This window comes from Pseudopodoces humilis, chromosome 17 (assembly GCF_049639895.1).
Source record: "Pseudopodoces humilis isolate 2021_Gansu_Grassland_sample_001 chromosome 17, ASM4963989v1, whole genome shotgun sequence".
NCBI classification, from domain to species: domain Eukaryota; kingdom Metazoa; phylum Chordata; class Aves; order Passeriformes; family Paridae; genus Pseudopodoces; species Pseudopodoces humilis.
In genome coordinates, this window is record NC_142216.1 from 7,346,747 (window position 1) to 7,490,301 (window position 143,555).

Here is a 143,555-nt window from a genome sequence, read left to right on the forward strand (position 1 = left end):
AACTTTTTGCTACTTTAATTAAAAACAGTGAATAAACAATGCAAATCTAGATCTAATAAAGTAAGAAGTAACAAGACAATTGGACAATATTTTCCATTCGTTGATGTAGTACAATACTACTTGCCAAATAAATTACTTCTCAACTGCTGAAAAGTAGCAGGATAGAAAGCAATCTATTAAGTTGCTCAAAGATTTCATAAGAAAACAATAGCACATATGAGAAACTTTTTTTCCCTTTCTCTCTCCAAACCCTCAATTGGAAGCTCACCCCAGACCATTCTTTTGTAACCTTGTGCCTTTAACCCTGAAGCTCTTTTCCATGCAATCCAAAGTTTCACTTAAAAATGGGTTCCAATGACCTTCCCCACAAATATAAATGTTTCTTAAACTGATTGGTCAGTTTTGAATTCAAAGTTAATTAAGGATCCTCCACACCCTCTACCACTTGCACTGTGGTTTTACAATGCATGAAGGAGAACTAAGCTGGTCCTGCTGCAGTTCCTCCTCCCCAAGACCCTGTATTTCCACTTCACTCTTGCATCAGCACTGACTTTTGTCTGATAACAAAAGAGCTGGTGAAGAGAATTAAACTGTCTAAGGGCAGAAGAAGAAAAAAATACATATTTGAAATAGATTAGCTTCTTGTGTTATTATTCCTGTATAGCAGAAACGTATGTGTGGATTTGATGCTGCTGAAGTCAGGACACCATCATAATGGCACTTCTGACCACACTGGCACAAAATCTCTTCTCCCATAGCAGGAAGCAAACTCTTGTTTCCAATTACCCTCACCCAGTTAAACAGTAACACTGAACAAAGTCTGAAATCCTAACTGAAGGCAAAGTACATTGTTTTTAGATAACTTAAGGCTGCAGCAGGTCTAGCAATGTATAGGCTAATCGGATGTGTTAACCTGTATTGAAAGGGTTAATTTCTACTGTTGAACTTTATTAGGATTAACAGGAATTTCTGCTTTCAACTCCAAACAGTGACCCTCTTCAAAGGGAACAGAAGTACCTCTAAAAGAGAGCTACTACACTTCAGAAAAAAAATCTTTAAGATAATTTCATAGTGATGTATTTCAGTTTTACTATAAAACTGCAGATTTGCTCACTAGCCTTTCTTTAAAAAGTGTTTTTCCAACATGAACCAAGCTTGCTGCTTTCCCTGTCCTGTCACTAGTGGTGCTTTACCCAGTAAGTAATAAATTTCTATGGGAACTTAATTACATTTCAGCTTGAAGTACAGGCAATAAGCAACAACATTGTCCCTGGCCAGGATGACAAGGTGCAACATCGGACACCTCCTCACAGAAAAGCCACAGTGGCTTGAACAGGGTTTATGATAAAGGTCAGTCCCTGCAGAATTTACACGCTTGATGTAATGAGTTGAGTCAATGACTGAATTTATCCTCAACCCGTTCCATGCCTGGACAACAAACCTGAGAGTGATGTCAATACTGGAAACTGATGGAAAATATTCATGGGCAAGATACCAGGATGAGGAAAGTAAACAAATACCCAATGCATCCTAGCTAAACCTCAGGTGCCCTGTGAAGTACATTTAAAGTATTTCAGCTAAATTCTTATTTTAAATGATTTGGCATCACCCCACCTACCTAAGATATAAAACTAGAGACTTGAATACCTTTTCTGTATCCTGATACTGTTCCTAAAAAGCCTTCTAAATTTCATGTTATCTTATTTCTATAAATGTCTTATTCAAAACATACTAAATTGAAGCTTTTTTTTTTAAAAAAAATCTTAATATATGCCTGTAGTTTTATATTTCCCGACTACTAGCAGGTATACACCGTAATATAGAAAAATACTTGCATTCTGCTCTAAAACATGACTTCCTACATAATGTACATTTTGTTGCAATGTAGTATACAATATACATTTATGTTACACATATTTCATACAAAATATGTTTTCCTACAGTATATTGTAACATGCAACATAAGTGCAAAATATATTTTGCTACAATATACAAGCAGATAAACCAAAATTCAGGAAAGCAGATGTGAGTCATCACAAAAAAAAAAAAAAAAAAAAAAGAAATAATTAAATCTGCCTCAGAATTGAGATATCCATACTAGAGTACATTAGAACTAAAATCACAAATATTCTGAATAAGCAGAAATTTATGGGCTTGCTTATCTATTGAAATACAACCTTACATTTAACTTTGTAAGCATGAACCAGATCCCTCTATTGAAATATATACAAGAAAACACCAGTGTTGCAAGAAACCACATATTTATTTTTTCCCTACTTGAAGTATGCTACTTCAAGGCAAATATCAAGTCTGTTGTGTAAACACCTATTATTTGTAGGCTAGTACAAACACTCTTGGCATTTCATTTGAAAAAAGCCAAGTGTTTTTTTTACAGTAAGTATTTGGTACTGAAAAAATAAGGCTAGGAAAAATCCAATTGGGAAATCAGCTGAAGGCCAACACCTGAATTTTTCAGAACACAATGCTGTAAGTTCAAAATTTCCTTTTGCCTAGTGTGGGGAGGGATGCCATGTACCAGCTGTGGGCACAGGCAGAACTGCAGCAGCACAAGGACAACTCCTGAAACACACCCCACTCCCAGAAGACTCAGCTATAACATGTGGGAAAGTGTCAAGATCCCTTTAACCCAATTTATAGCTAATGTTGGAATAATCCAAATTAAAATTATAAAAAAAGCTGTTGAGTCAACAGAAAGTCAATTGATTCATTCCAAGTACTTTTTCACTTGCTAAGATCACATTTTAGTGGCTGTTAGCTTATTAAGATTTAATGGCTTCATCAGGGATGTAATACTTCTCCATCCTATTTTGAGGACTTCTAAAACTGTAATTTTACATGACTGCCAATACAAACCCACGAGTTACCCTTCCTCTTTTTCAGACTTAAGATAATGCTGTGGGATGTGAACATGCATGTGAACATGTATAATAATAAATTCAAGATACTCATTAAGTCAATATCCATTCATTCATGTAAGTGTATCTGGAATATTTCTAATCAGATGAGTTATTTGAATTTGCATATGTAAGTTCTACTAGAGAAAACTCAGAAGCTGACAAATGCTTTAATATTCTTTTAAAAATCTATAAAGCTGTTAAGGTTCAGCAAACCCCTTAATCTAGCCAAAGCTGACTAAAATGAAACATAACCCTCCAGAAACTCAAGCAAAGCATCCTGGTTCAGATAAACTAGGCCATAAATGTCAAAGGATTTACTTGCTGTCTTCAAATCAGGAAGGCTCCATTAGACTGGAGAGCACTGACTAGAACAGGCTTTAAATTTTGTTAAGTTCAAAACTCAGTAATTTCCTATTTTTAAGAAGGGCATATTAAATTTTGACCTGCAGGTACTTTAAATTTAATTAAGATTTCTTTGTCCTTCATAACTAATTGTTTACAGAAATGCAAATTGCCTGGTTCCAGCTGGCAGTGGTAGGCATAGGGAGGATGTCATTTTCCCAGCTTATACTTTTTCTTCCCAACCCCTGCCTATTACAACTTCCCCCAGATAAGCAATTTGCAGCCCTGTATTTCAATGATGTACATGTAATCCTCTAAACCTTGCATAGTGTGAAAAACTTGCTTACCATCATTTCACTAATGCAAAGAAGCAAATGCCACTTCCATGTTCAGCCGCTATCAAAACTAGTTTAGGTTCAGAAGAGAACTCTAAAATGGTCAGAGTACAAAAGGCACAATTGGGGACAGAGGTCCTTGACAGCTCCACCTTCTAGACAGACCTCCAAGACAAACCTGTTTTATCAAACTCATGATAAAAAACCCTCCCCACTCCTTACCCTGCACAACATATAATCATTACAAATACAACGTCCAAACGTTCTCAATGTTGCAAACATGGTCCAGATGATTAGAACAGTTCTTAATTATCAGAAATTGCATCTAATTATGATTATAGTAAAAGGCTGCTGTATACAAAACAAGCACTAACACAAAACCAAATTGCAAAGCAAAGACTGACCTTAACTGGTACCCTGGGAACCACATTGGCTAGTTAATGAGTACTACACAGCCTTCAGCTTTTTGCACATTCTGTTAGTGTGTTCTGAAACTCCCATATATTAAAGAGATGTCAGGTTCACTAATTACTTTAAGAATTTAAATAAACTGCATTGCATTACAGAATTGTATACTGTACAAGTCAGATGGAATCTAAAAGACCAGCTTTAGAAAGGAAGAGTTGTGTTGTAAAACATTTAGCTTCAGGTTTTATAAATGTAGGCAGAAAGACCAAGGCTTAAAAGCTTCACCTACAAATGTCTCTAGAAAGCTGAGAATTGTCTTGCACTCCAAAACATTAATATAATACAACTCCCACTCCACTGGTTGTATCAAATCATATTTGACAATTTAGTTATGATTGTTCACAATATATGGAATATTGATTCTTATTTAGGGGACCTAGTGCAAAATTTCTTATCTTGGTCTGACTCAGTAAGCTATTCTAAATACTGGCACATGCACCAACAAGTTCCTTACCACGTTTTCCTTTATGTGTCTGCAGAATGCTTACCACACTTATGTTGTTTCATGGGGGAAAACCAAAAGTCACCACACAAAACATTACTTCTTAGTCTTACAACAGAACTAAGGAGTAAGAGAGAACTCAGCTACTTTAAATGAAATTTGGACATGAGCTCATTTTCAGCATTCCTGCTAAAGAACTGAACTTGAGCTTGACAAGAGATGTCAGTATCTAAACCCAAAAATCTCTGCCTTCCTAGAACACCATTTCTAGATACATAAATGCATGTCAGTATTAAGAGCTGCTAAACTAACTGACGGTCAGGATGTTACAGAACCCATTGCACAGCTGATGCTCTACCCACCTAGCCACATCCTGACAGCAAGCAAATTATTCACGGACTGGTGTTACTTCAAATTTAACCAACAAGCCTGAAATTGTTTTTCCACAACCACGCTCCTGTGCGGCAAAGCCAACTCAGGACCTCTTTCCTGTCCCCATATTCCACTGTATCACCTCTTTCAGTTGTGTTGATGCAGCTGTTTGTGAGACAATACTGAAAACCAAAAATCAGCTAAGAAATGGGGTTTAGAGGTTGTGGGGGTTGGGAGTTTTTTTTAATAACCAAGTATCGCTGCTCAGCCATGTCACTGACTGTTTTTGAGCATTACTCTGACTACAGCTGTACTGACATGGATGATGTGGATTTAATGAGCAACCAAAGTAGCAGCTTTCCAAATTCTGCTACCAGAGAGAAATCCTGACGTACATCAGAAGAAACCAAGAGGTGATCTAGTCCACTGTTCCCTATATAGAAAGTACCTATGCCATGACTGGCCATTGCAAATCTCCAGAGGCAGATCTTTCATCATGTTCCTCATCAAAACAGGATTCCTTACTAGTTTTAATTATTCTTCACACTTATTACTTGTTCCTAAAAGCTCTCATTCCTGAAAATACTCTGCAGATGAATTGTGATTAATGCTGCACTGAAATTTCTCTTAATCCACAGGACCTTTGCTTTGTCACACAAAACTTCTCTGTTGGGTAAGCAATTGTTAAAACTTCTTTAAAACAACATTTAAAAGTATTAATGGTCAGAGTGTGGCATAAAATTTCTCAATACTTTTTATATTCAGCCATTATGATGCCATTTCCTTGCTCTGACGGGTGATACACATCAGATGGTTGACAGCCAATCCTGGTGGTGTTTTAGTTTAGTTTCAAGCCTTCCATCTTTGTACATCTTGGCTAAACGTGGCCTTTGCTGCAAAAATCACATGAAAGATCTGTCTCTGAAGCAAGTTTTTTCCTGATCCCTGACTTTGCAAACTGATCTATGCACAGAGATGCTTTTGAGGAGAAGCATTTAGGTCAGATCAATGTGCAGGATCTACATCTCACCCATCAATACACTCCAAAATAGCTCAAGCAATAAAGCTGCATATTATTTGTAACATGCAGGATATGACATTATTGTATATTCCTGATCTCCTAACCATGGCAAGATGCTGCACCCTCATGACAGTATCCATCACTCAAATTGCTTCAGCATGTTCTGGAAAATTCCAATCTTCCAACTAAAACTGCTGCCTTGCTAAGGAAAGGGGGAAGCTCACAGGATGCTTTGGAGATTATAAAATGGAACAAAAACTTTAGAAAGGTCTTCAGGTAAGGAGCCCACTTCACTTGCAGAATAAAGGCTGCATACCAACAACATGAACTAAAATGCACAAGAGAGCCATCCAAATATCCAAGCAGTGATCACAACATTGAGTTGGCAGCCTCCACATAACAACAGCATTCCAAGTCAAAAAAAAACTAAAGTCAAATCAATCTCTACCTGCAGATCTCCCTTGTAGCACAAACTGGAATCCTAACAGCAAGTATTTTAGTTCTAAAATAAACAACTGCATATATTTACTGCTCCTAGTCCCTCCTTGATTCATACACTAGAAAAAAGGCCTCCAAGGCATTAATGAAAGGATTCATGTTGCAGTCTTACAAAAGGAAAAACTGAGTTGTTGCCAATCTTTTTTTTTTAAACAAGCACCATCTTGGAAGTGCAATTAGCAGCTAAAAGTACATGTTAAGCATTTAAACAGGTTTTTCTTTGGGACCTGCCTAAGCATTTGTAAACTCTTGTTTGAGACGTCAGCTGCAGAAATTGCTCCATGTAGGAATTGTGAGTGCAGGTCCCCAAGCTTATGCCAAGACTGCCTTGTTGAGTGGACTTGTACAACCCAATTTCAATGTAAGAACATAAATTATGTCACTTAACACAATGCTAATAATCTTGCAGGGTATTGTACAATAATCACACTTCCAAATGTGAAGCACAAACACTTTAGAAGGAACAAAACAGATTAAACCCTGCAGTGACTCAGTTTGAGCAATTTATGCATAAAGCTTTCAAAAATACACCATGGAGAAGGCTAAATTTAGACTGGAATCAGTAATGTCAGTATTTTGACAAGGGAAGTAGTGTAAAACCTCAATATACAGACTGAAAACCCTAGATACTTTGTATGCAACTGGGCATGGGTCAACCTGTGCCCCATGCAACTAGGACTAATATCTGGCGGTTGGTTGGGTCTGTTGTGAATATTCTTGTGGTGTTTTAAGGTCACCAGCAGCTTTTTAAAGCCCACCATATACAACTGTAATCTTTCAATACTATATGTATTTCCTGAAAATAAAACCCCTATAGAAATAAGTGTCAATTCTTGTACATCCCTTCAGTTCTGAAGACTGAAAGGCATCCTCATTCCTAAATATTCTGTGTAGCATCTTTGCCTAATGTGGCCCCATTTGAGACTAGGATATAACAGTCAAACTGCACGTACACTAGTGTACAGCCAAAAGGACATGACAAAACCAAGTAATAATAATTTAAAACTCAACAGTCTGTTAGCAAGCAGAACCAGGGCCTCTGCAACAGGGACTGCACAAGTAGATGGACGAATTCTGGTTCACCACATGGACTCCTGGCATGGTGGTGAACCAAACAGTATGGCACAGTGCACTACAAACACTGATATTTAAGTATTTTTGGTAATAGATTAACAGAACCATTTTTGTTTATACAGCCGTGATTTCAAACATGGATTCTTTTGTTCATATTTTGGGAAAGAATTTTTAGTTTGCTCAACCTTGGAACCATTTTAAAGACAGCGGTTTCCATCACAAACATTGCACTTGGTTAAAAGGTCTTTCTAGTATCTAGTACAGCCCTATCTTGAAAAGGTACTGTGGTCATTCGGTTTGTGACCCTTCATAACATGTTCTCAAGTCTTCATGTATAAAATGTCAGATGTATTTACCTGCCCAGGCAGTATTACAGTTTCATCTATCTTTGTATTTCAGTTCTTCCTCTAAAATTCAAGCACAATAAACAGCCTGAACATGAGACTGTATTCAGAGTTCAACTTCAGAATGCAAACAGAAAGGAGATGCATGGCAGGATCCTTTTTAAACATGGGCTGATCCAAGTGATTCAGGTGAAAAGTGAACAAAGAGTTAATCCAAATGCGAAGGGCTCCATTTCAGTAATAGCATGAATAAACCCCCACAGAAGGCTCCATTGCTAGCAGCAAACTCCACGGAGTCCAGATGAACCAGCAGGAAGAACAGAGGGCGGATAATCCTGTAAAATTACCCCAGTGGAAATGTTGATAAATTCCCAATTACGAGACCTGCTCTAGAATGAAAAAAAACGCAAGATACAATACAATTACCAGTCAACACTTGCACATCTTTGTATTTAAGCCAGACAAATACCACAGGTATTTCTTAATCCCTTGGATTTTGAATTAGCTACCCACTGTGGCGAAATCTAGATTATGAAAAAAAGCCCCAGAAATCAAATGAAAAAACAGGCAATCTGCAACTCTAGTTACAAAGCAAATACCCATCCACAAAGTTCTATTTTCAGTAATACAATTTGCTATGCATTTGTGGAAATACAGATGGCTGTATTAAAAAACAAACAAACAAAAAAACAAAAAGCAAAATAAACTAAAAACCAACAAAACCTTCAGCTTACTGCATTTGTTTTGAATATACTTATACTACACAAAGCAAAGCAGCACAGAATCAGGTTGGAGAAGATCTCTAAGATCATCGAGTCCAACCTAGGACTACAACCTAGTAGGTTTCCTATGAATTTTTAATGTTCGTGGAAAAATTGCGGATAAAATATGTGTTCACCATAGATACCACGAGAGAGACAGGTGCATTAAGTATCTCCTTTTTTAAACCTTGTCTAATCCCAGGCTTATCGCTCTCCATAAAATTCTGGAGGAGGAAAGCCTGTCCTGTGAGCCCCAAGACAGAGCGGGGGGTGCGAGAGCTGCCCACCGCCCGCTCCCCCGCACGATGCGGTTCCGCAGGCAGCCCAGGCACTCATTCCCCGTGCCCCAGCCGAGGCAGCGACCCCGTTCGGACACGGAACGACGGACAGACCGCTACAATCCCGATCCCAGCCCCGGCGCCCCCCGCCCCAATTCCCTCTGTTTATCCCTGCATGCGCCTGTCCCGCGGCCTCCCGCGCCCGCCCCCCGCGCCTCCCCATTGGCCGCCGCTGCTGCCACTCACGGCCCCCGCGGCCCCGCATTGGCCGCCGCCGCTGCCACTCAGGGCCGCCGCCCGCCCCGCCGCTCCCTCCGCCGGAACGAGCGAGCGGCGCCCCGGCCCCGGCGCCAGCGCGGCCGCGGCTCCCGCTGCCGGCGGGGCGGGGAGGGACGGGAGGGCGGGCGGCTGCCGCGGCTCCTTCCGGAGCAGGCGGAGGGCGCCGCTGACAGGCAGCGCTGCCGCCCCTCGGTGCGCGCCCAGCCAGGCGGATCGGCCTCCGGGGAGGCAGCGGCGCGGGGCGCCGTGCGCGGAGGGTGGACGGGCAATTCCCCCGATTGATGTCATTTCCCTCGGCCTTTTGTTTAATTATTTTAAACTCAAATTGCACGGTGAGGAAAAAAAAAATAAAAAAAAAAAAAACAACAAAGACAACAAAACCTACCAGCACCAATAATAACAACAACAACGAAAAAAATTAAACTAACCAAAACCCAACAAAAACAACAAACCGAAAATACACAACAACTTCAGGCTTCCAGATGCCATTATACTAATTTATCTTAATTGCCTCTCCGATGCAAACAGAGCCGGGCTCCTGCGCGGCGCCGCCCGGCCCGGCTCCCTCCCAGCCTCCTTCCCTGCCTCCCGCTCGCCGGTGGGCGCTCGCGGGGCTCGGCCCGGGGGTGCGGAGCGCTCTCCCCGCCGCCCCCGCTCCGAAAGCCGCCGTTCCCCGCCGCCTCTCCGGGCGCGGAGCCTCTCCCGGCCGTCCCCGCATCAGCGGCTGCCCAGGCCCAGCACAGCCCCCCCGGAATCCCCCCGCGCCCAGAGGGGCCTCGGCCCCCCCTGACACCTCCAAACGACGCGGCGCGGGGGCTGCTCCCCGCCGAGCCCGGGGGTCCCCCCTGGCCGTGCTACCGCCGGTCCCCCCCCCCCTCTTCCTCAGCGCACTCCCCCCGCAGCGCTGCCCCCCCCGGGCAGAGCCCCCCGCTCCGGGTCGGGCGCCGGGGCCGCCCCTACCTGTGGCTGCAGCATCCCCGTCCCCCCGCCGCCCTCGCTCCGCCGCCTGCCTGGCTCTTTGTTTCCTGCCGCGGGCCGGACGGGAGAGCGGCTCCCCCCCCCCTCCTCCTCACACTCATTGAAAGCAAACAAGCATCATGGCGGCGCTGGCGGCGGCGGCGGCTGCGGGCGGGCCGGCCCCCCTCCTCCTCCTCCTCCTCCGCCTCCTTCTCCTCCTCCTCCTCCTTCCTCTCCTCCTCCTCCTCCTCCTCCTCCTGCGCTCCGCTCCGATCTCCGCCCCACCTGCCCAGGCCGCCCGCACTGCGCGCACGCTCCGCGGCCGCGGAGGGAGCCGGGGAGGGGGCGGCAGGGCCGGGGGGGCCTCGGGGGGATGCGGAGGGAGGAGTTTGGAGCGTGTTTGGGGGTACGGCCGCAGGAACGCGGCGGGGGGAAAAGTGGGGGAAAGTAACCAGTGGGCTGCGGTGTAAGGCTCGAAAGCAGTGCAAATGGTCTGTGGCAGAGAAGGGGTTCCTAGCAGGAGCCCAAGGAAGGCGAATGGGAATAGCTACTTGTTTGGAAAAGAACTTTTAAATTCGCCTGCAAGAGCCCAAGTGGGGAACTCAGCCTTGAAGCGGATGAGCTCAGATATGGTGCAGGTGATAGGCCAGACACCTTTTTGAAAACAGAACATTTCTTGTATGTCCGTGTCTTTAATGGTAAACCAGTCCCTCGGATCCTTCACTGTGACATGCTCAGGAACAATGTTTACTGTGAAATGTCCCCCAGAATCACCAGTAGCACCTTTCTGAAATTCAGCTTGCAGCTAACGTCATTTTCTTCATGAACTGATTACTGGGTGCAAACCAAGATATTTAGAAAAATTAAGTACATTCTTATTAAATGTTATTACTACTGTCGCTGTACAACAAGAGTTTATGATGAGAGATGCCAAGTGAAATGATGGTGGGGAAGTGCCATCCATGGTGTAGTATTAGCAAAGCTCCTAAATAATGACTTCCAAATTAAAGATTTTGTCCGTTTTTCAGAGAGTTGAAATGCTGAAGCATTGATGATGCTGCAGCAAATGAGCACTTGGTACGCACCTCTTCATCCAAGGGAATAGTGAAGACAAAGACACTGTCCGAGATACAGAACCCCGTTTCTGATCCAGGAAAGCTGAATAGGAATTGAGGCCTCCATTTAGGTATAACTGGATATGTATCTGGAAATAAATGGCACTTACACTGTTGTGCAGCGAGACATTCTCTTTTAACATAATGTGAAAGAGGATGGTACCAGGTCCAGCTTCTGAGGAACACCACTGCCATCCATCAAGGCCAGTACTTTGAAAAACATGACCTTGGCATGCTGCGGACCAAACCTGCTCACAGAATGTCCTCCCTAGAAAGGTTGACACTCGGTTGGAAATAATCCTCCTATACTTCAGATTTCTGTTCAGCCTTATCATATCATATATCTGAAATGCTCTTGGATGATAAACTATCTCCTCTCCACATGGTGCAGTCCTGTGCTAAGATATCCGAGCCTGCTCCATTACGGATGTGCACGGGCTGCGGCAGAATGCCGTATCTGCTTCCCCGTGTTGGCTGGCTCTGGAGAGCTGACAGTCATTCAGAACTAACTCGAGTAGCTCTACATGTCATTCTCCTGCACTGCATGTCTTTTCTTTCCGATAAGCAGCTGTCCTACACATTCTTCAGTTAATACTTTCTGGGTCAGATATGGCCTCAATAGACTATATCGTTTTGCCCAGAGCTAATTCTCCAAAAGCAGTAGGAAAGTCTTTGAATTCATTGCAGGATTTTCCAGGAATTGCTGCTCAGCAAAGAAAATTCAGTTGATCATAAGTATCTCAAAAAATTCTTGCAAGGAACCTTCATTCCTCAGGGATGGATGCTGGGGTAATATTACATTAAACATGGAAAGGTCTACTCACAAAGGCCTTCAATGCTGCAAGTGGAGAACAAATGGCAGAAAATACTGTAATTCTCAAATAACCGAGCTAAGCAAATGAGAACATTACAGAAAATAATTTAAAAGCAATTAAAAATAATTCTGCCATTTTGCTTTACCATATAGATTAACAAGAGATCGCAGCAATTTGGCAGATTTCAAGTTAGTGAGCTTTATTATGACTTTACAGTTTATTAATAAAAAACCAGCAATATTTGAAGAGCTTAAAGTTACAGCTTTTTATCTCAACAATTTTTTTTTTTAACTGTCAGCTTTTGTGGTTTGAAAGAGCAGAATGAAATAAAAACAGGTATGTGGGGTTTTTTTTTTAGAAACTGTTATGTTCCACTGGCTTTCCTGTGCAGCAGTGCTGTTGTTCATCTGTACATCTGATTAACTTTTGCTCCCTGAAAGTGTTATCAGACCTGTAACCAGGCAAACAGCAGAGCAGATGGCCAGTGCCAGTATCGGTGTTTCTGGTCTGGGTGCTTAATGAGATCTGAGAGTGTAACATGATCCTCTTTCATTTTGTCTGTCTCACATGGCAGATATACTTGGTGCAAGTGCTCTGGTTGCTCAAGGTCACAGATTCATCAATCAAAAGAGAGCCCTTTCTGTTAATCTTTTACCTGCCCATGACAGTTCCATACATCTCAGGAGCTCCCACGTCACACTGAGTGCTGTTGTCCTGAGTTTGGGACAGTAGTGCTGTGAAAGACAACCAGATTAGGCAGGAATTAGTCATTGTTTAAAACACAACATTGATGTACTGTACTCTGAGGGTAAGTTTTCATTCATTAACTCTAAACCAAAAATGCCTTTTTGTGCTATGGAATAAGCCTTCAGCTAGTCTCCCATCCCACACAATTGCATGTCCCACACTATGAGAGTGAATGTCCTACATTTCTCACCTTACACTTGGAGATAGAAGCATTTGCTGTGAGTGGTTTAAAAAATCTCAGTAGCCCTCACCATCTCCTCTCTGAATGTGCACATCTGAGGCAGGAGCTGGGGGTGTGCCTGGGAGGCCTCAGTTGGTCCATTTGACCAACACTTACAGCTGGTTCGAGGTTCTCGTGCCTCTGTGCACTGGCAGAGGGATGTGAAACTTGTGGTAGAGAGTTGTCTTTGTGGCTGAGCAATGGTACTTTTTTGCTTTATTTAAATTGCTAATTTTGGTGAAGATATACTCTTGAAATATCTAGCACAGCAGAGGCTTGTTTGACTTCTAAGTTCTTTGTAGTGAAGGATGTCCTTCATCCTGCATGGCTCGCGCACCACCCCATCCTGAGGGAGAGCAGGCACAGAGGGGTCATGGCTTGTGGGACCTCCTGTGCCTGGGGTTACAGAAGAGGTGACCAAAGAAAGGTTCAGTCCTACCCAGTCCCTCACTTTCTGTGCCCAGGAAATGTGACAAAAGTGATGTGACTGGAGGCAGGAAAGGAACTGGGGAGGAGAGCACAGTTATGGTAAAGCAGGGGAGATAACGAGGAGGAAGGAAGGAGTAACTGGGAGATGGAGAGGGATCCCAAGTAGGAGGGCAGAGCCTAATTATGGTCTGCATTTTCAGTCTGTGTGGGTATAGATACAGGGATCTGAGCTGCAGGATGGCTTCCATGGCTGTTGAGATCAGTGGGATAGCTGCTCTGAACATGGCATATGCCTAAAATGACAGGTAGTCTGAAAAATGAAGACTTGGAGCACTCATATTGTGCTTCTGAAATCATTGCATTTTTAATGATTTCAGCCTTAAGTTTTATGGCCTGTTCTCCATCTACTGAGTGAGTGTAAGAGCATCTTCTTTCACAGCTGGATAGTAAAGATAAATCTTTGATGTTTATTGAGCATTAAAACTACAGTGAATGCTCCATACAAAAAGCATTGAGGCAATTAATATTCCTGCTTTCCTCTGCATGGAATGGAGTTCAGTACTTTCCGGAAGACCTGTATGTAAAAAGGTAATTGAAATCTCCCCTATGCATATCCACAATAGAGATGAATTCAGGAATTTTAATCCTGGGATGGCACAATTTGTAGGTAAGGGCTTTGTGGCCTTAGAATTACTTTAATATGCATTGTTAGACAAAAGTGGAATAAGTACTTTGAAAGAAACTGAATATAATCAAAAGCTTTCTTACTAAAAATATCTGCATTTTAGTAGGAAGACTTCCACAGTGAGAATAGTTCCTAACTCCTTTTTGCCAGTTATGGATATTACTATATAATTCTGCCTACCACCACCTGAGGTGCTTGTGTACTATGTTTAGATGACTCTTACAATTATTTAGATATTTGATAAACTGTCAGGATTGCAGCAGTTTAAAATGTGCATTGAATCTTGCTCTCTATCTCAAGCATGCAGGTCTGTGGAGCACTGAGTCATTAATACTTCCAAGTGTGTACATTTGTACTATACTGTAGCAGTGAAGTAACAGATCTAAGAATGACATAATTCTTACTTGACCTAATCAAATATTAAAATCTGAAGGCTGTTAAGAAGCTGGATTTATGAACCATGATGTTGTTTATCTCATTGCCATTTTTCAGACACAGGCTGATTCTTACACATTTTTGTTCCTAGAATCACCTCTCCAACTCTTGGTCACCTTTCTCCAAGAAGATATCCATCTTTTCATATTAGAACTAAGTTAATAATATGAAAATGTTAATGGTATGACCTGCCTGCATTCATTACATAGGCAGAGCTCTTAGTTTTATTCAGAGCTCTGCAAAAAGAGCACAAGGCTTTGACTTTAACAGCAAAAGCTTTTATGTATGTGGCTGAATAGAGCAAATTGCTATGAAATACCTGAATGCCCAGTTATGGAGTCACAACTGAGAGGTTAAATGCCAAATAAAGGCATTGTTGGTGTTAGATGGAAGGATTCTCTCTAGTGGAAAGCCAGTGTTCAAACTACCCATCCAGATCTTTGGTGTTTTCTACCATATCCTCTTCCCTTTGTACCATTTTGGCGGCTTTTTCCCCTTCCTCTGTCAGCATCTTATTTTTCATCTTTATTCATCGTCGCTTTCTAAGCTTTTCTCTAGCAACAGAAACATATTTACTTGCAAGCTGATCCCATCTGTGCTCCCGCATTGTCAAGCTTCCCCCTGCCGTGGCACTGCATGTCTGATGGAGTTTCATGCGATGGGTGGGAAGCTCCAGCCTTCCGGAGTGCCAGGATTTCACACCGTGGATCAGGCAGGCAGGGCACTGCTGACTGGGCATTGGTTCTTATTAAAAAATAAAAAAAAGAGGGTGGGCAGTTTTTCTTGTGTAAGAAAATGCAATAATACTGTAATCATTTGTTGCCTGACCGTTCACTGAAATGGAAGAGTGTTGAACTTTTAATTTAATTGGGTCTCTCGTGCTTGCACTGCTTCCTGCTCATGAACCAGAATATATGAGGACTATAACTCAAATATACAGTAAGCTGTCCCTGCTGCAGTCTCATCCCTTGCAAATTAAGTAGGATCAGGACTCAAAAGAGATAACTAAGGAGACCTATGTCCTAGAGGAAATTACCGTGAATTACAAAATGATGGTTTCTCTCTTAATAAAAAATGAACTAATGCTCCAGTGTGACACTATGGAACTCTTCAGTTTATAAAGGTACTGTCTTTCAGGAAATATATATGTTAATCCAGCTGTCATGCATAAATTCTCATTTGGGGCCTGATCTAATTCCCATTGAAGTAAAGATGGACTCAATCTACTTAAATTTCTCCATGCAGTTTCACGGCTTTCCACTATCTTCATCTGTGTATCACATTACTGTGTGTGGGTAGAGTTGCCACATTCCACCCATGACACAACTGTTTCAGTGGCAAGTGAAGTGATACGTGCATATGGTACACACAGGCTTTACACAAACCGTATGCTTTCAGACAGCTATCTGTGTAATTGGGGGACGCTGCAGAGGCTTCCTGAAGAAAAAGCCCATTTGCTACATCATGAGAAAATGTATCAAACTTTGTTTATTATCCCCATGGCCTTATTTTTGATATTTGAGGGACAGGATGAGTGATTTATTGTTTACCTTTCATAAATTAGTAGGTCAGATTAATTACTTTGAATGACAATAAAATGGTTGCACGAGGATTTTGGAATCAATCTCTTAACATTATTACTTACTGTGTCAAATCTTAGGCCCCAAATTTTGCTTATTTAATACTGAGCAACTTCATAAGATTTCCAATTATAGTTATACATAGTCTTCTTTATGCAATGTGTTTCACATTTCCAAGAAGTTGAATGTCCTCATTGCTAAATGTTTTGTGTAGGAAATTATTATTATTTATCTGAAGAATTTTGGCTAAGAAGGCTAAAACCCGTCAGAGAATTTATAAAGTACACTTTAATCTTGAGGCTCTTACAGGCCTACTATTTTTGGTTTTTTTTTTTCATTGGTGGTTGCAAAAAAAAATTAGAAAATGACTGAAGAAATTTAGCTGGTAGTTAAGTGTGACTATTTCTATATTATCTGAATTGACAAAATACTTTCCTTAGGACACCAGGTATGCAGAGAGAAGGGAGAACATAGTGTAGGGTCAAACACCAGCACAGCCAAAATAATTAAAAATGAAAACTTTTCAGCATCTCATGGAGCTACACATTAGATTGCTCCCCACCTTTCAGGCCAGATCCATTGCTTTGGGACATGCTGGAGTAGGATCACCCAAAGTCGTGTGGGCACATCCGTGTGTGTGAGCTGCTCACCACAGGATGCCCCTGCACTCAGAGGAGGCTGCAGTACCTTGGGGCTCTAATTTCTTTTTGAAGGCTTTGAAGGCAGGCATTGGGGCTGAGGAGATGAAACTGGAAGAGTTTTGTTTCCAAGCACTGGGAGACCTCACTCAGCTGAAGGAATGCAGGGTACTCACTGCTGCAAGGGTGGGGGGTGACCCACTGTCTGCAGCCATGCCAGCTAAAAGGCTGCACCATGGAACAGCTTCTGCTCAGAAAAAGGGTGAAAATCATTGCCTTGCTTCACTGCAGGTGACAGGAAGAAAATTTGTCTAATGTTCACAACTGGTGACTGGTGTGGTGCATTAAAGGCTTTTCCACTCCTTCCATAATATTAGGCACTTTGAATTAATGTTCCTGGAAGGGACAAAATGCCAGGTTGAACAAGCCACTGATCTGACCTGCTGTTGTTTCCTCTGTGTCCAGAATTGTTGGTCTGCAAGATTAAAAAAAGGACAAAAATTTGTCAGACAGAAAAATCAAAGTGTTTGAGCCTAATTCAGCAGGCTCAGGATAAATCACGTTTCCCAAAGTGTGGCTTTCAATATCAAGCCTACTCCTGAGGAACTGGCAAATGCTCAACGAGCACAACACGGAGACAACTGGCAGCCTGAGTCATTTTCACATGTGATTGTTGAATGTGACAGATTGAGAATAGCAAGGAGTACGAGTTCATGCTATGAGAGTGAAGTAACCCAGCATCCGCTCGCTGGCTCGAGCCTACAGAGAGATGTGGAGTGCTGTGGCAGAGAAATGCCATCAAGGCTTAGGAAAAATGGGTTTAACACACATGTTGTTTTCTTCCTTTGCTCATTTTTATTTCACCATAGAACGTTTCTTTCTTGTCTTCATGGCAGATGGAAAGTAAGAGAAAAACCTTGACATGTTTGTAAAGTCTGGATTGACATAAATTTATTTGCCTTTTTGCTTTTTCTCTGATTACCTTTTGCCTTTCTGCTTTTACTGGTGCTGCATTGGCCTTTTTATTCCATTGCTCCAGCATGTTGGCTGTTCAGAAATGGTTTCAGATAAAACTGGGGTACACTGGCTTATGGAAATCATCCCTTCCAAACCAACCTGGTGGTTCTTCCTTTCAGAGCAATCTGCAACAGGCTGGGGAAGTCTGGGGGAATTACTGATGAGGTATCTGCTGCAATCCAACCTTCTGTTGCAGTTGATCAGGCTATTATATCTGAATCATTTATTAATTAAATTTAGCCACACCTAATTTTGACACACTTCCTTGGAAAAGGCAACTTCTTACCAATTCTTATTCAGGATTGTTTGAAATGTGGTCCCTGCCAGCACAGCTGAGTGCTTTGGCTGTTCAGGACATGTCTGTGATGTGTTTTGCACTGAGCTGCTGTTTGAAGTCTACTGCTCAGCTGTGTTACATTGCATGGGAGGGATTAGTTTGTTTAATCTTTGTAAAACAATGTGCTTGATTAATTAGCTGTAGAGGTGTTTCGAGGGTTTTGGATGGGTGACACCACGGAGCAGTGACATGTTGCAAAAAGACTTTGCAATAGGTTGGTGCCCAGGACCCTTGTAAAAAAAGAAGCTTCTGCACAGCTTGAGAAGGATAAAGGAAGATTTTTGATGTGACCAGAGTTTTTTTTTTCTTTTTTTTTCCCTGTAAGATCTTATGTGTAACCCTGGGTTCAGGACATATGTGGTTCTTTTTGCAACAATTTGAACCAAACCCTTTTACTCCCTTAATTCTTTCTTCATCAAGACTTTGGGAAGATGATGATTCTTGGGAGCCCTTTGGCTGCAGTGAATGGTGAGCTCCTGGACTGACTCCACTGTCTCCATTTTATTCTACAAATAATTATAGGTAATACATTAACACAGAGAGCTGCCTAATGCACCGGGCACTCTCTGTTTGCTCACCACAGCAACAGAAAAGGATTAAATGCATTCTTTGTGTTTGTGAGCTCTGGGCTGTTATTCTTGCCAGCCTGAGGTGATTTATTGCTTCAGATCTGAGTTGCCAGTCCCTGGTGGGGACGTGTGGAAGTGAAGTGACCTGTACAGAAATTGGTCTATTTAAACCCATATTTATTGGGTGAATCGTTTGCCTTAATGGCTGTTTGTGACAGCAGCTGCCTGTCAGGGATGTGCCAGTGGGTGCTGAGGGGCCCCAGGAGAGCAGCCAGGACGTGGATATCTGGAACTGTCACGCTGCTTTCTCCGTCTTGGTACCTCCATGTCTGTCCATGGATCTGACACCACTAAAAACTACACTGGCCTGAGCACTTTTCTGACATTCCCTTTGACCTCATTTTCTAATTCTCTCCTCGATGCTGCTGTTTGGTCATGAGAATTCAACAAAACGCCTTTTCTCTTGGGAGAGTGGTACCCTTGAGCTCGCCAAGACTGGACCTAATGGACTGAAGCTGCTCTCAGTGTCCTGGGGCCAGAGTGGGACTTGGGGCTGTGGAGAGACCAGGCCCTGCTGGGGACCCTGCTCTTCCAAATAATGGACAGCAGGTGGTAGCACACGTTCATTTCATCACTTTTGGGGTTTTTTTTAAGATTTAGGCTTTGCAAAACTTCATCTGATTTTCTAGAGAAAGGGTGGGAAGGCTGCTTCCGAAGAGGATGAGCACCTGGCTTGCTTCCAAGTTTTTCAGTTTTTCCACAAAAGCTCAAGCCCCTGACGTTTCAGGAGACACTTTCCTTCCATGAGCTCCTTCACCATGTTTCCAAGAGAGCTTGTCTTGGCTTGACTGCAGTCCTTGCTGAATAATTTCCCTGCGGAAGTGCACAGGTAATGCTGAGCCAGCAGAGCACCGGGCTGGGAACAGCAGCGAGCTCAGGCAGACTCTGTGCACCTGAACTAAAGCTGAATTAAACTGGTTGCATCAACTGCTGAAGGGAAAAACGCTCTTCCAGCCCAAAATCCTAGAGGTGTGTAGCCAGGGCAGCGTGTCAGACAGACAGGGCTGAGCCCACCCTCCAGCTGGCAGACAAAATACACAGATCCCTCTCCCCTGCAAGCTGAGTGGCTGTAGGAGCAATGGTGGCATTTTTAGACAAATATCCCTGCAGGGTTTGTGATAAGACAATACTTTTTGGTGGCCTGGTGAGAGCGTCTACATGGGCAAAGGCACAGATGGGGTTTTGAAATATTCAGCCCAGTTAATCCATGTGCCAATAATACATTTATCCTGAGATTTATTTAATATAGACACTTTGTTTACTGCTGGCTTTGGAAATATTTCAGCTCCAATAAAAGTGAAAATTTGCTTGTTTTTCTTTAATAACTGGACTTATGTAATTAACTGACATGTTATGCCAGTCTACTATGACCTGAAAAGCAGAGCTTCAATCATTGTCTTAAATGAAATTAAGACAATCTAACCTCAGGTTTCTTGTTTGACTGGGTTTATAATTGCTTTCAGACTGCCCTTAAAAACACCCACATGTGGACAACAACGCCTGCAGTTTGGCCACTGGGATAACCACGGAGCTGTTTCCTTGTCAGAGCTGGGCCAGAGCCCAGCTGATGAGTGCCAGGAGGCTGAACCCTCCTACGTAGCCCTTGTTTCCAGGTGTAGCTGGGTGTGTAAAAATATTATATATCCTTATATCTCTATATATCTATTTATAGCAGGGGGAGCAGAAATGCCAGCATTTTATGCTCTAGGAAATGGATACTGTCACAGGAATATGTGATTTAACTTGGCTCCACTTCTTTTGAACTGTTTAGGTTTTCTCAGGATTGAACTATAAGACTGTTGTAATTAAATTGTTTTTGAGATTTTATGTCTTGATTTTCACAAACCAGAACTTTTCTTCTGCGGCAGCAGGCTGGGATTCTGTTACCAACTTACATTTAGAAAAAGTAACAATTTTTCCAAGGAACTGGCCAGAATTTGAAATCTTCCAGAACTTCTGAGTAGTTTAAATTGGTTCTCAATACACTCTAGTCACTGTGTCATCTGTTTTTCAGTGCCAGCCTGTTTCAGTCAAGTGCTTATTACCTTATGTAGCAATATAACTTTTGTTTCATTAAACTTTTACCAGTAAAACCTCATTCATTTTCATCTGGATAATCTAGAAGATGAATTACCACTGCAGTCCTCCTGCTTTACAGAGTTGTAGTTGAGCCAAACCCCAGCTTTTCCAGAAAAGCGAATATTAATTTTGTGTCCCAGTAGCTGGTAAATCACATGGTAACTGTTAATAGCAAAAATGGCTCCTCAATGACATTGCATTTTTTGTAAAGTTTTTTTTTGTAAAGCTTGCATTTAAAAAAATACTCTCTAGTAAATAATCCTATGAAAGACACCTTTGAAGTAGAGAATAAGAAGGTTTGCTAGCAGTGACTTATTTGTCCTTAAGTGAATTTAGAAGTAGTAACTGATACGAAACTTAGCCAAATTCTGACGTGTCATTGCAACATGCTGCTTCAGAAGGGTGGTGCTTGCAGAAAATCAGAGCGTGTAAGTACAATTCCCTTCAGGATGGGATGATAGGAAAGCTCTGGGAACAAGTCCTGAAGTAGACTGGGTGTCCTGCCAGTAACCTTCACTGTGGTGACGTGGGAGGAACCACCCATTGTAGGAGTGCAGATGGCTCACGTTGTTAGAGATGTCCCCAGCAGGCTGCTCAGTTCTTTATTATTTCATTTCAGTACAGCAGGGAACAGGCTATTAACTGGGGAAGGGATGTGGCTGTGCAGGATCCTCCCCTGCTCTGGAAACAGAACCTAAAACCTCAATCTCCCATCTTCTCATACCTGGGGATGATGGTATCAGGGGCTGGACCAGGGTCCAGGACAAAGCCCTTCCTTTGTGCAGGGTCTTCTGTGCCTCCCAGCAAAATAACCCAAGTTGCGAATAAACACTAGCATGGAGGTGGAACTGGGACAATCTGGTTTTGCTTAGTGGTGTAAATGACTTTAACTTTGTTTCTCAGTCCTGGTTTTAAAAATAATAAACAGAATTTCTCAGAGACAAGTCACAGACCTTCATTCAGGAACAGAAGCACTTCAGTGTGAAAGGCCAACTGATAGAGGTTTTTCTCTGATTTGGGAAGCTCTGCCATTCGACCCTCTCGGTGGTTGTTCACATGGTGTAACACTCAAACGTGTCCCTTGACTGCCATTTGGTGCTGTTTTCTAGCCCAAGTGGCAGCATTGCAAGCCTAGAGAATAAAGTGATGCTTCACTTGATTTTGGCACAGAACAGAGTTCTTCTGTCATTACTGATGGCTGAGCAGGTTAAAGGCTGTGTCCTTTCCTAGTTTAGCAGGGCTGTACATCAGCTCTGGCTCCCTGGTGGGATGTCAGAGGTTCAGTTCTCTGGCTCCTGGCCAGGACAGACAGGAACTCCCTCAGTGTCCTGCTATTAGATATAGATGGGGCTAAGGAGAGCATTAGTAATCAGAGCAACTCCACCCTATTTGGTGGCGATACAGTGCCCCAATGAGATTCCCATGGAAAACTCTGGTAAAGCTGATAAGAATCCACAACTGACCTTTGATGTCTGCAGCTTTCAGATGCAAAATGTTTAACTTAAGGAAATGGTGAATCTGAGCTGTTCCCAAGTGGATCTGAACAAGGGCAAGCTGAAAATGTATTTAGAGCTTTTACTATAGATGTGTGAGTTTAGAGGTGTCCAGACAGAGGGGAAAAGGTTTTCCTTTCTATGAAAGGATGCTGTGGCAAATTTCCCTACACAGCCCAGATCCTGTGAGTCTTGTTTGATAGGAAAAAAGAGCCTCTCAGCTGGAGTTTTGCCTGAAGAGATTCAGAACATACCCTTGTTTTTCTCATCTGACACAGCTTTCATTTAAGTATTTGTGGTGCTTAGGTGATACTTGTGAGGTCAGGATTGTTCAGGGTGTTTTATTATGTACATTTTTCTAGTGTACATCCCTGTAGGCTTGTTCTGCTCTAAGGAACACACCGGCTCTGTCACAAACTGTCTCTCCAGCACAGAACTGAATGAAGAAAATCATAATACAGTGCAGCAGGTGAAGTAACCTTCTGGCTCATCACCGCAGGAGAGCTGGAAAAGGAAGAGCAGCCCATGCTGCAGACATCAGAGGGGAGTGGTGCTGATCAGCGTGCAGGAATGCAGAGGGGACATCTGCTCCAGACCCCAGCAGTGACAAAGCCAAGCTGCAGAAATACCCTTTGTTTCTTGGGTGGGAGAGTTCATTCTGTCAGTTATCACTGAAAAGCAGGCTTCAGCCTCAATCCTGCTCTCTCCAAGTGTGAGATGTGTAGGTTCAGATCAAAGGACCTGGTTTGTACTTGCTGTGTGTGGGCTCATCATGGCCCTACAAAGCATTTCAGTGCTTATGCAATGGATGTGGATAAATTAATGGGTCTTATTGAAACTGGTAGTGTATGTAAATACAGTGTTGGAGTGCTTAGCGTGGTTATAAAGTCTCTAGGAGAGGAAGAAAGAAAATTAATGCTTAATTCAAGCACTTCTAATAAAGAAAATTTTCCTTCATGCTGGACTGACTGAATTCAAATGAGGCTTCTCAGACCACCTCTTCAGGTCAGATAAAAAAACCAACCCAGATAATTCAGGGTGAAAAAATACTTTTAAAGAAAACTACCTCTGTTAGTATCGCTTCCAGTAACTTTGTTAGTGACACGGAGTTTCTTGGTGCGTCACAGGGTGTGTTGGGTGTATTACACTGTGTTATATGGTGTAAAATCCTTCTCATTTGGCAGGAGAACTGTTGGGAAGTATTTTGAAGGGGCTGTAGCTTGTCCATAAAAGACCTTTTGTTTTTGGATTGCTGCACTGCTATGCACAGAAAAAGTGATGTTCCATATAACTAAGTTGTAAAAAACCCCAGATATTTCTGGGTTTAGCCCTAACTGGTTACCACTGTGGGCAGATGTAAAACGCTTGCTTTTTGTTTGTTAGTTGTTTGTCATATTTTTAAATGTACTAAAAGATAAAAAATGTTGCATAAATATGTCCTAATCATCAGATTTTTGATACAAGTTCTGCCTACTCTGTAGTGTCTGATCTAAACTGCTGTTCACAGAGGTGACTGAATTGATGCAGATGTTTTCCTTCCTATATCACAAGTAACAGCTGAACACACAAATTCCAGCCTTTCTCAGTCAGAACTGATTATTGCCTCATGCATAGCTTAGTAATGTATAAAACAAAGATTTCAAAATGTTACAGGGAACTGAGCAATTGTCATTTTTGCCTGCTTTATAACCCAAGCCACAGAATTCTCAGGAGTTTTCTGTATCCACTCAGATGCTCTGGTCAATCTGACAGCTGTGAGATAAAGATATTTGAGTTTCAGTAGGTGTAACTGGCCCCAGAAAACAGGAGGAGGATTGGGACTGGCAGAGGTCTGGTTTGAAGAAAGACCAGCACTGAATGCCAGCTTGCCATCATCATTGCTCTTCCTTTTCTCTTTTAGGTCTGTTTCTTCCCTCTAATCAATCGCTGGCTTTACAGCACCTGACTGTTACAGATGATCCATGTGCACTGAATATTAGAAAGGGGGTTTTGATGTGCTGCTTCTCTTTGGTTCCCTTCCCAGAAGGAGTAATCACAACTCCAAGGAATCACTACTTGCTTCCAAGCATTTAAAAGGAGGTGTCCTGGATGCTCATCTCTGGACAACAGCAGAGAATCTGAACTGCAGAACCAGCAATTTAAAAAAAATATTTGCAATTTGCTTTCTACAAAGCAGGTTGCCTTTGCCTTGGGTGAAGTGCCCCAGGATAGTTGCCCAGTGGGGTATTTTAGCAGGGTTCTGGGAGTACTGGAGTCCAAATTCCAAAACCAACAGGAGCAAGGCTGGTGTGCCCTGTGGTTTGGCTGTGCCTGTGGAGAGGCACTGCAGAATTTCCCCACACAGGACATTACACTGCATAAAAAGTCCAGTTCAGCTGGGCCAGCCACAAAGCAGAGCTTACACAGATCACAGGATTTTCCATAATCCTTCAGTTGCTTGTAAGAAATGGGAAGGAAAATCAGCTCTGTTATTACAGCTGCCTTTGCAGGGAAAGGGATGGGTTTTATGACCCCGTTACAAGCATATTATTACTTAATAGTAATTCCTAAATTCTTAATTTGAAGGTAAGATGATCTGGGGATAAATACCTATTTTCAAAAAACAGTCTTTCCTTTGGTTTTAGTAAACCTTTAGAAGTGTTTTGATTCATGCACATGTGAACCCATCTGCACCTCCCTCTTCTGTCACCATCCCATTGTACCTGTTCCTGTCCTACACCATCCTTTTCCAAAAGTGATATGGCTCTTTCTCCTTGATGTGGAGCTCCTTCCTCTGCCTCTCCCTGGCTTTAGTATCTTGATCCCCTGCCCTACTTCACTCTGAAGACCAGGACTCCTCACCCTCAGATCTCCCTCTGATTTATATTTTTGCTGCTGTGTCACCGAACTGACTAGCTGTGGCCATCTAGCCAAAGTCAAAAGAAGGAGGATTAGTGTTAATTTGGGAAAAAAAACACTCCATGAATGTTAGATGCTTTAAAAACATTAACATGTTTTATGCTGTCCGTCCTCCTGGCTCTCATAATTTATAAATTTGCAGCTCTCCAGAAGAACACACTCCTCAGCACAGCAGGATCCTGATTTAATCCTAATTGTGGCTGCTGGGCCTGACCAGGCTGTTAGTCAGCAAACTGCCCCGTGCACACAGCAGTGCTGGGGAGCCTGAGATGTGTGAGCAGATTATGTGCCAGCTGTCCCCTCCCTGCCCTGTACCCTGCCAGACCCACCTCACCTGCCAAGGGAGAGGGGCACAGACACCAAACCCATGTGGGTACAAAACTTTGAGAGCTGAGACCAAGTTTTGATGAACTAAACTCAGGACTAAGCCAAGCAAAACTCTTTTAACTTAGTGAACACCTAAAATTTTTCTAGTGTAAACATAGCCCATTATACAATTTTTTCATCTGTAAAAGACTGCAAAAGAGTACATAAACATTTACAATTGTGTATTCCAGACCACTTAACAGCCTATATAACCCTAAATATTTGTGAGCTTCTGATTGTAACTCCACAAGAAAATATTACATGGCAGGTTGGAAGCCCTCTGAAACCTTGCTGCTCTCTCTCTCCCAGGAGAGCAGACAAGTTATCTCACAGACTTATGCAATTCTTGTTTTGCATTGCTGCTGAGGGCCCTAATGAGCTCAGCTGGCTGTGCCCCTGGCTGGGGCTGCCAGAGCTAAAGCTGTGCAAACCTGTGGTTTCCCCAGTGGAAATTGCAGCCAGATAAGTCATCTTCATTTTGCATCAGCTGGAATTCCTGCAATGTGTAGTTTTATTCTGATAATATTAGCCAGTCATTTGAGATTTTGAGGGTTGCTTTCCTAATGGTGCAAAGGTGTAAGAGAGTGGAATTCCCTCTCGAGCACCAATGTGTACAATCCAACAGAAAAACAACCTGAGATAGGAAGCTATTTAAGTTATTTTTTAAATAGATAATCACACATGCTTGTATTCTGCTTGCATTAAACAAGTCATTCATCTATAGGATGATCCCTTTTGTGTCCCACAGTGCCACAGAGCTCAGCAGTGCTGGTGCTTATGGAAGTTGTGCTGAATGGTGAACAAACAGAAAACTCAACTCACCTCCTCCAGAGTCACCAGCAGCAGCCTCTGCTCTCTATCAGTCTGGTTGGATCTAAAGAAGTGACAAAGTACAGGATTTTTCTCTAGCCTTTGAGCAACCTTTCTTTTCTTAATGTTTATATTTGTGTCTGCAGGTGGTATCTGATCCATAAGACATGTTAATTGAAAGCCTACTTTAATCATTAAAAAAATGTGGGAAATAGCTGGAGGCTGAAATATCAGGCTGGGATTATGAGACTAAAGCTGCACTTCACAAAGGAAAACCTTGTGCCTGGCAATTGTCCTTGTAATGTTGCAAGAGCCGGAGGTGCTGAATTAATTCCCAATACAGCTGAGTTCTAATTATCCAAATAGATCAGGGGACCCAGGGGCAGCACATCCCCCACGATGCTCATGGAGCCACTCCCAGGCAGCGTGTTGGTGTTCCCTGAGATGTTGGGGTGTGTGCAGCCACCACGGGTGGTACCTCAGCCAACATCATCCCTTACCTCAGTGACACACCAGGGGTGCTGGGGTTTGCTGCTTTTAAATGAGATGGCACATCCCCTTATTTAGGTAATGTGAGAAGGACATCACTCGCTCTGAGGTAATGGAGAGTGGGGTTTGAAAGGAAACCAGAAAAATGAGGTTCCTGGAGGGAAGCTTGCACTCTCCAGACAATTCTCCTTGTATATTCCCAGAAGGACAAATCAATAGTTCACGATCACATTGAGCTGAAGGTTATCACTCTCATTTATTTTAAATTGACAGAATGGGGTGTGGTATTTTGAGCCATGGGCGGACTGCGGATTTTTGGGTGTTTTCCTGATTTATGATTGGAAATACTTAAAAAGCAATTTCTGTTTTTGCAGAAGAATAGCTATGTCATCTTCCTGTGAATAACACAGGGTGTTCACATCTCCATGGTAATTGGATGTGATAAAATAAACAGATGTTCTGAGGTTCTACCAGAAAAGTCCTGTAAAGGTCTGAGTTTCAGTGCTCCTACTGCACATATATCCCTTTGCCTTCACATTTCTCATAAATAACAAGGTCCACCATGGGGCATGCTACAAATCATGGGAGAAAAAATACAAATCTGAAGAGAATTATGCCTGGAAAATTTTTCATTAACTTTGTTTAAAAAATATTAGAAAAGATTTTAGGAATAGGGCACTTGACTCAACACGCCTACCCTTTAGTTACCTCTGCCCTAGTCCTGTCTTCAGGTTCCCCAATTCCTTCCCTCTTGCAGAAGTGAATAGAGGTATCTCCTAAATTCCTCAGGCTCAATCTTCTGCTCTCCAAAGGCTGCAGCAGCACAGCAGAACCTCAAGGATGAATGCTCTGATGAACACCCTCCTGCCCAACATAAGCCTGTTACCTTCCACCATCATATTTCCATGGGCAAACACACACACACAATTTCAGGAAGCCCTAAGAGATCACAGCAGTCAAATGAATTTGATCCTTTATTTGAACAAGTGTCAGAAGTTGTTGACCTTGCTGGCACAGCTGAGAGCCCTTTTTCCAGAGCCAGCTCCTGGGGGGTCAGGGCAGCTTGGGGGTCTTTTGGATCTGGGGGGTGCTGCTGAGGTTTTGGGTTGTGTTTGCCATGCACCAGCAGCAATGGAGAGGAGGGAAGTGCTGCTGTCTAAGTCAATATATTCTTGTTAATATTTCACTGATGCCTAAAAGCCCAGTATGAGAGAAGCTGCTTCATGCTCTGTGCTGCCTTTGGCCTCACACATGCTTTCCCAAAAGGCTTCATGCCCTAAATGGATGAAGCAAGGAGTGAGAGGGGAGCGTGGGGCAGTGGGGAAAGCTCTCCCACCCTGCCTAGCAGATCTCTGGCTGTGCTGAAGCAGCACCAAACCCTCCTGACTCCCAGCCCAGCATCTCATCCACAGCTTTTCTTACCAATTTTTTTGCATTCTTAAATGCATTTGATGGACTGCAGTTGCTGGAGCACCACAGATCTGCTGAGAGGCTCTCTGAAGTGCTGGAAGATTAAAGTGTAAATAGAATATTTTTGGGGAGCTAGCCATATTCCACTGAAAAGCCTGAAGGAAGAATGGTTCAGAACAACCCAGCCAAAGCCACTGCTGGCACCTGGGGTGTCCAGTAGTTTCAGGAGTTGTCAGATTTTCTCTTACTTCATATAAATTGTAGAGAAGACAGAGTTTTGTCCTTGAAGAATAATACAAAGAGGTATTGAAAATATATTCACCACACTTTCTATCTTTAAGGCAGCCTTTAATTTCAAATGCATTGTTCCAAGTTGGTTTCGCTGGAATAATTATAAGGTGTTTCAGTTTATCATCCTCTTGGATGACAGCCATACCTGGAAAAAAGCACTGAATAAAAGCCATGTTAGCAGTTAGCCCTGGGCTGGTTCCCACTGTGAGCCAAGCCCTCTCTCTGGAGCTCAGCTGTTTGTAGTTGGCAGTCCATTTATTTAAAAGCTGTTAAAATACCTAAATATTTTTTTCCTAGGAATTAGATTAAATTGTGTGCAGTTAATTTCCGCATTTCTAGCAAGTAGTTAATTTTTTTTCCCATTAGCTAATAAAGCTCTTGAGATGGAAAGCTGCTTCCCTGCCACAATGAAGCAATATTAATATTCTGCTCTTAAAAAATCAGTGTTTGTCTGGGGGTCACAAAAAATTTTGCAAAGGTGGATGACTGTATGGGTTGGTATGTATACACATACACAGACACAGACATATATATATATATATATATATATATATATATATATGCCATCTGTCATGGGCTTTTCTGTCACACTCTGTTGTCTCTAACTGCAGCCACAGCTGGTTCCAGCTGGGGTGAAAGCTGAACCTCACCAAGGAAATGTGGTAACTTCCAGACCTCCAAATTCTTTGGAGGTGGTTTAAAAAGTTTGAAAACATCTATTCAGTCTCTTTCCCTGCCTACTTCCTTAGTAGAAAAAAAGACTGGGAAATTTTGATTATACTATACTAAAAAAATTCAAAAAAACCCAAAAAACCAAGCAAGCAAACAGCCCCTGTCTGACTGGAAGATTTACAAGGGTGAGTTGGGGGGAGCTAATTTTCTTGGAAAGTTTCAATTTCATTTCTAAGAAATTAGAAAATAAATATTAAAGCCTCCATTTCTTTTCTTTTTTCATTTTTCTTTTTAAAATTATTATTATTAAATATGATGCTGTTTTCTAGCCAACCCTAAGTCTAAAAAGCCCAAACAATAACTAACATGATCCAGTCTTGGGTGCCAAGGTAAATCCTTTCTGGCTTGGGTAAGAGACCAGTGAGCTCTGGGCAGGCACAGGACTGTGGAGAAAGGTCAGGGCAGGATTTCTGGAGATATTTTTTCCTCTCCAGGAAATTTTGATGAGAAGCCCATCAGCCCTGGATCTCTTCCCTTTATCCAACCAATAACTCAGGCTCTCAGTCCCCAGCCAAGTGTCTGTCCCTTTGACAAATCCTTTGGCCCCATCCTCAGTGTCAAGGGACTGGTTCCCCTGTGGTTGTTAACAGCTAAGCCTCTTCACTCCAGCTTGGGAATTTTATCCTCTCCTGCATTTATCCTCACTGGCCTCTCCTCTTCCTCTTCTCCCACCTCCTCCACTCCCTCTCCCCTCCTCTCCCCCAACACTCGCCAGGCCTGGCTTGGCCTCTCCTTTGTCAAAGCTCTGAGATGCTCCTTCTGCTCCAGTGCAGGAGAAATGTGACCACACACACTGAGAACCAGTTTGCCATGGCCCATTCCCATGGATTTGCCAGGGAAGCAGGCAATGAACAAAGTCCAGAGCCAAGAAGCACCAGTCTCTTTTGCTGCACGATGTTTTGAGGGGAAAGTCGCATGACTCTGCCCAATGTCAAATGACAAATCATGGCACACTAGTGCAAAATTGTTTCCAGTTGCTTTCCAGCAAGAAAAATTAATCCAACCCAAAACCTCTCATGCAGGAGCAGATGCACAACAGAGCTTTTAATGCTGGGTGATTTTTAAAGTGAGAAGATAAGGGGATATATCGCATTTAATTAGGAAAGCAACAGAGTCAGTTCAGAGATTTAGACTTATGAGCAGCAACAAGTTTGAAAATAAAACAGACCTCTTTCAAAATATACTGTAAGATCCTCTGCCAAACATTTATTCTTATTCACCTTTTGGTGAACACTGGCCTTTTTAATTAAAAAGGGAGCAAATTCCATTATTATGAAGTGTTGGCTGTCAGTAGGAGAAGAAACATCTGTCCTATGTTAACTAAATTTTCAGGATTTTTTTTCCCCCAAAATACCTCCTTTTTATAGGCTTTAGCTTTATGAATACTATAAATGAAATAAATTGTATCAATTTAAATATCCACCAAAATGAGCAGTACACCTGACTTTTAATAACCATGGGTGTAAGCCATGGAAGAGAAATATTTATGAAACACAGTGAAATTTTTATGAAATGAAGCTTTGCCATTAACTTTGCTGCAGTCAGCTTTTCCCCTCTGTTCACTTTCATTTCTTTCTCCAAGCATGGGGATAATACCTGTCCCTTGCTGCCACCTGGACCTAGGCCAGGCTGGCCAGGCCATCCCTTCCTTTCCATCCACAGGTTTGGCAGCTTCACTAAACCTGCCCCACCACCCTCTTTCCTCCCTGTTGCTTTGCTGAAGGCAAGTGGAACCCAAAGCTGTCCCCAGGCCACCTGCCTGGGATTCAGCCCAAATAAGTGTGGGCCGGTCTCAGGTCAGAGGTCACACCTGAGGAGCTCAGCATCGGCACTTTGGTGGCTAAGCACCATAAATCAGGAATTTGGCAGTAACACACCCATGGATTTCCTGAGGTGGGCAGGAGGGTTTCAAGCTGTACCACACCATCACCTGATGAAGGATGTGTTCCCCTGTCCTTAGGCAAAATTATGATCCCCATCTCTCCTTCCCTCCTTCTCTTGCTCCATCCCTCCCATCCTTGTCCCCTGCAGCCAAATGGTTCCAATACAAGAGCTCACCCTGAGCTGCCTGGATGCTGCATTGTAAAACCTAAAACCTTGATGGATACTATCTTGGATTTTTGCATAGCTTCCAGCAATGCTGGCTTTATCAAACCACTAAAATGAATATAAATTTAATTTTTTTTTTTTAGATTAGCTAATTTCCCTCTTCAGGACTCAACAATCAACACCTTCCAGGGACATGTCCTAAAATGAAAAAAAAGACATTTTCCATAACTAAGAAAACAGAGGTTATAAATATTGATCAGGTTGGAAAATGAGTGGTCCTTGGTGTTTAATACCACTTCTTCAGTGCTGGGTACAGCAAGAGAAAATGGCCCAAAAGACTCTTACATCGGTAAAGATGCTCGTTTTCTAAAATCTAGGAGAGCCTTCAGACTTTCTGGATAGCAGCACATGTTGCTACATGTGCACAAAATGCCTGGCTTGGATATTTTATTTAGCTTGGTTTGTTTTCTAGTTTCCATCCAGGCCTTGGAACTGGCCTGTTTTTCACACCTGAGGCTCACAGAAGGTCTGTAGATCAGTGCTAGACACGAGGGAAGGGGCAGGAGATGGCTGGCAGGGGAAGTGATGCCCCCTGAGCCCAAAGGGGAATTATTTATGTAACTAGAATGTCACTTGCTGGAGCAGTGGCTGGAACAACAGGCCAGAGCACTGAGAGCTGTCTCATGCTGAGGTGCTCCCCCAACAAGTGTTGCACTGATGGGTGGAATTTCTAAAGCAAATGCAGCCACTGCTCTGCCTCTTGTCCCAGGGCCCTGACCCAGGGAATGCTGCAGCCAAAAGGAGACTTTCCATCAACTGGAGCACACTTGGAATGGAATCTGAGCTTCAGACACACTAGATCTTGTGCACAGAAAAATAATTAGAAAAATTCAGTTGGCTGCAGTTGTTACCAACTCGCATGTTTGTGGATTTGTCTGGCCGGACACATGGTTAGAGGAAAGAATTAGGGCTGCACAGAGATCCCCCTAGAGAATTGACTTCCCTTATTCCTATCTGACCAGACCATCAAAGCCAACAAACATCTTGACACCAGACTCTTTACTGAGATGTTTGTGAATCTGCAATGGAAATGAGACTCGAAGGGCCAAATTCCATCGCTGAACTGGTGAGGGAGGACTGGGCCAAGTGTCAAGGGAAAAAATCTGTTTGAAGAACTCTAGGTAAATTTATCTTGTCACAAAAGGCTTTTAGCTGGAGATAATGCTCAGCCAGTTGGGCTTGGGAGGCTGGGATTCTCATGCCAGCTTGGCCATGAGCCCACTGGGTGATCTGGGCAAGTACCTTTGTTCTGTGTGGCTCATTGGAGGCGCTTGAATTATTCCACAGTTAGATATTCCTGGCAGTCCAGACACTTCACAGCTATTGGAATTATTTTTCCCTTCACACTTCTGGGCATTCTGCAGAGAAATCTTGCATAACAGAGGCTCTGGAGGCACAAGTCAGAAGTAAATTCTGCTGTTGGGATGTCTCCAAGCTTTTCCTACAAACCTGATACTTCTGCTGGCTGATCTTTTGCTCATGCCCAGTTTTACATTCACTTAATCTGTTTTTGTCCATCTACTAGGAGAAAGGGTTTCCTGTGGAGGGAAAAAAGAGCATTAACATGTGATGAAATAATGAGGGTTCTGGGGAAGCAGCCCTGAGTCAGAGGGCTGTCACTGGGAGCACAGCCTGACTTTTGTCCATGCTCCTCCTTGCTTAGGATCAAGCTGGACATGAGCCAGCATATCTGCACTGCAATTAATGGAGGCTCACCTACTCGTGCTAGACTTGGGTTTGCCCCAGTGTTTACATGGCTGGTAAAGATCCAGTTGCCTTTTTTTCTTCACTTGAGCTTTGACAAATCACAGTCAGGAGAAATATTAATCTGAAGTATGTGTAATGAACCTTTGATCGCCTTGAGCCAATGAGAAGCTGTGATTAATTTTAATCCTTTAAATGCTCAAATGCAAATCCAGAAATCTGAATTAATATATTTTGCTGGCATCAGTAGAGGATTGTGAAACAGGAAATTAAGTCCACAATAACTTAAACAAAAGCTTATGAAGAAATAATGGCAGTGGTATGGGTAATGAGTCAGAGCGAAGGCTGGGCTGTTCAGAGAAACCTGTAAGAGTCAGGTACCAGTTTGGTGGGATTTGGGGACTTATTGCCCCTTAAGTTTCTGGAAAATTCCAGGCTATAGCTGTTGCCAATATTTTATTGCAAGTTTATATCTTCATAGCAAAAGTTCTTAAAATTAGTTTTCCTCTGACCTTGTGCTGAGTCCCAGCTAGGGCCTTTGCCTGTGGGTATTCCTGGAGTCCCTTGTCTTCAGCAAGGACTGATTTGTGTTGCACAGGATGAGTAGGGATGGTCTCCATCATCACACAAAGAGATGCTGCAGTTAAATTGTTTCTTGTTACTGACACTGGGCAGCAGCCTCACAAAATGCAAGATGTAAAATGTATCTGGTGGTTTTGATCCTGTAAACTTGGGTTATGCATTTATCTCCAATTTATCTCCAGTGTTATTCATCATATAATATAAAAACTGACATAAGTGTTATTTATACATGATGGTTACCCTACTAAATTACTTACAAAGATTTAATAGGTGATAGATGTTTCCATGAGGAACAGGTGTCACGAGTGAGTAGAGTCCTATGAGCAATAAATAACAATTCATAAAAGACTAACTCAGAAACAACAGATTAATCATCATTAGCCCTCTCTGGAATATTTATAATTGGAATCAGTTCATTAATTTGCTGCCTACATGCACCAACAGGTTAACCAGCCACTTGTATAACTGAGCTGTACCTCTGGAGGCCTCATCCCGATGCTGTTTGCAATCCCATGGGGCTGGAAATGACATTGCTCAAACTCAGTGAACTGGGGCTCCTGGTGCTGGGCTCCTCCGTGGCTGCCACAGGCAGGGGACATCATCCCACTGACACATCCCTAAAAATACCCAAAATATTGACTAGCCTGTGCGCTAGTCAGGTCCGGGGGGAATGGGTTTGGGAGGCTGTAATGTCTCTGTTTCTCATGCTGCCAGTCTCTGCTGTCTGTAGGAGTCTGGGATTATGTCTGAGCCTGCGGAGCTGAGGAATTGTGTGTGTGGTGTGTGTGTGTGAGAGAGAGAGAGAGAGAGAGCTGCTGCCGGAAATTCAGCATCTGGAATCCATTGTGCCACAGTCATCCTGGGCTGAGCTGGAAGCCAGAAGAATTTCAGACTGCATGGGTGCATTTATTTCCTCCATGCTTGTGGGATTTTTAAAGCACGGAGAAAAACTCAAAAGAAATCCGATTCCCAGCATCTGTAATCCTCACAAGCTGACTTCACATTCTTTGGTTTTAAGGGCCAAATTGCAACCCTTGCACAGGAGCCAGAGAAATCTCCTTCCTCCTGCCCTTTCAAACAGCACCCACTCTCCCCAGGTACACCATGCCCTCAAAAGCCAGTCTTGGAGAGCGCTGGCCACAGCTCCACACTGCCTGGGAAGGATGTGCAGCCTCATTTCACCTATTTACACCACTCACATGGAGATTAACAGACCACAGAGGAGGTGGAAAATGACCTTTCCAGAACCCTCTGTCTGCCTCTGTGCCAGGCATCATCCCTGTGCTGTCTGCCTCCTCGTTCCCTGAGAGGAATGCACACCAAGAGGAAGGACGGAGAGCAGAGGGAGGAGGGTGGTAGAAAGGGTGGGTGTGGGCTGCATTGTGCTGATCCTCACCAAGGGCTCAGGGACCCTCAGTTTATCCCAGAGACGGTGCCAGCCCTCCTGTGCCCCTAAAATGCCAGCAGCACATAAGGATTTTTACCCCTTCGGAATTGCTGATTTCAGTCTTGCTTTATTTTAGAGAGAAGCTTTTCTCTGAGGTTTTCAGAGGCTGGAACTTGACACCTCTGTGCTGCAGGAGGCAGGAGCCAGAGCCTGGATTCAGTGGCAATGACCAGAGGCCAGAGTGTACAAGAGGACACTTGGAGAGGAGCTGAGGAATCACCTGCTATGGCTCAGACTGTGATACCTGAAGGGCTGAAGAACAGCTGCCACCTCTGTGGCACATACTGCAGGGATTTGCAGTGGCATAAATCTCAGAATAAATTGTTCCTGCTTTGGCACAGCCCCCTCCTGGGGAGTGCCACAATTTGTGGTGCAGGTAATTGGATTCTTTGCCTTTTGGAGGCTGTTCCAAAGCCCCACTGCTCAGATGGTGCCTGATTCTGAGCCTGGACTGGTCTGTGGTCACTTAACCTTATCTGTTCCCCTGCCAAAATTGCTCTTAAATGGCTCTTCTCTCTCACGGGCATTATCTTTCGAAGTATTTATAGAAAGCAATCAAAGTCCATTCTCACTTGTGTAGACTGAGGATGTCACTTCTCAGAATCTGTCTTTGAGGAACTCCCTAAGTGACATGGGCAGTCAATAGTTCCTTTTTCTGCTGCTGACTTGGTATTTCCCTTTTTCATGCAAAATAAATGTTTTTTCTTTAGCTGGGGAAAATATTTTATCAACAGTTCCTTATTAATGTCCTTTTCCCCCAGTTTCTTTGATTTTCCTGGTGGTTTCTAACCAAAGCCTTTACTGAAATCTTGGCGAGATCTACCACATTCCTGTTTTTTAGGAAATGAGACATCATGGAAAGATTCTGAGAGTGTAATTGGTGTTACCTTTGATACCTTGCAATAGAGGTTCATCCTGTTTTTCTACATCTGAATATGAAATGAGATTTCAGGCACATTCAGGTGTTATAATGGTTATTTCATGTACAGAATGCAGTGATTAAAGGTAGAAATTTGAAGGAGATAGATGTGAGCATCTTTCAGAAGAGAGCTAAAGCATCAGGAAATGAGGTTTGAAGTAAAATGAAAATGCTTTGGTTGTTAAATTTAAGAAAATCCTCCAACCCTTCTGTTGGGTTATAAGCAAAAAAAAAAAAAAAAAAATCTGTGCTTCATCTTTTGGATTTTCTTTTGATGTATGACACATGTCAAGACATGTGAGTCTTGGCAGGGTATATGAAACTGTAGATCAGATAAAGGAGACCCTCCCCTAAAATCCATTATTTCTGCCTTTCTCATACTTTCTGGTCAGGTTTCTTTCCCCTCTCTAGTGAACTGCCAAGTTGGGGGGTTTGGTGCCAGCTGGTGGAGAGCAAAGAGGACTGCTGCAATGGAAAACATGAGCGTTCTCACTTCAGAGCAGTAAAATAAGCAGCAGGAGCCTCTGTCCATGTCTGATGAGCCTCTGGGGGTGGAAGGGATGTGATCTGTCCATCACTGCTCAGAGCTGCCTTGTGCCAAAGAGAGATTCAGATTCAAAACCTCAGGAACCATGGTTCAGTGTAGGATTTGGAGAGCTCAGCCCATTTTGCCAGCCTGGTGTAAGTGACATGGGAATGTCTTTTGTGTCTCTTGCATTGTGCTCTCCGTGCTGACCACTGTGGATACCCTCTAAAGCAAATCACTGGTGTGAAGCAGGACAGCCCCACACAGCCCAAACTGCTCTTTCTCTGCAGCTACAAACACAGGTTTGCTCCTGTGTCCTCTTGTGAACATTTTAAGTGTCATAAGAAACCAAATAGTGTCTTATTACAATCCTGCACTTTATTGCCTTAAAACCCCACAGCTGAAGGAGTAAAAGTCCCACCCTCAATATCCCAAACTGACTTAGTGATTCAAATATTCCTGAGGTATCAGCTCCCTTGATCCTGCCACAGAATTTATGCCAAACTCCAGCCAACAAGTGATCACTGAGGGAGGCTTGAACTGTGAAAACAAATAAACCCTGGTGCATTCTGAAGTGATGCAGATTTTCTCTGCGTATGAGCCTTGACAACATACATTATGTCTGCATTCAGCAACAAATCTGTTATCTCCTGGCCTCAAAAATATGCCACAGATGCAAGTTACAGAAAAACAGCTGCTGCAAAAAGGGGATGTGTAAGTAGTTACGAGCAAAAGTCCACAAACCTAAACAAACATGAACTACTATAATGTCTCACTGCTTACCACAACAGAGAAAAGCAAGTCTGGTTTAGAGGGGAAATGATGCAAAGTGCTGCTCTTCAAATCAGAAACATCCCAGCAAGACCTCCCATAGCAACAAAGGATTAAAAATAACAGAGAGAAAGCAGGACAGGGCAGCCGGCGTTACCTGGGCTGCATATTCAATTTAGAATCCCTCACTGTCGAGCTGAAAATGCTCACTGTTATGCTGAAACCATTTACTGATTAAATGACCTCCACCCAGGCACTGTCAGGAGTGGCACTGCAGCCATGGTGCCTCCAGCATCACTGCTGTGCTTAGCATGGGCTGATTACATCACACTAAATCAGGTCTCCTAGACAGAGCCTTCAGTGCACAACCCCAATTACTAAAAACCCCAAACTCTAATCAACCATATAGTTATGGTTTAGAAGAAGGAGATAGATCTGGAACAGAAAAGCTGTGGATTTTAATTTGTCCCCTAGGAATATTGCCTGCTGCAGGGTCGGGCAGGTGTTCTTGGGTTACATGAACTGCCATGTGAATATGGGGCTAGAAATGAAGTGGGCCCTCAAGCACACAGAAATTGGCCATTTCTCAATTATTGGCTCACTCCTTGAGCAGCTTCAATGGACGTGGTCAGCTCTTGGCCATGAAATTATTGATGGAGAACAACTGCAGTGAATGAGCTTCTTGACTCTACCTGGTAAATGATAAATCTTCAAAGAGAGAGAAGAACTGGACTGTACAGAAATTCCTTAAGAACCAACATACAACAGATGGTGTATTTTGAGTCTTGGGTCTTAAAATCTTAAAATGTAGCCAGCTACTTGTACTCTTAGCTTTTCTGTTTTCTTTAATTACTTCAACCCTTGTCTCTCGATAGACATTTTTGTTACAAGCTACAAGCAGGGACTTCCCAGCTCCATTCCTGTTGTGGCAGTAGGGTCTCAGACTATGTTTGGATTTTGGAATTTCAGGGTGGTAACTATTCACTAATTATTCTTTTGGCCTCTGCAGTAGCATATCAGGCTCCAACATCTTGGCTTCTTCCACTTCAGAAATCAGAGAGTGTCTCCCTCTGAGCCATGTAATGGTTGTGTGTCGAGGGGCTTTCTGCCCAAGACTTTGTGGGCACATGAAGTTTAAAAAATATAAAGAATAATATTCCATTTAGCATTTTCTCCTTCTTGTCTACCACACTGTAACTCTGTAATTGATGAGCTCTTTGCCATATAAAAAGAAGAGCTTATGAAAATTCAGAGGAAAAGCTCCCCAATTCCCTAAAGAACCAAAAATGGGAACAACATATTCTGAAAGTTCATCCTCAGCAGCCAAATTCTGATCCAACACAGATGTAGTAGAAAATTGTAGATGGAGAAGATTATAATTTTATATATTGTTTCTCTTGTTTTAACATTCTCTACATTTTTATGGACTGGCCAGATCTTGCTTCATGTATGAGTATAAACACGTATCGAATGAATGCTGTTGTGCAAAGTCCTTTTCTGATACCAGTAACGGGAAGTTTTCATCCCGGGTTTAGCTGTACAGCACACGAACCCGCACGCTTCTGATTCCTGGGTATTATACTATTTCCTGATAATAAAAGTGTGCAACCCCAGTTTATTGCTCTCCATTTAACCAAGGAAATCGGTTTTTATTTTGTATGTCTGAAAAGTACAAACTCAATTAAAGGAATGACCGATGAAATACTGACTCAGGAGCTTGTACACACATTTAATCACATGAGTGGGAGAAACCCCCACCCTGGAAGACTGATTGTGCTGCCCATTGAGAATCATGTCAAAATCCATTACCTTCAATGGGAACAAGAACTGGCCAAACCTCCAAGTGCCTCTTCAGGCTTATATTTGGCAAGAAAATTCCGGCATCTGCTGTGGGATCCTGACTTCTGCTGCGCACACAGAAATGCTTTTCCTAGAAGAGCCCACATCTACAAGGACCCCCTGCTGCCAAGGGCAGCTGGCTGGATCCGGGTACCCAGCAGAGCATAGCTTGGATCCCACAAAGAATTCATCCATCCCTGTGGTATTAATTTTACTGTCCTTGAGCAATGTACAAGCTTGGGCAAAGGTCACGGCTGGAAATGTCCAGTCCTGCCTTGTAACGCTGATGGGGGATGGCAATTTGGTTGTGTATTTCCCATGCACAAATATGGCAAGTTACAAAACTCTCCAATGTCAGTTATTTAAAATATTACTGACAAATTTTAACCAGGCCTCACTCTAGCAGCTCTATGCCTGGTTTTTAACACATGAAAAATAGAGCCGAAGTCACTGACAAAATTTTTCAGTTATGTCAAGTTCAGTGTGATTTAGGCACAGCTACTTTCAGATGAAGAAGACATTAGGAAGGAAAAAAAGCCACACTGGGCGTTGTAACCATGAGAGTGACCTGTTCACTTCCCTGCTACAGATGGCTTGCGTAATTTGATGGTCAAGCCTATTGAAACTACACAACATACTCTGTTTTTCAATTTCATGGATGGTGATGTAACTCCAAAACAAGTAATGATTAATGAAATATCGTTTGTCCCACCCAAAGCAAGAAATGTCACACTGCTCCAAGCTTTGCTATTACACTGAAAATGTCTAATAAAATGTCTCTAGAAGAGCTTCAGCAGAGCTATTTCTGCCCCAGGCACGGCAGCTTGTCTTCTCTGCCACAGAAAACTCCATGTGATATGGTAGGGATGCTCTAGGTACATCTGGAGAATGGTTCAAGTGGTTACAATTGGGTAAATGGTTCCTTACTCAATATCCTCAGTCATTATATCTGCTAGCTTTTGTGTTTTCTTTAGAAACCAACAGAATTGGTTTATCTCATGCAAGGCCACAGCTGAAAAGGAAGTATTAGAAGAGAAAATACATGAATTTGGAGATGTCTCGTTTTGTGGAAAGGTGACTGTGTCATGTCTCATGCATCAAAGGCTTCCTCATGCTTGACTGCTGTGGGAGGGGTGCATGAACCCCACACCAGGAATTCACATGGAAACCTCAGAATTTCAGATAGACTTGTTCATTGCTCAGCTTCATCATCTCTTATCCTCATTAAAGTAAAAATATCATATTAACTAGAAAATCGCTCAGTAAAACTTCCTCCACATTAACCCACACTGATGGATTGAGAGATGAAAAAGACAAGGCTAAAGAAAGGCACACTGAATGCAGAGCCAAAGTTGCTGTGTGAAATGTGTCTACCTCCAGGGTCACGCAAATCAACAGCAGATGTTTGAGATAACCTCTTGTGGCTGGAACTTGACATGTCAAAGAGCAGTTCTCCCCTCTAGACCTTCACTTCTTCCCCCCTTAGGAGCGTAACAGGAGATCTTTCTGTCATCCACTGGAATTTCTGTTCTACCACGATGCTAACTCTGGTAATTTGATACATATTGGCCTCTGAAACTGATATATATCAAGGGGCTGCAGAGGTAGGAATCCCTCCAAGCTCTGATACTATTTTGGGGATTTATTAGGACACTTCCATGGGACAAAAAACTGCTGAAATGTTTGCAGCAATCCACATTCCCTGGGCTCTGCAGCAAGTGGTCTTCTGCGGATGGGCCGCTGTTGTGCAGGGATTGGGAGTTGGGGTGAATGGGGTTCACATGCACAAGATTGATTTCTCTGCTGGTGTCCCAGCTCTTCTTGCAGGTAATGTAACTACAAAAGTGTTTTTTTGAGCAGGCACTTGGGCTCTAATCCCTCACAGCAGGGCAAATGTGAAGTGAATTAAACAGGCAAAAAAGCTTTGCAAAAAAATCTCAGTCACTCAGCAAGATACTGGGATGAATACTTTTGTCAACAAAAAGTGACAATTAATTCTTCACCCAGGGGATCTCTGTCCTCTCCTCCTCCAGGCAAGAAAAGTTTATGTTCTGGTATTCCTGCAGACTGCATTGTAGGGACATGACAGAAACAAGAGAAGTATCTTGGATTTGATTAAACCTCATATAATGAAGGCATGGATAAAATAAACCCCAAGTAAAGGTGAAAATGAAGACGAAATTTGTCAACATCTTCATCTTTCTAGAAAGTTTCTCATTTTCACTCAGCTGCAAGGGGCAGCCCTGGGATGGTGGGCTGGCAAGCAGGAATGTTCCCTTTATAAGATCACCACTGAAAGAAACCAAATCAAATCAATTCACCTGAACTTCAGCAATAACCTGGGTGCACCAAAGATCCAAACTGAGTCTTGAGGTCTGTTCTAAACTAATCCTTATTTTATCACATTGCTGCACTATAGACACAGGATAAGACTTCCATCACCCTCCATCAACACATCTTTAGCACCACTGCACACATTTAAGTCTAAAAGACCTTTATTGCCCACCCCCTCACAGTAATTTCAATCAATTTTTTCCTTCTGAGGTTGAGTTTCCTTATTATTCTCCTCCCTGCATAATGAAAAATACTGTAGCAAGGAAGAAAATGCTCCTGCTTATAATGAAAACCACATTATGGCAGAGCCCTGGGGACTGGCTAGGGGAGGTGGAGGCAAGGGGGCTCCCTGGCTCTGCTCAAAGTATGATCCAATAAGTCATTTCCAGGGTAAACACATAAATCTGTCTATGTTGAACAGAATCCAAACAATCAAAAGTATTCCCCTTGCTTTATTCAAAACATCTCTGCTGCTACTGAGGAAATAAAAGGAGTGGATAAAAACAAACACCCTTTGGTGGATGTTGAAAAAGCAAACATTCAGTGTAAATGTTCAGATGGCCACTGAGTAACTTTGCTCAGAGGTAAAGTTCTGGCTGCTGCTGATGTTCCCTGCCTCACTGGTGCTGTCATGCACGCCCTGATGTTGTTCAGAGTGCTAGGATGAGATGTTAGTATGGATGCCCCAGAGAAAAGATAAAGGGGGATTGGAAAGAAAAAAAAATTGATAGTTCTTCCCCTGCAGCAAATATGGTTTAGCTAATGTGCAAGTCTGGATTTGTACAGAAAGCAGAACCTCCAAACAAGCCTGTTTTCATCAATCTGCCCTGCTGGGGAAGTGTAAGACTGGCTCAGCTGAATGGTAAAAATCAAGGAGAAAATTCTTTTTATGAGGCTTAAAACTGCTTGTAATCTGCAGTGTCAAATTAAAAAACCCAAATGTGATAGTGCAAATGAAAGCTACTGAGCTCTCATAACCCAAGCTCTCCCACCCCCAAAATCTAGCTCTGTGTGTAATGTCACTGAAGAAGTCACGATCTGCAACAATCAGTGTCAGGTATGGCTCACCTTGCTGTAAACCAGTGTCTCTCTGAGGAGCTTTTCAGACCTAGTGCTATTGTCTGCTATCTTGTTTAAAGCATTGTCCTCCTTGTTATCTTACACACCTTTTTCTGCAAAGGCAGTGAGGTTCTCAGAGAGCTGAAGTCACAATGAAACACCAGGTGTTAGAGAAGCGTTCTCATCTGGGTAGTGACTCAAACTGAGCATTTAAAAATGGTGACACTTGAAATCACCTCTCTAGCTATCTTCTATGATTTGTTCCCGCTGCAGAATCCTAAAACTACCCAGTTTCCTACTGAGGGGATACAAACAATTCTGTTTTCTATTTTAGGTCTTTGTTAGAAACACTGGGAACAAAACACAATGTTCAGCTTTAGCTCTTTCCCAAATTGTGCTATTCAGTTATTTTCCTTGGAGGCCCTGTCTTTACCCTCTGCTGTTAGTTTAGCCCAGCTACACTTTGTTTGTTTAGACAGGTTTATAACCCAGTAAAAGGTGAGCCAGGTTCCCTGAATTATGGCTGTAGATAGCACAAAGGCAGTCAAGTCATGGCCAGCAGAAGTCAGGAAGATCCTGACTTCACCTGTCAGTTACACCTTTCTGTGTAACCAGCTGGATTCTGCCCTGAGCATCTACAGGCAGCTCAGCAGCACAAGTACAGGTAATTTTCCAGAAAACACACACAGGAGACTGAATATCTCTGTGGGTCTTTCACAACTCTTTGGTAGCTACGTGCTTGTATCTGGTCTAACTTTCCACTCATTCTACAATTCTACTCATCAGTCCAAATCTGTCAATTCTAGTTTGAATCGGTTAGCTAGAAGATGATTTAGACTTTCTCTAGGTTATATTTTCCCTGCCTCTTGCTCAGTTGACGCCACTCTTGAGCTTCTGTTTCTTGCAGGAGGTTATGAAATGTGGTTCCTGAAAGTGCAAGGTCTGACTTGTGTGAATGGGTAATTTCTGTCTCGGTACAGCCCCTTCCCGCATTAGCTCAGATGGATGTGTCACTGAGACGCGCATGATCCTGTCACTCGACTGCTCCTACACACAGGGCAGACAGCAGAGTGAGTAGTAAGGAAGGAATTAAAACTTTTATGTCACTCCCTTCACTGGAGAGAACGTTGAGAGACATTATTGGCATAGTCATGTGGAGTGTTTTCCAGACTAGATTTCACCAAAAGGCTTCAAAGCAGTTTAAGGAAATAACTTTTATATTTCAATGATTTTGCAAGGAACAGATTCATTCAGCCTTGCATTAGAGCTGAAGAAACTCCTAGCAAGAGTAGAATAAAGCCCATTTTGTGCAGATGGATCCTCATTATCTGAACTCAAGGTTCCTGCAGAAGGTGGGGACCAGAAAGTTGAATCTGTTCTCCTGCATCCAGAAGGAAAGAGACAGAGCACCCACAAAAGGAAGAGCTGGAGAGTAGCTGGAGCGCTTCAGGAGGGCATGGGAAGGGTTAGGCTGGTAGGGGATGGATATGTTATATACACACATCTGGGAGAGGGTTCACAGCTGTTCTGGCAGAGGGAGCTCTTCCTTGTGTCAGATACACACATCAAGTCAGAGAGATACAATGGGCATCTGCTTTATCATCTGATCATCTTTCATATCAGGCCATTTGTGGGTAGATTTGATGTTTCAATGGGGTTTATTTCCCAAAGGACATCTTTTCTTCTTCCCATGTGTAACTTGAAACGTGGCTACCAAGGGCTGAAAGTGCTGCTGAAGTGCTTTTAGAAGCTCAGGACTTAAATTCCCAGGTTCCCTAAACATAAGGAATTATAAAACCAAGGAAACTGGTACTCAAGTATTTTTAATGACCTGGACTTAGTGACTTCCTTATATTTATAAAAAAAAGTCAATGATGGAGCATGAGGTTTAAATAGGATCTGCTAAAGCCCATTAAACCCTTGAACCATCTTCCCCTGGTCTAACTGGTGCTTTAGAGTTAAAGGAAAATACCACAAGCTTAGTTCTAGGGTTCACCTTGGAGACACCCCTAAGCCAGAAAGGCTTGATAGGTATCTCATGTCCCTGAAGGGACACATTGTGCTTTCACAGCTCTTTGTGAAGGTCAGTCCACTGCTCAGAGCCTGTTCTGAACAGTTTGTAGATAGGGAACTCCAACATCTGGGCTAGGGGGATTGTGCTTCAAAGGAAAGTTGTGAGGAGTGGGGGGTCTCTTGTAAAATTTGGCTCCGCTCTGCATACATTGATACTTCTTGTCTCAGTGAAAATTGCTGTTATATTTCTATGAGATGACTGCTGAAACTCTGCATGTAGCTGCTAACAGTGGGATGCTGGAGGATATAATGCATGTACTAAACCATTTTTTGGGAAGCTTTTCAGATATCTAAATTCAGTCTGGAGAAGGAAATTACTTCCCCTGAAGATACCTCCCCCTTGATGTCTTCTCTCCCGTGCCTCTCTTTGCCTCACTTTAGGGAAGGAAGCAGAAAGGTTGTTGCAAACAGTGAGGATACTGCCTTACCACAAAAGACCTGGCAAAATGTCTGTTGGCTCAGTTTCATTTTGAGCAGGATTAAAACCCAGCTTCTTTCTTTTCCTGAATCAAAACATGGAAAGCAGAGGTACCACAAATACTGAAAATAAACATTTTCATAAAATCAGAGTCTGAACTTTGCCTTATAGTGTTATTACTCTAACAATTATGCCCAACTAAAACACAATCTACTGGCAAACATTACATCAATCTAAAAGAGAAAATGTAATTAATATTGGTTGATAGTTTGTTTTGTATTTGACTGTTCTACCAGAACCATTAAATCCTGGTTAGTTTAGGACGGTTAATTTGTTTTTGAAAGAAATCTCCATCTGTGTAATATGTTTTGTTAAATCTAAGCCAAATTTAATAGAAAGAAAATGTATTATTGCATAGCAGAAAAGGATGTTTCCTGCTAATTTTGCAGACATGCCTTTTAATTTTCTGTCCAGTAAACAGTGCTCAGATCCATTAAAAGATGGACCATGTCAGTCATTACTGAAACCTCCTCTAGGCTGTCAGTAAATGCTATTTGTGAGAGGTGGTCCTTTAATAAAAAGGGAACAAGAACTGGATGTATCTTACCAGGGGATATTTCTCAGTTCTTTGTGTTGCCAAGAGGCCAAAGCCTTTACTGCATTTTGCCTCTGTTTCACTAGCAATGCACATTACAGTTAGTAGGAACAGATAAAGAAGAGATGGGTACTGGAATTGCTCCTTTACTTTTGCTGGCTGCAAAAAAAGCATTCAGTCTCCTCTTGGATTTGTTTTCTTGAGTGTAGAACAACACACCAGCAAGAATTGCAGAGTAAGAAGAGTCTTCAAAAGCAAAATTTGTAAAGGGCAAAGTCCTACCTGACTAGATCATCTGACAGAATTCTTGTATGGAAAAATGAAATATTTCATTACCTTTGGTATTAAGTGTGATCTGAGAGGTGAGAGAAGGGCTCTTGTGATTGGGACAGAGACACTACAGATGCTCCATCCTCAGCACCACACACTGCCTCTGGCTTTCTTTGGGACCTTTGATAAGTCCTTTATCCCATGAGAAGGAATAAGAATATCTATCTCCTCAACAGATGCTTTACCCTTTTAAAACCAAATGCAAATGTTGACTTGTGGGTGCTGTGAATAATCTGCTTTACATACAGCTCTGCTCATTAAATGCCACAGGCACAGATCTGAGATTGCAGCTGTAACAGACAGCCCTTGCCCTCACCCCAAAGTGCATTTACTGCCTCCAGCACTATCCTTCAGTGCTTGGGAACTTCCATCAATAAAGACTTGCTTTCTTAGGAATTCTCCTAGCAGCTGGTAGCTTATCTAAGAAAAAGTGACAGATACGAGAATAAGCAGACACACAGGTACTGGATGCAAATTATCAGTGGGAAAAGATTCCCTGAGGCCAACAGTGAGGCTTGGATACAGCCACTGACTGCCTGGCCCAGAGCTGATAAGATGTTAAACCCAAGAATCCACCAGTGTGAACAAGAAAGGAAGAAATAGGCTTCATCTATTTATGCTCACTTGTTTTAACTCAAGGGATAATCCAGAGGGTGGCCCTGGGGCCAGGCTCAGGACCTGCAAAGCCACACCAGGTGGTGCAGCAGGTACAGCCCGTGTGCCACCGCTGCTCTTGAGCACTCCCACGAGAGCTGCTCCCTTCTGAGCCAGTTTACAGAAAGGCCTGAAGGATGCAACCTTCATACATGTGGTTCATGTTCCAAAAGCTCAGATCTCACCCTAAGTCCTCAAACCATTCTGTGGAAAATAGAACTAAGGTTCCCGAAGCAGTTGTGTATTTGGGATCTTTCCTTGAAAAGCTGGTAGTCTCCACCTGTGAATTAACTCAGCTGCTGTAGATCAGATAAATCACTCTGTTGTGTGGCTGAGCTCCTCTTATTCATGGCTGACTCTTAGCTATATTTTATTTATTTATGTAGTCATCACCAATTTTACCTGACTTATTATACCTGTGAAGGAGAAATGTTTCTTTTGTTGTTTGGTTTTGTGGTTTTGTTTTTTTTTTTTTGTATATTTAAAATCCATCCATTTAAAGGATAAGAAAGAAGCTTAAGTTGGTTGAGTATTAGCAGACACCAGGTGCAGGGCAGTGAATAAGCTGTGGTTTACCCTATTAACAGAGTACAGGGCAGAAGATATAGTATTGGGGTTTGGATTTTGCTAGTCAGAAAAATAACCAAAATAATATTTATTTCTGTTTCATGGAAATTTATAGGAGTTCTGTCCCTAAGAGGAAAGATGTGCTCTATTCAGAGCTGTGCTTTTTTTCAGCCTATATGGAAAAAATATCTTCATGTAGGCTGTAACAATTGAAGCACAAGCTATTTATGCATTGATGGGTATTTCTGAGTTGAAATATTTGACAGGCTCTATGTTAAATATCTGGTTTCAGTTTCTAAATGTCTATCTCAAAGCCTCTCTTTCTCCTGTGTCTTATTAAAAAAAAAAAAAGGCTGTAAGAAAGGAAGTAAGGAAACTTAAAAGTTAAAAACATTCTAGCAGCACATAGGAAGCCTTCCATTGTATCAACTCTCCTTGGCTTCTAATTAATGCATTGATTTTGCTATATTAATTCTATTGATCAATTAGTTTGTGTTTCTTTTAAAATTGTAAATGCATCTAGGACTTTTTAAGGAAGAAATTGGCATTAAGGATGGAGCTCTCAAAGATACCAGAATCAGAAAACTTGGCTAAAACTTTATTTGCTTCACAATATTTGCCTCTGCAGCTGAGGAGGATGTGTTTAATGAGCTGAAAGTAAGAAGCAACTTCTTCTACTGTGTCTATCTGAAGAAAATTTTGTTAGAGACCACCTTCCAAAAGACAAAAATAACCCCCTGACCCATCCAAGAGGAGCACCAGGCTGCGTGGTGTGGTTTATGGTGGGAAGCTCTCTTACAGGAAGGCTCTGTCTCAGGTTGGTGCCTCTGCTGTCGAGTGTCAGTGATGATGCCCAGTGTGTGAGCAGGAGCCCTGTGCTTCTGGAGCTGGAGCTTCTAGTGTCTGCAGGAAGGCACAGAAAGATGGTCCTGAACCTCTCAGGGTCACTGAAGATCCTGTAGGGGCTTTCCAAAGAGGACAGGGCTTAGTGCTAATGCTCTAATCAGGTTCTTCCCATTGAATGCTGCGATGGGGGCCGGGACTGATGGCTGCTGGTTTTGCAGAGGATGCTCCAGGTGCCAGCAGCACATTCAGGGAGCACTCCAAGCTATTGCCCTTACACTGCACGCAGCCATGAGCAGGTTTGGGTGTCCCCATTGTGGCAGAGCTGCACAAAACCATTTGTCTTGTTTGCAGTGCTAATGCAACGATTTGGTCTGAGAGACACCATAAGCTCAATGGACCTGCTAGTTCAGAAGTCACTGTCTCCTTGGAGCTGCTGGGCTGCCTGGACACAGGGAGAAAGTGAGCTATTTAACATCAGTAATGTGCAGCATCCAGTCCCTGCCTCCCAGGCTGGACGGTGAAAGCCCTGGTAGTGTGCTTTGCCATCCACTGGCTCTTTACTGTAAGAATTATCTAAAACAGTGAAAATGGTTCACCTGTGTAACCTGTCTGTTTAATGTGATCAGGGTAATGCTGCTGATTTTTGCAAAGGTAAAGGTAAAGGTAAAGCCTTGCATTGGACCTGCTGGGTTTCTCTGCTGTTCTTCAAATAACCCTGCAAATCTGGGGGTGTAGAAAACAAGTAACTGCAATATTTTCTTACGCTTCGTACAGCTGTGCTTAGTTGTTGACAACATGACTTGGGAGAAATGGGTTTGGACTTGGGAGATGGTTTTGCAGTCCAGAAGTCTGGAATTCATTAGGGGAAATTTTCAGACATGGGTTATTTTTTCTGTTTTTCTTCTTTTTTTCTTTTTTTTTAAAATTATTTTTTGGCTGAGCTACAAAAAGTCAAAACAAACAGAGCTGAAAATTCATTGTAAGGGGTGTTAAAGAGTTTCTTTGCTCTCTTTCACCAAAGAAGTGACTGGACAGGAAAAGCTTTTGAAAATTACTTTTTCCTGGTTTGCTTTATTTGTGACAGCAAACCCTTTCCTGAGAAGAGGAGCTGTTAAGAGCTTCTCTGGAATTCAGGTTTATTTGCAGAACACCAACTAAAGCCTGCAGTTGTACTAACCTCAGAAAGGAAAGGGGAGGAGACAGAGAAGTAATGGTAATTTATTCACTGAAGAGTTTTTACCCTCCAAGGAACTTTTTCTCCTGCTCAGGAATAGAAACTGCACAGCAAATATTAACCTGTGACACCCTGACTAGAGACAGGAGTGGCTTGGTTCGAGTTTGTTTGCTAGGCACTTAGTGAGAGCAGACTGCAGCATTTCAATACTGCAACTGCCTGGAAGAAGATGGACGTGGAATTTGTTTGGCAAGAGTGAAAAATTCTTCGCCTGAGTAAAAGCACAGGAGTGCTGAGCCCTCCTGAGGCAGGCACCAGCCTGGCTGCTGGTCTGGCAGTGCTCTTGGCCCCTTTTGCCTTGAGCTCTCCCTTCTCAGAGTCTCATACTTGTTTCTTTCACTTTGTGTGTTTTTCCTCCATTCCCACCATCTAGATTTGTTGCTCTGAGCTCCCCCTCTTTAGAGGGACAATGGCATTGTCTCAGCTCCTGGCAGCTTCTTTCTGGAGTGTTTTCCAAGAGATCCTGTGCTCCAAGCCTGCCCCAGCATCCATCTTTCCCTGCTATTCTACTTCCCGTTATCCTTCAGACAACAAATATTTCCTATCTTGTTACACTCCTCTGGCGCTGAGCCCTGGGAGAGCCTGGGCTCTGCTCCAGGGCCAGCAGCTTTCTGATGAGCACAAGCAACACCGTAACAAATAATGCAGCTTTGGAGAGCGGCCTTTCCATAAGGAAAGGGGAGGTGGAGAGAGAAAACAGGCATGTGGAACCTCTCCTGCTAAAATCTTTCAGCACACACTGTGGATCTGCTGCAAAGGGTGTTTCAACACAAGCTTCTGGAAGCTGTGCTGCTCGTGAATCACGAGGTGGTTTACACACACCTTAGTTGGGAAAGCCTTTAAGCCTTAGGTAAATACAGGTTAACAAAACTGTGTTGCCTGGCACTTCAGAAGTGTTAGGTAAACTTCTATGGAACTGGGGGAATTGATTGTTTAAAAAAGAAAAAAAAAATTAAAAATCTCTGTTTCTGCTTCTCATCTTTGGGCCTCTTGGATTTCCAAGCTGAGTTAGTTGTTACCCTCCCATGCAGATGGGGAAGCAGATTTGGTGTGTCACAGCAGCCTCAGAGCAGGAGTGATGTCATAAGAAAGCTTTACCCCAGTCCAGACAGGATGATGACTCTCTCCACTTGGACTAAGGACTAGCTAAGCCCCTGGCAACCCTCCTCTCAAATCTAATACGTAGAGAAGGTGCTGCAGCTGGTTATTTAACATCTGTGCTCCTTGTACTCAGACAGTAAACAATGTGACTAAGACACAACTAAATTGGAATTTTTTTTCCTGTAAATTGCAATGTGTAATTATGGCAGATGATAATTCCCCATTTCTTGGAAAAGGGAAAGATGCCTATCTGGGATTTTCTCAGCATGACACAGTTCAGGAAGCAAATGACCTTTCACAAAATTCACTGCAAAGCTAAGGTAGAAAATTTCTAGTTCTTGGTGCCAAGGACGCTGGTTCTTGTGAACTGACAAACTTCCCTTTGGTTTCCAACATGGAAATTCTTGTTTTAACTCCAGTGGCAGATGCAGGACCAACTGTGAAGCTGTTTCTTCTGCCTTCTTTTACTGCTGCTTCTTGTAAATGAATTCAGAAGATATGTGATATGAAATACAATGGCTCCTTATTTGAAAATTTTTCATGAACTTATGATATTTTTAGCAAATCCAAGTTAAAACTGCATTAATTTAATTGCTTATAAGTAATTTCAAGTTTTCATGATAGGTGGATTCATAAATGTGCAGACTTGTGTTAAATGTTGGCCATTTAATTCAATACCAATCTGTCTGAGTTAATTTAAAATGTAATCAAGCTGTATCATAACAACATATCCAAGCTTTGAGCCTGGACTGACTGTATTGCATTCAGATCTCTCTTGGACTGCAGCAACGTAGCCTGTAGCTGTACAAGCACAGTTTAAACATTGCTATGGTTAGAAGACTTTAGCAATGCTTCCCTCCAAAACATGGAAAGAACTGTTGTAGGCTGTAAGGACAGAAGAGGCTTGTGATCATTGCATGTCCAGCTGCAGGAGCCCGAGGTTATTGCCTTGATGCAGAGTTGATGTCCTGCAACTCGATCATCTGATGGGGGTGGAGGAGAGCCCAGTGCCTGCAGCTGTACAAATAAGGGATTTAGCTGCTTGGGTTTCAAGTTTGCCAGCCAGTTTTGGTCAACTGAGTTGAAAACTGACAGTCTTTGCTGTCAAAATGTACAGAGAAAAAAAAAAAAAAGGTTTCAGACTTGAATTGAAATTAGATGTTTTGACTAGGGGAGAATATTTCTAAATAATAAATCCCTTCATTTTAAGACAAAGATTTAAGAACTAAAATGTACAAAACAGAAACATGCATTCCTCTTTAGTTTTCTAACAACTTTCTCTTACTTACTCCCCCAACTCTTCCTTAAATTTTGTTCAAGTTACCATGAATTAGTATTTTTTCTCTTTTAATCGCAGAAACAGTAGGAAACAGTTTCAGCACACAACTCAAAGAAGCACAGTTAAAAGTGGATAATCAAAACCATCATCTTGTCTCCCATTTGCCCAGATAAAATGATGAGGTAAACTGTAGGTTTACTAAAAGCAGAAAACTCAGTTGTGAAGCAAAACATCATCCTCAATTTACCCCATCTGGTATGTTCACACCAAAGTACCCAGAGCCCAATGACAATACCACAGGAACTTTGATTGCCAAAGGCAACTTTGCAGTGCAAGAGCATTAAACACCCCCACAGGGATGCCATCCTTTCATGCATCTCATGGGATACTCTAAACATGAAGTTCTAAATACATTTAGTAACTGGAGCTGTTAGGACTCGATAGAGTCCATCTGAGTGAGGGAAACTCAAGTGGGATTTCTAATTTTACTGTAATACAAAAGTCCTGTGCTTAATAGAGGAAAACTATATTTACAACCAAGAAGGAAAAGAAGAAAAAAAAAGAGAAAATACACGGAATTTTTACTGGCAGTAAAACTGCAGTTCCTTGGTGATGAGAGCTGTTTTGCTGTGTAGTTGGCAGAAGCTGTCAGGGACAGATTCACCCTGCAGCCCTAGGGGCAGTGGCAGCAGAGGAGGTGTGGGATGTGCACTCAAGGTGATGCCATGGGGGAGCTGCCATTCCACTGCACAACTTTTCCTCCATTCCAGGCTAACTTAAGGATTACATCCTGCCCACTTTCACAGGTTGTAAAGCACTGTTTCTGTTAATCATCAACTTCTGACTTCTACTTAGTGGTCTCTATCACCCTGTTTTGTAGCAATGTTGTGTGTGTAGTAAACAAACAGATGCTCTGCATTATTTTTTTTAGGTGTTTCCTAGTCTTTAGAACAGAGGAACTGCACAAAAACTGAATTGGTTTTGCACTGATGTGGCTGATGATAGAAAAGTTATCTTGGAATCCCCTGTGTGCAGTATCTTTATTTCTACCAGTGTTGATGTGCCCAAATCTGATTTTGACAACTGGTAGATTATGGTAGATCTAATAACCCTAAACCCCTGGAAACAGAGATGTAGATGAGTCATTAATTGTCAGTGAAAAAAAATGAGTGATTCTATTTAAGCAGAGTTAATGCCATTTTTCTTTCAATAAGTTGCCAAAAGAACAAGATCACAAGCTGTTAGAAAAACAACTTGAAGAAGCTGTAGCTGTGATTTGTGTCACGCTCAGAAGAATATAGCATCTGCAGGCCAGAGCAGACATCAGAATAGCTGTGACTCTGGGACAGAAAATAACCCACCTGTAAGAAGAGACTTGTTCAGTATTGTATCAGTTGCTAAACAACAGCACCACATATCCATCACAGCTATTTTTTTGTTTATTAAAACTGGGGAATGCCTGGTTACCTGTGCTCAGACTTAAAGTACTTTCACCCTCCTCTAAAAAAATGGTAGCACTGAAGCTGCAGTGTTAAATACACCAGTCCTAAAAATTACTGTTGTAGCTTAATCTGGCTTCCCTCATTTATTTATCTTAATCACAAATGGGAGAAAAGGGTGAAGACGTGGTGTTTCAGTTCCTAGTATGTAGTCCTTTGATGCCTATCTCAATTAGAAGGAAGTGATTGGGACAGATTAGGATTTGGGGATAGGGACAGATTGGGATTTGGGGATAGGGATAGATAAATAAATCTGAATGTGTGAGGTAAAGCCAGATGCATCTTGTTATATGGACTGCTTTCAGAAACTTGGATTTGTTTTCTTTCAGCCTAGACCTGCTGATAACTGGAGCTGTTTGGAAGAAACTCCCATTCCCATCACCTCGCCTCCCTCCAGCTCATTGTGGCTGCTGCTTTAGCAGCTTCTTGCTGGGCAGTGGTGGCAGAAACAATGTTAGGGGTGAGACAGTGGAGAAAAGTGTACTGTTATTCAGCTTGGCTTTGTGGCGAGTACAGGTATGTGTTCTGTAAAACAGTAGGTTTTTGTTTGCAAAATCAGAAGCTTCTTGCCAGAGAGCCCTTTAAAGGGCGAACCAGAGGGCAGCCAGCAGCAAAACCGTTTTCTAGCTTCAGAGGTGTTGTTCTCAAAGGCCAGCATAAATCCTTGAAGCATTAAAGCTGTGAAAACAAACTGAGAGAAGAATAGAATGAAATTGTTCTTACCAAAATAGCAAGCCAGGTTCATATGTTCAGAAATAAAATTACCCAGAACCGTGCAGAAGTTACACTTCACCCTGCTCTGCTCTGCTCTGCTCTGTAGTGATGAGTGAACCAGTGCAGCTGGGGGAGAGCAGAATTATTGCACACAGAGGGTGGCTGCTGCCAGGAGGGCTCTGCAGGAAGTGGGGAAGGAGAGTGAGGCTTTCCTTTGGTGGAGGAGAAGGAGGTGATGCTGTGGCCTGTGTGGGGTGTGATGGAGCTGCAGCAGCTTTTTGGTTCCCTGACCAGTTCCTTGCTCAAAGACTTTCAGCCAAGTCATGTTTTGGTGTGTTACTGGAGAGAATTAACTTCTTGTAATGTTTCTTTCATATCTGGATTTTAAGCTTCTTGACTTCTTACATGGGCATGCTTTCTACACCTATTGTGAGTAGCTAGCTTTCCTCTCTCCAACCCCATGTAAGCTGAGAGAACCCCAAATTTATGAAAAATACTGAATAGATGAACCTGATCCCCAGAAATGGGGCAGGGGAGGGCAGATGTTAGTCTGTCAGCATTTCTCACTCTTGACCTGAAGGACCTCAAAATATGCTGAGAAAACTAATCCAGCACTGAAAGCTGGCTTGCTTGAACAATCTACAGACTTTTCCAAGAATTAATTTTTCTCTCTGACACTTGCCATCAATTTATTTGCAGCTCCTGCTATGAGGAATTTACATCAAAACATCAGGAAACCACTTAATGTTTTTTAAAACGCAATAGATGACTTATTACTAAATATACCTTTGTGTTTTATAAAGTATTTAAGATCTAGTTAATTAGCTGGGTTAGTTTTACATTACATATGCTCCTCAGGACACTCAGCTGAAAAGCCACCACTGAATTAAATCATGGTTACTTAATCTTCAGTCATAGGTATGATGTTGATTCACAATTATGTGTAACTCCTCCTACCACACATGATTTTTATAATTTTGTAATTTCAAAGGCAACTGTTTGACAGTGACAAATGATGAATAACTCTCCCTTGTTCTCAAATTAAAATCTGTTAATTACTATTACGTATTTTTAAACTGAAAATACCAATGCCTTGGCCCTACACAGATCCTAGGTGAGCATCTAGTTGACACCTCCTCCACCGAAGGAACCATCAAAATAACAAACGTTTTCTTCCTCTCTTTTGAACTTCACAGCAGAAGAAATGTGTTGCTGCTTTCATTTCAAAGGCACTGCTGATTGTTTTCTGAACTCGCTGTGGATCTGAGATGGATGCAGAGGGTGTCCTGAAGCTCAGCCTGACCTTCTTCATATGCCAGCAAGGTCAGCACTTCATTTTTATATTTTCTATTGGTGAAATTCAGCTTCACTGGAGTGAGTCCTGGTTAACAGCAATCACTGTTAACAGACTGGGAAGAAATCAGAGAGATCCAGATCAAGCTGTCAGCCCAAATATTCTTGAGAGCCTGGGTAGGGAATAACACTGTCCCATTTTGTTAAAATGAAAGTGATCATGATGAGAATGTTCAGAATTTGCCCATGCTTAAATATTTTTTTATTCAGAGCAATACATAAAAACTGCAGGAGTGCAGAAGCCTAGTTGAGGGGGATGATAATCTGTAATGTACAATTGCTGCTTTTAGGCTCTCGACTTCCACATTTTGAAGCAAGAAAACTCTAAGTAAATTATAGATAGCCATATGTAGTATATAAGCATATAATAGATACTAAAATAATGGATTTCATTGTTAATATAAGAATTTTGCTGTGTATTCTAGTATGAATCTAGAGACAGGCTATTGAGTTCTCAGAAAATGTTGTAGCCACTCAAACAGCAGTTCAAAAAGGCAAATTAAGAGGAGTTTTATAACCCAGCCATAATCATGGAAGTGCTGGAGTTGGAAAGGACTGCCATTTGGTCATCCCTTGTCCTTCACACCACACACAGGTCACTCAGTGGTGACTCACAGGACAGGGTCTATCCCAGTGGTGTCACCAGTGAAAGGGCCATAAGCCAGCCTCTGGGGCCTGTACCTTTGCATACCTGCTACTACTAAATTTTTCCTGATATTTATCACAGTTCTTCCCTTTTGCACTTCACTTAATTTTTTCCTGCCCCTGTTTACTAATGGGAAGGATTTGCTCCTTCCACTCCCTGGGACAAGGGAACTTACTGAAACTCCTCACCAAGAAATTCATCCCCATGGGTGTCAAGGAACAGAACAAGGTATTCAGAGATGTATCTGGACCTCTTGAGTATGAAAATGCAGTTTGAAGTATCTATCCTTAAAATGCTGATGGCTGCTCTTCAGGGCAGATCATAAATGTGAGAACTAGTACCCGTTTAGGCTCAGAGGAAGCCTAAACATAAATCCCTCCTCTTTCTATCTCAAAGATTTTCATTGTCCCTCACTTTTGCCTGTTGGTGCCCCAGGCAAATTCCTTGTTACCTGACATTAAAACAGTGATACATCTCCATCCTGTACCCTACTGTTTCCTACTTCTATGTTTGATCACTTGCATAAAGACAGAAAAAAAGAGAAAGATGTAGCTGGGAAAAAATTCCTGATCCTTGGGGTGTCCCTTCAGGTTTGTGCTCAGACCTCAGTGGGAAGTTGCACCAGCTGACCTCCTTATTGCTTGTCAGTTGCCTGTCTCTTATGACAGGAAAACTGCAACCTTCAATTTAAAAACTCTCTGTCAAAACTGCTCTGTTTTGTTTTGTTTTTTTTAATGGTCTCATGAGACCACTTTTCCAGAGTATGGCAGAATTTCTGGATCCTTATTATGTTGAATACAGTAGGTGATACTTTGGTGATTTTGGCTTCTAGAGTTTGAGAAGTTGTGAGATGGGATCAGTTTGATCATTTAATCTGAGTGCCATAAAATGTGTCCTTCAAGCCAAACAAACCCAGCAGTAAAAAGAATTAGTGTACTCTCTAATGCACTTTCAAAAAGTCATGAAAAAGCCAAATGGCATCAGACAGATGAGTCTGGGAAGTGTTGACTGATAAGTTATCAAGGTGATGCATTAGCCACTAATTAATGCAGTTCTTACTAGAAGCTGAATCTCATTTTGTTTAGTTTTCTCCCTGAGAATGTCACATGGAAACATGAAATGTCTTGCATGAGTGGAATTTTGGGCTCTAACTTGTGAGCTTTGGCAATTTGTATAGCAGTGATATTAAAAAAAACTGTTTCTTTCCTACTGTCTGCATCACTCATTAGTTAAAATGCTCCACAAGGAACAAATAATAAGTTTTCCTTTATCATATATAATTTAATATAAACAGAGAGCTGTGATTAGGAACGCCTCTTTTCACCCAGGCTGGGCTGGGGGGAAACAAGATCTGATGTTACTTTTGAGAGGGAGCAGTTGCCTAAAAAGAAGAAAAACTGAAATGGAGTGTCAAAATGTCTTGCCTGATGTCACATGGCAGGTCAGTAACAGAGCTGGGACTGCAACGGTGGCAAATCATGGCCCTGTTTGGTCTTATTCTGGGACACTGAAGGAAGGAAAACAGTATTGTCTTTTAAGGAGCAAGGTGTTCATAGCTGTCCACACACTAAGTGAAAAATACACTTAATTTATCCCTTTTTATAAACTACACTTCCTGCTTTTAATTTTATGACCTGAAAATATTTCAAATCTAGTTTTTACCTTAAAGTTGAGACAAAGTTTCTTTCTTAAAGTAGCATAAAAAGGTTTTTTTGCAATTGAAATGTTAATGTTCCAATCTTTATCCTTTATTCAACCTCTTCATCAAGACAGAAAGTGACAAAGTTTGAGGGAATCACTACTTTAGGTAAAAAATTACCTGCAAAATAAATGCAAGAGGAAAACAGCCGTTAAATTACAGCTTAAATAAGACACCTCACATTTGAATTTCAAGAACTCTGAGATAACTAGGATCATGTCTATAAATATTTTTATACTTTTTAATAAGGAAGAAGAAACTATTTCGTGAAACTGCTTATTTTTAAAAGTCATGTTTGTTCAAATAATGGCTTCAGCTGTTCTTTGAACGCTGTCAGCCCAAGTGTGCTGCAAAGCACTCGCTTTAAAAGCCACCATTCATTCCCTTTGTTTGGAGGAGGCTCTCTGAGATAAGAGATCACTTTCTTTAGAAGGAGATAAAGCTCGAGGCTTTGCATGGGCCATGTCTGCAGACCTGACTCCATGCCAGGGACTGTGGCCTTCCTCCTCCTTGCAGTGCCTGCCCCCAGGAGAGAGCCTGGACCAGGAGGCAGAGGCTGGACAAGGCTCCTGGAGCAGTTTCTATTTTGCCGAGTTCATGGAAGAGACTACAGGGGCAGAGCAGGAGTTTAGGGTGAGCCCAGTGACCACGTTCAGCACCGAGCAGGTGCTCCTGGCCCTGCCTGTTCAGACACAGTTGGCTGCTGAGTATGTCTGTCAATTCTTGTGGCTGGAGGATGGGGGGACACCTTCCCCTGCCCATCTCCAAGAGGGGCTGCCCTGACAGGATAGACTTGTCCTGTTCCTTCATGGCACTGTGAGGCAGAAAACCAGAATCAGTGCACAAAACATGCCCCTTGTGCTGCCCATGGTCACACAGCCAGATCGCTCTGGGCCTCCTGTCACCCCAAAAATCCCTGAGCCAGCCTGAGTCACCCAGACCTGAAGTGGACATGGGATTCATCCTGTCTTGACATGACTAGAGAACATACCCTAGAGCTGTGCCAGAGAAGGTTCCAGTTGGACATCAGGTAGAATTTCTCCACGGAAAGGGTTGTCAAACAATGCAACAGGCTGCCCAGAGAGATGGTGGAGTCCCCATCCCTGGAGGCGTTGCAGAAATGATTGGAGGTGTCATTCAGTGCTCTGATTGACCAGGTATGACCTGTCAAAAGCTGGACTTGGTGATATGGGAGGTCTTTCCCAAGCTTAATGACTCTGTGACTCCCCGTCTGAGGAGCTCGGCAAGGCCAGGCGGCCAGGCCGGGTTCTGCCCTCACGGCCGGGCCGGGCCCTGCCCCGCGCCGGGCCCCGGGCAGGGGGCGGGGGGAGGCAGGGCCGGCCCGGCCCTATAACCGGAGCTATAAGAGCCGCAGGCGGCGGGGCCGGCCCGGCGTCAGCCGCGTTTGCCGGGAGCAGGAGGGACCGTGCGCTGCCATCATGTGCGGTGAGTGACGGACGGCGGGCTGAGCTCGGCCAGCAAGGGACAAGGGCCGCTTTGTCCCCGAGCCCAGCGGCGTCGCGGCTGCGGGTTCGCTCGGCACTGGCCCCGCTGCATCCATCTGGGGCGGTGGGAAAGGACAGGGAGCGCCTGGCAGGTGAAGCCCCTCTGCCCTCCCCTTCTCCCGAGGAGAGGCGATCGCCGTTCCGTTCCTCCCTGCCCCGAGCCCCCCGTGCCTGGCGGCGTGTCCCCGGCTCTTGGGATGGGAATCGTCCCGTTCCCACCGGCCGGCTGCCCCCGGGGTGCCCGAGGTGCGTGAGGAACCTCTGCTCCCATTCCCGCTGCCTCTGATGCACGGGATGCGCTGGGCTCTGGCTTTCCTAATCAGGGACTAGGGATTGATTAATCGTGACTCACTTCCGAACTGCGGCGATAAGGGAGAGTTTGTGGTTTTCAAACAAAGGCAGTGAAGGAACCTAATTCTTAGCTGTTGTGAGTTTATTCACCTCATTCTATCTAATAAAGATGAGACGGTAAAGATAATTCCTACAGCGTGTAGACAATTGCTTATATACGCTTTGGATCAGATTGAAATCAAGGTGTGGGTTCAGAAGCTTCTAATGCAATTAGAATTTTAGTTTTAATGTAATTAGAATTTAGTTATGGCGGAAAGTTTAGTGAAACTTTGCCTATCTGTCCCTGACGTCTCCTCTCAGGTCCGATGGAAGTAGAAAAATTTTCCCTTCTTAGTCGTCATCAACAAAACTTCTTTTGTAGGATGCAGACTGAAAGTGAGTTGAGTTACTGCTCCCAAAATTGTACTTTCTGAATTAGCTATCTTTTCCTTGCCTCCACATCCTTTTTTAATTGTAACCTTAGAAAGAGCAAGGCTCAGGAATCCTCTTTCACTTGAGTGGAAACACGAGGTGATAATGTTTCAGCTCCTACTGTGAGCTCCTACGTGACAGATCGCTATCAATGAGACACACTCGGTGCCTTCTAAACAAAACCCTCCAGGTGAGAGACCTGGCTCAGTGCCTGAGCCACCCTCGAGTATTCCCGGCAAGCCCTGAGACACGTAAGGGTAATAGCAAAAACTCTGCGTGTCCGGGCTGTGTATTGATTGGGAAGCGAGGGTGTTAACGGTGGTCAAGGAGTTCAGTAAAAACTTGGGGTGGAGCGAGTGGCTCAGTATGAAATGGCAAAGAGCAGCAGTTCACGAAGGGTAAAGTAAGAGTAGAGCTAGATTTTTCCCATCAGCATTTAGAGACCTTTTATATTACATTTGTTTTCATGAAAGATACCCCCAGCCTACTCTGCTGATCTCTGTAGGGAGTGTAGGAGTTCTTGGGACTACAACCAGCAGTTTCAAAATTACTTTATTTGTTGTTGATTTTATTTTTTCATTTCTTTCCAGGTTTAAGTGCTGATAATAGACCCTGTTGTGTTTTCTTTGGCTTCAGGTAGCATGTGAAGATTTATAGCCCTTGGTTTATGTTTTGAAAATACATAGGTCATAAATACTGCTATAAACCTGCTCGTAAGGAAGCAAAGTTGAGATGTTATCATTCTCACATTTAAGACAATATAGCAGTAGTATTCAGGGTTTAAAAAACAGTCAAGATGCACTTAAACTGATGACTTCTTTTTAATCAGTCAGTTTCATCAGGACATGAAGTTGAGACTTTATCAAAGCTAAGTTTCTGGCACCAACAATGTGCTTACCCCAATAGAGGTATCCTTTCATTTTTCAAAAATAATTTTGTTCAGATTTCAAGTACAGGCTGCCCCCTTCTTGATTTTGGTGAAGTTTTGTAATTGCAAGAGTTCTTGTGGAATTTTACCACAAAAAATACTCAATTTACTTTTCCTCCTCTTGATGCTCTGCTTGTAATCCTGAAAGGGGAAGCTCTGAAGTCTTGATATTCATGTAAAGGGAGAGCCTTGCTTTCAATGTCTGCACGTGATTGAAGCTGGTTTTAGTAATGTTTCAGCAACCTTCTTTCTGTTTCTAGTATCTGCTTCTAAAGGTAAGCCATACATGATTGACCTAGTTCATCCTTCTAACCAAACTGTGATTATGGAAAGTTATGTACTAGATTTAGCATCCACATCAAGAGTGCAAAGTCCTAGTAAAACACTTCTTGGATGCTTTTCCTGGATTTTATGTTTTTGAGTCTTCTTAGGGAAGCAAGATCTGGAAATTGCATCTAATACCTTGGGGAGGCCATCATAAAGGAACTTGTTAGCATCACAAAACTCTTATCATAAGTATGATTCAACTGAAATTCAGTCATACTGGTGTGCTTCCAGAAAGAATTAAGATACAAGGACTCTTTATCAGAGGTTGTTTCTACATAAGTTGAGTAATGTGCTTTAAATCTGGCCAAAATGATGACTGAGGAGGGAAAAAATATGCGCATGGATAAATCATGAAACAGAAACATACTAGAGAAAGTGTTACTCTCAGTGCTTAGAGTAAGATTTATTTCCTTTAACTGTAATAGTTTATAACATGTTCTTTGAAGTCAGGCTGCAGCTATTGTTTTCATTTTAAATGGCCTCTGGTGACTTCTGCATCTTCTAATGCATGTGTGTGGAAGTGCAGCTCCAATTCCCTGGAAATAAGGGCCTTTTAACAATTGTAGCACACTGTAAGGATGATCCCAGAGGAAGGTTCTTCCTGAAGCTTTGTGTAGTTAAAGATGCCACATAGAAATACAAGAATGTCGAGGCTTAAATTCTTTGTGAAATCTGGCCTAGAAAGTAGAGCTGGATCTGAAATGAGGTGTGTGGCAATATTTTGGAATGATGTTGAGAAATTTGTATTGAAGAAATTTAAGAATGCTGCTCTTGAGGTTCGTGGTTAGTGCCAGAGAACGGTAAATATCTGTCTGGAAAAATGATCAACAGGCTCTCAGTCTAAATTGACTGCTTATAACCAGAGGCATTATTTTTCAAAGCATCTATGAAGAACAGTATTAAGCAGTTAAAATTCCTAAATACTCCTTAAATGCAACGATTGTCTTAATGTCTCCCTTAATGTTGGATGCACTAGAAATAATTAGGCTGAGCTCCTCATAAATCTCATTTCTGAAGCAGAAAAGTATTAACCACCCTTTAATCTTCCAAAAATAAATTCAGAGGCAAATGTAATACTCTCTTTGTCTCCCTGTCAAATCAACAGTATTAATGTCTCATAAAGCAGTGGAGTAACCAAATTCACAGTAATATTTATAAGGGAGATTTATCGGTGTATCATTATAACAGCTTCTTCACTATGGCCATTTACAGTTCAAAAGCCTTAACTGAGGGGGAGGAGGGTGTTAAATTTCAAACAAAGGCTTTCTCTATCTAACACACTTGCCTGAACTGCTTATCTGTTGAGCTCTTAAGGTCTGGGGTTTTTTTAACTGTAGTCCCCAGTTCTGACTTGTTGCTTGGAGAAACAGTTGAAACTATGGAATTAGTTGTTTCTGTTTTACTGAGGTACAGATTTGCAAGAGTTAATAAACGGGCCTAATGTATCCATATAAATACCAGAGTCCCAGGAAGAGCAGTAGGCAGAGAAAAGGAATGGCTGTGTTTTCCTTTGCAGGTGACTCTTTTATTACACCTTTTCTAAAGATACAACATCCCCAACCTTTCTAATAAAAAAAAAATAATAATAATAAAAAAATAGGGTGGGGAACCAAGCCCCAAACTGATGAAGCCTCTTGTTGGTTGATGAGTGGTGTATTGAGGAGAAGAGGGCTCAGACTCTGCCGGCTCTGTTTGCCGGGCAGGCAGCAGCGAGTGCGGGGCTCTCGTTGCGATGCTCGGGAGGAGCTGACTCGGGACAGGCACTGGGCTCTTGTGCCTGCCTGGGTTTGGCAGGCGAGACTCTGCTGAGGGGGCTGCTTGTGTTTGGGGTCATCCTGTTTTCTACCTTCTGTTTCTTTCCTTTGTTGTCCTACCCTATTGACTTCTGCCCTTTCCTCATGTTTTCTTCTCCATTCTCTTTCTGCTGAAGTGATCGTTGCATACAGGATTAAGCTGGAGCCTTTCAGAAATAGATGTTGTGCCTCGTACCTACCCATGGGTATTTAAGGCCATGACTTGGATTACAAAAGTCTCCTTGTGTTAGTACTGGTGAATATATTCCTTCTTTGAATGCCTGGATATGAAATAGATCACAATGTTCCCATTTTCAGCTGTGGTTTTCGTGAAAAGTAGAGTTTTTTTAAGCTCTCCTGGTTAACTCTTGGTGGGTAATATGAGGAGAGTGCAATTCACCAGTAAAAGTTCGTGTTGTGTGTTGAAATGAGTTCTGAGTCCTTTATTTTATTTGAATTCTTTGCATTTAAAAATGCATTAGAAGGAATTTACTAAATGGGAGGTTGGGTGCCCCTAGGACATCTCCCTGATATTAGCTTTAAAGAGTTTTAAATTGAGTCTGAAGTGATGCAAATTTTTAAAATAACCCCTTTGCTTCTTTTCTTCCCTCTTTCCCCCTTTCTCTTTAAACAGGAATTTTTGCTTATCTAAACTACAGAGTGCCTCGCACTAGGAAGGAAATTTATGAAACTCTGATAAAAGGATTACAGAGACTGGAATACAGAGGATATGACTCTGCAGGTATGATAACCAACTCAAGAAACAAATTTTAGCAACCAATAGCTCATTCCATTACTTTTTTGGGTACCTTCAGTGTCTAGCCTCTTGGATCTTTCTTTCTTTATTCTATAGATTAAGAGATCAGAACTAATTAGCTTGATTCTTGTAGTGCTACAGCTTTACTCAGGATTTAAAATTGGGTGTTTAGTTCTGTAATTTGAGGCTGAGGTTAGTACACATAAGCAAAACAAACAGGGTGTGAAAGAAGATCTCTGTACAGGGCCATGTATTTTGTGCCTCAGCCTTTTTTGTGTATGTGAATCCCAGTGAAGGATGGGGAAGATTAAACTTGTCTTAAATTTGGGTTGGCTTATTTCATCAGGCAAAATATTTCAGTCTGTTGTCAAATACAATTTGAGATGGCTCATGTATGTTTTAATCTGTGCAATGGATAGACTTGATGTAGTTTCATTTGAACATGCACAGGTCTAGTAACAGTCTTCAGATATATCCTTTTAAAGGGTAATTTAAAAATACTCATTTCAGTGATATGTGTCTGTGTGTATTTTCTCAGCCTTTTCTTCATTCTGGTGTTTAGCTATGCTTTAATAACACTTATGACTGTGTCCTGTGTGCTGTAGGAGTGGCAATTGATGGAAATAATAATGAAGATAAAGAAAGATTCATCAAATTGGTTAAGAAAAGAGGAAAAGTAAAGGCCCTGGAAGAAGAGCTGTACAGTAAGTGTTAAAAACGACCCTTTTACTTTGGCCTCCCAGTCAGATACTGTCTGCATCTCAGCAGAAAGTCAGACCATAAAATTGCAGTTATGATTTTGCATCAGCAGTAGCTGCGTTGGGAAATCCAAGCAGTTAAAATTTTTATGCCCCTCAAATCTGCACTTAAAAAGCAAGCTGATCTTCAGATCTAGCACTGTGAAATTGTCAGTCTATACTCCCTTCTTTTGGCTGCTCCTTTGTTCAAAACCTGGGCTCTCTTGGTGCTTTACTCATGTGATTTCTGTGGTGCACGGCTGAAATGCTGAAACATGCACTCTGACAGAATTTACAACCATTTAAGCAGCTGGCTGTCATCACAATCTGCTTTATGTAGTGCTTCCATCTGTGAAAGGCTGAAGTTGTGTTTTAATACATTTACATTATAATTTGTAGTAATGGGGTCTGTTAGCCTGGCTGTTAGCATTGGCTAAAAATGCTCATTTCTTGGCAAACAAGGTCTTAATCACAGTAGCTTGAACTTTCTGAAGTGTAATGTCAAGAAAGCAAATGGTTTTAAAAAACCCCCACAAGATAGCTTTTAGATTCTTGCCTGTAGGAATTGTCTTTGTGTTTTACTAATCGTGTGTGTGTGTATGTGCAAGAGCGAGAGAGAAAGGGGGAAGAGAGGCAATATTAATTATTCAGTAAACTGAATTTCTCCTGTATAGAACAAGATGACCTGGATTCAAAAACAGATTTTGAAACACATTTTGGAATTGCTCATACTCGCTGGGCAACCCATGGAGTACCAAGTGCGATAAACAGTCACCCTCAGAGATCAGATAAAAGGAATGGTAAGTAATCTCTGCAGCACCTGCAACACATGAATCTGAAATTATTCAATCTACAGAGCACATATGTTCTTACTATTGTTATCGTATCTATTTTTTATACTAGGGCTAAGATGTTGCCATTCTATTTAGCTCAGACACTTTTAAAATTAAATAACCTCTTCTCAGGCTAAAGAAACACTTAAAATTAATGAGCTCTGTTCTCTGAAAATTGCAAGTTTATCGAAGTACATTCTTGTTCTGAAAGCTAAGACTGAAAATATGAATGTGTAAATATTGCCTGGTCCAGAAAACGGAGATTTCATATCATTCTTTACTTGAGATGGCTAGGTGCTCTACTAAGTTTAGTTTAGAACTCTCTCAATAATTTGAAACTGCCTTTGTATACCTTGAGAATTTGTAAGCTTCTTCTTTCAGTTGTCCATGTTGTGATAAATAGTAGGTGTGAAAGCTATAGCAGGTGGTTTCAAGTATACTTCTAAGCTTTTTTCCCCTTGTAATTTTGTATTCTGAATGAAATATCTTAATTTTTTGTTGCTCATGAATAGATATATATTTTTTTTCTTTTAGAATTCGTTGTCATCCATAATGGAATCATCACAAACTATAAGGACCTGAGAAAATTTCTGGTGAGTCTGTGGCAACTCAATTCAAAAACTATAAAGTTGATACTCTTCCAAACTACCGTCAGATCTGTCATGACTTTGGTGGAACATGAATTCAAGTTTCTTGATATCATCTATAAAAAAGCTGTGTGAAAGAGTTTGCCTAATAAACTCAGGAGCTGGTGCAGTATAATGTGTTCCTGTAATCCTAAATGGAAAGTATTTATGACAAGAGTAGCAGTTTGTGCTGGGATTCTATGAGAGGGTTTGAGGAGTGGGCTCCCTCTTGGTGCTTGATAGATGCTGAACAACTCTTAATATGTGTCTTATTGCAGTATTTCCCAAAAAGTATCTCTGACATGATAAGTCCTTGTATTTTATCTAGAGTGATTTATATCCACTGGTCCAATGTGGTGCTCCAAGCTCTGACTGCAGTTTCTGGTGGGAGGCAGCTGAGAGGCTCTTCAGTGTTTCTTGCCTGAGGATGGTCACAATTTTTACTCTTCTATATGATATTTCAGGAGAGCAAAGGTTATGAATTTGAATCTGAAACGGATACAGAAACAATCCCCAAATTGATCAAATACATGTATGACAACAGAGAGAGTGAAGACACCAGTTTTTCAGCCTTGGTAGAGAGAGTTATCCAGCAGTTGGTAAGTGGGAAATTACCTTTTTTTCCCTGTACTACAATATAAGCTACTTGTGGGGTTCCTTAACATTCTGCCTTATGCATTTAGATCCTCTGCAGGAGTTCACAGAAGGTGCTGCAAATAGCACTTTTAGCTTCTAAATAATGCTTAATATACCAAGAAATGAGATTAAAATTTTGGAGACTTCAAAGGCTTTTCACTGTTAAATCTTTAAATAGCAGTAGCAGTGGGTTTTGTTTATTGAGTTTTTTGTTTTGTTTTTAGCAAGAAGTTAACACAGTTTTTTAATGAAGCAGTTTAATCAAAAAAATAGGGAGCCTTTGGGGGTTAAAATCTCTCATAAATGGCAGTGTGTTCCTAAAGGTTATTCTGATCGTGTTGAAACACTGCTGTGATTCAAGTTTGGCCAATGCCTTGGCTCTCCTATTTGGAAATAGATCTAACAAGCTGGACTGGTTTCCAAACTGTGAAGTGGGAATCTACTGTTACTCAGTATGTGAATGCTTAAAAACTTTGATAGATGCATTGCAAACTTGGAGAAAGCTGGCTTTGTTTCCTCCCCCAGTCTCTGAGCAGATGTTTTCCCTCCCTTTCCTGCAGTTTCTTACACTCTTTTCACCTCCCTGTCTCCTCTTTAAAGAAGCTCTGTAGGATTCCTTGGAGCGGGGCTGGAATCCACACCAAATTAGGGCCCGTGTGGGTCAAGAGGGAGCAGCCACAGAGCTGAGGGGAAGGGAGGCTTCACCTGACCCCAGAACAGGGGCAGAGTGCTCTGAGTGCAGCCCTGGGAGAGGAGGGAATGTCACTATTTCTGCCCTGCTGGCAGGGTGGGTGGGCCTTGGCTCCTGCTTTGGGAATCCTCCTCCAGGATTTTGCCAGGCGGATTTTTGCAGAAGTTTGCCATCTGTGTTAGTACTGTAGAGTTGTTTCTGTTCTTTTTTTTTTTTCTGGTGTGGATTTTTTTGTGTTTTGTTTTTAAAATACATCAATGAGAATTTGCTGCTTGAACTAGAAATAGTAACTCCAGGTTTTTGGTTGAAATTGCATGGCAATGCATTACACGCAAATTCTGATGGAAGGTCTTACTGAAGGTAAATGTCTAACAGTCTTCATGTTGATTATGAGTAACATCTCTGACATTTTCATAACCTTTGCATTAGAATTTATTGTTTTTATTTATAAAGAGAGGCTAAGTGCTCACTTCCCGATCTTTCAGCTGTTAACTTGCATGTCAGCTTGTTCTGCTCCATGGCCAATTCCTTTAAAGGTGCAGTCTGCCCTTCAGGGAGAGATTCCTGATAGCACTTCCTTCATTGCCTCTTTGGAGAGGGGCCCCAGTTTAATGAGATGCAGCTATTTGAGATAAGTTGCTTAGGATCTTTTTGTTTCTTCTTTTTGTTCATGGTTTCCAGGAAGGTGCTTTTGCATTGGTTTTCAAGAGCATCCATTACCCAGGTGAAGCTGTTGCTACCAGGTTAGTAAAAGTCCATTTTATATATAATGCATGCTTTTTATTAACTTTAAAAAAAGCCAGCCTTTCTTTAAAGATACTAAAATATTGATGTTTAAAGTGCTTAATTAACCAAAATCAGGGAGTCAATAAAGAATCCCAGTGCAACTTTCTAAATTCGTATTAAGAGCATGCTAACATTTTTCATATATCAAAAAGGGGAGAGGGGAGGGATATTGTTCAGTTTTAGTTCCCATTGAGTAAAGAATGAGATAAGTAAATTCATGTTGACTGAAAGACCATCATAGGAGCAGGTTATACAAATGGTGTTCTGCAGCTGTCACAGCATTTATGGTGTCTTTCTGTGTAAGTTCTACTTTTATTTACAACTTGAAAAACAACTTTCAGGAAATGTACAGATATTAAAATAGCAAGTGACATAGCAAGTGATTAAAATAGCAAGTGATGGGCATAAAGACTGTTTTATATTACAACCCAAAAGCCCATTGCTTTGGTGGTCTAAAATAAGACTACATTAAAATTTTGAAAAAGCCAGCTGTACCATCACTCCAACTGGATAATATCTTCTGAAATTAACTATTCTATATGTGGTTCAGGTTTGGGTTTTTAGGCCCAAGAGATTTAAGATAAATTAATCTTGTAATCTGAGTGTGACTTGTTCTTTTATTCCTGTGATTTTTTTTTTAATAAGGTCTGCAGTGACACATAACCCATATAATTAAAAAATGGTCTTAAGATTCTACAGTTTCAGAGGTGCAGTAGGGATGGTTGATGTTTCTGAGTTTGAAAGGCTAAAGAGTGTAACAGCATTCCAATTCTAAAGAGCATGGGAGCTTATTGTCTCACTTCAGTGGCAAAGTAGGCTTTGGTTCAAATTGGTCCCTGTTGTAAGCTGTTTTCTGATTACTAGAAAGAAAACAGCTGGTTCATATATATTTTCCTCTACTTGGATGTAGTTTACAGGTAAAGAATCACCAGCTCACATGGTAATTAATTATATAATAATATTTGGTGAATCTTACAGAAGAACCAAGTTTATATAACTCCTGCCATGTAATGGCCTTAGGATCATGGTTGAAGGAGGCTCTTCCTATTTAGGAAGCTAGATGGGATATTGTCTTTTCAGCTTCATTGATGTCTGGTAACTTCTTTGTATCCACATTTCTCTTTATAAACTTGAGTGTTTTCCTTTCCGTAGGAGAGGCAGTCCTTTGCTCATTGGGGTTAGGAGCAAGTACAAGCTCTCAACTGAACAGATTCCAGTTTTGTATAGAACATGTAAGTTGATAAATCAAAATACATTATTTTTAAGAACTAAAAGTATTGTTACTTTATGATAGAAATTGGGTTAATTGGTTTTTGTGCCATAAAACTACCAGCTGATGCCCCAAATAGCTTCTTAGCTGGGGATATTTTAATACTACTGAATGTGTAGTTCCTGTGAAAGCCCCATGCCCCAACCTATTTCTGTAACTGTGATACCCTAAACCTGTATGGTCTGTAATCCTAACTTGAACAGAACTGGTTTTGCATTTAAAATGTCTCATTTCTTTAATAGGCAACATTGAGAATGTGAAGAACATCTGCAACTCCCAAATGAAAAGACTGGACAGCTCAACCTGCCTTCATGCTGTTGGGGATAAGGCAGTAGAGTTCTTCTTTGCTTCAGATGCAAGGTAGTGAAAGTACTTAAACTTTGCTGAAAATACTGGTTTTTTGTTTAAAAGTGAGATGGTTCTGGAAATCTAAGTGGTGTTGCTCTTTTACAGTGGCTTTCTGAAAGAAGAGCTTTTAATCCATGTAACATCGGAAAGCCCCAAGTCTCAGGTGTTTGAAAAATGTTTGCAATTCAAATACTGCTGACAAACCTTCACAAGTGCAATATCTGCCAGTTGCTGACATCTGTGTGAAATACATCCAGTGTAGGAAAGTAACTTGGGTACAAATGGACACTTATCATCAGAGCATTTGGGCAGACTATAGGTTAGGCAGGGTTGTGGTGTGTTCAATTCAGATATCGGAGGAGGAAAATAGTGGTGTGGTTCCAAGCTGGGCAAGAACCTGGATAATAGGAACACATTTATCTTGGGAACAAGAGCATGACCTTAACAGGATCCATCAAGGACAGTGGGAGGCAACTTCAGACCAGCAGGAGTAGGGGCTGTGGCTCCAGAGCCTCCTGCTCTGGGTTGCTGTGAGAGTGCAGGAGGAGCAGCAGATGGAGCCATTGCCTTTAGGATGGCTCTGTCTGCAGTTATGTCCAAAAGGAGGAGAGAAGCAGGGCTGGCAGTGCTCTTGCGGCATATTTAATTGCTTTGCTGTTACCAGCTCTGATGTGTCAGGTTTTTCTTGCCTGTTTTTTTCTCTGTAGTGCTATCATTGAGCATACCAACAGAGTGATTTTCCTAGAAGATGATGACATTGCAGCTGTAACGGATGGGAAGCTCTCAATTCACCGTCTGGAGCGTTCGGCTAGTGATGATCCTTCCCGGGCCATTCAGACCTTGCAGATGGAATTGCAGCAAATCATGAAGGGTGAGTTGAAACATCTGTAAATGAGTATCATCAAAGATGGATAGTTACTGTTTGTGTGGTAGATGAGGCAGAAAACTGCTAATTAGTTGTGACAATTACCTTTTATTCAGGCTGTTTGTATTGGGAGCTGACAATTCCAAGTTTTGAGAACAGGAGAGAATAGGCAGTCTGGGACCCTATCCATTTTAGGACTTTGGAAAAGTCATAGAGACTTCTATTCATTTCAGTATCTAGTGGAAATGTAACTAATGTTAACATGCTGTAGTTGTTGGCAAAATTTGACTGTAAATTAAGAATTGAAGGGGAACACAGATGTTTCCTTACAAAAGAACTTATTTACCTTGTCAGTATTGGGAAATAGAACCAATCAAACAGAGTGACCTGTTAATGTTAAAATTTGATGGTTAATCCATCCTTCCCTTCTTCTTTCCTATTCTAAACTTTTATTTAGGTAACACAGTCAAGCTAGTATTAAGAGTTGTCTTTGTAATGGGAATAAGCTTAAAATAACAAACCTAAGCATTGCTATGTCATGTTTTTGTAAACAGGTAACTTCAGTGCCTTCATGCAAAAGGAAATTTTTGAACAACCAGAATCAGTTGTCAACACAATGAGAGGCAGGGTGAATTTTGAGAGCAGCACAGGTAACAGAGAACAGCCCTTCAAACTGCACTAAGTTTGAAATTTGTAAATATGCTATCTAGAAAATGAAAAACACCATTGATATATGTGAATTTATTTGTTTGCAGTTCTGCTGGGGGGGCTGAAGGATCATTTGAAAGAAATCAGAAGATGCCGAAGACTGATAATTATTGGCTGTGGGACCAGCTACCACGCTGCAGTGGCTGTATGTTCCCAGCCTTGGCTGAAATGCACATACAACTTAATTGCTGGGGTTTCAGACACCATCTTTTCATCTGCTTTTTCTTCTGTCTCAGACTTTGTCTTTTATTGAGGGGTCTCACCCTTTTATTTAGCTTTTCTTAGTGCTGCTTTCTTTATTAATGCTGCAATGCCGTTAATTACTGTGCTAGAAGTTAATGTTTTCCACCTTGGTTTTTAAAGCTCTGGTGAGCTGTAATTACCAGCATTTCTAGTAAGAATTCATTTAGATTTTCTCTGACTTGTAAAATGTCCAAATGTTCGTGGGTGACAACATTAACAAATACAGTGTTCTGCTTTAATACAGACTCGACAAGTCCTGGAAGAGTTAACTGAATTACCAGTGATGGTGGAACTTGCCAGTGACTTCCTGGATAGAAACACACCTGTATTCAGGGATGATGTGTGCTTTTTTATAAGCCAGTCAGGTGAGCTGCATTTGCTGTTGAGTGAGTGCTCTAAGAATGCTTTCCATTGCACTTTGCATCATGTAAGTGTGGGTACAGTTATTTAGAACACACTTGTGTAGAATTTGATGCTTTTCAGAATTGTTATTATTCTCTGCCAACCTGAGGTCAAGGTGTGAATGTTTTCCAGGTGAAACTGCAGACACACTCATGGCCTTGAGGTATTGTAAAGAACGCCGTGCTCTGACAGTTGGCATCACAAACACAGTTGGAAGTTCAATATCCAGGGAGACTGACTGTGGTGTACACATCAATGCAGGGCCTGAGATAGGTGTGGCAAGCACAAAGGTAATTGCTGTTCAGTGTTTAACTTTCACCCTTCCGACCTGTGGAATACAATTGAAATTTTAATTGCAGCACTGAGATCATATTCACCCTCCACAGAATTAGCTGCTAAATGTTTTTGTTTTTTCTGTAGGCTTACACCAGCCAATTTGTTTCTCTTGTAATGTTTGGCCTAATGATGTCTGAAGACAGAATTTCCTTGCAGAAAAGAAGACAGGAAATCATTAGTGGACTAAAATCATTGCCAGGTACATTATTGATATTTTGGGTTTGAGGAGGTGTAGGGGATGATGGATGTAAAATACTACTCAGGAATATTTCTTTCTCATTTAAGTTTCACCCTCCTCCTCATCCTGAAAGGCAGACAATATGAGAAAAATGGACAGGTGGTTTCTGCACTATTTGCCAATTTTACAAGTGCTCTTCCAAGAAACTTGGCAGGGGGATTGGAATTTTCATGGGTTGGGTTTTCTAAGTATAATAAGGTAGTTTTGTGTGAGAAATATTACTTGATCTCCTAAATTCATTGTTTGAAATTTTAAAAGCTTCCCACTTTAAATCAGGGTAGATAAAAGGTAACTAATTCAAGGTGACTTTTAAATGAATGTTTCACAACTTTTAGAAATTCAAATGGGATGTATGAGCACTGCTTAAACCAATAGTTGCTTTAAATTTATTACTGTAAGTAAGACTGGAGAAAATATCCTTAAACAAAGTTGTTAAGTTAGTGGCTGAATTGTATTAAGTGTATTTGTTCTCTTAGATAATTAGAACATTCTGCTACAAGCAAGCTATTTTTTTTTCCAGTTTAAAAAAATCTATTTTTCTTCTGTGCCTCAATAGAAATGATTAAAGAAGTCTTGTCCTTGGATGAGAAGATACACGATTTGGCTCTTGAACTGTACAAACAAAGATCATTGCTGGTTATGGGTCGTGGGTATAATTACGCCACTTGTCTAGAAGGAGCCTTGGTAGGAACTTCTTAATATTGTTTAATATTACTTAAAATGTGATTTTTTTATTTCTGCAATATAGTTTATTTATAATATTTCATTACAATTAGTTCTGCTGCAGTAGAACTGCTGTCTATAACTAGGAGCATTTAATTAAACATGTACATAAGGTGAATCTAGGTATGATATCAGTTTCCTATTTCTTTCACAAAATAAACAGTGTTTAATGAGTCTATTTAAAAACAAGAAACTATGAATTTAAGTTGTTGACCCATTTGAAAACAACATCAGAAAAACACAATGTGCTGATGTTGAGAAGAGGTGCCCATGCAGGAAAGTAATGAATTATGTTATGAACGTTGTGGTAAAATGGACACACATCCATCTCTTAGAAGAGTTTGGTGTGTTAGACTGCATTAGCCAAGGTTGTGCTGGGTGTTTGGTTCCTAAAGTTCCTGTTGGATGCTCCATGTGCATGGCTGAGCTCTGCTGCTGCCTACAGCCTGCTAGAAATCCCAGCAGCCACCTGTGTGTTTTCACTAATACTTGATACTAGATACTAGGTACATGAATTTAAGTGGCAGAGGTACAGCCTTGGTGTTTTTGCTTCTTGTTGCTGTTGGTTTTTTTTAGCTGATTTAGTACTAACTTGAAGCATTTCCCTTTTTTTTAGAAAATAAAAGAAATCACCTATATGCATTCGGAAGGTATCCTGGCTGGTGAGCTGAAACATGGGCCCTTAGCCTTAATAGATAAACAAATGCCTGTTATTATGGTAATCATGAAAGATCCTTGTTTCACCAAGTGCCAGAATGCTCTGCAACAAGTCACTGCTCGGCAGGTATGGTTTAACTAATTAACTTCTACTGTGTCATGGGAAGAGAGATTGTGCACACTGCATTGCTGCTGACTGTGCACCTGGAAAGGGGTGTGCTGCTGATTATTGTAGATTATGAAGTTATAAATAAGATGCTACATCTGCATTGCAGGTCGTTATTACAGGTTAACATCAGCAGTGAAAACTGCTTTCATATGGCTTGTTTGTTTGTTTTGAGGTTTTCCTGTTTTGAAGCAAATGAAATAATGTTAAAACTCTACAGGGTGAAAGCATTCAAATCTTACAATACAGGGAAAGTCAAGAGCCATTATGCAAGACTGGCATTGCCTTTGTTAGCTACTCGAGTGTCTTCAAACATACTGGCATGCTGTGAACAATATTTGAAAGCAGTTCTAGGCTAGCTCTTCACTTAACGGTGCAAAATTTTATTTTCAGGGTCGTCCAATCATTCTGTGCTCTAAAGAAGACACTGAAAGCTCAAAATTTGCCTACAAAACCATTGAGCTGCCTCATACAGTTGACTGCCTTCAAGGAGTGTTGAGTGTCATTCCTCTTCAGTTGCTTTCATTCCACCTGGCTGTTCTCAGAGGATATGATGTAAGCGTTTTCTATATTTAACACTCTTTTTAGTGCAATTTTGAACTTCCTCCTACTAGTGTAAAGTGAAAGACCCAGTTATATGGCATATCTGAGATTCACTAGCTGTGAAAATAGCTAGTGAATCTCATAATGAGTGTGGTTATAGAGGTGACATTTCAGTGCCAATTCTTCAGTTTTCTATTTTTTAATCAGTATCCTAAAAAAAATTTGAAGCTCTTTTGCTTAGTTTGATTAGTTAAGAGTGCAAATGGGACTTTTTCAGAGAACCTAATCTTGAAATGTGAGATTGTACCTTAACTTAAAATAGGTCAGTGCTTTGTACAGCTTGGTTTGTTGATGTGTTGGTGTGTCAGTTTGATAATGATGACTGCTTTAGAAAAGTACCCTGTGCAAAACAAATATGTGTTTGTTAGGAGGGTTTTGGAAGCACAGATGAATTCAGCTGCAAGTCATTATCTGCAGATCTATAGCCTGTTGTGTGTGTTAATGTGTTTAGAATAAAGCAGAACTCATTAGGAAGTCTGAAAAAGCACACTAAATGAACTGTCAAATGCAGAATGTCAGTACTACTCTGCCATACTAAAAGGCTTGTCTCTTCATTCTAGGTGGACTTTCCAAGAAATTTGGCCAAATCTGTTACTGTAGAATAACAGCCAAGAGCAGCTGATGTCTTTGTCACCAGACCTCTGAGTTATACTTGTAGAATATGTTGTTCTGAATTGATAGGTAAATGTTTTTTCTAAAGAGAATGACAGTGCTAACTGGAAAGTGTCAGAAGGATTTATCTTGCAGCTTTAAAAGCTTTTGATGTGCCTTGTACCCAAGTGCTTTTGCTCACATCAAATACTCCTCTAAGTCCTGAAATTGCCAAAGATAAAAATTGTTTACACATGGTATACTGAATGAACTTTTTTACTGTGCAATATATATATATATATATATACAGCTCTTTCCAGAGTAACTGTGAACATTTTTTTAGCCTACACTACATAACTAGTTTCAAAGATATAGTATTTATAAGTACAATTTGTATAGCTTTTTTTAAATTATTTTTTTAGTACATTGCTTATCTGTAACATTGGTAATGCTCAGAATGTAAATACTGAGCGTGTTGATACTTCTGTACAGTTGTTAGAGATTTTCCTTCTACAGCCTCAAACTGGAAATGAGTTGTCCCCTCTTCTTTCCCTGCTTCCCTTCTCCCGTTGCATCTGTGTTTCATATTTAACCAGTCATTTTCAAAGTTCTTCTGTGGCTGTAACTTCCCAGCTATGTTTTAAATTTCTGCTTCTTTCAACTGTTTTGAAAAGCCAGAACGACATTTGTTTTGTATGTCACCCCAGCTCTTATTTGCATAACATGTATAGTGCAACAGAATAAGGGAACTGGATGTCTTTCAAGTGATATTTTTGTTTGAAGAGGGTACAATGAAATGACAATGCAATTAAAATATTATATCATTCTTATTTTATGGCTTGTTTTTTTGTGTCTCTGTGTGTGCTTGGGTTTTTATTGCTTTCATTTTTGTTGTTTTTGTGGGTTTTTTTAACTTGATGATTTCTATCTCGGGTCTGAAGAGAGAGTCTTATTTTAGTACCACATCCATTTGCAAAAGCACGCTTTGCTAGTTGTGAACCAACTTGCAGTATGGGACCACCTATGAAACTGAAAAAAAATAGGGTAGACACACACAAGAAATTCTCTGCTCATTTGTTTGTTTTTTATTTCCAAACGGCCAGAAAGCAAAGTATTTAATTTTTCTGCATTTTATTAACTAAATACTTCACTAGTGAAGTTTTCTTTATGCCTCCGCAGGCTTGGTTCTAAATGGAGGTGTTTGAATGTTTACTTAGGTTAAGAGCTTGAAAGTGTTACACCAGCCTGTTATAACAGGAGCTACTTACTGGAAACTGCCCTAGTACTTTTTATAACCACATAATAGAACTCATGTCATAATGAAAAATATAGCACTAACCTGACCTAAATGTCAAGAATACTTAACTCTGTATCTAACATGATTTGGTGAGTGATAAAGAGGCCCCTTTTACTATCTAGAATTAGTATTCTCTTCATATTAAAAAGTGGAACTATCAAAGCATATTGATGTAATCTAGTCCATATGTGACATTAAATTGATTTATTAAAAAATTACAGGTGTGTTTTTCTAAAATCATCTGTGAGAACAGAAATCATTCCTAGAAGAGGTGGGAAATCCAGTTCATTTTTAGGCTGCACCTGTTTTAAATACAAGCAGTCTTCATGTCAAGGTGGGGGATAGGCAATAGCTAGAAGGGTTATGATTTTTGAGTGAGGTTGAAAATAGCTCAGGGTGGGAATAAATCCCTTCCCCTGTGAGCCATCCCTCTGGAAAAGCTGTGGGCAGTCTGTGCTGCAGGTGCGATGGCAGAACCAGTGGGTCAGGGCCTGCTGTGGTGTGTTGTGGCGTGTGACGGGCTGCCACCGTGTGATGTCACCGTGCCACTGGGGGGACACTCCAGGACAGGTGTTTACATCACGGGGCTTCTCCCGGCCCGCTGGAGCTGTGAGGAGCCGGCAGCAGGACTGGTGCCACAGCCGGCCGTGACATGGTACCGCTGGGAGATGACATCACGACTATCGCAGCAGTCTGACGTCAGGCAATGACATAACTCCTGTGACAGCCTGACGTCATGCGATGACATCACTACTATCGTGATACGCTGACGTCACACAATGACACCACCGGGGCGGGGGCCGAACTGCCCCGTCACTGCGGGCCTTCAGCGCCCTCCCTTATATAGCGGCCAGCAGGTCCCGCCCCTAAGTCCTATTGGCTGAGCTCCTCCGGCGGGGACTGCGATTGGTCAGATGGGCTGTCAGTCAGGGGCGGTGCCGTGCGGAGCACCGGGAGGCCATTGTGGCTGGGGCAGCGGGAGGCGGCGGCCGGGGCCGGTCCCGCCGCGTCCGACCCAGGTGAGGGGGCGGCCGCGAGGGGCGTGCTGGGGCGGCGGGGCTGGAACCGGGGCGGGACGAGCCCTGGGCCGGACGGAGTCCTCGTCTTGTCCCGCAGCGCGGGCACAGCCGGGGCGTCCCACGGGCCGCTGCCCGGGCCCGGCCGCACCGGAGGGACGCGGGGGAGCGGCAGGGCCGGGCCCTTCCTCCTGCGGCCGAGCCCCCCGCCCTGCCCGTGCCGCAGTGCCGGCCCCGCGGGAGCCGCCTCTGCTGGTCCTGTTCCGCTCTCGCTCCGTGCCGGTGCCCGCGTGCGGCCGGCCCGCGCTCCGGCCCCGGAGCCCGTCCCGGGAGCGGAGCAGCAGCGAGCGCTGCGGGTCCCGCGCGGAGCGGCCGCGGGGAGCCCGGGCTCTCTGGAGCCGAAGCGAGTTCTTAGCAGAAGTTTTAGGAAAGATGTGAGAAGACTCTTTTTGCTCGGTTCTTACATAAAGAGCGAAATTGCTTATAGCACATGCATGTTTAAACTTTTTCTCTCTTTACACCAGCTTGCCCTGGCAGAGTTCTGAGATCCTTTTCAGTGTTTGCGTCTGTAACAGCTGAATGCTACTATAACAGGTAGCGGTGAAATCTTCGTTTGATCAGTAGTAATGTGGGTTGCTTAAAGAAAAAGGTCTACTTTCCAGCAGTTTCCAGTTGCAAACTACCTCTGAACTGCTGTAATCCTTCGGCATTACTCAGCTAGTACTTTGTTACACTTTCATTCTAAAGGGTGTGAGTAGAGGAGTGAGGTGTAACTCACTGTAATTTTGTAGATGGAATCTTACCTTTTGATATATACTGCTGTAATGATTATAAAAAAAAACAACCCTTGACACTATTGGATGATAGTCCTTAAAAGGGCACACCTGAATTAGAAGAGCTTTTGCAAAGGTGAATAAGAGAATAGGGGGAGATTTTCTGCATGGAATTCCCATATTTTTTCTTAAATGCGTGTGTATATATATATATATTCACTGCTGATATTGGCAGCTGTAGAATTTTAGCTTAAGACTTAAAAATCAAGGCCAGCTTGTGTTGTTCTTGTGTTTCATTTTCAGTAATAACATTTCTGTAACCAAAACAACCCTGGGAATGTGTTCCCAGTCTGTTTCATAAGCTTTTGACTTGAAGATATCCAGACTACAGATCTGGTTAATAATAAGTTGCCATTTTAATAAATATATTTTAGGGAAGTGACTGATGCAGGATGTATTCTATAGTGCAGTTGCTTTCAGTTTCTTAAGATTTCTCACTGGAATTGTGTGTAAGCCTACTACTGGCAGGTTTGGTGTGTTGGTTATTTTTCTAGTAGGAGAATAACAGGTAAGTACTAAGAAGCTTATTTGACAGATATACTTCTTACTTACACAACAGGAAGTCTATTTTTATTTGGGGGCTCTTGCCCCCAGAATGGATTGTCTGAAGTCCTGTGAACAGCTACAATCCCATGGCACCTAATTTTACATTAATGTGTATGTCTGAAGTAATATATGTCCTGATGCATTTAAGCAACTTGAAGCCCGAGTGAAAGTCAAGACTCATGGAGAGGTGCTTTGCACACAGAATTGCAGATGTGTTTAAATACATAAAACTTGTGTGTTCTGATGCCTCATTGCTCTCTTTGGGGCTTTCCTAAAGAACTTATCCTCATCTCCAAATGATTTTTGAAAGGTGGCTTTGTGCAGGCAATGATTCTTAAAGGGAGTGGGGTGGTTTCAGGATCAGGATAATTTTGTTTTCCCATATTTCTTTATCCCTGTTACAGAAAAGTGTTTCATTAACTCCTGAAGAGGAGTTAACAAGTTGATATCCTGTAACTTAATACCCAGTTTATGCAAAATCTGTACTTTTTTGGTTTTGTCTCTTAAGTCTGTGCAGAGGGAGGATCTTGACCTTCCAGCTGTAGCTTTCTAGTAATATTGAAGATTCAGTGAAAATGCCATAGCTGCTCAGGAACTGTACATCAGAACACTTTCTACCTCAGATTGCATAGCTTTGGAGTAATGAAAAGGGTTGGAAGGAAGAGTGGTTGTATTGGGAAGTCTGGGAGCTGCCCTTGAGGCATCCTTTGGTCTCGTGTTGGTGCTAGCTGGCTGTGGAACTGCATCTGCCTGCCTCTGATATTGTGTAGGAGATACTGTTATTTTCCTTCTTCTCCCTGTGACAGAGGCAAAAAGTTGGTAGTCCACATTTTCTCTTTGCTGATCCTTTCTCCTCTGTTTTTTTTTCTAAAGCTTCTAAGAGGAAATGTCAAGTAAACTGACTGTCTAAATTGCTGCCAGAGATGACCCAGTTGAATGTCTGCCTCTTAAAATGCTGCATAGATTTTGAGAAACTAGAAGGTAAAAGGGACTCTAAACATTTATTGAGAATCTCTTAAGACTATTACAGTTTGGCTTAAACTGAATCTTTACTAGGGCTTGGAGGTCTTCCACCTATTTTACTGCAGATTCCTTGAGTTTGTCTGCTGACTTAAAAACATGGAAAAGATGCTGCTCCCTCCTACATGTGCTGAGGAAGAGAGAAATCCAAATTCTAATTCTTGAAGCAACCAAAAGTTATTTGTGTGGCTTTGTGCCCTTCCTGGGTGGATGTCTGGATTGCTCTTGAGTCCTTTCTGTTTTCCATTGGCTCACAGATATTCAGTGGGGCCAGTGAAGAGAGAGATGAGCTCCTTCTGTAACCAAAGCAGACAGCACAGAGCGCAGCTGCTCCGGGGGAAGGGGCCGTTTGCATTTCCTGTTCCAAGGAACAAGTTTCAAGTGATTTGCCTGTGCAAATCACTCTGGACTCTAATGGCACTATCTGTCATAGTGAATGTGAAATTATAAAGCAGAGAATTTGTTAGAGAGCTCTTTTGTAATTACTGAGGTAATTTTCTTGTAAGGTTGGGAAGAGGGATGGACACCCAGGAAAACTGTTGGTCTGTGCTGTTGTTACTGTAGCACTTCAGAGCTCAAGAGGCTGAGTCCATTACTGTGCTCTCTGATGTAATTACCTCTAATTCGTTCTTGACAGATGAATTTAACTTTCTGTTGTGGCAGGAAAGTCTCTTCTAAACTGCACCACAAAAGTCTTATTCTTTAGTTCTACAAGGACACTGACTGATAGTGTAGGGTATTGTAATGTGTGTAAAATGGGAAGGAGAATGTGTTGCCATAGGTCTGGATCAGGGAAGGGTTGCCTAGCAGAGGTGAGAAGGCAGAGCCCTCCTTGAAATTTCCTACTGAATAAGGCTGAAGGGGATGTTGGAGAAATTGCAGCAGCCATTTGGGGGGCAGTTTTGTTTTAAAATTGTTTTGCTGTTTTAATCAAGTCTTTTATTAAAACCCTGTTTTGTGCTGTCCATGGACTCCATGGATGTCTGTTGTCATTTTTATCTGTGTTCTCAGTGTTCAAATAACATAATTTTTTTTAATTTTTTTTTTTTATGGAATACAGAAATTAGTACAGTCCTAGCACATAGCAGTAGTTCAAAGTTATGGAGTAACCTTCAAGGAGTAGAGAGTTGTATTTAGGTGGTTTCGTTTTTAGAGTTGTTTACTTAGATGCTTTTTGTTTGAGGGATTGGAGTAGGAACATGCATTCCTTTAAAGCTGTGAAAACTGTAATTGCTGTCTGTCTGTAAGTATTTTTCATTAGCAGTGGTAATGCACAAAACTGAAAGAATGTTTGTTTAATGGTGTGCTGTTGAAAAATTCATATGTATTAAAATATGTGTATTTCCCATCTTGTTTGCCTGAAATTAGTGAGATATTGAACAATTGTTTTCTTTCTTTTTCTTTAAGATCTCGAAAACTTTGCCAGGTCCCTGAGAGAGAAAACTACATGACACTACACCATGACTGACAGTAAATGTGATAGTCAATTTTACAGTGTTCAAGTTGCAGATTCAACATTCACTGTGCTAAAACGTTACCAGCAATTGAAGCCCATAGGATCAGGGGCACAGGGCATTGTTTGGTGAGTAATAAATACTTTATTTAAATATGAAAAGCTATAAAGAGAAAGCAAAGTTTGCATGTATTTCTGATAGCAGTACCAGAACATAAAACACTGATAGCGAATTCTCTTTTTACAGGGTTATGGACTAAATAAATTCTAAACCAATTGCTTGCTATAGTTCTTGTGCAAATCTATTCCATTTATTCCATTTTTAGGGAAATTTAATATTTGAATAATTGCATAAATTAGAATGGTCAACAAATTTCTTCCTTTCTCATTAACCACTTTATTTCTGTTTCTAGTTCTCCCATTCCCCTTGTAGTTGTGATATTGCAGTGTAAGGTATGACAATGGTGAGAGATTCTGGGTTTTACTCGTTTCTTCATCATGGCCCCCTTTCTTCCCCCTCTTTTATTCCCAATCACTCCTGTCCATTTCTAGGAGCCATCAATGCAGTGCCTTGCCATTAACTGGCAGGATGAGGCAAATCAGTGTCATTGTCACTCCATGGATTAACCAGAAAGGGATGCTGTGTGAGGGGCTGGGCTGGCCAGCTCTCCCTTGGTGTGTCACCCCAGCTTTGTGTCCAGCCTCCACTGGCCCAGGACGTGGGAGTCCTTAGGCTGATCCTGAACCTTAGTCTCTTGTATGGCACCACACCTCTGGGCCAGCTAAAGGTAAACACTTTCAAATGTTTTTTAGACTGCAGCAATCCATTCTGCACACTTAGTGCCAGCCCATATTTTGTTGGGTAAAACTTACTTGGTAACAGCAGAATTGTTTATTGATGGGGGTTTTCATTCTATAAACAGGGGAGCAAACAGATGTATTCAGGAACTCTGTGATATTAACTTAATCACAACACATGGTGGGCTGTTCGTGCTATGAATCCAGCCTGCAGTTTGTCTTCATCTATTAAATCTGCAGAATAAGTGTGATGACTCATGTACTGTGAACAACTCCTTAGCAGCACCTGCCCATGTCTTCTTGGCCTTTTCATAACCACAATGAGTTCTATAAGTAGGGAAAGAGTGCATTTCTGTGAGAGCATGCCTTTATTTTAAAATTTTTTAGCTGCCCCTCTTGCCCTGTTATAGGTGACAAAATCAAAATGAGAACACCATATTTCATTCTTCTTCAGTGTGTTGAGTGATGAGGAGGTCTTAGATCTTGGTCATTAGGATTTGGGAATGATTTAGTATAGTACTGATATTTTCCAGGTGTTGGTGTTCTCAGAGTTATGCTTGGTTTAAATGGCGTGCAGAATTCAGGGTGCTTGAAAATGTTTCTCCTTTCATTAGAAGCAGAGCATTTTTAATGGCTGGGTCTCTGTTTCGGAATGAAATGCAGGAATTGTTAAGGTCAACATGTTGGGAGAAAGAAGAAATTATTTGATTTGACTTGGTTTGAAACTACTTGATTTTTGGAACAACAGTGAAACAGTGCATAAATTTTCATCTTCCTGTGATATAGCTCAAGTTGGACAAGGTGTAACATCTTCATTTCTCCTAAAATCTTTACACAAGGGAAAGATACAAAAAAGGAAGTAAAATGTAGAAAACTCAGTGTAACATGAGTGGCATCTCACTATGTTTGGCTGAGAGAATTGTCAAATCATTAGGGTAACATGCAGATGTGATGGGTTTTTTATCATCCCGTGTTTAATATAAAAAATAGGAAAAGTTTTTCTGTAGTTTTGTGTCTGGATTTCATTTCTTCTATGAGAAATTTTTAATACCACCTGTGTCACATTAGCTAGGAGAGGCCTAAATTTGCACTTTTTTTCTCATGATGTTAATGAGAAACTCACTGGTATTGCTCCATGTAGTTTTATCTTTGATATTAAAATGTAGGAAAATGAGTAGTTTTAAAAATATATTCTTAGGAAAAATGGTAAATGAGAGCTTGAGGAAGATGAAAAAGTAACTCAGTTTTTATGTAGAGGATATTTCTAGCTCACACCGAACACAGGCTGGGAGAGAAAGTGGATGTACCTTTTGTATTTTATGTAGAAAGCACGCATATTTAACTTACTGCACTTCTTTGTTCCTAAGTATTAACACATCAGAAGTCTGGTAATCTGTTTTGGACTGAATCAAAGTAACTTGTCTTCAACTTCCTGACATCTTTTTTTTTTTTTCCTTTCTTGTCCTTGATTTCCAAAATTTTCTAGTCAATCTCCAAAATGAGAGGTTCAGGTGGAGTTCTTCATATGTGCTTAGACTGAGGCTTGTCACACATCGGATTTGTCAGGTCGCAGAGGGACACCCTAAAATTATTCCTCTATCTGCTGCTGCCCTGTGATTTACAGCTAATTCATGCAAACCCTATTGGTTACTGATTTGATACTAATTCACAGGTATTATTATTAACATAAGGAAGTCATTAAACATTAAAGGCATTAACATATAAAACTTATTATACGTGTAACATGTTTTGGGTGAATATTGAAATATCAGTGCCCCCATATTTGGGAGGAAAATAATTTCCCCAACTATCTGGCCAGTTGCTTTCCTCCCATTCTGTATTTCCTTTTGCATAGGCATAAAGGCTTTAAATCACAGACTGATCATAACATTGAGTAATGACTTGTGCATTTCACAGAACTAAGCTGAAATAAATGCTAGCAAGTCTTTAGGGTAAGTGGCATGTTGGTTCAAATTGGGAGGCATGTCCCAAAAAAACACATCTCCTGCTTTGTGGTGGTGTTGCCTTTTTCCAGGAGGGAAAACACTGACTTTATGCTGGGGAAACTTGGTATAATTTGAGTATTATTGTTCTCACAGGGAAGCTGTACTTTCTGTTAGTAGTGCGATGGCCCTTTTAAGTCTGCTGTCACATATAACTTTATGAGAGAGGAAAGGAGCTCACAAAGAGCTTAAATGTGCTTGGAAAAAATGTGAATGAGAATTCTTTCCTACCCTATGAAAGTAACATTAAATGGAAATGGAGTAATGTGGGAATCCTTATTTAAAACTGAAACTGTTTTAAGACTGGAATTCCTGAGTAGCATGTGCTAGGAATTCACATATGTTTTGCCAAATAATCTGTGTTACTAAAGAAGACTATTCCCACTTCAGTCTTGTTTTGTTTATACAGATACTTTAGCTTTAGATTCTTACAGCATATAGGGATTAAAGCAAATTTAAACTTTGACCTCAAACTGCAGAGAGAAGGAACAAACACAAGTGAAAAACAGGGTAAATATAATGGTCATGGTCACTTTTAAACTCTTATATTCTTCTCTTCAGTCTGAGTTTTCCTTATTTCTCAATTCAATGCATTTTTTTTCCACCCAGAAGTAGATGATGAATGTTATTTTCTTCTAGGCACTACATATTTTTATCATTGCAAGCTATCCATGTACAGGAGACTGTTGATCCCTGCAGACAGGATCATGGTGACATCTTTGTGACTCTCCTCTAGCAAAGAGAAATTTCTGCTGCGAATACTCAATGATTGTCAGTCAGCAAAAGTGTTCAGAAATATTCCAAATATACAGATTAGGCAGCTGCAATGCTTCTTGATTTTAAACAAGCCTAAAATATTTTTAGATCTTGCAGTTTTGGGTGTGAGTCTTGAGTCAGCAGTTTCAGTCTAAAGACAAAAAGGAGAGCAGTAAGACCTCTGATGAATGTCAGTGCTTCTGTTTGAGTTACTTGTATATATTAAAGGTTGTGTAGTTTTTAAAGGATGATTTTTTTCTGAATTAAAATTTGGTGTAGTACCAACAGGTTAGTGGATATATGTTGTCCTAAACCTTGATTTCTTTCCCTCCTCACTTCTGCCTCCCTTTTGCCCCCTCCCCTCCCTCAAACAGCCTTCAACTTGTTTGTCTTTGAACACTTCTAGTGCTGCATTTGATACAGTGCTTGGAATCAATGTTGCTGTGAAGAAGCTGAGTCGTCCTTTTCAGAACCAAACCCACGCCAAAAGGGCCTACAGAGAGCTCGTTCTTTTAAAGTGCGTCAATCACAAAAATGTGAGTTGCCTTTGTGTTTCTCTCATTACTCTGAGTTATCAAAAATGCTTAGGATTTGCTCTCTCACTTGCTGTTAGTAACCATAGGAATGGAAATAGTGACAGGCTGGTAGGATTTGCTGTGGGCAGTGCAGTTCTCCATAATGTATGGCTCAGTTTTTGGGTGAGCTGCTTGGGGTCTGAAGTACCAAGGGGAGGAGGTTTTTGCTGTGTTGTTGGTACAGGGCTGCCATCAGTGTCAGCATTAGAGACCAGGCCTTGCTCTATTGCATTTGCCCTTTTTAAGCCATGTGCAGCAAAGCCTGTTTGGCACTGAGGTGGTTTGTGGGTTTGACCATTGTAACTTCACTGTATTTAAATCTTCTGAGCTTAGGCAAGGTTTTTACTTAATACAGTGTTTAACTGGTAGGGTTTCAAGGGTCCAGCACTGTCTACAAAAGTGAAATGCTGTGGGCAATTCTGGTGAATTTTGAATCTTTAAACTCTGTAAAGTGAACTTTGATGTCAATACTTCATTGTTCAAATACAAGAGTATCAGTTTTGTGTGACTGCTGTGTGCTGGTACTAACATGAACTAGAAACATTGCTGGCCATTGAAGTTGTGCAAACTTCCTGCAGTCAATTAGCCTTTCAGGGTTGCTTTTTAAGTAAGCTTTTGGTGAGGCCCAGATGTAGCAGAATAAAAGCAAGGTGGCTATTAAAGATGGCAGTACAGCAATTTTAGCAGTTCTGGAAATAGTACATCATAATCTAAGTTTAATGCGATGGCGTGGGGCACCTCAGTGCATGTGGTGTTGGACAGCCTTGGCTAAAATTCCTTGCACAGCATGTGATTTAAAATAAGAGATGATTATTATTTATGGGGGAAAAGGATATATTTCAGACACTGGGGAGGGAGCTAGAAGGTGTCATATAACTTAAAAAAAAAAAAAAAAGTGATTTTGTCCTGCCTTGGTTCCCTTGGCACACATGCTGCAGTTTGGAACTATTTCTGAATTGGCAGTTTTTCAGCATTTGTGAATTAAGTGCAGCCAAGTAACATTCAAATTGTGAATATAGTAACAGTGTGCACTTTATTTTGCATAGTAACTTCTGCAGTAGTGGGGTTTTATGTGAATTAATGCAGAAGTTTCTTTTAATGTTTGTTTTTATTTTATAGATTATTAGTTTATTAAATGTATTTACACCACAGAAGTCACTAGAAGAATTTCAGGATGTGTAAGTACTAGATTTATTTTTTTTTTTCATTTTCTCTGACAAATACTAGCCTAAGCCCTAGACATGGCTTTCCAGTATCCTACAGACTTCAGCTTTGAAAGTCAAGAGTAGCTAAAAGCTGAAGTACGCAGTGAAAAAGATATATTTACCTTTTATTCTTTGCTCTGCCATACTTTGCTTGCACATGCATTTGGTTTGTGTGCATGGTCTTTCAGCTCCATGGATCACCTCAGGATAATAACTTGGTCTGGATAACATGAGAGCAATTTTTTACTTTACCAGTCACATCAGCACAACAGTATTTTGGCCTCAAATCAGAACTGAATGTATTTCTTTTTTATTCAAGTAATATCAATTGGTCTAGAAGGGATTCATGGCCATTTGATTGGTGGGATGTCCCTAGGTTCCAGTGACTGTGCTGTTGTGGTTTATGAATAGGCTACTTGGGTAAATGAGGGAGTATTTGTGCCTGAAGAGGGTAAGTAGATGACACCTAAAAATTATTTTGATTCTTAGTTTTCACTGTGATTATCCTAATTTTCTTATTTTTTATTCTTATTTTTTCTTATTTTTTTGAGAGTAAAATACAGTGAAAGAGCATTTCTGTTGCAATATCTGCAATTTCTACATCAACTTCACTCAGTTTTTCATGATGCATGAAGACAGAATTATTCTCTGTATTACTGTTTATAAAACTAGTGGAATTTTAATATTTTATGATGGAATATTAAATGATTTTTAATAGTAGGTCTTTTTGAATGGGCAATTTTACTTTGTAACTGGGATTGTGCTGGGTTTTTTTTTATCCTTGGCTTTTTGACACTTAGGTTAGCAACGGAGGTGATTTTTCTTAAATACCTCTTAGGCTAAGCTTAAACTTCATATGAAAAGTAGGACTTGAGTTTTCTTAATTCTTTCTTTTTTGTGCTTTAGATATTTGGTTATGGAGCTGATGGATGCAAATTTGTGCCAGGTTATTCATATGGAATTGGATCATGAAAGAATGTCTTATCTTCTCTACCAAATGCTATGTGGGATCAAGCATCTCCACTCAGCTGGTATCATCCACAGAGTAGGTAGTAGTAGATCATTAACAATATTCTTTGTGAACACAGTTTTTATGAAACAGGGAAGAAGGGAGGGGATTGTATAAATAAGCACATACACCAGGGCAGGAAAATGCAGTCGTTAGTAAAGTGAATTTTTGGTTTATCCTGATTGTGGAGGGGGATATGTGGGTTTTATTCTGTATGTTAATCCTCTCTTAACTGAAGTAATTTCTTGTTAGGATTTGAAACCCAGCAACATAGTAGTAAAATCAGATTGTACGCTAAAAATCCTTGATTTTGGACTGGCAAGAACAGCATGTACTAACTTCATGATGACTCCATATGTAGTAACACGGTATTACAGAGCACCAGAGGTTATCCTGGGAATGGGATATAAAGAGAATGGTAAGTTGCTGGAGTAATGCTTTAAATCTTCTGTCTAAATTATGTCTCTCTTGGGACATAACTACTTCAAAAAGAGGAGGGAGAGCTGTTTTCCCCCTGTCAAGTTTGTTAAAGTGTTCTAATTACGGTATTGGAAATTAAAATTATTAGAGTATAATTTTCTTTTTTTGAGAGTATAATTATCTTCTGTGTGCTTTTCTCCATTTAACGTTAACTGCTCCCTCTCTCCTGCTATAGTTATATCTTGTCATATATTCATGTATTATTTTTTTGGCCATGTTTTTTAGACCCAAAAAAACTGCTGAGACACTGACACTGGCATTAAAAGAAAACAAACCAAAAGATCAATATATAAATAATAAACCTTTTAATCAATGTAATTTTATTCTGAACTGAAACATCTTCTTTCAACAGTGTGCCCCCTTTTGCCTCTCTGATTATTAAAATATGTTGCAGATCCCTACCAGAAATCATGTCTTATATTCTCTTAAGTCTGCATAGTGCTCAAAGAGGCTGGGTATTACTAAAACCAACACAGCTGTAATATATAGAACATTCAGCCAACAAAATTGCTGCCAAGAAACTTGTCCTTGCATTACTGAGGGGTTTACCTGCTGATTTTTACTAGCACTGGACTTGTATGCTCTTTGCTTTATCTCAAGGGCTTTGGGATGCCATGGTTTTGTGTGTCTGTAATTCTGGCTGTGTAAAATAAGGGACTTGTGGGACCTCGCTGGGCTCTTGATAATGATAAAAACACATTATTAATACAGAAGGCAGCTTATTGTACAGGAAGTGCTGATGTGCATCACAACTTCAGCAGAGATTGTTCTGGTTGGGAAAAAAATTAATTATCTGCAGGACTGTGGGAATACAGTGTGAGCTTTCAAATAAATAATTGTGGTATTTAAAAAAACATCTCTTTAATCTTTTGTCCTTGTTGCACCCAACATATGATAGTGGATATCTGGTCTGTTGGGTGCATTATGGCAGAAATGGTCCTTCATAAAGTCCTGTTCCCAGGAAGAGATTGTATCCTTCTTCATGGTCATTTCACAAGTGTAAACACTGACTATGTTTTACGAAATACAAAATTCAGGAGCAATCAGTTGGTGTTGATATGATTGAAAATTCATGTGAGCAGTTTGGTTTTCCACATTGTTGTGTTTTACTGTAGATGCAGATGGTTTTGTTTGTTTTCCTCACGTTTGTTCATGATACTTCATAATTTGATCATTTCACTTTTATTTTCAGTTGATATCTGGTCAGTTGGGTGCATCATGGGAGAATTGGTGAAAGGTTGTGTGATATTCCAAGGCACTGATCGTATCCTTCCCTAGTCATCCTTGATCCCATTCCACCTCCAATAGAAACACAATTATTTAGAGCTGTATAAAAGCATAAAGAATATTTTCAATAATATGTTTTACTAGATCCACTGTACTCTTCGAAATTAGTGTCATTAACCAAATTGTTGAGCTTTCCATTTTATTTTCTTAGTAGACTACATTTCATGTAATTTATAGTGGTTGAACCAATGTGTTACGAGCTTTAGCTTTCGTAGTTTAAAACAAAGGTACTGCTAGGTTTGAAAATAGAAAATAAATGCTTTTTTATTCTTGTTCTTTGTAGATAAGTGTTTTAAGCAAAAGCCTACGAAGTTAGTTCTTAACTATGCATGGATTTTGCTTATTATTTGTTTGAACAGTAGACTAATTTTTTTTTATTGCACAATTTTTTGAGTTTTATTCAGATTTTTTTCTTGTTTATTAGCGCTTGCTGGGCCAGGGTGACCTAATGGCAAGCACACTGCATGAGATCTTTTTTTAATTATTATCATTACTTAACATAAAAAGAAAAACTTCCTGGAGATTCTTTTTTTTCCCCATTTTATGAAAATTTGATTTTGGACTTACTTTTTCTATAAGATTGTTATTCTTCCATTTCTCCCTCCAGTATTTTTGACCTCCAAGATTTCATAGAACCATAGTCTCAGAACAGTTTGGGTTGGAAGGAGCCTTAAAAACCATCTCGTTCCAGCCCCTCTGCCAAGGGCAGGGACACCTTCTACTAGACCAGGTTGCTTCAAGCTCCATCCAACCTGGCCTTGAACCCTTCCAGGGATGGGGCAGCTTCTCTGGGCAATCTGGCTGGAATTGTGCTCCAAGTTTTTGAAGCCAATATAATATTTTTGCTCATGAGCAAGGAGCAACCATCACTAAAACATCAGGTGCCTGTTCACAGATACCTGTGTATCTTATAGAGGAGGATTTCCAGTTTTAATGCTAAATGTCATGACACTAATCTTCAACAGTTGATCATATCTTATTTAGTAGTAAAATGATAAAGCATTAAATAAGTCTTCTTTTTTTCTACCTTTCTTCCTTTCTATATTTATTATTTTACCTTTTGAAGCCTTCAGACCAACCTAACACAATTCTTCATGGATGTTACGTGTCTTTCACCTGCATGTTGTTAGCATGGGCTGTTTTGATTTATTCATGAATAAATGAAGGAAATTTTGTTCATAATTTTTGAATAAACAAGTTATTATTTGTGATTCTCTCAGGGCCACTGAAGATCTACCAGTCTATGGTTCAAGGAGTCTCCTCCCCTGATAGGGAAGCACATAGCTGTGCTTGCAGGGACTTTTGCTTCTTGTAAGAGTTTCAGTTCTCTTTAATGTGAGATACTGACAACCGTTTGTGTTATTGAGGCTTTTCCTGCATGTCTAGGTAAGGTTGTCACTTTCAGCTGCAGGATTGTCTTGGCAGCTGAAGGTGGCTTATGGGCAGTGCTGCTGTGCATGACCACGAAGCTTTCCTTTTGCTGATTGTTTTTGGGGTTTCTTTTGTTTGGTTGCTTTTTTTTTCTAAGTTAAATTTTAGAACATCTTAGTATTTGGGCATTTAGAAGAGGGAGCCATGTTCAGCATGCTTGCCCTTGACTATCTTCAGGAAAACCCGCTCTTAGGTTCAGTAATTTGTGTTTTCCCAGATGGTGGATGGGAATTTCTGGGATACTTGCAGCAGTGCTCTGGGTGGAATGAGATGCTCTGCGTTGCCAGGGTGATGGATGCACAGAACCTGCTCCTGACTATGCTGGGGAGGCCTGAGTTACTGCCAGTTGCCGTTGGAAATGAGAATGTTAAAAATCGGGGGAATGTAGACACCAAAGGTGAAATAGCGGAAAAACCTGGCAGCAGCCACGTTTTTGACGTTCTTCCTGCCCATATGGAGAAGGAAACTGGTTGCCTGACCAATGGAAAAAGCCCAAGGGGTATTTGTGCTTTCTTGGGAAGTCATGTTTTGTTGTGATTGTAATAAGGACTCTGTTTTCAGCTTCTCTTCTTGCAGAGTCCCAGAAGGCAAATAGACTTGGCATGGATTAAATGCCTGGTTCCTTCTGCCCCTGAGGTCTCTAGAATGGGGAGAGTGGCTTTGTGTGAAGGCTGCCAGGTCAGTCACAGAGCTTACTCTGCCTGCTCTATACTGAAATCCCAGTTGGGTTTCTGATAAGAGGCGTATTTTAAGTTCATCCTATATTGAGAAAATGTTTTTCAACTTGCACCATCTGTAAAGCACTTTGAAACTGAGATATTGTTTTTTGCCTGTTTTTACCTCTAAAGTGGGATGGGTCATTAAGTTTTCTGCCCTTCCCTGCAGTCTTCTGAGGCCTCAACAAACTGGGCTCTGATTTGATTATCTGACTAACCAGGCTGCTGTTACTCAAAAGAAAAGCATCTTCTTGAATCTAGATTGGTGGAGATCTCAGACAAATCAGTTTCTCATCTGGGAACAAAATTTCCTAATGTATGTTAATTTTCTCTTTGTCTGTTCTTTGTTTTAGCATGACAGTTAACAATATTCAGTTCTTAATTTTGATTTTAATATAGCTTCTCCATTGGAATGCATTTAATAAGGAAATAAAATTTTCAATCTTTGTATCAAAAGTCTAAAGTCTTAGCATGGAGCAATGACTATACATATATTCATAATGGTGTTCTTGAAACAGTAACTGAAATAGAAGCACCTCCATGTTTTTTAAACGCATCTTAATTCAAAGTACAGCATATTCGTTGTTTAGTTGCATAGTCTGTCTACGAGAGTGGATAGGTTGAAGTGCTAGATGGTGAATTTAGCTACGAATGTTTGCAAGGTCAGTGCATAGGCTCTGCTGGAATTGCACATTCTTTTTATCAAGAAAAGCTGGAAAGTGTAGATCTAAGTTGACGTAAATATCAGGAGTATTAATGCAGTGTCTCCTGACTCTGATAAATGAGCTTGGTTTCCCCAGCTGGGCTGGTTCTGATATCTCTGTACTGTCACTGTGGCTGGGGAAAATGCCTTCACTTGAGAGGGAGGAGGGACAGTCCTGAAGAAACACGAGGCCCAGTTTCAATTTATGTCTTGTAAATACTATTCTTATAAAATATTTAAAACTTGAACTATAAGAACAGAGTTGTCTATGAGTATTACCATGGTTGGTACATTTAAACAAAAGAATCTGCTATAGAACCTTCTGGAATATGGATTTCCTGTTCAGAACTCCTCTGGACCTTTTCTGAAGTTGAAAAAGGAAAAGAAACCAACCCCACCCAAACACCAACCGAAAAAAGCCCCTGACCATCCAACTACACCCCTGCAAAATGCTCCAACTCAAAGTTTGATTTCCTTAGGAGACAGGTACACAGTTCCTTACTTTGTGTGGGATGCATTTGTGCTTTAGGGTTTTTTGTGTATTTTTCTCTACCTTCAAGAATCTTCAGTTTTCCTGATGTTACACTGCACTTCAGAAGATTCCACAGCAGCCTTACTTTTCTGACCTTAGAGTTGTTTTGCTATGGATAGAACTGCCAAATAAAGCTTCTTTTGGATTCTAGAAAAGTGTTATAATTAGAAAAAGATACTTAAGCATAATGCATTGTGCAGCATTTCCAGCCTGTCCTTCAGAATACAAAATCTGAGTCTTATTTTTGTGTCAGTGTCGCTTTTTGCATGGCAGCTCAGAATACTGCTGATGCTACAGTGCAGTTCATCTTTGTGTCCTCTGTTCAAGTTTCTGTTAACTTCTCAGATTTTTTAAGTGGTGTTTTTGTAGAGTGCAGACTTCAAATTCTTCAGCTGATTTTCCTAAAGATATGGTGCAGATATTGATCAATGGAATAAAGTTATTGAACAATTAGGAACACCATCAGCAGACTTCATGAAGAAACTGCAGCCTACTGTGAGGAATTATGTAGAAAACAGGCCAAAATATCCCGGTATTAAGTTTGAAGAGCTCTTCCCAGACTGGATATTTCCATCAGAATCTGATCGTGACAAGTTAAAAAGTAAGATGAGTTTTTTCTCTTTTTTTCCAATATTAATTTAAAATGTCTGCAGCATACTTTATTTAAAGCCTAATAAAAATATTTATTGCAGTAGGTGTCAACATTAAAAGCTGCATACCTTCTGTTTCTTTCATTTCTGATAAGTTCTCAGATCTTAGTAGTAGTACTAAACACCTCTTTCCCTGTCCCAGAATTCTGTTTAATTCTCATAATTTTAATCCATTGAATAATGTCTGTCATTTATGTTCTCCAAAAGTAATATTTTTTATTGAGATTATTGCTGATCATCTTTTTCTATGTGCATACAGCTCGTATGGGTTATAATTTAGATAATTACTGAGAAAATAAACCCAACAAAACCAACAATCCACCTTATTGTATTCTGTAGAACAGAAGTAAAATTTTGTAGTGCATGTCCTGTTTTCCCAGTGTTTATTTCCTGAGTCAGACATTAAACTCTACAGCTCTTTTACATGTGTGTTCTTTTCACCTTTACTTTCTAGCCAGCCAAGCTAGAGATTTATTGTCAAAAATGCTTGTAGTAGATCCAGACAAGAGAATTTCTGTAGATGAAGCCTTACGTCATCCTTATATTACTGTCTGGTATGATCCAGCTGAAGCAGAAGCTGTAAGTTTGCAATTAAAATGAATTTTTAAGATTTCAATTTAATAACTTGAAAAATACTTTCAGTTTTAGTCCAGAGCATGCTTTGAACTCATTGGTAGCAGGAGTCACACAGGAAGCCTTCAGATGAGCATTAGGGGCAGGATCACCTGAAGGACAGCTGCTGGTGGGGAGTTGATATAATTTTGAAAGTGGTTGTTAGTATTTCATTTTACTTACAGGAAGAGGTGTCTGTTTAGTGGCAGTCCTGGGCTTTTTGAAACAGGGACTTGCTCTAAGGCCCCGTAAAGCCTTACAATGAATTTAATTTTGGTTGATGCTCTTAAAAAGCCTTTCAGTGTGAGGCAGGACTTAAAAGCAGATTCTGGAGTTGTAAAATGAATGTGTCTTTGAGGTATAGGCAATAAACTGCCAACAATGAAGGTAAAAAATGATAAAAAGGTTGTAATTTTTAGATTTTTTTTAGTTAAGATTGGGTGTATTAATCAGGTGCAGTAGGCACTATAGACTTTTCTTTTCTTTGTAGCCTCCACCTCAAATCTATGATGCACAATTGGAAGAAAGAGAACATGCAATTGAAGAATGGAAAGGTAAGGAGTGAGCATGACAAATTACATTGATTGTAGTATCTTGTGTTACTAATGAGTGGCTGCAGCATGTGCTGGATTGTGTAACAGACTGGAACCCACTGTTCCAAAGAAGCAGTACTGCCTGTGGCAACAGGAAAAGAAATCAGTGATGGAAACATGTTGTGTGTGGAATGAATACATACCTTGGTGTGTGAATGCTCATATATACATGGAACATTCTGAAGTCTGTTCAACAAAATGCTGCAGTTTTCCCTTCCCTTTTTGTTCTTAAGTGCTTGTAATCTGTATAGTTTTATCCTTGATAGAGAGTTATCTGAAAAAGAAAGATGCCTCTCTCAGTGTGCATTATTTAAGCCATATCTCTTGACAATATTTACTAGTTCATTTGTTCTAGAAGTCTTCAATAGCAGGAGAGTCCTTTGGTGTAGTTTATTTTCTCTAATCTCATTGCTTATTTATTGACCAAATAGATTAAACTGTTGACTTAAACAAAAGAATAAACAGCACTGTGACATTAAAATCAATTCCACCTTACAGTTATAGTCAAAACCATTAAATGGTGAGGCAGTTAAAATTTTAACATCTGCCATCACAAGACCAGGGGTAATAGACATCTTTTCTTTTATGACTACTTTGAAAGCTGCTTGCTTTTGTAAAACAGCTTTATAAATTTCAGATATTGATTCTGGCTGATCTATACCTATATTATCCTTAGGGCATGCCTGCACAGGTGGGTAGGCTTCGAGTCATCTTTGATTACTGCAAGGTGGAAAAGTAAAATGGGTCCTCTGAATGTAATTGAATGCATTTGTAAACATTGTTACTCAGAATTGGAGAGTTCTTTATCTATTTAGATACTGTTATCTAAGATACATTAAGACTATGGGTACATACACAAGCTTCTGTGATTTAAGTTACAGCTCTGGATTTTTCTGGGTATTGATCAGATAACTGTATCTTAAGTTGTCCTTGATTAATAAATGAGGGGTTTCATACAATATTTTAACTATTTATCCTTCAAAATACTCAGACTTTCCTCAATACACCCATGGAAATGGTTCTTCAAGAATAAGTATTTTTGTATAATTTTGTTATCAAAGTCAAATTTCCAAGAAGGTTTACATAAAATCAGACTTTGAATCCCAATCTGATTTTTAATTATTTTTTTAAGTTAATATTAGTTCATTGTAGCTGTGCATAAAATTTTGGGGTGGGATATTTGTTATTTTTAAGCAGACAGCTATGCTATTTATATGATGTGTTTATTTTGGTACAGTCCTAATGTCTTTCTTTGATGCTTGAGAAAATCTGTATAATTCTCTTATCATTGCTGTAGGGCTGGAAAGAGGGTAAATAAATACCTCTACAGTTCTACTTCCAGGCTGACCCTTAGCCATTTCCTTGTACCTTGATAAAAATGTGAATTGTGTACAAATACTCTGTGATCTTACAGTGCTTTTTCTGTCTGTTTTCTTTTGTATCACTGTTCTCTCATAAGAATTAATATACAAAGAAGTAATGGATTGGGAAGAAAGGAGCAAGAATGGTGTGGTAAAAGATCAGCCCTCAGGTTAGTCATTGTTTCAGTAGTTCTGTAACTGTCACACGTAGTGCCGTGAATGAAGAAATCTGCTCAATAATCCAGGTAGGCAAAGCTTTTGTTGTTTGGGACTCTTGAGACTGATCTGCCTTTGGAGATCCATAGCTCTGCTTTTTAATTGTTCTGAACTTGTAGAAAAACTTTACTAGCTTTGTGTGTCCCACACCCTGACCTGCCTTGTCCCTAAAGGGCTCTGTAATGAAATTAAGTTCTCAGCACCAGTTCCCTCACCTGGTGCTCAGGTAACTGTGCTGAGGTTCAGCAAGAGCCTCAGGGTTCAGCAGTGCTAGGGCTCCCTCAGGGTACTTAACGCTGCTATGTATTTGTGCCCATGATTGAATCCTTGTGCTTGCTGCTGTTCTCACAGCTCAGTAATCAGAATATTGTACTGTCTTTTATTAACTATATCTGTTAGATTTCTTAACATTCAAGTCACTATTCACACTATGCGTTGTTCAGTTTTTCTTCCTTTCCTCCACAGAGAGGGAGAAAAATAAAAATCTCTTAAAAGGTCACCTTGGCTTTTGAGTGCTAGGGCCCTTAGTGCTTACTCTTCTCCTTTTTTATTAATTCTTTATTTTCTAAGGATTTCTGTGGGGAATGTGCTGCTCACAGCCCAGAAGCATGGTTATTTGTGATTGTAATATTGTCTTGCCTCAGATTTTATTATGTTTGGTTTTCTTAGCACAGATGCAGCAGTGAATAGCAACACCAGTCCTTCCCAGTCATCATCTATCAATGACATTTCATCCATGTCAACAGAGCAAACATTGGCCTCAGACACAGACAGCAGCCTGGATGCCTTGACAGGACCCCTCGAAGGATGTCGATGATCTGCCATGATTGCAGACTTGACTTTGGAAAAGAACTTCTGTTTCCATTGGGCCTGAATTGCTTGTAAGTTAATGGAACAAAGTAGAAAAACTCCATGTTCTGCATGCTCTGCTAAAGTAATGCCTGTTGTTTTTTTTACTCAGTTGTTATGAAATTGCCTGCTTAATGTTGTAGAATGGAAGCAAATCAATGTCTAAAGAACAAAACATAATTAAATTTAGACACTATTATAGGTTATTCTTTGTTTCAGCCTATTTCAGGTGAGCAGTTATAATAGACTTTTAGCCAGTAACTCCTCTTAAGTGGGTTCATCAATCTCCAGTCCCAGCTGGCAGGCTTATGTGACACAGTGGTTGTTTACATTTTAATACAGTATTGCTCATTAGTAGGTTTTTGAATGTATAGTCCCTGTGAAGTTTGTGTAACTGTGTGACTGTGGCAGTTTGCTTTATTTAACGACAGGAGTGTTGTGTGTAAGTGTGAGGTCACGTGTGGAATGCTCTCAGTGCTGAGTTTAAAGGGTAGTTTTTCTTCCACATAGCACTTTTTTTTTTTAATCAAACCCTTTCTATCTTCATTTTTCAGCAATTCTCTCTTCTTGTAGAAGAGATAAATGTGAGGTTTAAAGCATAAAACCATTACTTTGTATTTCACCTGCGTGTCTCTAACGTTTCCAGTCTTTTAAATGTGAATGGAAGATACAGTGGCTTAAATAAATCTTGAGGAAGGATGAGTGACTTTCTGTGAAGCAGTGCCTGTTTAGAAGAGGAGAGTGTGCTAAAATGTTCTGCATTTTCTAGCTTGTGATACTCATCCTTTAACAAATAGAAAAAGAAGTTTTATCTGTGATGCTCTTCATTCACTGCAAACTCTGATAAAAGGAGAGATGGCTTGCAGATACTTGCAGCCTCAAAAGGCTGCATAAATATTTTCCATTTTTTTAATGGGTCTGTTCTATCTAGTGAGTGATCTTTAAAGATAGAGAAAAGAAATAAGAAATAAAAATACAGTAGTTCTGAATCACTTGTAAATTAAGCATTTAGTTAACAGAGCTTAGCTTTATTCTCACCTTAGAAAAGTCTCTATTTGTAGTGAGAAGAAAAACAGGTTTAATACAAATTTTCTAAATGCAGTGTCAGACAAGAGGAGGAGGTTATTTGCTGTTTCCATACAGATTTATCAATCCAGTTTTCAGAATCAGATAATACAAAATTGCCTGTTACATTGCACAGTCTGTTGAATTAGAAAATGCATTTGCAGTAGAGTAGGGCTTAGATTGCTTTATAACCCACACTTGTGACTTTGTGCACGTTCGCTTTGGAGTGCACAGGTGTGAAATTTTGCTAAAGGATTTCCTGTGTGCATGTGTGTGACTGAACTATGGACATGTACAAAATGAGGTAAAACACCACTTTCTTAAAGGCACTATATTTAGCTGTTGATCAAATATTCTTGTCTTGAATATATAAATAGAACCTGTAAAATATACTGGCCCAGACAGCCACTGCATTACTGACATACTTCTCTTGTAAAACACAATTGTCCATTGTTCCAGACCTTACGACTCCAAAAGCACTTTCTCCTTACACAAACATTGCTTTTATATTAAAATTTTGCCCCTTGTTAATAGTTTAATTTACTGTTGTAAGAATATCAAGATTTTAGTGTGCCAGTAACTTCAGAATTGTATTCTGGCATCTCTGGTTTTTAAAAATCTGTTTTATTGAATTGCAAGATATTTGGGGCTTGTGTTTTTTCTTATAGTTTGGTTTTCAACCTATGGAGAACTTAATTTTATCTATGGATACTGACACTATATGTGAAATATTTTTAGTGCGTTCTTGTCACTGGAAAAACATTTTAAAATACCTATTTACCACATAGCAGAACAGTACACTTTGTTGTTCTGCTTTTTTTAGTCCATGTTATTTGTGTAAGTTAAAATAGCTTAAAGCACCTATTCACAGTGAGCTATTAGTGATTCATTATGGAAGTCATCTGCTGAATTTAATTTTTCAAGACTTTTAAATTTTTCAGCTGAAGTTGCGCTGTGCTGTGTTCATTTTAACAGTTTCTGCTTTAGAAGACTTAAAGATTTATTTCTTTTTTCCCATGTGATTTGAATACTCGCAGAGTTGAGTTTCTCCTGTTGGACTTGGGCCACTCAGCACAACGGAGGGTTGGACCAGATGACCACCAGGTCTATTCCAACCTAAATTATTCTGTGATTCAAACTGTCTTTTAATGTTTTTAACACTATTGCCCTGTCTTCATGACTTGAACTGATATCTGACCTTCTAGTACATACTGTTAGCTTGAACATACATTCTTGGAACAAGAAAAGAAACCCCAACCTTCAGATTAAATTAGTTTATTTGTAAATCTTGTAGGAAAAGTTGTCTCATACCTAATTTTTTTTAAGTCTTCTTGCTATGGCATACAGTTAAACTTAATTACAGAATGCCTTCAGAGCATGCATGAAATGTCTGTGAATATTATGGATTCTGACTCCAGTTTAATTCAAAACCATAGTGCAAATGCATATAAATCTCCAGAGGACACATGCAGCTGATATCCCCAAACCCAGCCAGGTGCATGCTGCAGTTCCCAGGCTATCCCAGTGTGCTCATGCAGGCCCTCAGTGCACTGCATGCAGCTTCTCCCCACATCACTGCTCCTGCCTGCAGGGGAAATCCAGTGCCAGCTTTGTGACATGGTTGTCAATGCTACGAGAACCTCCTCACTGATGGAAAACAAGATCCAATGTAACTTGACAGGGCTTTAAAAATTAAGAGAGTTTGGTGTGCAATATAATCACTTTTATTCCTTATACTAAAATTATGTATGTAAAGTGATGCAATTGACCATTTTTTTGCACTTTGGCATTTATAAATATTTATATGTATTTAAAGATTATGTGTTTGTGAACATATATATTAAGAAAACAGCTCAGTTTTGTAAACATGAATGTTACTTTCCTTTGAGAGATTTTGTATAGTGTTAACACTACTGCAGCATAAATAGACAATTTATGAACTATGACTAAAATAAATGGTGGTCAACATAGATACAACCTGTAATCTTAACTGCTCACCTGAAAAAGTAGGGGATTTTGGCTGTCAATAGATACCTTACCAGAAACTTGTTAAACATCTGAACACTGAGTAGCTGAATGGCATTGCAGAAATGGAGTATGTTTTAAATAGTTCATTTCATCTGTACTCATATCATTTTTCCTCAAAAAAAGCCTTAGAAAGAGGAGCTTGGCATTTTGCAATCTGGTTACGCCTGTAAGTGTACTTTGAGGAAATACTGTGATATGACAAGTCTAGGTCTTCATGGAAAAAGACGAGAAATGAATGTCAAAATTAAGGCTTTGTCTGCATGGATCATACAAACTAAACTAGTCTTAGGACTGGAAACTACAGCTTGCAAACAGCCTTTGAAGTTTCCAGCAAGGGCTTGCATTTTCTTATCAAAACAATGAAAAACTCAACCTTGACTAGAAATTAACTAGTTGGTTGGAGAGTTTCAAAAGCTGTTAGGAACCAGAGGGCTCTTGAGGTTTTGTCTTTTTTTACATCCTAACAGAGCATATGTGTTTATTCCAAATTATTCAAAAGAAAAAAAAGTGATTCCATATGTTTAATTTTTCTTTCTTAAAGGAAGGACCTTAAATGATAAATCACTTTCCTTAAAATTATAACTTTGTGAATGAACTAGGATTTAGCTACTCCAAACCCAGCTGATGTATGGAATCTCCAAGGATGGGGTGGGTGAGCCTTGTGTTGTCACAGGGGCCACCCTGCAGCTGGGGGTGAGCTGGGAGGTCACAGCTCCAGGTGCAGACAAACCTGGTGGTTGTTGGTGAACGTGGGTTCAGCCTTGCAGCAGCACAGAATGTTTGGGAGGAGTGCTGAACTGCATTTGTCTGCATGTCCTACATGTGTTATATGGATTCCAGCAGGGCTTGATGCTAAACGTAATGAGACCAGATACTGGCAACCAGATTCTTTCCTGAGATGTGTGTTGTGTCATTCCTGCTCAAAACTGCTTTTGATCCAGGGACACCTGCATCCGGATGCAGAATTTGGACTTGAGTTCTATAGTGAATCTAATGATTTCTTTGCTTTTCCAGAGTGTCTTGAATATTTTTTTTAACATGTTAAAATATGATAAAAAAGGTATATTATGGCTCCTTATTTTATATATTTTAGGTTGTCTTTTACAGAATTGATGTTCTAAAAGCTTCTTACATAAGTTGTCAAATCAGTTTTGGTTTTTGCCCGCTCTGCATACTAAAATAATGTCTGGAGCTAAAATAATGTTTGAAGTAAACCATCTTTTCTCATATTAGCTTTCGAGGAAAATGGAGAGAGAACCATTTTTTCTGTTTGTGTTTTATAAAATGATTATTTTTGCAGATAAAATTTCAGTTGCTGGATTTCAATCCCACAGTGTTGCTTTGTGGATATAAATTTCCTGGGTCCACTATTTCAAACGTGTATAACAAGTCCAGTATAAATTTAAACTAATAAAATACACTCTTCCGCAATTTGTTGTTGAAAACATGGCAAATCATTTTGGTCCACGAATTCAAAACAAACTAGAGAAAATACATGTAACTATTTAAGTTTATTCCTTGATGCTGCTGCTTATTTTTTTTAAAGGTGCTTGCAGTTTTGCACAAAAGAATCAACTTTATTAATTGCTGGGTTTGAAGCACTTTAGGATTCTTCTAAATACAATCATAAATGGTGTGAAAAGGAATGGCATAACATGCTTAATGTGTTTAAATTTTGGTTGTAGCCTTTGCTATTCTGACAGATTTGATCAGCATGTTTCTTTAAACCTGTTTTCAGACATTAGAAATCGGAAACCTTTTGGGGGCTGAAATTTAACACGTGGTAAGAGATCATTTGAGAAATACCTTCTGAGTGGGTGACTTGATTGGCAGTGTGACTCCCTGGCCATCTATTAGATAAAGACACAGCAATGTCTATTCCTGTAGCAAGGGCCAGCTCGCTGTGAGCGCTGGGAGTCTTTTTTTAAACAACGAAACTTTTCTGAACTCGTGGCTATGCATCATGAGGTCGTGTGTGCTGTGCTAAGGCTGGGACAGCTGCTTGGTGGGACTCCCCTGCAGCAGATGCTCTGGGACTACCACAGGGAGACACTGGCCCTGCTCTGCAATGTTCCAAATACCAAACCCCTCGTATTTGTTGGATGTCCTTGAGCAAGTCCCTGTGTTTCTTTCCCCAGCTGAGCAGTAGCTCAGCACTCCACAGGCTCCTAGGGATAACAAAAGCAGAGGAGAAAGGAGTCGGGTACAAAGAGTGTTTGGTGCTGGCTGCCTGAAGCAGAGATCTCATTTGTTGCTGATCACAGAGCTCCTTATACCCCTGAGCATGTGCTGTTGTCTAGTCTTCTAACGGGGAAAACCTTTTTTTTTTAAAACCCAAATGTGTCACAAGCTTTTCTATGAATTCAGATGCTTAAATTGGTGCTAATTTTTTAAAAGAAAATGTAACAGATGGTTAGCACTGTATTTGTCTGTTTTTGATACCTATATTTTCTTAACTGGTAGCAAGCCAAACTTTATAAAATGACTAATGTGCATTTTCAGCTTCATCAGTTTCCCAGATTTTCCTAAAGTAAAATGTTTAAACATCCATGGTAGCTACTGCTTCTTTGGAGCTATTGCTTTCAGGTGTTTTATACACTAATCAAATGAACACAATTAGAACAGACAGCAGTACCTAACTGTCCCTTTCTTTAAATCACATTATGGTTCCCCAGGTGATTTTAGCAGTTTAGTGTGATCAAGATGCCTAGTTAAGAGCAGATTAGAGATACCTGTGTGCAGTTAACTCAGTACATTGAAGCCTTACCTGGTTGTTAATATAAAGATTATACAAATCTTCATCTATTTTAAAGAGGGAATAACAAGCAGAAATAATTAACTGTTTTTGTACAGAGTAAATGTAAATTCCAGAAAATATATTATTTAATGTATTACAGAACACGGACTATTACAGAGTGTAGTAGGCTCATTGAGTGATTAGTTATGAAATCCAGTTTTATCCAATGACCCAAAATAAACCCTCTCCAAAATGTAGTTATTTGAGGATTTCTTTTGAATGCCTTCAAGTTTAACTCCCCTCAGAATTTTTTGTTGGTTTGGTCCTCTTTCCCACCTTTTGTTTACCAAATGTCACCAAAAGTAGCATCAAGCCCTATCACTTGTTACAGTGTTCTGGTTTTATGGCCTTAACATAAGTTATAGTCTGGTATATAATTTCAGAAGAAAGATGTGCTTTGAAGTCTAACTATAGATATATGTGGCCTCTTCTGCCTATGGAATTAGGCTTTGATTGTCATATCTCATTGTCAATGCTTGTGCAATAGGTACATATTCCTCTCAATGCAGTGGCTGTTTTGTCTGATGCTGGACTTTGGTTTCAGGATGACTAGAAAGTTTGTTTTGTTTGTTTGTTTTAGGGTTTTTTTATGGACAGCAGTCATGCTTCATTGGTGTTTTGGACTGATACTCTTTAGGAAACTAGAATTTCATAAGGAAAACTGTCAATAACGAGTTCTGTAGTTCTAATTAAAGCCTTGTTCTGAAGCTTTTTGGTTGCTTGTTTTTTTTTTTTTCTTTCCAAAAACGTTATCATTAAACAGTACTAAAGCCACTGTAAAACTACAAATAAATATGTATACATAAAAGATTTGAGCAGTCTGTCTTATTTACTATATTTTTTCTTTCTTGGTTCTTCCTATGTTGAAGTAGAATATTTTATGTAACCAATGATGTATGTTTGATGTACAGATTAGTTTTTTCAAAACATGAAGTTTCAGTTACCATTTTAGCTTCCAGTTAACTGAAACGTAGGTGTTGGCATGAAAAAAGCCTTAAGAAATTGGAGCAGTTCTTCTTCCTGAACAACTGGAATGTTTGGACACATTGACAGCACTTGTTTTTACTATCAAGTGTGTTTTGAATCTTATTTAGGGGGGTTTTGTTGTTGTTGTTTAAATGGCAGAAGCTTGAAAAAAATAGTTCCACTGTGCTTCTTTTGAGGATGATGTGAGTATTTTTGCAGACAGTGATGAGGTTTCCAGGCACCTTGCAGAGCTGTCTGCTCTGACTCCAGGGAATGGGAAGCAAAATGAAACTGCTGCTTTGATCTACTGGATTTAATGAAGGGTTTCTGATATTAAAAGGAGGATTAACAGCTGCCTTCCCAGATCCAGGGCAAGGGCTCTCAGCCAGCTTTTGGTGTTGTGAAAGCCTCACCTGGGACAGTCTGAAATTATTTTTACAGCAATGTTTCTTTCTTGTGTGGAGAATGTGGAAGTTTTACCTCTTCTCTACAAGGCTTTGCAACAGACTGTGAATAAAGCAGGGATGACCATTTCATCCCAAGTACATCCCAGAGCATCCCTGCATTAGGTGGTGGGATGTTTTTCAGGTTGCTGTTTGAGCTACAAGGAAGATCTAATCCATTAAATACACACCAACAGCAACAAAAAAATTAGGCAGGATATGTGAGCAGGGAACTGCTTTGCAAAGCATTATCTGAGAACATTCCTCACTTAAGCAATACCTTTTCTTTATATATCTTGCAAATTCTTGATGCTAACAGGACAACTTTTAAAAAGTAAGGAGGGAATGATGTGATTAAACAAGACTCAAATATTTTTTGAGGAAAGAGGGACTTCAGAAGCTGATTTTTCTCATACTAATGAGGTCTAAAAAAGAGAGCAGAAAAAAAGAAGAATGCAAGTGCTGGGATTCAAATGAAAAACCTGCTCATTTGTGATTGCTTGGTGAAACAGGCTCTTGTTCAGCGATGCCCTCCCATGAGTGTGTGGAAGGGGTTGGCCAGGAGGCACTTGGGAATGAAGAGTTGCAATACTGCCTGGGGCTTGGAACAGAGCAGAGCTGTCTCATTCCATGAGCCTTGTGGGGTAAGACTGTGATTTTGAGTCATTCATATTTGATCTTAAAATCTTTGCTCTTCTCTGGGGAAGAAGAAGAACATCTGTGTGGTTCCTGCTGACACACCATCGGCTGCTTTGGTGACACTCGGCTCTCAGGTAGGTGGCCACTCTTACATTTAATGTGTCTGGAAGAGCAAATAACAAACCACATGTTTTTATTGTACAAAGTATAGTTTTAAGTTGGTACAGGCTTAAATAATGTGGCATTTGTGTTTCTGTGAAAGTTGTGCAGTGGGTTGAAAGAGCAGTGGTTATTTTGTTGAAACTTAACTGTGTGTGATAAATGCCCTATCGAGGTAGTTACTCTATTTCTTAAGACTAATGTGCTCTTACGGGAGTGCTGTAGGGAGGCTGATTATAATCCAGAGGTGCAAATGGCTTTGTAAGAGACCTCCTTGATCTCCATGAATGAAGAATATCCCTTCAGTGAGAAGGACAGCAGCTCTGACCCCAGGCACAGTGCAGGTGGGAGCTGTAGGGAGGTGCAGTGCTATCTCTGTGTTTCTGTGTTTGCCTGAAACAGCTGCTTTGGGGTGCAGGTAGGAGCTCAGCTCTCTCCTAAAGCTCAGGTGAGACCTTTGGCACCCCTGGGATGGCTGCTAAAACACTCCAGCAAGTGTTAGTGATACCACTTGAGCACTTGGAGCATCACTCAAGGCCACCCAAAAAATACCGGAGTGCTGCTCTAGTGCACTGCACAGGCTAGCTTGGAAAGAGGTAGTGCCAAGAGTTCCAAAGATTTTTCCAGTGGTAAGAGAAAGTGTCCCTGGCATTAGCAGGGTAGTACAGAGCTCCTGGTGGTCCCATCATGTTTGTACCAACTGCTCACTGCACAATCGACAGCCAAGGTTTCTGTTGGGTTTCCTGTTTCACCTCAGCAGGAGCATGTGCTGACCCCAGGACTGGCCTTTCTGCCTCAGCTTAGCTCCACTTCCAAGTGACACATTCCTATTTATTTCCACCTGTGCATTTCCCAAAAGGTTCCAAAGAACTCCTCCATTTCTCTTTCTGAGAAATTCCATTACTGAGCGTTTCATCTCCTCTCTCTGCATCTTCCTTTGCTCTCTGCATTTCTCATCCCCATCTCCCCCAGCCTGTAGCACTTACACTGCTGTCCCAGTTTCCAAAGCATCCCTTGAAACTCCAACTGCAGCGCTCTGTTCTGCTCCAGGCTGGTAAAAACAGATACTGTAAAGCACAAGATTAATTTCCCCTTTATAAAAGCTCTAGTCTTTTAAAGTTAGCCTTTTTAAACATATGTTCCCATAAATACAAGTATTGGCACCCCCAGTACGTTTCCAGTCTTTGGTGTTATGTATTAAAAGCTGCAATTTTTAGTTATCCTAATTTATAATAAGTATAAATAACCATATGGCCAAAGGAGTCAGTTTGTGGGTTGGTTGGTTTTTTTAGGGTTTTGTTTTTGTAGTGGAATACGCCAGTAGTGTAACAGCAAATGGCAGTGCAACATATTTCAGGAGACACTGGTGATTCTGCTTAAATTGCAGTTCCCATGTGCTGCAGGGGAACACAGAAGAAGAATGCAGCAAAGATAGTAAAAAAAAGCCAAACAAAAAAACCAAAATAAAATCCTACAAACAGTTCCTTTACTAAGAAGAAACCGAGGAATAATTCAAGATTAAATGGATCTTTTTCTTTACATGAGGCAAAGTGTAATTTCACATTACCCTCTTGCCATCTGTTGAAATGCAGCATGTTGAGGTACTTTCTGGTTAATGTCAATTTGCATGACATACTTGTAACTTTTAAGTAATTAACAATGTTATATTTCAAACATTCATTCCTTTTAACTAGACAATAGCAGAGCAGCACTCTTTGGAAAATGAGGCCTGGAAATGTTGCTGCCTTTTGGCTTTGATAACAAGCTATGGGTAAATCTCCAATTTCTAATCTTAGAAATTGGGAAAATACTAATGAACACTTTCCTCAGAGCTGTTAAAATTCATGACTTGCAATTTGTAAAGAATAATGACTTACTGCTAATGCTGCTGAGCAGTCTCCACATTATTCCCTGGAGAAATGCTTGATATTCGATTAAGGCAAAAAGGGAAAATACACAATAGACTGAGGCTTTTCAAGAGCTCCTTGCAGCCCTGCAAAAAATCTTTCAGATGCTCTGGAGTTTCTCAAGCACCTTACATGAAAATGAGTTTGGATGACTGAATAATCGCCTACCTAATCCTGTAATGCTGGATCCTGGTGCTGTGCCCAGTGGTACAAGGAGGCATTGACGGGCAGTCCCTGCTCCTGGTCACATACAGTGGGAAGGGATGCTTTCCCTGAAACCTCATGGTGTTTAAAATCCTTTACCTTGCAATTACAGATTCATCCTCAGCCTTTTGTCTGGCCATCAGCATCCTCAGAGCTGCCAGGTGCTGCTGTGAGGGTTTGCTGGCAAATCCCCAGGGTAAGTGAAGCTGTCACTGCCATCCCCTGGGACCTGTCCTGTCTTTTTCTGATCCCACAAAACATAACTTAAAGCTGTCTTGGTTTCTTAGGAGTCTTCTGGCCAGGCAAGTTTTGTCAGATATCTTGAGATTTTTCCTCCATTGTGGTTCCTCAGGAGGAGCCTGTGAGCTGCCCAGCCTGCTGTTCCTGGCCTCCAGCACTGTCACTCGCTCGGTGACTCTTCTGCTCGTGAGGGGACCTTGTTTGTGTGTGTGCCTTGCTCTGCCTTGCCACAGGTCCTGAGAGTTTTCTTCCTCCCCTCAGCTGTTTGGAGCTTTTTGAGTACTTGGGAAGGGTCCATTTTGCTAGATCTCTGCTAGGGATCTTATTTCAGCCTCCAGCTTTGCTTTCTGTGCACAGCAGGTTGAGGCCTTGAGCTGCTGTACCCTTCTGCTGCCCACTCATTGTCACCATGGCTGGTTTATTGTCATCTCCAGGAGCTACTGCTGCTTTCCTACCCCAGCTTTTGGCTGTAGGTTGTCTGACACCTGCAGATGGTCCATTTGAGAGCTGAGCACCCTTAAATGGTTGAGTTCCCTGGCTGGGAGAGGAATTCTGGAGCACTGTCCCAGTCCCTGGGCTGTGCAGGGGGAGCAGGGAACCCCCTTTGCAGCATCAGGGACACAACTCCTTGCATTCCCCTTCCCACACCTTGGCAGAGAGACCTGTAATGTCTGTTTTTGCTGTGCTGTATCCAGCTGGTGAGGCACAAGAAAAATGGCATGGATGTGAAATGGCTGGTGCTGCTCATCCCTGGAGCATCCACGGCGTCGGCTTCAGAGCGAGCAAATCACAGCGGTGCAGCAAGGGAGGCGACTCCTCCGGTCACGAGCTTCAAGGACAAGAAGCTGGAGGTTAAGGAAAAATAGGCCACATCAGCGATATTTCAATTCCTCTTGGAAAAACTTTGATGTGAATAGATACGGAGTGTTTATTTTAGCTGCCTGTTCTCACAAGAGAATCAAGCACAGCACAAAAATAACTCGGTTATAACTAAAGGAAGAGCAACCCTTGCAGTTTAAATGCATGTCTCAGAATGTTTAAAATGTCTCAGAAATAATAGAGATGGTTTAAAATAATCTGGAAACATGTCTCCCTCATCCCCACATGTTCAGTCTCACGATGTAAGAAATTAAAATGAGCTGGTTTAAGTGCTGCTGTGTTTCTGTGTTTTTACCTCTTCAGGTTTCCCTCTGCCCACCTGACAAAGCTGGGATGTGTTCCTAGCAGAATTGGGTCTGGGAGGTTATTGAGATGCTTTCCCACCTTAACCTGCACTCCCTTCAGTAGGGAGAGTCCTTAGAAATGAGCAGGCATGTAAGTGTTTTGGGAATCTAAAGAAGGCCAGGGGTGTGATATATAAAAGCCAAGTGAATAAGGCTTTAGCTGTCTGAGGGGGAAGATGCTGTACTGGAGGAAGGTGGGGAGGAATCCACTAACTTGATTTTGCAGAAGTGAGATAATAAACTGGTTTAAATTCCACCATCAACCACCCTTCCCCACCCAATGCTGCAGTTGCTGCAACCTAAACATTTTCTCCAAAGAAAGATCTTCCTGGAGTATTAATGGCAGTGTTTTACAGGAGTTCTGTGCCTATTAATAAGCTGACAGATGGCTGTAGTTTCTGATGAACCAGATTCGGTTTCATTGATTCATCTGTTTTCTCCCTGCCCCAAAGGACAGGCACAGCTGTGCCGACCAGCAGCTGCTCGTGCACAGACCTGATTTCCACAGGCACATCTGCCTGGCGAGGAGGCAGTCCCGGCACTGCTGCTGTGGGGAGCCTGGGGGGAGCTGGCCTGGCATCTCTGCTAAGGCAGGATGGAGAAGCAGGGCAGCCAAGGGAACCCCATTTGAGAGCTGAGGCACTGGGAGGAGTCTGACCTTGTGGTCCCCATTGCTGTTAAAACAACACGATGTGGGTGAAATCAGGGAGTTCAATGGCAAATTCGGAGAGCTGAGCTCTGCTCTTGGTCCCCAAGCCCATCTATTATTGGAACTGATTCACATGGGGAGAGCTGTTGGAGGCAGCAGGTTTGCAGCACATGGGGCTGGGCCTTGGGAACAAGCAACTCTTAGTCCTGTGCCTCTTTTACAGGGTGGCTGCCAAGCTCCAGGTTAGAAACTCAAAGTACCCCAGAACAAAATCAGTGGGGTGTCACAGCTGGAATCTCATCTACTCTGTGCTTCCTCTCCCAGTTATGATCTTGATGAGGCACAGCACCATATAATGTTAATTTCCTCCCCCACACCCCTCTGGATTTATGTTTATTCATATTCCATGTTCTCCTTTCACCTTCCCTATGGCTTCTCCAAGAAGATTGCTTGTATTTGTTTCCTGACAATGTAAAGGTCAGCAATGAAAAGAGCTGTGGTTTTGGGTTTTTTTGCCCTGAGGCAGAGGAAGAGCTCTGTTCCAGACTCTCAGCTTGCAGAGAGCTGGGATGTTTTGAAAAATTGTTTCTTATTTTGGACTGACTTGGGATGGAGCTTGCGATTCTCTGCTATGACCTCTCCCTGGAGCGCAGAGATGCTGCCATGTGTGGTTAAAATTTAACATGCTTGAAATAGTTCCTCCAGGCAAGCTGTGGGACTCAGCCTCCCTCGGTTCTGGTCCTGTGCCAGCTGCCTGTTCCCCTGGAATCGCCTCTGAGCTCTAGAAGAGAGCCCAGAGTCCCCTCACTGTGCCTTTTGTGGGGTATCATTTGCACTGCAGACAGATGTGACTGTTCCAAAAGGGACGTTGATCGGCCCCAGCACCGTGCATGTTTGAGGTCACTGTGGATAAAAGCTCACAACTTCCTTCACACAGAAACTGGTGACAGAGTTAGAGAGTCATAGAACAGTTGGATTGAAAAGTAGTTTGAAGGTATTCCAGTTTCAATCTCTGCCATGGGCAGGGACACCTTCCACTACTCCAAGTTGGTCCAAGCTTGGTTCACCCTGGCTTTAAACACTTCCAGGGGCTGGGCAGCTACAGCTTCTCTCGGCAACATTTGCCAGGGCCCCCCCCCACCCTCACCGGGAAGAATTTCTTCCAAATATGTAAAATCTACCCATCCTTTGCCAATTTGAAGCCATTCCCTCTTGTTGTCACCACCTGCCATTGTCCAAGTCCCTCTCAGCTCCACCATTGGAGTGTTGCTGTAAACTGGGTTAATCAGCATTTTCTCACTTTCTAGCCTGGGGCTAGAGCTGAGCTCAGCAAGGGAGAAAGCAGAGAGACTTGCACACAGCTGGCAGGGCATCTCCTTGTGCCAGGCTCAGCTTTCCCAGTTTGTTAAAGCAGCCCTGTGGTTTGTGCAGGTAGCCAAGAGCTGCTCAAAATGCACTTCCAGGTGTGCACTGGAATGGCTGGACTTGGCACGACCTGAAGCCATCACTGTGCTCCCAAATCACCCTGATCTCCATGAGCCCCTTGTGCCGCTGGGCTGGAGAACACGTCCTGGTATGGGGAAACACTGCTGCCCTCTTCTGCAGGATGCAGAGCTGTGTGTGGAATGAATGATTTTAATGCTCTCTTGGTTTGCCATTAATGAATTTGAACTTTTGTTCTTGCTGGGTTTTTTTTCAGCAAGGTCTTTCATGATGTTGGAATAATGAATGTCATAGCCTCATCTCTTGTATTCCTCTTGCATCTGAATTAAAAATATAAACAGTTTCCTGTGCTTTTTATTTTTTCAAATCCCACTTTTGTTTTAACTCTGAATGAACTATTTATTGTGCTAAATACAGTGATAAAGGGAAACAAAGAAAATGTTCTCTGTGCACCTGCAGAAGAACCAGGATGGACCAGCCGTGGCTGGGACACGCTCTGGACCCCGGCACCTGCTTGTGTCCTGAGTCTGACCTCTGTTAAACCCCTGGCAGCAATCTTGTGTTGTTTGATAGCAATCTTTTTATAAAAAGAAATAGAAACAAAACAATAAAAAGCAAAATTACTTGATTTTGAAATCTGATTACACTTTTAATCTTAGTTTGCCTTTATGTGATGCATTTTCTCATACAAAGGTGCTGCCACATTCCAGTAGAGGAAGAACAGGTGTGTGGGGCTCAATGCCACAAGAACCTGAGCTTTTTAAGCCTTGGGGCTTGTCAGGAATATTTGATATTGCCCGTCTGCATAACATAATGTTTTTGTGCACAAATAAAGGTCTAGGGCTGCAGCCAGACAGCAGCACAGAAAATGAGGGTGCTTGCCTTTGGGCGGCTGGAAGCTGCTTGAGAAACAGAGCTGGAGTCTCCTTCCTGTGACCCCAGCAAAGAGCCGAGAGCGCATTTTGGCTTCTCTGGCTCTTTTCAGGCCGGAGCTGAAGGCAGCATCCCCCTCAGCCTGCCGGGGGCTCCGGAGCTGCCTCGGCTGCCGGGTTTAGGGGATGGGTGGGAAGGGGGAAATGACCTTTTTCTCTCCTCTCCAGAGAAGAGCAGAGCTCAGCCCATCTCCCGCTAGATGTCACGGCTGGGGCTGGGTTGGGGCTGCTGCCGCTGCCGGAGCCAAAACGCCTGGAGAGGAAAAATCCCACCCTTTTTTCAAGCTCTATGACAGTTTGTAACCAACATCTTATAAAAACAAGCCATAACATGATTTACATTCCTTTAAAAAGGGAGCAAAAAGACAAGCGTGGGGGAATATTTGAAAACACAGTCTCCTGGCAGGAGAGGGCACTGTGTACTCGGCTATATGGGAGGGAATGCACACTTGGGATGAGTGCAGGTTTAGGTGAAAGCTGTGCACCCCCCTGCCCCTGAGGTGTCACCACCCCAGTGCTGTGGACAAAAGCTCCGAGCTGCTCCTGCTCCCACACCTCGCTGGTTTGGGTTAAAACCCGCTTTGTACCTGGTGCTGGGGCACAGGGGCACAGGGGCTGCTGAGGGAATGGGCTGGGATGAAGGCAAAGCCAGCATGGGGAGGTGGGAAAAAAGGCTTCATCACAGGCAGCATCTGCATCACTCTGCAACAAAAGAATCCTCACCAAATATATGCAAATACCTTTAATCTGAGATGCTTTTCTCCCTCAGCAACTGTATTTGCTATCATAACCATAACATAACCTGTTTGCTATAATGTAGGGTTTCCATCTGGGGGAAATGGAGTTTCACTGGAAGCATGTGCTCAAATTAACTCTCTTATCCTTTGTTTTCTTCTATAAAGTATCTCCTGTTGTGATATAATGAGGGAAAATTGCTTGGAAGGAACCCTCCCAAACTGACTATCTCATGGATTTGGCTTTTAATGGAGGCAGTTCTGATGTGATTCCCTACTTTAGTTTCATTTTAGCTCTACAGATCAGCAAGGAAGGATTTCAAGTATTGGGTTTGTTCAGCACTAAAGGCAAGCTCAAGACGTTCTTGTGCTCTCAGAATGACCCTCAAAACCTCACAGGGAACAGCCTGTTTAGTTCAGCATTTGTATTTCTGGTAAACACTAATGGGAGCTGCTGGTGTTCAGGCTGTCATTCAGTTTTAAGGATTTTATTTCCCGTTCAGGTTCTTCCCAAGGTGTGTTTCCATGTGGGACTTTTGTCTTTGCAAAAGGACGAGGCTTTGACTTTAAAATAGTGAAAATGCTGAGAGCTCCTGCAATCCCTCTGGAAATGATCACTGTAACAAATGCCTGATGCTCGGCTTGAAGCGAGCTGTCGTGTTTAGCTGCATTTTGGATGGTGTCTATAAACACAGCAGCTGTCTGCATGCAAACAGGACTTTCCAGCAGTGCATAATATGAAAAGAATCTTATTACCAGTTAAAAAAAAGAAAAAGCAAGAAAGGCTCAAAGAGCTCGGACGATGCCAGCTTCCTATCAGCTCCAACAGCAGTCTAGACAGCTCGGAGAGTCATCAGACTAATGTGATGTGTGTGAGGCATGCACAGCTCTGCGTGCCTTAAAGACAGCTGGGAAAAGGAGCTTTCCTCCAGGGATGGGCACAACTCCTCAGGGCTCCTGCTGTCCCCCGTCCCACTCCTCACCTACTGCTTTCTCTCCTGCCTGGGCTGGGGTGCCAGGGGTCGCCTCTTCCATGAGGCACAGCATGTGATGACAACTTCCTTTTATTGTCATTAACCTCACTGACACTTTGCTCATACCTCATGGGTTTTGCAGATGCTCCTGGGGCAGGGCTGTGGTCAGTTCATTTTGGCTGAGCCCTGTGGCCATGGGAAGGGCTGAGGCTGTGGCAGCTGTATGGACACTGCCACAAGGTCGGACACCTCCGCTGTTCCCTGCCCTGGCCTTTCCTCAGGGTGGTGAAGGAGCAAAGCCGAGGTCTGACCCCACTCCCAACATCTTCCCCAGCCACAAGCTGCTCTTCCATCTGCTCCACAAACTGCTGTGCTGGGACACCCCAAGATGAGGCAGCTCGTTCTGCCAGGGACCATTTCTGAGCCAGGTGTCCCCACCTCCTCCTGAGCCAGGCTGCTCTTCAGGGCAAGAATAAACCATCTCCCAGTTGCAGGATTCAGTCTGTAAAACTGAATTACAAACTTTTGGGGAAAAAAAATCCCAAAGCCTTGCTTTTTAGCAAGTAATGTACTTACTTGAGTGCAAAGCCAGGGATCTAAGTGGGTTTTCTGCCATTCCTCGTGACCAGCTGAGCTGTGGGCGATGGATGCCACGGGGAAAAAAACTTGGCACTGCCTGCACTGAGGAGGCTCCCAAAAAAGAAATACCGAAACACCAGAGGAAAGACTGTTTTCATGATAACTTCTGGCCCATCCAGAGGGAGAAAATGTCAGGAATTTCCCAAGAATATCTGTAGTCTTTGACTCTCCAGCTGAACTCTAAAGCTGTCTGGGATGGAGGAGCACCAGAGACTGTAGGTGTCCTGCCTCTCCTCCAAAACCCAGACCTGGCATTTCTCACAGGGCTCTTCTTTTAACAAGATTCAACAAAATTTATTTGATGTTTCTGGGTTTTTTTAGTCTTCTGCTTTGTGTTGACAGGAGCATGTTGGGCTGGATACACAGCTTCATTGTTTGCATGTTATAGGTATAAGGGAAAAAGCAGCAAGAAAATGGTGAGGCTTATGGAAAACTAGCAGTTCTTTGCTATCATTTTTGGAAAATACAGCACAAATTTCACTAGTCCCAAGCAAAGGTACTAAAGGAAGAGAGAAGGAAAGAGATATGTCACTTAATGTGTTATTTTTCCTAGGCAAAGCAAGCAGGCAGTAGAAAACACTGGAAGGAATAAATCCATGTTCTTATTCAAACTGATAAGTAAAATGCATATTCAAATTGCAGTGAGTGATTAGTTTAGGGGGCTTTAAATTAGGGCCCCAAAAAGCCCCAACAACTTACTGGTTTGAAGGTATATGACTGAAAGAGGTTCTGTGTAATCACTGCCCTGTGAACATGACTTTTCTCTGCTCCCAGTACTGGAGCTTTGTGCTTCATTACAGAGCTGAAATCTCCCCTCAGCTTGGGACCCTGCCTGCAGGGTGCTGAGGGTGGGTCAGTGCCTTCCTCTTACCTCACCCTCCATCCATGGAGGGTTTTCATGGCTGGAGGAACCAGGGTGCCTGGTTCAGTCCACATGAGGGAAAAATTTTGGTGAGAATAAAGATAAGCAGTGAATGAGCCCTGTCCCACTCTGATGCTGCCAGGGAGGAGGGGGTTGAGGCACAGCCAGCACTGCAGGGCAAGCCTGGCCCAGCAAGGGGGACAGAGAGGGACAGCAACATATTAGACCCTCTGATTCAATCATTTTTTCCTAAATGTCACTTGAAGAGAGTGGCTGTAATGTTGAGTCATTACCAGCCATTTGCATGTACAATAACAACAGGGAAAAATATAAAAAAATCAATATCAGGATCAATGGAGAGCTCCCTGCTCTGGGTCTCTTGCCTGGAGCTTATCATTAGTAGACACTCACAGAGCAGAGTACTATTAATTAGAGGAAGCATTTGCAGTCCACGGGAAATGACTGGCAGGTGGAAAATCCCTGGATTTTTCTTTTAACTGAGTTATTGGAGGTGGGTTTGTTTTCCCTTTCACTTCTGGACTCCACAGTGCTCTGAGGGAAGCATCTCCTTCACACTTGTGTTTTGAAGAAGGAGTTTTCTCACCTGGAATTATGGGAAAGGATGATTTTCCAAAACATGTGAGCAAAAGCCAGGGACAGCTCTGTTTGAGCTTAACCCCTCTCAAGTCACTGGGCACTCTGATCCTCCTCTCTTGCACCTTTTCCCCCAGCAATGCTCACAGCCTGGTGCAGCACATAAATAACAAACATTTCTACTGTTTTTGCAACAGCAGCTGATGGATTTCCAGGAGAGGGGGCTCTGGGCAGGCAGAGCATTCTCCAGGTGCTGCTGGATGCCTCAGCCCTGGCCTGAGCAGGACCAGGGCCGGGTGGGTAAAATGAGCACTAACCTTGGCTTCCATGCAGTTTGAGTAACTTGCACTGAACCCCCAGGAAAAAGGCTTGTCCCCCCAGCTGTCCCCAGGCTGTGGCATCCTGCCATCCCCAGCTCATGGCACCATCCAAGGGCTGGTGCTGTGGCCTTTGGTTGTTCCTCCCTGACCACTGGGAGACAGTTCTGTGCCAAAATTCAGCTCCAGAGCTCCCAGCCCACCCATTGCAAAGAGCAGTTGTAGATCAGCAGCAAGGAAAGTACACAATAAACTGGGAAAAAAAATAAAAATTGCTTATTCTTGACAGTTCTGTGAGCTAAAATGAAGACAAAATGCAGGAAATGTGTTTAGGAGCAGTTGTGTCATGGCTATGCTGAGGTGAAGCTGTGCCAGGTCAGGGCAGGGACTGCCCATGCTTTGTGTTGGGAAGAACCCACTGGATCTCAGGCTGAGGGTGAGTACCTTAGCAAGATTTATTTTTTCTTAGCATTTTGGGGGAGTTACAACAACCTTAAGTGTGTGAGAGTGTGCACAATCCTGCCTGGACTGGCTGGGCTGTGAGCCTGGCTCTTGGCACTCTGTTTGCTTTATTGTCTGTGGTTGTACATTTACTTTAATTAAGAAACAAATGCTGAAACCACATTTGAGATACCCTTCCTCCTCTGCATCATGCTTTAGCTGATCCCAGGCAGCCTCTGTTAGATGGCTTAGCATTTGGGGTTTTTTCCTTACTTGCTATTACTACCATGAAAGCATTTCCAGGCCCCAGGGAAGACGGGTGGGGGGGGAAATCTCTTTAAAAACAGCAATTATTCTTAGTAAAATATTCTAAATAATTAATTGCTTACTGGCTGTAGTGCACTATTAAATGCCTTTTAGCTACTACTTGTATAAACTCTTAAAGCCCTGGTTCAAAGCCAAGCTCAGGTTAATGATACAGCAATTTCTGTGGGAAGCTCTGTGTGTCCCATAGAGCAGCTCCTGCAAAAGCCCCACAGAGCTGGACACAGAGAGGTCTGTGAGGGCAGGTCCCTGTGTTTTAACCATATTCTCAGGATTTCTGGGCCTAGGAAGTCTCCCCATTCTTGCCCAGCTTCTGGAGCAGCTGCTGGACAATTGTACTGTATTGGTGTAATGCCCTTCCAACAGAAACCCAGGGGATTTGAGACCATGGCAACTGCCTGTAAAGCATGGAAGAAACGGCCACAAATGTGAAGCCAGCAGTGCCTCAGCTCACCTGCCTCTCCAGCAGCCTGTTCTCTGTGGAGGAAGCCCAGTCCTCTGACAGACTCCCTCCCTGCAGATCTGTCCCCTAAGATAAGACAAAACTACTCAGTCATGGTGACTAAGCTGTGGACCCCTTCCTGCTTCAGGACCCCATGTTATCTCCTTGTAAACTATTGGTCATCTTATCCCGGCCTCAGGCCATTGGTGCCCTTCCCAAATCTCCCCCTCCCTATAAAAACCCCAGCTTTACCCAGTTCACTGGAATTTTGTCACTGGCCCCTTGGCTGAGGCCTGCCAGTAAAGGATTCTGCAGAACGCTCACGGCCTCCCGTCTTTCCTCTGCACATCAGCTGGGGTAACCCATGAGCAGAGCTGGGCTGGTCTGAGCTGATCACAGGGCTGAAATCACTTCTAAAAGAGCTGATCATGTGAAGCCTCAGACCACTCCTAAGGGTCACCCCTGGCTGGAAGCTGCCCAAGACTCCCTGGAGGCTGCTCCTTCTCGGGACCTCTATCCAGGGTAGCTGGTGGCAGAGCTGGGGGTCAGACAGGCTCCTGCCCCCAGCCTCAAGGGTTCTCCATCCATGCCCACTGGAGATAAAGGAGAGTACTCAGCAGACTGGGCTCAGTGCAGTGCCCATCAGTGTAGTAGTGTGAGGGTGTTTTTTCTTTTATTTATCATAAGCCTGCCCACCTCTGTCATGTATTTGTTTCTGTTTGGTTCAATCCCAACCCAGCAATTCAGCCCCTAAATCTGGTCTAGAAGAGTCCTTACTTGTCTGACAAAAACTTTACCTCAATACTGGTTAAAAACTGTGCAAGAGGACTGACCTGGGCACAGCATTAGACCCAAGGCATCTGCCTCCAGCTCATCTCTTTGAGCATCACCCTTGGGTGCAGCTATAAAGAAAAGGCTGAAAGATATTGAAGCATGAAGATTTAAATTTACATTTCCTAGGTAAAACTTGTTTTTAGTTGTCTATTATCAGGTATTAGCATCTCTTTGCATCCTTAACATCTGGGTAAAAAGGAAAAGCTATGACATGGCTCAGCAGCCACCAGGTACATCAGATTTCAAGGCCATTTCCATCAGCAATTCCAGCAGTGCCCATGCAATCTCTAGAATGGCACATGACTCCAGGAAAAATGGCTGGCGGAACCAATTAAAGGTTTTTCAGTTTCATTCCTGTTTAAATGATGAACATTGCAGAGTTTCAGCAGGCATTGAACCATTTATTTTGTCATTTCAAGTGAAAACAGTTCAGTTCATGGTTTAAACCTTAGAGCTCTTTGCAGAGCTGACCCAGGTTAGTTTCCAATAAACAGTAATTTGTTGCTAGACCTGACAAACACCCATCTCAGCTGCTGGCCCTCATCCAGACACTGCTCACCCCATGGCACTGGGATCTCTTCCCTCATATCAGCCAGAGACCCAGGATTTGCAGGGTTTGGCTCAGGGTGCTCTTTGGGGACCAACAGACATGACCTGAGTTCTGTCCCCCTGACGTTTCCAAGTGTTTCACAAATGGTGACCTTCACTTTATCTCTTGGAGGTGGGTAAATAGTAATATACTAATTTTACAGATGACTAAACAGTGTAGAGAGTTTAAATGATTTGGCCAAGGTCAGAGCAGCCAGCAGTGGGACTGGGAGGAGATCCAGTCCTGCTAAATCCCATCACCTCCTCCCACAGCTCTGAGCAGGCCCTGCCTTTCACAGAGCTCAGTGGCATGGGGTTGAATTTAAATGGATCTCAATTTCATTTACAGCAAACTCCAGGATATAAACTGGGGGTTTCAGAGCAAATCTTTTATCTGGGCATTTTTTAAGGGCTGTGTCGTTTAAAATTGCACTTGGCAGAAATCAGGCTCTTAGAAATCAGAAAATAAGCTGCCTCCTGAATGACAGCTATGAGGGAACGGGTGAGTTAAGGGATTAATTTGTTTGATTAAATCTTTAAAGAGTTTACTGAGAGCGCAGACAGGCCTACAGATTATAGCATGGGCGCAGTGGTGGGCAAAGGAGTTATTTAGATAGAGCCCATGTGCTATCTTTCATTTTTCTCAGCCTGTAATTACTTATAAATAAAATAAAAGCAAAACCACAACTGAAGCTGCAGAATTAGTTACCGTGCAATTTTTGCTCCTCCGGGATAATAAAATAGTGTGAATGACTGATGGCAACAGTGCTTCCTTTAGCCACCCTGACATGGGAGCTGCAGGGAGAAATCAGTGCCACAGCCCAGATGGGATTTTGGTAAAACCCTTTTTACTTTCCCAAGCATTAAAGCTGTCACTGAAAGCACATGTTCAGGGTAGGAACAGGTTGAAGACACTGAAGTTTTTGATCATGGTAATGAGCTGTTTTCATTAGGGCTGAGAGGCTGGAATGCCCTATTTATCTCCAGGCTTTGCTGAGCCCCTGGGAAGCTCTGCTGGAGCAGCTCCTGAGGAGGGGTGTCCGTGTTGCCGGCCACTGGCAAACATCAGCACGTTTATTTAAGCCAACAGAAATTAATGTAGTGTTTTTCTGATTTTTTTCCTATGATATGCAATGCAGCAGGGACCCAGCAGCACAGGTTTCTACTTTATTTAATGACCCTGAATGCAGCAGTTCCCTGCCAGCCCTCGGGCTGTGAGGCAGTGGCTGTGGCAGAGCAGCAGCTGAAGGAGCTGACTATTCACTGAGCCTTCTTCCCAGGACTAGGAGGCTTTTCACAAAATGCTAACCACGGGGTACTGGGAAGCAGGGACACCTTCCCTGGACCAGCCTTTCATGGGTCACATTAGGGACAGGTGGGGCTGGAGCCTGTCTGCACCCTCTGGCCTAGGGGTGCTCTCAGCTGCATTAGTCACCTCAGGACCAATAAATCCTTTGCCCAATTTCCCATTAGCTGCCCAGAAATAGGGATGAGCTCGCTCATTTAGCACTCCACCTGATGGCCCTGGGGTGGGTGTAAATAAGGGACAGACCCTAAAATCCAAGGTTTGCAGTTCGGCTGAGGTTGGAGGTGGGCTGGGTTTGTGATCTATGGGCAAAGATTTTTGTCTTGATTGCAAGTCTTGAAGGGCTGTGAAGCTGCTGAGTTCAACCCTTAAGCTGCCTAAAGGAAATGCCAGGTGGGAAAAGTGAAGTTTTTTAGTATAAGAAACTACAGGGGAGCTGCAGGTATTTAAATGCCTCACCAGGCACTTGGCAATCTTGTGCTGGGCTTGTGAAAGTCTCGTATGTGGGGTGAACATCTGCCTCGTGAGAATGAGGGCTCGGGCCAGGGGGCCAGCAGTCCCCCTGGGTTGGTGGCCACACAGGGAAGCACTCAGAGTGGGATCCATGCAGGATGTGTCCCTGGGGACAGCTGTAAGGAGTGGTGTCCTCAGCAGCCCCTGATCCCTGCCCCTGACAGCATTCCCTGTCCCGTGCCCTCAGGGAGACCTGTGGGGTTCAGTGTGTGTGGTTTGCTCTGCTTAGAAGGCTGCTGAGGGGACTGGTGCCAGGCATGGGGAAAGTGCTGGCACATCCTGAAAGTTTGGGAGCCTCCCCTAAAGCCTGAAGGATACCATGGAGCGGAGGGGTTGGATTCTTTTTGGAAACATTTGGCATGGGAAGGGGTGGAAGTGGCCAAATGATGCTGTTGCTATCATAGGCTTCCAGAAACCTTGGAAGTTCTTTGTTGCAGGTGGCAGTTCAGAGCTCCCCCTCTGTGCTGAGGTCCATCAGTTCCTGCTGTTTTGGTCCCTCCTGTCTGATTTATGAGCCAGGGCTTGGTTGGTGTCCCCTCAAGCCCTGTCCACAGATGTGCTGTGTGCCAACCTGCTGGGCTGGATTTGGTGGGGGTGATGTTCCCAGCGATGCTGAAGCATCACTGCACTATTGACAGAGCAGCTGATGGATGTGAACATCACTCTTGCTTTTTATTTGCAATTAATGCTGTGTTTGTGCCTTGAACTCTTGTTTTTTTCAATCATGCAGACCTGTTCTGAACCATTAACCTGACAGCCAGTGAGTAGTAGCCTTTATTTTGCTGTTTTCAGAACAATGGAAGTCTTTTTCTGGAAATTAATGGATCAGGTTATTAAAATCCTGCAGGAGCACTGTGGTGAGGCACTGAAAAAACAAGGTCCTGTTCTTAATCCCAGCTGAAGACAGCAGAGCTTTGCTGGCTTGCGTCAAGGCAAGAGCCTGACCTACTGTTTTGTGTTTGCTCTGGGACAGGATGTAGCTGGGTTGCTGTTTGAGAAATCCCCACTTTCTTCATGCACTGATTACCTGGGGATACCATGTGGTTTGGTTGACAAATGGTGTGTTCCTGTAAAATGGCAGATTTTCAGCACAAGCCCTGTCCTGTAGGATTTCCCATATCTGATGATGCAGAAGTCTTATAGCTTGGTCAGGAGTGAAAAGGAGCTGGGTGCACAACATATATAAACTTACCCAAAGTTGAAGTTTTTAGTGTAAAACTTAAAAACTGAAAGCAAGTTCCCACTATCCTTGTCAAAACTAAGGTGGTAGGACAAAGTCAGAATCTCTCTCCTGAAGAGTAGCAGAGGCTCCAATTTCACATGGTGTTACTCCGAACAAGATGAATCTTTGTAGCAAGTCTTTGCAGAGCAAAGAGTTCCTGTACAGCAAATGGCCCTGAGCTGTAATTTAATTGCAGTTCTGATTTTTTTAAATTGTTATTATTCCAGAAGCAGCTTGGACTCCTGTGGTATTCTGCTGCTAAATGCATAGACAACAGTCTGGCAAGAACAAGCTTATGGTGCAAAAAGAAATGTCCTGGGGGCCTGAGTGTCTCTGGGATAAGGGTTAAACTCAGTTTCTTCATGAGTTCTCCCAAGCCCTTCCCTGAAGGGAGGGATGGAGCAGAGGAGCAGCAGGTAACATCCCTACTCCCACTGAGCATCGCTGCTGTTCCGTAGCTTTGGGCTGTAGGGAGAACTTGTGAGACTTCAGGGTGGCACAACCCAAAAATGCACAAGATGCAGCATGCAGGTAAAAGCAAATACAAATGTTTTTGTTCTGTTGTAAAGGCTGAATCACTGGGAGAAAGGGAGTTACAACATTTTGTCCATGTTTGTGGTTTAAAGTATAGCCCCCCTCTGCTTTTCTTGTTACTGCAGCATAAGTATTTAGCAAAGCATTAATCTTGCTTGTCAGTAATAACATGCAAATTAAACACCTGCTCTAGGAATCTGTAGTGCTTTGTTCCATTAGATGGTATTGACATGTCAGGTATTTGGACTTTAATTCAGAAAAATGGTGCCATTTTCATTTATCTCCTCTAATGAAGAATGAAGGTGTGCACTGATACACGGCTGCCCACAGCAATGCAGCTAAAAGTGAAAAACAATACTTAATATAGCCACTAAATTACACATGACATCTCATTTAAAGATAAACAGCCTGAAGGCATATGTCCAAGTGGCATTGATGAAATTTTTAAATGTTCTGTTGAATTTTCATTTAACCACCAGTTTGGTAGCGAAGGTGCTGTGCTGGCTGCGAGATGTAATGTGTTGCTGCTTTAAATGTGAGCTGGAAGGAGCAGTAGGAGAAAGCTGCAAGTCCCGAGGGACAAGGATATGGACTGACCCAGACCTTTCCCTCCAGTCACACGGGAAAAATAGGAGCTGTGCCCAGCAGACGATGGCCAGGAGATGGGTGGAAGCAGTTCTTGTGCTGTGAGATGTCAAAGCTCCCTTGTCCCCAGCTGCACAGTGACACTGGTGCCAGAGCTGGGCACAGCACAGGGGGGCTTCAGCCTTGCAGGGCTGTGTGTGACTGTGAATGTCCCCTGGTCTCATGAGCTGTGGGCTGGACACTGCTGTCACAGCTGACCCCTTTTGCACATCTTACTCTTCAGCTTTCCATCGTTTTCTGGAAAAGCTCAGATTTACATGGAAAAATGTGGATACAAGGGCAAATGACTTTAAACTGAAAAAATTCTTTGTGAGAGTGGTGAGACTCTTACACAGATTGCCCAGAGAAGCTGCAAGTGCCTCATCCCTAGAAATGTTCAAGGCCAGGCTGAATGGGGCCTGGAGCAATCTGGTCTAGTGGAAGGTGTCCCTGCCCATGGCAGAGGAGTTGGAACTGAGATGATCTTTAAGGTCCCTCCCAGCCCAAATCATTCCATTATTCTATTAAATGTTCCTTAGCAATTTAAACATGGAAATTAGGTCCTATTTTCCATCTTAACAGGGAAGCCCTCTATGCATTTGAAACATGTTCCTTGCTTGCTCTTTTTTTCCCCATCTAAATAATACAAATGTGTTCACTCTTTTTTTCTATGAATTTTTTGGGCAGGCTTTGTTTTCTTCTGGACCTGTTGTGATTGGCTTTGCTGTGTCATGCCCAGCTAGACACAGCAACTGAGCTGAGGTCCTTCCAGTGCAAAACAGAAGGAAGATCCCTTTTGTAGGGTTATGTTCTGGCAGTAGAAAGCCCACATTTTCAGCACAGCTTCATCTGTGATTTTGCTGGTGTGGGCAATCTGGGATGTTGAGAAGCAAACCTTGTTTGTGTGTGCAGCTGGGGCTTTCTGGGATCTTCCACAGCCTGTTCCTAGAGGCAGGCCCTGGGGCAAAACATCTTGTGACAGAAACAAAGACTTGCTGAGGGGAGGCACACAGTGCCATATTCTCTTGCCAATATTTGCCCATCTCTTAAAGTGTTTGCTTGAATGGTGTTTCCATAATGTTTTTCCATTGCTGTTTTTGGATGAGAACTTTTGATTTACTTTCAACTAATTTCTTTTGAAGATGGCTCCAGAAACGAGCTCTGCAGTTAATTTTTGTCCAGATCTGAATTTTTACCAGAGATTTCTTTGTTTGCTTCTTTTCCCCCAGAAGGTAGCTGGAAGCAGCAGGAACAAGCTCATGCAGAGGGTGCTTTTGTGACCAGACACTGAACACACAAATGACCAGGCTGCAGATTTTCAAAAGCATCCAGCAGCATGAAAAAGTCATGCTGGAGGCAAACAGCAGGCACTGCTAGACCATTCCCTCCAAATCTTTCATTAGTCACATTTAATAGGATTTCTTCTCATGCTTTTGAGTTGTTCAGCAATGCTGGAGCTTGACCAGCATCCATGGTCACCTATTACTGGCAGCAGCCAACCTCCATAGAGTCACTGAATGTTTGTTTGTGGCTCCTTGTGAGATGTCAGGCTCAATCTGAGACACAGCTCTCAGAATTTCCTGGTATGGGGTCACTAGGATCCAGCTCTGGGAAAGATTCCATACTTCTACTTGTTCAGTCTTGATTTTGATCAGGAGAAGAATTGATGTCATTGCATCATTCCTAAATCTCACCCTCCCTTTTGGCTTTATTTTTTTTCAAGAATATAAAGCAATTTGACACAACGGGCTGTGCTTTGCTGGGGCTTATTTTTGCATCTTGTAATGTGGCAATATCCAAAATAAACACAGGCTGGGATTGCTTATGGAGAATCTACCCTTATTTTGAATAGATCCTTTCCTTTTCCTCTGAAGATGTTTAAACCTTGCCTTATCAAAAATAATAGAAATGCATTTCCCTTCACATAAAATATTAAAAGCAGTTTGATGGGTTTTATTGTTTAATAAATAGTCTGCACTCCCAAGGCTCTTTCCAGCAGAGAATATGAGTATTTCATGATCCTTTCTGGTGTCTGGCCACACGAGTTGCCTCCAGCAAAGAGAGTTCTTAATTCAGAAAGCACCTCCTGACCACGTGCAATTGTCAGCCCCAACCCAGAGTGCTCTAATCTCAGCTGGCACGAGCTGGCCCTGCTGTGGTTCGAGCCACAGGGAAGTCAGACATTTCCATACCCACTGAATCTCTGTGTATTCCCTGATGGAGACAGGAGCCCGTTCGAAGCTGGGCCTGCTCCGCAAGCTTGGAGTTGGGTATTTCTAAGAGTGGCCTCATTTATTCACACCACTGAAGTTTCCAAGTGTTTCACAGCTGTTCATTTACTTACCTCCCCCAGACCACAGGACATGAGGTTTTTCCATGTTTCCTCTTGTTCAGCTGGGAATTGAGGGCCAGAGAGAGGAGAGGGCTGCTCAGGGGAGCCTGAGGCAGAGCCAGGAAGCCATGGAGGTGCCCTGGCACTGCGGCCTCATCCCTGCTCCGGCTTCTCGCTCACGTTTTCCTCAGCTGTGCAGCCCTGTGACAAGTGACATTTAGTAAATCATGTCAAACTGAGGATTTGTTGATATGATTCTTCTGGCTTGATGGGAGGGGGTGGGGAGGAGGAAACCTCTTGATTAACAAGAAGAACTAGCAAGAAAAACTCTTCTCTTAAACAGCAAATACTTGCAAAAGCAAGAGAGCTGTGCAGGGGAGTTGGGGCTTTGCTGAGCTTCCTCCACCCCTGTTTCTGCAGCTCGATGGCAGGTGTTGCTGTGGGTCACAGATGATGACTTATTGATGCAATATTTGGGTGGCCTTGCCTCCTTTCCCCAGCACAGTGCAGGTTATTTGGGAATGTTGAGCCAGCCCATGCCATGATGCCAGCCCAGCCTGGGGATGGACTTCTGTGGTCCCACCATTCGAAGAAACTTAGATTGCCTATTAATATGCTTAACACAGTTGGTTTATGGGGCCCTTTGTGTATATTTTCTAATTCACATGGCTCCTCTGGATAGCAAATCCAGGGTTCTTTTGGCCCACAGGCTGTGGCATTCTTTAGCTGGGTGTTTATGGGTGATGGTTGCTGAAGAAGGGGGGTAAGTGGTGATCTCAGCTCTCTGAGCTAAGGGAACGGGGTGTTTGAGACTGCTGTAATGAGAAGTGAGTAAAAATGGCAGCAGGGAATAGATTCTTAATTTAAATAATGAGCGCCCTTTGTTGCCTGACAGATGGTCATTTTCTGAGAAATGCAATGTCTCTTTGGAGGGGTCAGATTGCTTGTATTTACATGGAATAATGAGGGAGAGGCACCGGTCCCAACACATGCTGTGTTTTTCACATTTTTCCAGGGGTATTCCCAGCTGTCTTTGAAAAGAGCAGATTTGATCCTTTGCAAACCTTGTGTGAATCTGACCACGCGTTATTATTGCACAAGGAAATCAAACAGTGATGGGAGTGTCTCTGATACTCAGGCAGCTATTATAATGCCCTTTAAGCATCTTTAGTTGCTAGAAAGGAAGCTTGATACTGATGCCAGAAAACATCTTGGGCCTGAATGTGCCTTTACTTGTGCAGGGCTGGCTGCAATCCAATATCCAGTTATCTGCACGCTGATGGCGTCTCTGGGATTTAATTTGTGGGAAGGCAGATGGATGGCAAAGAACTTGCTTGGGGCAGGGCACCTTCCTACACACTTCCTCCCTTGCTGCATCCACTTTTAGTGCAAGAAATAAAGATCAGGCACCGAATATTCTGTTTTAACAGTTATTTATTCCATTAGTTCTGGCGATGGGCAGAAGGGGTTATAGAGCAGGAGGGGTTTTGGGTACGCCAGGAACTCCTTCTTGTTTCATGATATTTTAACTGGGATGGTGGTAGTCCTGTTAGACATCATGTCTGCTCTGGCTGAGGTGTCTGAGTTGTCCATCTGCTTCTCTGGAGTGTGCAGGTTCTTGCTGTCTCATCAAACAGAGCAGAAAGGGAAGCAGCCTGTCCCAAGCCAGTGGGCAGGAGACAAAGATCCTGATGGATTGCAGTGGCTCATTCTCCCCTTATGTTCAAGAACTTTGGTGCTTCCTGGTCAAGGTCAATATTTTGTGTACACAAGCATTTAAAAGAGGTACAACACAAACAAACCTTTGAAGAAGTAGTTTGAGCCCCCAGAGAGGAACTATTAATGCCAGTTGACCCTAGCATGATTCTTGCTGTTCATCTGTCACCTCTTAGGCTGAGGTTTTAGCCCAAGTAAGCCCTTACAGTCCCATTAATCTTTTCCCTAAACAGCAAGGAAAACAAACGCTAGTCTTGAACCTCAAATTCTCTTAATGTCACAGTCTGTACTTGGGTGTTTGGTTTCTGCCTTCTCCTGTATGTGGGTCCCCATTCTGCCCTATTTCTTCCAATGCCAAAGAAGAATGAAGACTCTGTGGATGAATGTGCACGGATGACCATGTCCCAGACAAAGGAGAATTTAACTTGCAGATATACCAAAACAACCCTCTTTTGAGCTCCCTGCAGTAGTGCAGGGATACATTTTGCTATCACACTTTAAAAGAACCCCTAACACCTTCCCAGCCTTCTGATCCTGAAAGTCTAGAAGGCACACACAAGTTTGAAAACACTAAAGGCAATGACTTTTGTTTTGTTGCTCGGCAGCTGAGAGCTGCTCCCATAAAATTCAGCAGTTTTGTACATCCTCACCATGTGTTCTTTAATCTCTGGGTAGCAATGTGTTTGGAAGAAGCAAAGGCAACCAACACCCATTTTTCACAGTGAATCAGCTACTGGTGTCAAATTCTGGTCTGTGTTTTTTGCCAGAAAAGGCTTGTTGTCACCTAATTTTGGAGTATGCCATGTCAGGCTGCAAAATCACTTGTTTCCTGGACGTAGCCCTAAATTATATACTCCCCGTCAAGTCTTGAAGACTGAAACCAAAACTGTATTGACAGGGTTTTTTCCCCTTTTGGTTAATTCCTCTCCAAAGGTGGTTGCCTGCTGTTTTCCATATACCCTGTGCTCAGACTGACAGAAAACAGATTTGGGCAGCATGGTGTCCCTGTCGAGGTTTTTGCCATTCTGTTGGCTGATGCTCCTTGCCAAGAGCTCTGTGCATCCAGGAGGCAGCTCCCAAGGACCTCAAATTGCTGGGCAGTTTGCAGAACACTGGCCTGATCTGAGTGGTTTCCTGGCAGTGTATGGAAGCATTTGCTTTGCTCTGGCATGGGTAAGTTGTTACAGCTTATAAAATATTTTCTTTTAAAAAACGTGTTTTATCTGGTTGACCTGGAGAGAACGAAATAAGTGTGCTTGCCAGTGGCATCCACGTGGACAGAGCTTCTTTTCAGGGCTGGGAAGAAAAGGAGGAAGACAGGAGTGGCAGAGCAGTTGACAGTGTGTAGTATGACAGGGTGTGAAACCTTTAACCAAAACCAAAGCAGAAGTAATTTTTAAAGGTTAGTATTCTAAATTTAGCTTCAAAGATGCAAAAAGAAGATGGGTAAGTGATACAACTGGTATTTCACAAGCAGTGAAAAATGTGTCTTAATCAAAAAACAAAGGTTCATGATCTTCTGCACCCCCTCACAGGTTGTATTTGTGCTCAGGGCTGACAATTGTGTGTACACAGGGTGGTGATATCCAGGGCTGATGCAGTGGTGTGCAATGGCATGCTCCTAAAGAACCTGCCCAGCTCTGTTGTGCTGTGTGTGAATGCAGGTAATGAAATGCCAAGGGCTTTCATTACACTTCCAAATATAAAGGAAACCTTCATTTATCCATGTCTGGAGAACCAGAGAGAGAATCAGCATCAAAGAGAGCCTCCTACTGAAACCATTTGATGTTATAAAGGATAAAGAGTATCTGGCAGAGGCCTTAGAGGGGGGGAAATCTGACAGGCACTCAAGTGCTACAAGCAGTCCAGCCTTGTAGCCTCCAGTTTAAATGCTCCAAGAGTACAATCATAATGCACAGGGGCATTCAGAGCATAAATTGATGTTTTGTCTTTGCTTTTTTTTTTTTTTTTTACATTGCACTAAGAATTTGCCCTGCAGCCCCTGGATTAATTAAATGCTGACAGTCTACCAGAATAGGGGTGGAGGTGCTCTCCTGCCCTTTGGATGTGTTGTGCAGAGTGGAGTACACAGTGCCCCTAGGAAACGAGCTTGTTCCATTAGGCAAAATCAATAAGGCAGAAATCTCTGTGAAATTCTCCTATTAAATTACAAATAGACTAAACCCCTAAACCAGGTGACAGTGATCACTGCTTTTATGTCCAGGACATATGCTTGTGGGAGCACGTTGGTCAAAAAGGCGCATGCACTCCTGCACCTTTGAGCTGCTTCCTGGGGTGGCTGATTTTTCACTTCTTGGCTATAAGAACAAAATTTTATTTTGCCTCTGTGGCTATCAGCTGTTTTCTGAGGTACTTAGTGTAACTGGTATTCATGCAAACATTTACCATAGAGAATCATTTAAGGACAATAAATTCATGCTCTCTCCCCAAGAATGTTGTCCTTGATGTCTAATTTACTTTGGTTGCAGAACAGTTTTCTTGTCATGCCAGTTTTATCTCAGATCCAAGCTTGGTGGGCCATGAAGAGCTCGAACAGCTCTTCAGCAAGTGCCACCAGTGCCCAGGCACTGCCTGGGATGAAGCAACAAACATGCCATGCATTTACTGTCCTCGAAACCTGATCTTCTTAGGACATGAAACACAGGGAAAAAATTGCAAGGAAATCATGATCCTTACTAGTGTCATTTTCACAGGAGATTGGTCTCCTGCTGCCCAATCCTGAAAAAATTCATTTTACCTGCTAATGCATGTTGGTTTTCTTACACCAGGGTGGGGCAGGGAGCAGTGGAGTTCAGCTGAAGCACCTAGGGCATTGGGAATTAGAAGTGTGGGGGACTGGGTTTCTTTGGTTGGATGGGAGAGTCTCCATCTCAAGAAACTCTTAAGAACAGCTGGATAAGTTTAGTCAGATGTGTTTTCCCCGACTGACAGCCCAAGGAAAGGGTTAGGTCACTTCTCCTGGTCCTTCCCAGGGTTATTTGTCACCAGTTCTGTGCTGTGTTAGGGTGCTGTGTTCCAAACTACTTGTTTTTTGGAGGTTTCCAGAATTAAAGTCCTTCTTACAGTTCCTGGAAAAAATGGCTTTTGGGAAACATATTTTGTTATGAGGGTCAGAGACTAACACCCTTCCCGGCATCCATAGCAACCTGCCGTAAGAATCTCTGATTGGAAATCTTGTAATCTTGCTTGGATGCTTTTTGAACAATTTCCAGGAATGTTCTGCTCTTTCCCATTCACAACTACTAAATATATGCTCTGTTTGGACTGCAGACCCCAGTCTATTTTTATCTATATTTCCAGCATATTTTAATTTTTCTGCCCGGGGTAGAACAATTTGGTCCGTTCTTAAACCCAAGACCTTGCTGCCCCCTCTCCTGCCACTGCCTGATTTTGGCATCACTTACAAGAAGTTTATTATTCTGGGGTACTTCTATGTGGACAAGGACTGTGCCAGATTCTGACTGACTGGAGACAGACTTAAAACCAGAAAAAAATACGGGCAGGAGAAAAAGGAAATTAGTTGTCCCTACGCAAAGGAGTAACGAAGAGTACAGAAGTGCTTTATCCTGTTTGTAAATGGTTAACTGAGTTTTGGGGCAGAAAATACTGTAATAGAACAGTGAATAGTGAATTCCTACTTGTGGAGCATTTCTCATTCCTCTGGGTTGAAATGGCCAAAGGTTTTCATGTGTAAGGCAGAAAACAAATGACTGCTTGCTTTCTTGTCCTCCTGTGTGCTCATATTTAGCAGGGCTTTATTTATTTGATTAGATGCAAGGAATATGGGCTCATTGTTTACACTGCATGAACAAGGATGGCAAAAAAAATACATTTTTATCAGTGCTACTCTTGCCTTTGGTTGCTACCCTGGCCTCTGGAGTGTTTATTTCTGCATCTGGTGAAGATTTAAAAGTGGGGAGCAGGATTTGAGAAAATATTCTCAGGCATGTGGGTAGTGAAGGACTATTCAGTTTGAGCAGGGTCTTGATTAAGCTTATATATCTCCTTGTGACCTTGACATGGAAATTCCCCCTTTAAATAATGTTTATAAGTCTCCAGGGTCAAATCCAGGCTACTGTGATGCAAAACATGACTAATGAAATTACTGTGTCCCTGAGCTGACAACATCTTGCTGGGCCATAAAAGCTTGAGCCTAGAGCAGTGCTGGGATGTCCCAGCTCTGCTGGGAACCTACCTCCAGCCTTTGGGAAGGGGGTTAAATTCAGAAACAATGACGTTTTTAAGTGTGGGTTGAAGCATTGTGAAGCTTCAGTCCCACAGGGACAGCCATGGTTCTGTCCCATTACTCCTCACTAACACCCACCACAGCAGCTGGCTTGGCTCTACTTAGTTATTTTTCCTCCAGACAAGGACTGTGACCTTTTATAGTGACAGAAGGAAACCCTCCCAGCAATACTGGTGCTTTAGAAATGAGGGAAAAGGAACCCAAGCCCTGAGTCTGTTACTACAGAAACAAAATCCTTAATCCACCAGGGCTGGATGGTGCAGCAGGGATGCTGACTGGAGTTTCCAGCAGAAAGGCAGGTGAAGGGGTTAAAGACAAAGCTGGTACTTGTTCCTCCATGGCATTATCTGTATGATTGCTTTTCATATCTTGTTTATTGTGGTTAGCGGAGCAGCTATAATATAGAGTGCTAGATGCAATAAATCTTGTCATTGCAAACAGCACACTTTTCATCAGAGCTCGAGGAATTGCAAGGTAAGCATTCAAAGGCAATCTATAGATTTAATTATATAGAAAGCCTAACCCGTGTGTAGATCTTGAAATAAATTATAACTGTGAAGATTGCATTATGTTCAGTTTTATTTGTATTATGTGTATTATCCTGTTTAAGTTGTTTAGTTGTTTTAGTTATGAGGACACGGGGAATGGCATTGCCAACACAGTGTCTTCTGTGGTTTTATATCAGCACTGAACAGCCAAGGATGCTGGTAATTTAAGGGATAAGAGTTTTTCAGCCTTTCTGACAGCTGTGTCTATAAATTTACACTCCTGAGTTTTAAAATCTTCTCAGATGCTAATTGTAGCATCAAGAAATCCCATGGGGCAAAGGAAATCATCTCTGATTTTCTTTACTGAAAGAGGCCTGTGACCACAAAGCAAAACACCGTGCATCAAAGTGACAGGTCCAAATTGCTCTAATCTCCAGCTTGCCTCTTGGCCCTGGTCCCCACCCAAGGGATGCTCTGCATGTCCCCCTGCCTCGGGCAGGAGTGAGGAGGTGACTCGCCCTGCCAGCAAAAAACACCCACCAGAGTCCTGGCTGCTTGGAATTACAGCAGTTTCAGCAACTTTCATTTTTCCCTGACTTGCAGAGCCCCCTGCTTGGTGGTGCTGATGTGTGGGCCTGGGTAGGTTGGTTGGCCTGTGCTGTGGCATCCCAAGGTGGGACTTTCCTCCCCCACCACAAGCTTTGTGAAGGCAGCAGGAGTGCAAGGGGTGATGAGGGATGGTTTTGCTGAGACTGGTGTTCTTGGGAGATGCCAGTTCAGTGAACTTAAGTTTCTGGAGGCTGAGCTGCTCTGCTTTGGGCAAGGTGTTGGTACAGTGATGGTTTCCCCAGCTGAGGTCTGAGGGGGCTGCTCTCCCTAGGAGCAGCAGGAATAGGACTGTTAGAAATGGAGAGATGGATTTGTCACTGCCAATTAGCACGAGACCAAGCTGGGTGAGAACAATCAACTCTTTGGCAAACACCTGGACATGATCCCTGGCTGGCAGAACCTGTTCTGGCCTTTCCAGCTCAGGAGCAGGGCTGGGGAGCTCCTGGGTGGTTGGTAAATGTGAGGTGTCACTGAAGTGTTTCACCTGGACACAGCCAAGGATGCTTTTGGAGCACTCCTACGCACCATGAGTCAGGAGAAGGTTGCCCAATATGCCTTCAGGGTGCATGTTGCTCAGACAGGTTTGTCCAGGAAGGAGCACCAGAAAATTCCTGCAGGAAAGAGGCAGAGCAGGCAGTGGATGTGCTCCAAATTCTCCACACCTTTCTCATCAGCAGCCCTGAGCAGGACTGAAAGGTGTGTGCCCATTTCACTGCCTCACCGGTCACCCTGGACTTACTGTGGGGAAATGCAAACTGCAGATGAAAGATGTAAATGTGCTGCCAGTTAATTTCATTAGCTTGGCTGTAAAATTCAGGAGCTATTTCACAAGGGATTTTGCTATTGGTGACACAAGGAGACTCAGGAATGGTGCCAGGCAGGAGTGGAGGGGTCCCCACAGCACCAAAACCAAAACAGGACTAAGTTTTGGTTCCAGTTCTGTTTTTCACTCGTGGCACTGCCTGAAGTCCCCTGGCTCTGCAAACTGCTGAGTTTGTCCTGTGCTTCTGTTCATCATCCTTTGTTGGACAGAAGGATTTCCTGTTTCAAAGTGAGGGCTGAAAGAGAAGTAATTGGTAACTGCAAGGGACGCTGTTAAATGGTAAGAGCAGTGTAAATATGACATAAAAACTAAAAAGCTCATTTTCTTCCATCTCACTTTGCTGAAGTAAACCACATCAGACTAGAAAATGTAGTCTAAAATCAATAACAGCTAAGCCTCAGCAGAGGCTTATACATGTACTTAATTAGCACAAAAGCACAAATTTATTTTCATTCATAAGGAAGATGCTGAGGTTTCACTCCTGCTTCATTGTCAGCAGTACCACTCTCCTTGTGCCCCCTTTGCCAAATCCCCTGAGGCCTGGGGACAGCAGCATTTTGGATTTAACACAGTTAAGATGCTGTTTGGGGTGAATTAAAAATATAATAATTGTCTGGTAACTGTGCCAGAGGTAAAATTTTGAATAGCTATTTTCAGCTGTGTGCTGGATAAAGATAAAGCTGTGTGGGATAGGCAGAGCATGGCTCAGTCCCCTCCGTGTCAGGAGCAGGAGGAGGTCACTGCCTGATCCCAGCATGAGCGAGGGACCACCTTGGTGGGAACTTCTGCAGCCCAGCTCTCTGCTTCCCTTGCTGTGCTTTAACTTCAGGGATTAGTTTTTTCAGCCATATTACTATACATTTGAGCAGCAGCACAATCCCAGAAAAGAGCTCTTTTGTTCATACACACAGCAGGAGCAGAGATGTGTAATTTGTTTGTGTGGACTGGGGAAATCCTGTCCCATGTTGTTTTTAATGAGATGTTCTTAAAGCTGGGGTTTGTGTTGATGGCAAACCTGTGATCAGAGCTGGTGACAGCAGCTGTGCACACAAGGACTTGTGCTTATTAATTTCACACAGACATGTGATCATGAAGAAAAGTCCTTTCCCAAAACTCTCCCAGGACCTGTCTGTACCTACCTCATAGACCTCTGCAACTCCTTTTACCTCTCCTGCTCTGGTGAGAAAAGCAAAGCATCTGCTGTGACCTTCCACTTGTCCTGGTTTTGGACAGAGCAGGAAAATCTCTCCCCTGCAGCTCTGCTAAAAATCTGTGTGGTTTCTCCTGTGCAGGATGGATAGCACTCAGAAGTTGGGGTTTGAGCTATACCCTGTTGCTTGCACAAACCTACATTCTTCATGTCTCCAGAGGAAATCCCAGTCCTCATTCATCCAGACCATAGCTGGGGTGATTCTGGGCTACCCTAATCTCACTGTTATCTTTCCAGAGCCTTCTCCAGGGCCTTAGTTTGAGATTAGACCCTGGGGACTGGCGCTGTCCCTGCTCCCCCTCTGAGCAGGCCTTGGTTGGTGACAAATGGGCACAATCATGGCACGTGTCTTGCTGTCAGCATGCAGAGCTGGTTTGTAAATGGAGTGTTTTGCTAATGCAAGAGGAAATGGATGGATATTAATTGCTCTCTGGCAGTTTGTCATTTTTCCTGTTGGTTATTGATGAAATAGCAGTGGCCTGGGGGGAAACAGCAGAAGAGACACAAATGTTAGGAACAACCTGAAGTCAGAGGAAGAACCCTTTATTGGCTGGAAGCAGAAGTAGGCTGCATTTTAAACTGAACTTTTCCCACTAGATTTACCAATATCCAAATATTTCATCAATTCTTGGCCTCACCATGCTGCTGCCTCATACCACTGCTGAAAGAAAAACTTCCTCTTGAGGTCAAAACATCCTTTCAGTATTTCAAAATGAGCCGTTTTGACCACTATTTCAATCACTTTATATTCCATGTAAAAAAATATTTTGTCCTTTACAGATAGAGTTACAGCTTCTTTAAAGATGCAGAACTGCAACATCCTTTGGTTGGGGGGGAAGTCCAGGGGAGAACAGAGTGCACTTGAATTGCTTTTGCTGTGAATGTATGGAAAACCTGGACCAAAAAGGGAATATTAATGCTTTGCTCTGTCTGTTTGCACTTTGCCTTTCTCAGTGATGCTGCCTAGCTCTCAGCAGGCTATTTCATTTACACACACATTTCTAATAATCCTCATTCTGTGCTTCAGCCTCTTCTCCATTTTTCTTTTTCCCCCCAGTTCCCAAATTCCTGGCACTTGGAGTAGGTTGGGCTGTCCAAGAGCTGGTAGACAAAACAACACCATGTTCTCATCACCTTTAAATACAGGAAAGATAGAGGCTTTTCCTGGAGAAAAGGCTTTGCTGTTCTGCATTAAGTAGCATTTGAGTTTCACATCCCAAAAATGAGATTCTATCCTTCTCCCTGTGAGCAAGGCTGGGAAAAACTCTAAACAGACATAGAGCAAACAGTCATTGAAATGCATCACTTCTTTTTTTTCTTTTCACTGCTTTCCCTACCCCTCACCTCTGATGTAAATTGTTATTTGGCTGACACCTGGTGCCTGCCACCTACATCCTGTGTGCCATTAACATCCTCTGCACCCACTGGGCCCCTTATCTCCAGGAGGCATGGCTGCATCATGTGTACCAGGTATAAATGTGCTCCTGGGCAGGGGGAAATTCAGATTCCCCAAAACCCAGACTAGGAGGGATGAATGGGTTGCATGGGGCTGGTTTTACACAACCTCAGACTGAATTTATTCATTTCAGCCAGGATTTTGTGCAGGTGCTGAGACATGGGGGGTTTGTAGGTGATAAGGTAATGCTGGAAAACCTGGGGGGAATTTTTTTTTAATTGTATACTTATGTGGGGAAACTGTTCTTCAGACTCTTGGAAAGAGTGGCTTGGCATGTGTGATGTGATGCCATCAAAGGAAGCCAAGCTTAGCTGGGCTTCTGGCTTGGGGTGATGGCAGGGGCTTCTCAAACAGGGACAGACAAACACCAAGGTGACCACACAAGTGATGTCCTCTCTTTTTGGGGCTTCCTGAGGCAACCCCAGCTCAGCTTTCATGCCCCTGGAGTTTAGGATCTGCCCTGATGTTTCTGCAAACACTCCAGAAAAGCAGTTCAGAGGATCCCTCCCAACCCCTGGAGTGGGACCACGAGTCCTGTGGATGTCACTGTCACAGGTGAGAGGGACAGCACAGCCTCAGGAAGGGACCCTGTGCGCAGCCTCCGAGCTGCTCCTGCTGCTGGCGTCCTCCTGACTTCAAAGGCAGGAGCTGAGAGGTTTCTCAGAGCCTCAGCTTTGTTGTTCATCTTCTCCAATGCTCATAAATTATCAACAAACAACCTCAGCTATCAAGTCAGTGAGGAGGACTGGGTAATTATGTTTGTGGTTCAAAATGAGGGTTGTCAATTTTAATTAGGGAAATCTGAGGGCACAGGGAATTTTTAATGTTACTACCTGAACTCTGGAGTGCTGCACAGAAAACAATTGTAAATGAAAAATTAATCAGGGCTTGGTAGGGAGTGCAAGGGGTGATCCTTTTACTCCTATTTTATAATTTTGCTTTCTTTGAATCAAACTTGGGTCTAGTGATACAACTGCTATGAAGTTTGATTTTAATTACAATAAGGAAAAATACAGGCACATGCCAAATTTCAAGGGAAATCAGGTTTTTAGAGCCAAACAATCACTACGATTTGAATATATTTCTCAGGTATGAGTTTCAGAACAAATCCACTACCTGATGGGTGCTGGTCTCTGGGGTTCTGGTGTCAGCAAGACAATTCTGAGCTGGTCCTTATGGCCCTGCCCCTTCCCTTGCCCTGATGCTCTGCCCTGGTACAGGCAGGATTTGGGCTCTGCACTCTTTCTGGGCAGGGCTCAGCAGCAAGCATGGAGGAATCTTAGGATTAAACATGAGTGAATGTCGTTCCCATCATCCCTGCTCCTCCTAAAATCTGGGGAGTTTCAGCCTTTAATGTCACCAGCAGCCAGAGGGGCTGTGTTTGTGTGACTGCAGTATCTGAAGAGCAGGCAAATGTCAGCCGATGGTGGGGAGTGTGTGTAAGTTTTAATCAGCAGGCCAGTATCTTCTAATTTATTTTCCTTCATTTAGACAGGATTTTTTGTATTGCATGTGATACTGTGAATATTTATGATGAGAATGTTTTTTCTCTACTGCTGCTGTGATTAACTAATTTGGTACTTCCCAAGGATGAGCACAGTGAAGGTTAAACTGATCAGGGGCAATCCTTACCTGGCATTATCCTTTGAGCATCAGCAGAGTGGTTAGGTGGGATTTTGGCACTAAGGGTTGTTTTTCTCAACCAGACAACTCTGCCTTGCTTTGGATGTGCTTGGTACCAGCAGAGCTGTGTCCTAAATTGTCTCAAGACAGCAGAAAGATGTTTTAGTGGTCTTAGATCAGCCCAAAGAGTTTCCAGGTGGAATATTTCTATCAAGGAAGGCTGCAGCCAGGTGAATTTGTTCTCATGCCACTGTACCCACAGTCAGCTAGTTAATTGTTTGATTCTTCAGCCTTTGGAGGGAAAATGTACACAAGAAAAATACGCTCCTGGGAGCCTCCACATTTGGGGTGGTTTCTGCAAATTGCAGCTGATGTTTCAGGCTTTGCTGTGATTTGGGGCTGGGAGGTCAAAGTCTGACAACAAAACAATTTGACCCAAAGATTTTGAGACTTGGGGACAATGATTAAGACACTGTTACTTGGTTCCTATTTATTATCCTTACTCAATACAACTCCGTATCTGAAGATCTGGCCTGTTTATGGGTTTCTTATGTCACGAAGAGACAAGCTGGGGGATGCTGTCCTGTAAATTGTTTGGTGCCCTCAATTATTTCTCTCCAGGAGCCTTCTTTGTTCAGCTGCTTCCCAGGCAAGTGCCTGGCATTGTCTGGAGGGCAAAAAGTGCCATCACTCATCTGCACCATGGTGGAGAGCTTGTAAACTGTCTGGCTGCAAATGGGATAGAGGGTGGTAATTAAAATGTGCTCTCAGAACACAGAAAGAGGTTGCAGACAAGTATTTATCGTCTCCCAGGCCTCCAACAGGCTGGTAAAACATCAGAGCACATTTAAAACAACAGCTTAATTAAATGGTACTACAGCCTTAATCTTGCCTGGGAAAATAATTGGCTTATTTCCTCTAAACTGTGCTTTTAGAGAAAGGGAAGGACAAGAACATACACAGTGAAAAACTTGCTTGTCAAAAATACCTAAAACTGCAGTCAGGGGACAAAGCATTTGGCTGGGCTTTAGGAGAATGATCTTGGTTCTGCTGATGGCAACTTCTCTAAGTCCCCCCTGCTCTCTGGGTCTCCTTCACTCTGTCCATGCAGGGACAAAGCTGGTTTGCAAAGAGCAGAGCTGCAGCAGGCAGCTGACACTGCCCTCAGTCCCACCTGGGCAGCACTGCCTGTGCCTAGAGGCCGTGGCATGGGTTGGTCTGAAACAGGCATTATGGGGAATTAATGGCAAATGGGTGAGGCTGAACTGAACAGTAAAACAGGGAGGAGGGGACGGAGTTTCAATCACAGGCTGGTGCCACCCTGTCCTCTCCCCACAGCCATGCCAGGTACAATTCAAACTGGGTTAAACCAATGGGCAACCACTGCCCTCCTCAGCCCTCCAGACACAGGTGATGGAGGGGTAACACAGCTTCAGCAACTGGATTTAAAAAATGCTTATGAGCCCAAATTGAGCCTGGCTTTTCTCTCTGTGTCCAGAAATACTGCTGTTTCTCTGAGTGCTGTTCACTGGGCTGTTCTGCAGAACATCACTTTGGAGCAGGGAGCTCTGTTAAACCAAGTGAAGGGTCTGATCCCAGCTCCTGCAGTCTGATGTAGTTTATTTTTGGAGTTTAACACAAGTGTGGCAGTGGGATCTGGAGCAGAGCCTGTGGATGTGCAAGGAGAGCGTGCTGGCCACAAGTGATGCCCAGATACAAGCACCCCAGCAAGAGCCAGCTCTCCATGTCTGGGTGCCGTGCTTTGAGGGGTTTTGGTGCTTGTTACAAAGTGAATCCCAAAGATGACTGTAAAGAACCGCAAGCGCCTTCCTCCCTGTCTGTTTGCATTTGTGGGATCTGACCTACTTCTTATTTGTAACACAAAAGCCTCCCTTGTTTTCTGACTTGCAGTGAGCTTCTGCAGGAGTGCTCAGTGCCTGAGAGTTCCAGCAGCGTCCCAGTGTCTTGCAGTGCAATGAGCTTCACCTCAGAAAAACCCCCAAGGGAAGGAAGGCAGATTAATGGGAAGCTGAGTTAACTGCAGTGTGCCAGGACATGTCCCCAGCCTGGCATCTCTGTCCTGCCTCTGCTGGCACCTGAGCTCAGAGCCAGCCCTCCCACTGTCAGGGTGTGGGGGTTGCTGCCCTTCTGCTCCCAAAACCCAAAAGTGCAAACCCGCAGCAATAAATCCTGCAAAATCATCGTTTGTGTGGCCACAGCCTCTCCCTGGTTCTGCAAGGACTGGGATGGTTAAACCTGCTTGGGGTGGGGGAGTTCTGCAGTCCCTGTGCAGCAGCACTTGGCAAGGCAGCATTGCCCCAGCACACGTTGCTCCTCCCGATTTGCAGCATCCCACAGCTGTGTGTCCCTGTGTCCCCATGGGGACATCAGCCTTTTTCTCTGAGCACATGCATTTTGTCTTCCCTGCTGCCCTCTCCCTGGGGCAGAAGCAGCTGATGTGAGCAAGGGAAGAGGCACACAGGATGCACTGTGGATTTTAGAACTAAGCCTGAACAGCAAGGAAACATTAATATATGCTCTTTCCCCTCGAAAATATTTCTTCAAAAGACACTGCAGCTATCTGGGATGCTCCTACACAACAGCAAGTCATAAATGATGGCTTTCTTCAAGGAGAGTAGACTGGAAGTTCAGTTAAATACATCAAATTAACTGTCAAAATAATCTTCCAGGAGTTGATGAGCCTAAAGATTAAATGGCATGTTATTTCTTCTCTCTGCTTTTTTTATCTTAGCAAAAGGGATTTGCAGTATATTTCAGAATCCATATTTTAAATGAATTGCAAATAGTTTCTAGTAGACTTGGCCTATATGAAAAGATTATTACCCAAAACAACCCCTCTGTCTGGGGGAAATGTAGGTTAAAGAAAAACAGGAATGTAAATAAATGTAAAGTCTTTACAGCGAATTCTGCAGGGGGCATGTTTATTTTCTCTTGAATCCCCAATCCTGGCTTCCTATGCAATTAAAGGCTCTAGCTCTTCATTGCAAAACATACCAGCATTTTGTGTGTGTGTGTGATCAGCAAATATTTGGGCTGAAACTGTTTAAACATAAGCTTTCAATAATCTTTGTTTTGCTTTTTTCCTGTTTGCTGGCTGAGTCTTGGTTTGAATCTCCATAGACTAAAAATACATGATTTTATTGGAAGAACTTATGCATCTTGTTAATTTTGCTGTTTAGCTATTACCAGGAAAGTCCTAATCCTCCTTTGACTGATGTTCAGCGTCACGTAGTCAAACAGAGATACAAGACAGGCAGTAAGAAGTTGTTATTCTGAACCTCAGTCTTCAGGTACCTGAGCCCACTGCTGCCATCACTCATCTACCACATATAAAATTGCATGGCTCTAACAAAACCTCCTGCCACAGGCTGGGAGCAAAAATGAAAACAAATAGATGCAAAAAGGTGATAAAAGCCAGCAGTGGCAGGGGGTATGAGGAGGCACTGGGCAAAGAGAGAGGTTGGTAGCAGTCAGTCCTGATTTTCAAGATAACTGACTGTCTCTGAGGCTCCTTTCCCACGTTGTTCCTGTGTGAACACTGACAGGGAAGGATGGCATGTGCCCAACCCATGGCTTCAGCCTTAGCTCTGATGCTTATCCACGTGTTTATCTGGGGCTCTGAATTTCACCTGCCCTTCTAGGATGTTTTATAGGCAACAGCTAGTGATTTCTTTAATTTAATGAAGGGCCTGTAGGGCAAGTAAGCAGGGAGAGGAAAAGAAATCCAAAGCTGCTGGAGGATTTCCCCATTTACTGTGCTTCTGGATGTTCATGTCCAAGTTTAAAAGTAACATTAATTACAGGCATCTAGAAAGGGCCATAATCATCTGTCATTCATGGTGACAGGATGACATCTCCTGTTTGGATGTTTCAGCATTACCCTTTGCAAGCTCAAGAGCCCAGGCTATGATGATAACTACTTCTGACAAGCTTGGGAGAGGAGTTGGACATTTTAGGTGTATGTGAGTGTGCAGGGAGGTGGTGTGACAGCACAGATGTGTGTTAGGGCCTTCTAAAGGCAAATAAAGGACAGGTATTTTCATTATGAGCAATCGTAGTTTGGAAAAAAGGGGAAATAAACACAGGAGAAGGAAAGCACTGAAGATGGGGTACCTTGTGTGCTCTCCATACGGTTTCTATTGCAGATCCACCACCACATCCAGAGCCCCATTAAGCCAGATACTGTACCACCCAATTACCTTAAACTGTTCCAAACAGCCAACACACAAAGTGTGATAAGTTGTTACAATTTGGCAGTTAATTTGTGCATTTTATTCTTGCCCAGTTTCCACATTTATCTAGGAGCACATGTGAAAACAAGGCTCTCCTTTCCATGGACCAGGGTCACAGGCTCCCACTGGCTCAGTGACCTGGCTAGAAAGGACCTCTGTGGAGCACAACTTCATCCTTTGCTTCTGAAAATCTCATGGATTTTCTTGCAGTATGAATTCCAGAAGAAATGCTTGTTTGTAAAAATAAACAAACTCTGGTAGCTATTAAGAGTTGGTCTGTTTATTCCCTCCATCTATGGTGTTATGATTGCAGCTGTCATCAAAATCTTGCTTGCGAGTTCCTAAATTGAGTAAATTGGATGGGAGAGCAGCAGGGGCAGGAATGCCAGACCCAAATAATGCTGAGCATTGCTGCATGCTGAGCCTCCCCAGTTCAGGACTGGTAGGCACCCATGTGCAGATGAACAGATGGCCAGTATCACATCTCTGCAGAGCAGGGCCTCAGAATGGCAGGTCTTTTTTTGTCTGGGTGGGTATTTTCCCTCCTGTCAGATATCAATCTCTTGGAGAGCTGGCATCTCACATATCCTTCCTGGCTTTGGCTTCTCTGTGTGTCTGCTTAAAGTGGGTCTGCTGGCTCCTGCTCTCTTCAGAGGAGTGCGGAATTGGAAGACCCTGCCTGCATTGCTGCCTGCCCCACAGAATGTTCCTGTGTGCCCTTGTTGCCCATGTGCTGCTGTGGCACATCCCTGCAGTGCACTGCAGCTAGTTCACAAGCCTGGGCTTGGTCACGTAGCTCAAGTGTGTGAGGGATGCAGCACCTTCATCACTCTTGATTAACAATGTGTCAAGAGAGACAAGAGTCACTTACCTGTGAAATTCACTAATGATGTGTTGTATTAATAACAACACAAATGAAGAATAAAGAACAAAACAAACAAACAAAATAAAATCCCCATCCAACACCAAATCCAAGTTAAATAATGTAAGGAGTGTCTCCTGTGATCATCTCACGGTAGATTAGATCAATAAAAACCTCTGAATAAAGCCAGGAGAGTGGCTCTGAGCCCAGAGCTCTGCAGCACTGGCAGCATTCTCAGCCCTTATTGTGGTTTACTACAGAAATGTTTTCCCTGTGCATCACAAGGTTCCCTGGCTGGGAATATACAACCATTGTTGAAATAAATATTTCGTTAATTTTTTTCTTGTTGGAGGAGAGATCAAGCAGTAATTCTTCACTGCCACCTGGAGAGAATATGCAAAGCCAATTCTTCAAAAGGTCACTTACACCAGGCACTGAATATAAATAGAAAAGGAAATCTGTATTCGTTCTCCCTTTGAGTGGATGCTTGACATCACAAAGTTTGGTGTGCAAAGCATTTTTTTATGCTTATGGAATAAAGTTTTTAACCTGAACTCTTGAGAAAGTTTGTAAGAATCTCTTCTGGGTCTTGACATGGCATCTCTAACATGATGAATGCCTTTCTTTGCCGTGTTTATTTTTCTCCCTCAACTGAACCAGTCTCACAGTGTTTATTGTGTAGTTCATTATTTATACCGCTGCATTCAGCTGCCCTCATCGGATCAGCTCCTTCTGTGCAAACACACAGTGGGAAAGTCCCTTCTCTAAAGAGCTTTAGCCATCGGTGCTAATTAGAAGACAAAGGTGCCTGCTGCTCTCCCGGACTTTGTTGTCGCTCACAGTGACAGGCAGTTTGTGTTCGCTGATGTCCCAGGAGACAATGGCATTGTACCTCCCACGGCTCTTCTGCCAAGAGTCACCGCCCAAGGGTGCAGGTTCAGCCGTGGAGGATTTACCCAGCCCGTGAACAGATCAGCATTTGCAACACGCTCCTCGCCTGTAGGATGCTGAAGTTCTGGCATGTCTTTGGGTTTTTTTAACATAAAATAAATATCCCAGCCGTGGGAGGTTGTCATTTAGGTGCCATTCTGTTAGGCAACCAAAGAAACCTGGCTTTTCCTGACAGGAATGTAGCAGAAGGTGAGGCCATGGCAGCACTCTCCAAACATTCTGTTTCATTTAAAGGACTCAAAAGGATT

General features: G+C 42.2%; 3 protein-coding genes across 15 annotated transcripts in view; 2 read left to right on the forward strand and 1 right to left on the reverse strand.

Moving 5' to 3' along the window:
• CNOT6 (CCR4-NOT transcription complex subunit 6) overlaps positions 1–10,250 on the reverse strand; it is a 32,866-nt gene extending 22,616 nt beyond the window's left edge. For 2 of the 3 annotated variants that reach the window (XM_088063577.1, XM_088063575.1), the window contains exon 1: positions 7,827–8,203. The gene's annotated coding sequence lies outside the window, so the exon portion shown is untranslated. Of the gene's footprint in view, positions 1–7,826; positions 8,204–10,092 lie in introns of those variants that run through there. The other variant, XM_005523545.3, reaches the window with a different exon arrangement.
• A 48,742-nt stretch (positions 10,251–58,992) lies between these two features.
• GFPT2 (glutamine--fructose-6-phosphate transaminase 2) lies at positions 58,993–75,963 on the forward strand. The gene is made up of 19 exons (XM_005523544.3): positions 58,993–59,048; positions 63,552–63,659; positions 64,280–64,378; positions 65,086–65,211; positions 65,779–65,837; positions 66,335–66,469; positions 67,879–67,940; positions 69,136–69,215; positions 69,496–69,613; positions 70,309–70,472; positions 71,021–71,116; positions 71,222–71,319; positions 71,662–71,782; positions 71,952–72,109; positions 72,240–72,354; positions 72,950–73,077; positions 73,733–73,900; positions 74,333–74,494; positions 75,103–75,963. Exons 1-19 carry the CDS (start codon positions 59,042–59,044, stop codon positions 75,145–75,147), a joined length of 2,049 nt encoding a protein of 682 aa, XP_005523601.1. The 5' UTR covers positions 58,993–59,041; the 3' UTR covers positions 75,148–75,963.
• A 1,390-nt stretch (positions 75,964–77,353) lies between these two features.
• On the forward strand, positions 77,354–107,526 carry MAPK9 (mitogen-activated protein kinase 9). 11 transcript variants are annotated; one of them, XR_015774037.1, is made up of 14 exons: positions 77,354–77,449; positions 81,253–81,427; positions 85,262–85,391; positions 86,550–86,608; positions 87,542–87,680; positions 87,897–88,062; positions 89,317–89,388; positions 93,212–93,394; positions 93,898–94,022; positions 94,546–94,609; positions 96,108–96,179; positions 96,900–97,106; positions 105,081–105,146; positions 107,395–107,526. XR_015774037.1 is itself a non-coding variant. In XM_014253101.2 (14 exons), exons 4-14 carry the CDS (start codon positions 81,306–81,308, stop codon positions 97,040–97,042), a joined length of 1,275 nt encoding a protein of 424 aa, XP_014108576.1. In that variant the 5' UTR covers positions 77,833–77,880; positions 77,971–78,040; positions 79,699–79,806; positions 81,253–81,305; the 3' UTR covers positions 97,043–103,671. The 11 variants fall into 11 exon arrangements, 6 of the variants coding, with proteins under 6 accessions (XP_087919826.1, XP_087919822.1, XP_087919827.1 ...); XM_014253101.2 differs by lacking the exons at positions 77,354–77,449; positions 105,081–105,146; positions 107,395–107,526 and adding exons at positions 77,833–77,880; positions 77,971–78,040; positions 79,699–79,806 and having other exon boundaries at positions 96,900–103,671; XR_001331504.2 differs by lacking the exons at positions 105,081–105,146; positions 107,395–107,526 and adding an exon at positions 104,886–105,073.
• Positions 107,527–143,555: the final 36,029 nt, after the last annotated feature.

What these genes read in the sequence shown, in the direction of transcription:
- GFPT2 (XM_005523544.3), top strand. An exon ending in GGTGAAGCTGTTGCTACCAG is followed by an intron (nt 67,941 to 69,135) that starts GTTAGTAAAAGT and finishes TCCTTTCCGTAG; the next exon opens with GAGAGGCAGTCCTTTGCTCA. An exon ending in CTTGTCTAGAAGGAGCCTTG is followed by an intron (nt 73,078 to 73,732) that starts GTAGGAACTTCT and finishes CCTTTTTTTTAG; the next exon opens with AAAATAAAAGAAATCACCTA.
- MAPK9 (XM_088063700.1), top strand. Translation starts at nt 81,306, where the DNA reads ATGACTGACAGTAAATGTGATAGTCAATTTTACAGTGTTCAAGTTGCA. An exon ending in CTAGAAGAATTTCAGGATGT is followed by an intron (nt 86,609 to 87,541) that starts GTAAGTACTAGA and finishes TTTGTGCTTTAG; the next exon opens with ATATTTGGTTATGGAGCTGA. An exon ending in CCTGTTCCCAGGAAGAGATT is followed by an intron (nt 89,095 to 93,211) that starts GTATCCTTCTTC and finishes GATATGGTGCAG; the next exon opens with ATATTGATCAATGGAATAAA.